The 134,751-nt window shown below is 38.5% G+C and overlaps 35 pseudogenes; 33 read left to right on the top strand and 2 right to left on the bottom strand.

The window, feature by feature from the left end:
* Window positions 1-59,363: 59,363 nt before the first annotated feature.
* LOC148267582 (5S ribosomal RNA) lies at window positions 59,364-59,482 on the top strand (annotated as a pseudogene).
* A 4,173-nt stretch (window positions 59,483-63,655) lies between these two features.
* On the top strand, window positions 63,656-63,774 carry LOC148267581 (5S ribosomal RNA; annotated as a pseudogene).
* Window positions 63,775-64,496: 722 nt separating this feature from the next.
* Window positions 64,497-64,615, top strand: LOC148267580 (5S ribosomal RNA; annotated as a pseudogene).
* Window positions 64,616-65,902: 1,287 nt separating this feature from the next.
* LOC148267579 (5S ribosomal RNA) lies at window positions 65,903-66,020 on the top strand (annotated as a pseudogene).
* Window positions 66,021-66,807: 787 nt separating this feature from the next.
* On the top strand, window positions 66,808-66,926 carry LOC148267578 (5S ribosomal RNA; annotated as a pseudogene).
* A 349-nt stretch (window positions 66,927-67,275) lies between these two features.
* Window positions 67,276-67,394, top strand: LOC148267577 (5S ribosomal RNA; annotated as a pseudogene).
* Window positions 67,395-68,606: 1,212 nt separating this feature from the next.
* LOC148267576 (5S ribosomal RNA) lies at window positions 68,607-68,725 on the top strand (annotated as a pseudogene).
* A 1,116-nt stretch (window positions 68,726-69,841) lies between these two features.
* Window positions 69,842-69,960, top strand: LOC148267575 (5S ribosomal RNA; annotated as a pseudogene).
* A 1,289-nt stretch (window positions 69,961-71,249) lies between these two features.
* LOC148267574 (5S ribosomal RNA) lies at window positions 71,250-71,368 on the top strand (annotated as a pseudogene).
* A 3,774-nt stretch (window positions 71,369-75,142) lies between these two features.
* LOC148267573 (5S ribosomal RNA) lies at window positions 75,143-75,261 on the top strand (annotated as a pseudogene).
* Window positions 75,262-76,029: 768 nt separating this feature from the next.
* On the bottom strand, window positions 76,030-76,148 carry LOC148267572 (5S ribosomal RNA; annotated as a pseudogene).
* A 1,363-nt stretch (window positions 76,149-77,511) lies between these two features.
* LOC148267571 (5S ribosomal RNA) lies at window positions 77,512-77,629 on the bottom strand (annotated as a pseudogene).
* Window positions 77,630-80,212: 2,583 nt separating this feature from the next.
* On the top strand, window positions 80,213-80,331 carry LOC148267570 (5S ribosomal RNA; annotated as a pseudogene).
* Window positions 80,332-81,611: 1,280 nt separating this feature from the next.
* Window positions 81,612-81,730, top strand: LOC148267569 (5S ribosomal RNA; annotated as a pseudogene).
* A 343-nt stretch (window positions 81,731-82,073) lies between these two features.
* On the top strand, window positions 82,074-82,191 carry LOC148267568 (5S ribosomal RNA; annotated as a pseudogene).
* An 807-nt stretch (window positions 82,192-82,998) lies between these two features.
* Window positions 82,999-83,117, top strand: LOC148267567 (5S ribosomal RNA; annotated as a pseudogene).
* A 1,067-nt stretch (window positions 83,118-84,184) lies between these two features.
* On the top strand, window positions 84,185-84,302 carry LOC148267566 (5S ribosomal RNA; annotated as a pseudogene).
* A 1,214-nt stretch (window positions 84,303-85,516) lies between these two features.
* Window positions 85,517-85,635, top strand: LOC148267565 (5S ribosomal RNA; annotated as a pseudogene).
* A 944-nt stretch (window positions 85,636-86,579) lies between these two features.
* LOC148267564 (5S ribosomal RNA) lies at window positions 86,580-86,698 on the top strand (annotated as a pseudogene).
* A 1,750-nt stretch (window positions 86,699-88,448) lies between these two features.
* Window positions 88,449-88,567, top strand: LOC148267563 (5S ribosomal RNA; annotated as a pseudogene).
* Window positions 88,568-88,873: 306 nt separating this feature from the next.
* On the top strand, window positions 88,874-88,992 carry LOC148267562 (5S ribosomal RNA; annotated as a pseudogene).
* A 1,411-nt stretch (window positions 88,993-90,403) lies between these two features.
* LOC148267561 (5S ribosomal RNA) lies at window positions 90,404-90,522 on the top strand (annotated as a pseudogene).
* Window positions 90,523-90,862: 340 nt separating this feature from the next.
* Window positions 90,863-90,981, top strand: LOC148267560 (5S ribosomal RNA; annotated as a pseudogene).
* Window positions 90,982-92,477: 1,496 nt separating this feature from the next.
* Window positions 92,478-92,596, top strand: LOC148267559 (5S ribosomal RNA; annotated as a pseudogene).
* Window positions 92,597-93,826: 1,230 nt separating this feature from the next.
* LOC148267558 (5S ribosomal RNA) lies at window positions 93,827-93,945 on the top strand (annotated as a pseudogene).
* A 1,556-nt stretch (window positions 93,946-95,501) lies between these two features.
* On the top strand, window positions 95,502-95,620 carry LOC148267557 (5S ribosomal RNA; annotated as a pseudogene).
* A 1,275-nt stretch (window positions 95,621-96,895) lies between these two features.
* On the top strand, window positions 96,896-97,014 carry LOC148267556 (5S ribosomal RNA; annotated as a pseudogene).
* A 1,744-nt stretch (window positions 97,015-98,758) lies between these two features.
* LOC148267555 (5S ribosomal RNA) lies at window positions 98,759-98,877 on the top strand (annotated as a pseudogene).
* Window positions 98,878-99,130: 253 nt separating this feature from the next.
* Window positions 99,131-99,249, top strand: LOC148267554 (5S ribosomal RNA; annotated as a pseudogene).
* A 2,162-nt stretch (window positions 99,250-101,411) lies between these two features.
* On the top strand, window positions 101,412-101,530 carry LOC148267553 (5S ribosomal RNA; annotated as a pseudogene).
* Window positions 101,531-102,812: 1,282 nt separating this feature from the next.
* On the top strand, window positions 102,813-102,931 carry LOC148267552 (5S ribosomal RNA; annotated as a pseudogene).
* Window positions 102,932-109,150: 6,219 nt separating this feature from the next.
* Window positions 109,151-109,269, top strand: LOC148267551 (5S ribosomal RNA; annotated as a pseudogene).
* Window positions 109,270-112,331: 3,062 nt separating this feature from the next.
* On the top strand, window positions 112,332-112,450 carry LOC148267550 (5S ribosomal RNA; annotated as a pseudogene).
* A 333-nt stretch (window positions 112,451-112,783) lies between these two features.
* LOC148267549 (5S ribosomal RNA) lies at window positions 112,784-112,902 on the top strand (annotated as a pseudogene).
* A 2,163-nt stretch (window positions 112,903-115,065) lies between these two features.
* Window positions 115,066-115,184, top strand: LOC148267548 (5S ribosomal RNA; annotated as a pseudogene).
* The last annotated feature ends 19,567 nt before the right edge of the window (window positions 115,185-134,751 follow it).

Genomic DNA, 134,751 nt, shown 5'->3' with positions numbered 1-134,751 from the left:
TTCGGGGCTGTTACAGTTGGTATCAGAGTCGCGTTCCTCGGACTCATCTCTTACACAATAATGCTTAGAGAAATACCTACTGATAAATTGTTACTCAACTTTTCCTTGTGAAAAACAAAAGCAGAGAAATGAGGAGAGGAAGACCCCCACTAAACCGAGCAGCCCGGGATGATTCACTTCGGAAAGATGTGGACAGAATATTTGAGATGCTGGAAAGGATCATGGCTGCCCAGCAAGGTCGAAAGGGAGTTACCCGAACCTCCCCCACTACCACAGGTTGAGCCACCGCTACAGCAAGCGGATCCCCAGCCACCTCGGCACGATCCTGCTCCACCACAGTACCACCTGGCACCGCCGCCGCAGTGTGAACCGGTGCCCCAGCCACCGTACTGCCCGGCACCGCCACAGTACAATCCAGTACCCCCACTATATCATCAGGTGCCACCATAGGGCCCCCCAGTCTACCCCCAGCTAGGCCCAGTCCCTCTTCCACGGGACCCAGCTCCTTCCTTAATCGACCCAGGCTACATAGAGAGGTATAAGAGACTGAACCCTTCCACTTTTGCAGGGGGATACTCTTTCGAAGATGCTTAGTACTAGTTGGCGGAGACTAAGAGAGCTCTCAAGACCTTGGGAGTGGTTCCCGAGCAGAGAGCTGCCCTTACTTCCTACATGCTGGTAAGGGAAGCAGGTCATTGGTGGGAGCTCAAGCAGACCACCCTACCTACACAAGCCACTTGGGAGCAGTTCTTAGCGGCCTTCCATGCAGAGTATCTCCCTGAGCATATTCGACACCTGAAGGAGATGGAGTTTGTTCAGCTGGTCCAGGGAGACATGACAGTATCGGAATATGCTAGTAAGTTTCTAGAGCTGGGCCGATACTCCCCGGAGACATTGATGGATGAGGGCAGGAAGGCCAGGAGATTCCAGTGGGGCCTCTGCCTAGAGATCAAGCAACACTTATTGGTACTGGAGCTCAAAACATACTCAGCCATTCTAGCAAGGGCACAAATCGTGGAGAGGAGTTTCAACACCCGTCCTCAGTCAGCAGGGAGTCACCGACCCTCAGCTCCACCCCGTAGGCCAGCACCTACTGCGTCGGTCCAACTAAATAAGAGGCCCAGACCAGTGATCCAGGCCCCTCCTCAGGCTCCAGGGGCAGCACGTGGAAAGATCTACCAGCACTGTGACAGGGATCACGGGGACCAACCATGCTACCGCTTCAACAGCACCTGTCGCATATGTGGTAGTGCCCAGCACTATGCGAGAGAGTGCCCGAGGAACCAGAACCAAGGAAGACCTCCTTTTCAGGGCAAGGTTTACAACTTCACCCAGCAGGATGTCCACGCCAACCCAGACGTGGTACAGGGCGTCCGAATCCCAACCACATTCTAAGGTATGAATCGTTGCCATTGGAGAAGGACTTGTCTTATAAGGAGGAGCCAATCCAAGTTCTCGAACGACAAGAAAGGAAGTTGAGGAGCAGAGTGATACCTATGGTGAAGATACAGTGGAGACATCATGCCAAGGAAGAGGCAACCTGGGAACGGGAAGACGAAATGAGACGGAATTATCCAGAATTGTTTGGAGGTAAGGTAACAAAATTTGAGGGACCAAATTTTTTTTTTTAGGGGGGAAGTGTTGTAAGGACTAGAAAGAAAAAAAAAAGAAAAAAAAAATATAATAATTAAATAAATTTCTATCAGGTAGGAAATGACGTCGTTTTAGAGAGGGGAAAAACGATGTCGTTTTGAAAGAAAAGAAAACGACGTCGTTTTGGGATGAAGGAAAACGACGTCTTTTTGGGGTAGGCTGGCAGAGTATAAAGGGAGGTCGGGAAAGGGAGAAGGGGAAAAAAAAAGAAAGGAAAAGAAAAGGAAAAAAAAAAGAGAAAAAGAGAAAAGGAGGGAAGGAGGGTAGCGGAGACGAAGAATAAGAGGAAAGTTCCAGAAGGAGAGAGAAGAGAGTCGGGGCGGAGGGGAGCGAGAAGGGAGAGGGAAGGAGGCCGTGGACGGACGACGCGATCGGCAGGAAGAAGGAAGATGGAAACGGGAGGTACGGTGAAAATTGAGCTGTTTGGTGTGGTGTGTATGTGTAGTGAGTTTTTGTTGCAGGTTGCGGCGTCGGCAATGGCGCGACGGAGTGGAGCGGTGAAGGTAGGCCGTAAGCGTGGGGTTATCCCGCTCGCTCACGGAGGTGACCGGGGGAGGAATTGAAGGTGTTGCGGTGTTGGAGGCGTGTGGGGAGCCGTGGGGAAGGATGGGGGTGGTACGGGTAAAACAGAGTGAGGAGGATGTGAGAGGACAATCTAAGGGGCGCGGGTGGGATAAAAACTCGAGAGGACAGAAGAGGTGTGTGCGTGGGTGGGGATGTGGAGGGAGCCGCTAATAGGCGGCAACGTGTTTCCCCGAAATGTACGGTGGTGAGGGCGTGTGTGTGGCGGGAGACGGTGCAAGCTGAGAGGTTAATCGCCCTAGGTAGGCAAAAGTGTATAGGAAAAGGGAGGTGGCGGGTAGGGGGCGGTAGGAGAGGGAAGGGGGCTGGAAGGTACGGCAGAGAGGACTAGGAAACAAGATTTGAGGGGGATTGGATGAGAGAAGAGGAGTAATGTGGTCAGTAGGATTTAGTAAGTTAGAGCGCTTGGGATTAGCATGGTATAAGGGGAGATGGGAGCGTGCGGTTTGGGATGAGAGATTTGGAGGCCGTTGGTGGGGGCGGTTTGAGTTGCCGATGTTGGTGGCGCGGGGAGGGGTTATGAGTTGTTTTGGGTCGGGTACGATAAATGCATATAGACATTTCTGGAAATTTTTGTCACTGCATATTGCACTTACAACTTGATTTTTATCGTATTGAGTTATGTGAACTCACTTCTCATCATTCACAGGTGGAGTAAGAACGGAATTGGGATCTGAGCGGTTGGTAACGGAGCCCCGTCGGTAGTGCCATAGGGCACAAGTTTTGTTTGTGATTTAAAGTAGTTTGAAAGGATGGTTTAGTCTGGATATTGAACATCTAGGAATGGTTGATATTGTGTTACTATGTGTTGTAGAGGTAGAGATGTATGTACAATTGATTTGGAATAATGAAGGCGGACAAGTTTCTCTTGTGCATGGTTGGAATAATATGGAATTTCGGTATTGTGTTGTATGAGTGCTTTATCGTATATCGTTAGAAAAAAAAACGGGGTGTTACATTAAGTGAGTACCCTTTAGTTTAATTTATAATAAATTACTTGAGAGGTTATGTCGGCTTTGGAAAATCAACTTTTTGCTATACTTCTTTGTTGCACTAGTCAAGAAGATTAATTTTAATTGAAGAACAACTGAATTGTGATGGGAGGATAAATGACGTACGGTTGAGCATTTTATATATATTGTGGAAAAAATAGATTTTATTATACTATAGCTTATAAAATCTTTGGACTTAAAGGAAGAATCTATGACTATTTAGAAAGTAGCTTTATTTTTTAAAATCTTGAACTTAAATGAAGAATCCATCATTATTTGAGACACGATTTTATTATATTTATGTGATACCTTACTTAATATATATAAAATAATTAAAAATATTAATTTGATTAATTCTATGGTCGCTAACTATTTTAATATTAACTTTTGAATTTAAATGCATGCGTTGAGGAACTTATTTGTAATTTATTTTTTTAAAAGTTTAAAATGACAATTCTATTCAGATAATAATAGAAGTTTATAACCACGCATAAGGTAAAAAGCCACGTTACACAAAAATATCGATTGTACTTGACAATAATGTGATTAGTTATTTTAGTGCAATATCTTTACTTTAAATCATGTATTTTATATATCAATATGTAAAGATTTGTTAGTAATTAACCTTAGAAACATGATCTAATTATTAATAAAAATTTTAAAATACACTTTAACATCCTACTCAAAGTATAGTGTAATATAAAAATATAAATCAATAACGATAATAATATAAAATATATAGAGAAGATAACCAACTTTCCATGATACTTCTTTTTCGCATCAATGAAGATGACTAACTAATTATTGAAGAACAATTACAATGTGAGAAGAGAATAAATGTGTAAGATTGATTATTTTATACTATAACTTATGAAATCTTTGAATTAAAATAAAGAATCATAAACTATTTAAACTAAATAAAGTATTATGGCTATTTAAAATGTGATTTCTTAAATAAAGAATTCATGGCTATTTGAGATGAGATTTTATTATACTTATTGGATATTTTACTTAATTTATATAAAATTCTCATTAACATTGATTTTATTAGGTTTTTGCTACCATTATAGTACAAAATGAGTCACTTCAAATAAAATTTACTATTAAATTTAATCTTTGTACGGAAGAACTTATAAGTAATTTACTTTAAAAAGTAAGAAACAATTTTATTAAGATAATGTTAAAAGTTTATCATGCCGCAATTTCTTTTGACTTATAAGCAACAAATTTAAATAGTCTTTTTAATTTGAGAATTGCTCTAACAATTTATATAGTTTTACAACATTTTGCTAATTTTTAGAAGATGCGTTTTATGGGAATTGGGAATTTTGGATGAAGATGGTGAGTGCTATTGGAACAATGAAGCTCAAAAGAAAAAGTGCATTAAGGAAAATGAGATAGATGGATATAGCTTTGAATATTTTCTACTAACTATTTTTTAATTTTCTAATTTTTTTTAGAGGACCAATTTAATGATAACGGTTAACTAAGTCTATCCTCTTCACATTTCTTTACCACACTGTATATACATATGTATGTAGAGTTATTACCTTGATAATTAATTAAAATTAGATAATTAAGTGTTAATTTCTTTAGAATATAAATAAATTTGTCGACCATACAAATATAATACCATAAATTTTTGTTAAAAAATTATATATACAAAACTTAACGGGTCACAATCACTTAATAATTTTTTATTTTAAATTAGTAATTTAAGAATAAAAAATACTTTACAAAAATTAACTAATTTTTTAAATTCAAAGCTACTAATGTTTAATATTTTTTATATACACATATGGGATATATAAAAAAGTGTATGGTAAAGTTGAATTTATTTTTTTGATTTTGTTATAACACTATTATATAAGATAACTTAATCAAAATCCTTATAAGATAACAGGATTCTTATTCGATAGAAATTTGTGATATGCAACTGGATTATTTTTTGTCTTCAAATGCGTTTGTTATTTTTTGAAAAACAATAGTTTATTAAAAAATTATATATTTTTCCTAATATTCAAAAGTTTTGGCTTCATAAAAAATGTGATATTAATTCTTTTTTTTGTTAAGTATGAGTGCTTGATTAACATACTAAATTTTTTATTTCATCCCCAAATTCTCATTATTTCTTTTGATTGATTGTGTAGTTTTTATCAATTAACATGACACATTTTTTGTTTCTTTTGAAAAATTTACTATACTTTACAATAATGTGACTAGTTATTTTAATACAATATTTTAATTTAAATCATATATTTACATATTAATATATAGAAATTTGTTAAAATTTAATATCAAAAACATGATCTAATTGTTAATAAAAATTTTGAAATACCTTTTAACATCCTATATAGTGTGATATAAAAAATATAGTCGATAATCATAACATTTTAAACTGTAGACTAAAGGTTTATATGGTCACAACATTTAGCGCGCTCCAATAACGTAATTGATCATAAATGCAAGGGTTCGTTGGCAAATTAGTTATAGTTGTCAAAAATATTCTAACAACCAATCTTTCTTTATTCTTAAACCAACAAGAAACGTTCATTAGTTGGTTCTTCGTTGCCAAGCAGTCCTAAAAAAGTACATAGGATTTAATTTGTCAACGACCTTGAGAGCTAGAAGGACCTAATTCAAGTTGTTGGATTCATTTGCGTGAACAAGTTAACTAGATTACTTACCTTCTCAGTGTGGCATTGACTGTTACTTGGTGCCGAAACTAATCAAACAATTATGGATTTTAGGGGTTCGACTAGCTGCTTGTGATTTCTCTTCTCACATGATGGAGCATGTTCAAACAAATTCAAAACAATAAATATATATAGGTGCAGCAAGTAAATAAATGTCAGCTCTAAAATAAAATTTAAATTAATTCGATTAGATCTCACACATACATTACTGGAGTTTGCTTGATCTATCAACTAGGAAAAAGAAAATAAATCAACCACTCATGGTAGGCTTTTCAACACAAATGAGTTTTTGGAGAGTGAAAGAAAGAAGAAAGATGAAAAAGAATTACAGAAGCAGCAGAAGCTACCGTGTGCAGCATCAAGAGGAAGAGAGATGATGATTCTACTTTGACATCCTTTTCCTTGATTTTTGGCTTATCTCAAGCCTTCCAGAAAATTTTTCCCTTGATTTTTGGCTCCCGATCTTGGCTTGAATAATTTACATATTTGAAAAGCATACGTTTTAATTTAAATCTACGGCTGTGCGCGACTCTTTGATTACCCAAGGCTAAGTTGTCTGGGGTAGGACCCAAGCTTTTCCCAAGGCTTGTTTTTGGGCTAATGATTCTTTTTACGAACTCTTCTTCTTTTCATGTTGTTTTTCCTTATTTTGTCCTTATATTCTATACTACAACAAAACATAAAAAATAACTTAGATTAGATAGTGTACCATCAAGTTTAAAAACTCCAAAGTGATAGTTGTCATTTTTAGACATTGTCAAATTTATTTAGTTTCACAATGTTTTTTTTTTCAATTTTTAAAAAATGAGTTTTATGAGAATCAAAATTCTAGATGAAAATGGTGAGTACTATTGGAACACCGAAGCTAAAAAAAAAGTGAATTAAGGAAAATGAGATAGATGGAAATAGCTTTAAATATTTTTCACTAACTATTTTTTAATTTCGTAATTTTTGTCTTAGGAGATCAATTTAACGGTTAACCAAGTCTACCATCTTCACATTTGTTTAGCATACTGTACATAAATAGTTTATTAAACAATTAGATATTTTTTCTAATATTCAAAAGTCTTGGCTTCATTAAATATGTGATCATTAATTCTTTTTTCTGTTAAGTTGAATGCTTGATCAACATGCTAAATTTTTTATTTTAACCCAAAATTCTCTTTGTTTCTTTTCATTGATTGCGTGGTTTTTATTAATTAATGTGATACATTTGTTTGTTCCTTTTAAAAAATTTACTATACTTTACAATAATGTGATTGGTTATTTTAATGCAATATTTTAGTTTAAATCATATATTTATATACTAATATATAAAAATTGGTTAAAATTTAACATCAAAAAAAGATTTAACTATTAATGAAAATTTTAAAATACTTTTTAACAGCCTACATAGTGTAATATAAAACTAAGTCAATAATGATAATATTTTAAAATGTAAACTAAAGGTTAATATGGTCATAATATTTAGCACATTGTGATCTTTTTAAATGATTGTATACTCATAGAAACTTTACTTTGTAATATTAACTTAACTTTTTACTGATACATTTGTAAGTTTAATTAATGTGATACATTTGTAAGTTTTTTGTACTTACCTTTAACTTATTACTGACATCGTACAAAATTTTAAAGATAATTATATATAAAGAATATATTCCACCACATAGTCTATTTGAGCTTAAAAATGAAAAATTCATCATTCTTAGACGCTTTTCTATTCAAGTAATCAATTTGTTATCTCTTCGTCTTACCTCGTAGTCAACGTTTTTTTTTTCACATTATATTGTCTCTTCATTTTCACCTCAATTTTTTCCTCACATTATGTATAAATGGATATATATATATATATATATATATATAAGATGGAATTATCAAATAATATTAAGTAGGTTGGATTGGTGGCATTGAGATGCAATTAGCAATTCAATATGTACTATTCTAAAACATTAAGTCTTGCGATAAAATAAATTTTTATCACGATACTAATGACTTTTATAACTTTTGTTACTTAGTTTACTTGTTTGAGTATCTATCATTTGTCAGATGACTTTTATAGGTAGAAGGAATACTTACAAGATCGCATATTTGTATAGAAGAAAAAAATCATTCAATTTTTCATTTGTCCCATGACTTTTATAGGCAGAAGGAATACGTACAAGATCTCTTATTTGTATAGAAGTACAAAATCAAATACTACAACTTGCTATAGAACTAAACAATATATTAAGGCTCATTAGGGAAAAATACTAGTTCCATCAGGGCGAGTTATTACCTGCACAAGGTGTAAAAAGGAACAATGTTTTTGCCTCCGCACAACTAGGGATTATAGGCTCAACCATTAAGCTTTGGCTAATGAAAGGTGGAGGTGCCCCAACTGGCCTTATGGGAGGTAAAGCTTTATCATTTTTTGGTTGTATATGTATATATTTATGTGCAAATCCACTACATATTATGGGGAGTAATGTGTATATATGTGTTATGGAGAGTAAACTATGATGGTGATTAAGAAAGGGCAAGTTGCAAAACTTGCAGAGGATGTAAAAGAGATCCAAAATGCAAAATGCACCTCATATGTCTCCTTTTGTCGCTACAAGTATCGCTTTAGGGATTGTCAATTTCGCACCTGCATTTATTAGATACAGAATGCATAGCTTTAATCACCCCTAATCATCACTCTAGTTTAATGATTACGTAGGTTAAAATTTTCATTTTTAAGACTTTATATCAACTATACATAGACTGCAGACTGCATGATCATGTTTTTTGATTAAGGACCAAAACTTGATCACCACTTCTAATTTGAATATGGATGCACATTGCCATCTTTAACCGCATAGTACATAAATCCCTTCAGTACTAGCAGCTACATTTGCAGAGGCTCTAGGAGTGGAGGTGGTGGACAACAGTCATCGTTTGTTCAGGTTCTGTGGTGGCTGTTCATTGGATGCTCTTATCAATAGTGCTTGTTGCAGTATGATGGGTGATGATTAGACTTGAAAATTTGTATTTGGAATCTGGGTTTTAGAGAAGACAAAAACAACTCTTTGGAATTAATGAGAGAAGAACTAAAAGACAATAGAGGATATATATACATGTATATATATATATATTTTTTTTCTATATAAAAAATTCTCTAACAATATATTGTTTAAGTAAAAAAATTTATATTTGTAAAGTATGTGCATATAAAGTATAGTTAAAATAAGTGTGAGGTATCCTTGAATTTATTTTTTGTTTATATAATCCTATTATTTAACAGAATTTTACTAAAATTCTTAAATAAAATAAAGAATCTAATTTAGTAAAAACTAGTGATATGTTATTAGCTTTTTTTAAAATATATGCAGATATTATTTCTTTGAAAATAATTGTTTACTAAAGAATTGGATACTTTTTCTAATACTCAAAATTTTTGGATTCTAGAAAAATAAGATCATTAAATTTTTTTAAGAGATAAAAGATAAAATAATTAAATAGATTGGTAGTATGATATCCCAAATGCTAGTAAGGCATGAGGGTGCCAGATACAGAAATGTGTACAGTGGTGTAATTTATTACAAATCTCTTACAAAGTATATGAGTTTCCAATTACATGTATAACTGAGGCTAGAAGTGGCAATAAAATATCAAAATACAAAAGGGCCACTTTGATTATTATGTAAGAGGACTCATAAGAGTACGGGACAAATCATGCACTCAAAAAGATTTATGGATTCAGGGGATCCTCAAAGACTTCAAAAGGTAGGTTAGCGATCGGTTCCTCACTATCTTCCTCATCAAGGGGGGAGGGGGTGTGGAAAGTGGTGAGTTCCATATACTCAGTAGGAAAAATAATATTTAAATAACATCATAAGATTTTAAAGGTCATTTAAAGTATCATCACCACTGACCATCAAGAGTGCTTTCAAGGTCCTTTATTAAATTATAAAAATAATTTATTTTATTAAAGAAATCATTAAACCATCATATCATAGTCATATCATATCAATCAAATATATTATTCTAAAAATAGAGAAAATTAAACAAATCGTGATATGCACTATTTTTCATGTCATTCTTCGCGAAATCGTTCCGACTTCCATCTATTGAAGGCAATACGGATTCTCGACTACCCATGTGGAATGACCAATTTATTTCATTTATAACAGCAATTTGCGGCTTGGCAAACAAACAATACATTTACAGTTTGCCACACCATGACACGATCTATGACCACGGTTGTGCCAATCACAGTGGTCCTATATGTTAACTATAGCCACAACTGTACTATGCCAACGATGACCACTATAATCATATCGCGTCACCACTCTTGTTAGAGGGTACACCGTCATCCACAGGGAGCAGTCCTCTCACATATTTTCAAACTAGATGGGGGAGAAATATAAATCCCTTAGAGATAAAAAGCCTAACAAAATACTTTATGAATTATGCATGCCAATAACAATACATATTTATCATGTCTATAAATCATTTCATGTTTAATCTTTTTTTTTTCATCATCAACAACATCATTTATCAACATTTATTTCGAGCATCAAATCATATAAATTACACGTACAATTTAATAAGTTCATATATGATCATAAAGCATGCATTATCACATAAAATTACTTCATTTAGGCATAAACTTTAACCATGCAAATCATAAATTTAAACTTCATTAATTTTAATTCTAGAAATGCTCCTTAGGATGTTTAAAAGTAAATACTAAATTCTTTACCAAAATCTCGATGTTTCCTAAACAGTTTCTTCTTCTTCTCATCTCTCTCTCTCTAAGCTCTTGGAGGATGGAAGAATGGAATGGAAGTGATGAGGAAATGGTAAATGGAAGGGTCCCTATTTATAGAAAATGGGGACCGTCAGATTTGTTCCAAGTGGCAAAATCTGGTGAGGAAAGAGAACATCAATGGGAAAGATGTGATGTAATGGCTGGCAGATGTGATCGACGGAAGGACGACGTGATACGATGATGGTGCAAAAAATAAAGGCATGCCAAAGAAGTCGGCAGCGGTTCGTCACCCAACTAGTTGCACACGATTCCCAAGGGAGGTAGTTACATGTTTTCCCAGCTAGTCGTGCGCTGCAGGCCTAGCGTGCAGCCCGCACAAGCCCGTGCACGCAGGCCTACCGTGTAGTCCTATTATTCAGAGAGTGTGCGCACAGGGCACATGGAGCTGTACTCGTCTACGCGCGATGGGACACGCGAGCAGACTATGCCTGTTTGCTCACGATGGGATGCATGCATAAACTGCACTTTGCACCCCACGCAGATGGGATGTACTCACAATGCACAAGTCCTACGCTGGTCACGCGCACGCATTCTCGAGTAGCGTGTAGAGCTCGTGCGGGCAGGATCCTTCCCACAGGCGTTCCCATGGGATTTTTCTGCATTTTTCTCTGTTTTTCTTTAATTTATTTTAAATAAAAATATAATATAATTTTTCTTACGATAAACAAAATAATAAATTTTAATAATTATTTAATTAAATAAAATATAAAATTTAAAATGCAAAATACGATATTCATCCAAAAAATTATAATTACTAAATATTAATGAATTTTAAATGGCCTGAGGGCCCGAATAAATAGGAGTTTACATTACAATTTAAGGGCAAATTTTTTGGGATGTTACGAGTAGTGAGCCACCACCAAAGAATGGTACATGGTCAAAGATCATCTCAACCTAAAAAATTAGTATATCCCATATAAATTGTGAAACAAGTAGAAGAAATTTTCTCAAAGTTGTATTGAAGTGACTATAAGTCTTAGCTATCACTATAAGCTATCTCTGTTATATAATATCTTATCACTCTTTAAAACAAAATATTTCTTTTGATGGGATGAATAATATTGAAGTAATATATCTCATTAGTAATTCAATCTAATATGCTTAAAATATGCGTATTGGATTCATTTATCATAATTCATTAAAAAATAGTAAATAGACATATATATATCAAATTTAAATCAATAGATTATCACTATTGTTAGAAGATTCATAAATAGATATTCGAGCTTGTTTCGATGCTCTTGAGGAATAGAAAAGCTTGCAATAATAATATGCAACATTAAGATTAATTTTAAGAACATTTTTCTTAGGAGTTACAGGAACCAAATTTCCAAGTTGATTGTTTTCCTAAAAAAAAAAACTTCATCAGCTCTATTTCATCCTCATCAAACTTGTGACCTGATATCTTGTTAAACTTAATCTTTTATATGGATCGGGAACAAACATACCAAGTTCATTCTTCTAGTGAAGCTTTCAGTGAGATGTGTGAAGGAAATTGAAGTCATTCAGCTACAGTAATAATTTTGAATTTATCCATATAATTAGTAATTTATTATAAAGAAACTCATTCAACAAAAACACATCTACAATGGAAAAGGGTATTGGCATGGATGGCATAGGGGAAGCCTTACGGAGTGGAAACGAGTGCAACATAGTCTTGGGACCTGTAAGATTTTGCTGCTACAGATCTTCTCCAAAGCTTCGTCCTTTAAACCTTATGACCTCAGATTGATATTGTAGAAAATATTAACATCGAGCATTTAGATTTTATATTTATCTTTGAAGATTAAGAAGAACGGAAAGAAACTTGTTTGTTTTTTCTTTCTTTGAATGAATGGAGAATAAGAGCGTATCCTTAGGTTTAATCTATAATAAATTACTTGAGAGGTTATGTTGGATTTGGGAAACTAATTTTTTGCTATACTTCTTTGTTGTACCAGTCAAGAACACTGTGATAAATAATTGAATTGTAATAGGTGGATAAATGACATACGATTGAGTATTTTATAAAGGCTGTGGAAAATTTAGATTTTATCATACTATAACTTATAAAATCTTTGAACTTAAAAAAATAATCTATGGCTATTTAGAAAGTGGTTTCATTTTTTAAAATTTTGAACTTAAATAAAGAATCCATCGTAATTTGGGATGCAATTTTATTATATTTATGTGATACCTTACTTAATATATATAACATAATTAGAAACATTAATTTGATTAATTCTATGGTCGCAAACTGTTTTGAAATTAATTTTTGAATTTAAATGCATGGGCTAAAGAACTTATTTGTCATTTATTTTTAAAAAAGTTAAAAAAGACAATTATATTGAGGTAATGATAGAAGTTTATAACCCCGCATGAGGTAAAAAGCCACGTTACGCAAAAATGTCAACTATACTTTATAATAATGTGATTAGTTATTTTAATGCAATATCTCTACTTTAAATCATGTATTTATATACCAATATATAAAGATTGATTAATAATTAATCTTAAAAACATGATCTAATTGTTAATGAAATTTTTGAAATACCCTTTAACATCCTACTGAAAGTAGAGTGTAATATAAAAATATAACTCGATAACTATAATAATATAAAATACATAGAGAAGGTAACTAACTTTCCATGATGCTTCCTCTTTGCATCAATCAAGAGGACTAACTAATTATTGAAGAATAATTACAATGTGAAAAGAGTATAATTGTATAAGACTGATTATTTTGTGCAGGCTATGAAAAATATAACTCTTATTTTGTACTATAACTTATGAAATCTTTAAACTAAAATAAAGAATCATAAACTATTTAAATTAAATAAAGAATTATGACTATTTTAAAATGTGATTTCTTAAATAAAGAATCCTTGGCTATTTTAGACGTGATTTTATTATATTTATTGGATATTTTACTTAATTTATATAAAATGCTTATGAACTTTGATTTTATTAGTTATGTTACTAATCTTGTAAGTTTAATTAATGTGATACATTTGTAGGTTTTTTGATTTCTTTTATCTTATTACTTACCTTGTACTAAATTTTAAAAGATAATTATACATAAAAAATTTATTCCACCATATGGTTTATTAGAGCTTAAAAATGAAAATTTCATACTCCTTGAAAGTTTTTCTATTCAAATAATCAATTTGTTTTATCATCCTCTTACCTCACAGTTAACATGTTTTCCTCACATTATGTTGTCTTTTTATTTTCACCTTATTTTTTAGCCTTAAAACTAATTTTTAGCATCAATTTTTTGCTAACATTATGTATGAATGATGTATATAAATATTTATATATATAAACAAGATGGAATTATCAATTAATATTAAGTAGGTTAGATTGGTGGAATAGAGCTGCAATTATCAATTCAATGTGTACTATTTCAAAATGTAAAGTCTTCTGATAAAATAAACTACTATTAAGATATTGATTACTTTTATAACATTGTAACTTACTTTGCTTGTTTGAGTATCTCTCATTTGTATAGAGGCAATAAATCCTTCAATTTTTCATTTGTCCCACGACTTTTATAGGTACAAAGAATCCGTATAAGATATCCTATTTGTATATATGCAATAAATCCTTCAATTTTTCATTTGTCCCACGACTTTTATGGGCAGAAGGAATACCTATAAGATTTCTTATTTATATAGAAGTACAAAATCAAATACTACAAGCTTGCTGTAAACCTTAACAACATATCAAGACTCATTGGTGGAAAGCGGCAGTTCCATCGGGATGAGTTAATTACTGTCACAGGGTGTAAAAAAGACCAGCAATTCTACCTCCGCACTACTAGTGATTACAAGCTCTACCATGATATTTTGGCTAATAAAAAGTGGAGGTGCCTCGATTGGCATTATGAGAGGTAAATCTTTATCATTATTTTTGTTGTATATATATACATTTATGTGCAAATTCACTACATGTTATGCAGAGTGATGTGTATATATGTGTTTCTAAAAGATAAATTGTGATGCTAATTGAGAAAGGGTAAGTCACAAAACTTGAAGAGGGTGTACAAGAGATCCAAAATACAGAATGCACCTTTTGTGTCTCCTTTGGTTACTACAAGTGTCACTTTAGGGACTGTCAGGGCCACACCTGCATTTATTATATGTAGAATACACAGCCCTAGTCTCCCATAATCATCACTTTGACTTAATGATTATGCAGACTTTATGTCAATTATACATAAACTCCAGACTGGATGATCATATTTTTTTATTAATGACCCGAGCTTGATCACCACTTTTAATTGGAATCTGATACGTGTGCCATTTTTGACCACATAGTACATAAATCCCTACAGTGCTAGCGGCACCATCTGTAGAGGCTCTGGCATGGAGGTGGTGGACGACAAGGCTTTCTAACTAGTCGTTGTTTGTTCAGGTTCTGTGGTGGCCATGCATTAGATACTCTTATCAAAAGAGTTTGTTGTTGTATGATGGTTGATGATTAGACTTGAAAATTTGTGTTTGGAATTTGGGTTTTAGAGAAGAGAAAGACAACTCTTTGGAATTAGTACAAGAACTAAAGGACAATAAAAGATATATGTATATATGTATATTCTTTTTCTATTTCAAAAATTCTCTAACAATAATGCTGCATATTGTTTAAGTACTCATATTTATATTTTTAAAATATGTACATATAAAGTATATTTAAAAGAAGTGTGAGGTATCCTTGAATTTATTTTTTGTTTATCATAATCCTATTATTTAAGAGAATTTTACCAAAATCCTTAAATGAAATAAAGAATCAGATTCAGTAAAAACTAGTGATATGTTATTAACTTTATTTTAAATATATACAGGTATTATTTCCTAAAAAATAATGGTTTATTAAAGAATTGGATGTGTTTCCTAATACGCAAAATTCTTAAGTTCTACAAAAATGAGATCATTAAATTTTTTTGAGAGATAAAAGATAAAATGATTAAATGGATTGGTAGTAAGCCACCACCAAAGAATGGTAAATGGTTAAAGATCATCTCAGACTAAAAAATTAATTTATCCTATATAAATAGTAAAAGAAGCAGAAGAAATTTTCTCAAAATTTTATTGAAGTTACTCTAAAGTCTTATCTATCACTAAAAACTATCTCTGTTGTTTAACATCTTATCACACTTCTAAAAAAATTTCTTATAATAGGACGACTAATATTGAACTAATACTTCTTATTAGTAATTCCATCTAATATGCTTAAACTAAGCTTACTGAATTTATTTATCATAGTTCATTAAAAAAATAGTAAATAAACAATTATATGTAAAATTTAAATAAACAAATGATCAGTATTGTTGGAAGGCTCATAAATAGATATTTGTGCTTGTCTAGAACCTCTCGAGGAATAGAAAAGCTTGCAATAATAATATGCAACATTATTATCAATTTTAAGAGCATTTTTCTTAGGAGTTACAAGAATAAAATTCCCAAGTTGATTGTTTTCCTCAGAAAAAATTTAACCAGCTATTTCATGCTCATTGAACTTGTAACCGATAACATGTTAAACTTAATCTTGTATGGATTAGGAACAAACATATCAAGTTCATTTTTTTTGTAAAGACCACGGAAATTCAAAAGGAAATATATAATAATTTAAGTGCGGAAGCGAAATAAAAGGTTAAGGTTTACATCTCTTACACAATAACTTAAAAGTACTAAACAAACATCACTGAATGAATCCTCTAAAAGAAACACGAAAAATGGAAACAGTGAAGACAAATATAAAGTATCTAGCATCTACTTACAATCTTCTTGCAGATCGAGCTCAGAAACCAGGTCCTCTTGATTTGAAATGGTTAAATAAAGGGTGAGCTACACTAGCTCAGTAAGGACATCACATTATATCACCGCACAGAAGTAAAGGTTGGTAAAAAATCAAAACAACCAATGGAGCATTAGATTTAAACCAATACATTTATTTAAAATAAAGTCATTTACCCTTTTACTTACCATCGGGGAATTTATGAAAACAAATTATAGAAGCAGTAATATCATACAGATCATAACTTCATGCACGACCAGCAACATAGAACATATCATAAATTCACATTTATTAACAATAAACGAAATCGTAACCGTTTCTCATTTGACCAGCCTATTAGTATCCATGGGGATTCATAGGAGTGTCCTTGCTACACGTGAACCCTTTCCCTTAATAGTCTTAATTACATAGCCGATCCCATACCCCGTCCAGTATGAGCGCCAAGACATTAAACCCCAATACCCCGTCCGGTATGTGGGTGAAGTGGGTCATCCCCATACCCCGTCCGATATGAGAGCCAAATTACCAAGTCTCCATACCCCGTCCAGTATGAGACAATATTCACGGTAGAGTTCCCTATGAACCTAGTCCGTCCACCTTCTCCCAGGATATCTAGTGAGGCTGTCATCTTATCAGTTTATTAGATCACACCCCTTTCCTGTTTTCCCTTAGTCTCCGTTACCAAATCAAATATTATCACATAAATAAATAAACATGCATCAGGTAATGCAATCATGTCTAAAATCTCAAAATCAAGCAGTGGTCAAGTAAGACAGTAACACATGCATTCAAACTTTAAAATAGATAAACCAGATACCATCATGCTTTTAGACTATAAAATAAATCAACAGAAATTAACAGGGAACAATATCAAGTTCGGGCTCCTTTAGTAATCCGTAATTAATTATGCACATCTATTTAATTTATACAATAGACCGTATTATTATTTATTCAAACTTCAAATCTATGATAGGAAATAGGGTGAGGGGTCCTTACCTGATTTGACGCCGAAAAGTTAAATAGTTTACCTCGCTTACGGGCGGTCTCTGGGTTCCCTAAATTTTTTTTCAAGTACTAAAATTCGCTTACAGTACCTACAAATGTCCCAAATAAACCAAAAATCAGTCCCAGGGCCTACTTAGCCAATTTTGAAAATCCGGCACGGCGGCCATCCGCCTCAGATTGGCTGTTTTTGGTCATTTTTGGCCAAATTCTGTTAAATTTACATCAGTTCCTGTGAGAAAATACACTTAGAGCCCTCGGTTGTTCGAAAAAATATAGAAAATAAAAACTCACCGGCGGTAGGGCTCTTCGGTGCGGCGGCTCCTCCGGCTCACGTTGTGGTTGGGTGTTTTGCTCCGGTCAACCTGTAGAGAAGGAAACGATGATCACAACGGTAGAAAAATTATGCAAAATGGGAATCGGGAAGGGCCTCATTGAAGGCGGTTTGTGAAATTTCCTGTGGCGGCATTTTCCGGCCAATTAGCCAATTCTTTCACTCCGATTTGGCCATGGGTGGGTTTAAAATTGAATTTCGTGCAAGAAAGGAAATTTTTACCTCTTTTTGCAGTCGGAAAAGGTTCCGGTGCGGCGACGGGTGGCAGCGGTCGACTCCTCTTGGCGGCTGGGCTGTCTTCTCCGGTGAGGGGTCCTGGCGGCTAGGGTTTGGGTTTGGGTGTAACGGCCCCCGAAATTTAAATGAAATGTATGTATTAAAAATCTCAAATGCGGAAGCGTAATAAAAATTTTGATTAACATCCCTTACACAATAACCAAAACGTACTCAAAACATGAAGGAATAAACTAACTAAAAGAGATAATCGAAATAAAAACTATAAATATAACTATGAAGTCTTTAGGCGTCTCCTTCGCTGTCTTCCTGCGGAACGGGCTCGGGAACAACGTCTTCCTGATATGAAATTGTTAAATAAGGGATGAGCTACACCAGCCCAGTAAAGACATCACACTATCTCACTGCCACGGAAGTAAAGGTGGGTAGAAAACAAAAATGACCAATGGAGCATAATTTATAACGAACTCGTTTACTAACATAAAAACCTTTACTGTCCACTTACCTCGGTGAGATCCATGAAAACAACATATGAAAAAAATAACCTTATAATATCATGAAATCATACACACTTTATAACATAACACATATCATACCTTTACATTTCAATCATCAGAAAACAGATTTCCTCTTTTACCAGCTTACTAGTATCTATGGGAATCCATAGGGGGTCCCCGCTACACGTGAACCATTAACATTTACAACCTGATTCCAGGGCCGTCTCTATACCCCGTCCGGTATGGGCGCCAAAACCATGAACCTCAATACCCCGTCCGGTATGAGGGTGAAACGGGCCGTCCCCATACTCCGTCCGGTATGGGCGCTAAAACACATAAGGTCTCCATACCCCGTCCGGTATGAGAGACTACGTTCCCGGTAGGGTTTCCTACGGACTCGATCGGTCCACCATCTCCCAGGATATCTAGTTAGGCTGTCCATATTTTCCACTTATCAATTCACATTACCTTTTTGCCTTTTTCCTTAAGCTCAATCATCCAATCATACACAACATGTAAACCAGTAATTGACACCAAATAAGACAATACAGTACCAGGTTCACCATAATACAAACTATAATAAAAGAAACCATAGTTCATGCATACGAGACCATAACATAATTACATCAAACATCAACTGCATTTAATACTGGAAATTAGATCAAAAAATAACAGACCAACACTGTATCAGACTCGGGCCCCATTGGCAACCTTAATCAATTATACATCTATAAAGTCACACAGTACAGTTTAATTATTTATTTAGCTTTACTACCGTGATAGGAAATAGGGTGAGGGGTCCTTACTTGTTTCGAGGTCTGAATTTGACTCTACAGTGTGCCTACAGACTGTCCCTAATTTCTCTGAATTTTTTCTGAAAAAACTGAAATGCACTACCAGTACCTGCATGTGTCCCAAAAAATTCCAAATCAGACCTAGGGCCCCTTTCGACCAATATCGAAATTCTGGCACGGCGGCTCAGCCGTGCTTCGGCGATGGCGCCGCCGTCTGTGGCGGTGATCCGCCTCGGGTTGGCCATTTTTCGGCCAACTTGCATCGATCCCTGTGATAAAACAACCCTAGGACCCTCGGTGGGCCAAAAAATCATGAAAAATCAAAACTTACCGGCGGCGGTGCTCTCAGGTGCGGTGGCTCCTCCGGTATGAGTCGCGTTTTGATTTTTGGCTCCGATCAACCTGTAGAGAAAAGAACGATGATCACAGTGGTATAAAATTTGCATCGAACAGAGGCTGGAAAGGGCCTCATCGGAGGCAAAAACAGAGGGGGGTCACGGCGGCGCCGCTGGACTTCGGTTGGTTTTTTCGGCCGTTTGGCCAGTGGTTTGACTCCAGTTTGGCCATAGGCAGACTCAGCATCGAAAAACGAGCCAGGGGGAGAAAATTTACCACGATCGGCGGTCGAAAACTTCCCCGGTGCGGCGGCGGGTGGCGGTGGCTGGCTCCTCCGGCGTCTGGTTCTTCTTCTCCGGTGAGGTACTGGCGGCTAGGGTTTTGGGGTCAGGTGTGGGTTGGGTTATTTATTCCCTTTGCCATTTAATCTCAACCGTCCATCAAGATTAAATCTGGACCGTTCGATCACGATTTAATTGGGATTAAATCTGGGCCGTCCATCGCGATTGTCCGTGCCTGATTGAATCTGGGCCATCCGTATGTGTGAATCTGGGCTGTCCGTGAGTACGTTTGATCTGGGCCGTCCGTGCGCGCGGGAACGGATCTGGGCCGTCCGATCGCGCGCACACGGATCGCCCACGTGGCCCGTCCCGTGTCAGCGTTTTCTTGCCATGCAGCGTGGCCTGGTTGGCCGGGGATGCTGACTGGGCCGCTGACGTGGCTGCTACGTGGGTGCTGACGTGGCACAACTTTTTTAAATTGCGTTTTGACCTCCGGTTTCTGATTTTCTTTTCAAAAACACCCCCATAATCCAAATTTTCACCCTTTTTTCCCAAAATCAATTTTAATTAAATCCAAATAATATTTTTACCCAATTTTATCATTATTATTTTTTTTATTTTCATTAAATTAAATTAAATTAAATTAAATCAAATTAAATTAAATAAAAATCTAAAAAATTCAAATACAAAAAAAAGAAGGAAAATAAAAATAATAAGAATAAAATTAAAATACTTGGGTGTTACATTGGGTGTGAATGGGGTTATTTATACCCATCCGCTTTTGATCTGGGCCGGCCATAGCTTTTGATTTGGACCGTCCGATCACAATTAAATAGGGAGTAAATCTGAGCCGTTCATCGCGATTCAATCTGGGTGATCCGTGCGCGATTCAATCTAGGCCGTCCGTGAGCGATTTCAATCTCGGTCGTCCGTGCGAGCAGGAACAGACCTTAGTCGTTTGATCGCGCTTACGCGGATCTTGTAACACCCCAACTCTTTCTTTTTATTTTATTTTATTTATTTTATTTTGTAATTATTATATGAATATAATGATTAATTATGTAATAATATATTGAATTTAATTTAGTTTAATTTATTTTAATAGAAATAATAATAATAATAATAAAAAGGGGTAAAAATTATTTAGGGATTTAATTGAAAATAATTTTGGAAAAAATGGGTGAAAATTTGGGTTCTCGAGTTATTTTAAAAAAAAAAAATTAAAAACCAGGGGTCAAAACATAATTTAGAAAAATTGTGCCAAGTCAGCTGTTGGATCAGCAGCCCCGGTAAATCAGGACGCGCTGCGTGGCAGACACACTGATGTGGGAGGCCACGCGAAAGGAAGCCACGTGGGCGATCCGCGTGCACGTGATCCAAAGGCTGAGATCCGTTCTCGCGCGCACAGACGGCCCAGATTGAATCGCGCACGGATGACCCAGATTAAATCGCAATGAATAGCCCAGATTCATTTCCTATTAAATCGTGATCGGAAGGTCCAAATTAAATGCGATTGATGGCTCAGATCAAAAGCAGATGGTTATAAATAATCTCATCCGTACCCAAACCCAAACCCTACCCACCAGAGCCCCTTGCCGAAAAAGACAGCCCAGCTGCCGAGGAGCAGACCGCCGCCCACTGCCGCAGTACTAGAGCAATTTTCGACCGCCAAATGAGGTAAAAATTCTACCATTTTCTCAAAATTCGATTTTAAACCCACCTATGGCCAAATCGGAGCGAAAGCACCGGCCAATTGGCCGAAAAATGTCGCCAAAGCCCAGCAAGGCCGCTGCGGGGTGTCTCAACTTTTACCTCCGATGAGGCCCTTTCTGATTCCCGTTTGACGTGATTTTTCCACCTTTATGATCACCGTTCCCTCCTCTACAGGTTGACCGGAGCAAAACACCAAACCGCGACGTGAGCCGGAGGAGCCGCCGCACCGGAAAGCCACACTACCGGTAAGTTTCTATTTTTTATGTTTTTTCGGCCCACCAAGGGCCCTAAGGGTGTTTTCTCATAAGAACTAATGCAAGTTTTGCTGAATTCGCCTAAAAACGGCCGAAAACAGCCAACCAGAGGCAGATCGCCGCTGCGAGCAGCGGCGTCGTTGCCGGAGCATGGCGGAGCTGCCGTGCCAGAATTCTGAAATTGGTTGAATAGGCCCTGGGTCTGATTTTTGGGTTATTTGGAACATGTGTAGGTATTGTAAGCGCGTTTCAGTTCCCGAGAAAAAAATTCAGGGAACCTAGGGACCGCCCGTAAGTGTAGTGAAAATCTAGAATTTGGTGTCAAATCTCGTAAGGACCCCTCACCTTATCTCCTATCATGGAATTAAAGTTTGAATAAATTGTAATACAGTATTTTTTACAATTAATAGATTTGCATAATTAATTAAGGTTGCTAATGGAGCCCGAAATCGGACATTATTCCCTGTCGATTCCTACTTGATTTATTTTACAGTTTCAAATGCATTATGGTATCTGCTTTATCTATTCTATAGTTTTAAATGTATGTATCACTGCTTACTTCACTACTATTTGATTTTGGAAATCTAAGATATGCTTGCTTGTTGGATGCACGTTACTTATTTATGTATTCATGTTTGAGTTGGTAACGAAAACTAAGGACAAATAGGAATGGGATGTGATTTGATAAATGGATAAGATGACAGCCTCACTAGATATCCTAGGAGATGGTGGACGAACCAGGTTCATAGGGAACCCTACCGTGAACGTTGTCTCATACCAGACAGGGTATGGAGACTTTATTATTTTGGCGCTCATACCGGACGGGGTATGGGGATGGCCCGCTTCACCCTCATACCGGACGGGGTATTGAGGTTTATTATTTTGGTGCTCATACCGGACGGGGTATGGAGACGGCCCTGGAATTAAGTTTGTTAAGGGAAATGGTTCACGTGTAGCGGGGACCCCTATAGATCCCAATGGATACTAGTAGGTTGATAAAAAAGGGCAATTGTTGTTTGATGATTTGAATATACAAGTATGATATGTGCTTTATTACAAATTATATATGAATTCATGATATTTATAATATTATTATTTCCATAGGTTCTTTTCATAAATCTCACTGCAGTAAGTGGACGGTAAATGGTTTGATTATTGATAAATGAATTTGTTTAAATCTACTGCTCCATTGGTCGTTTTAATTTTCTACCAACCTTTGCTTCTGTGACGGTGAATAGTGTAATGTCTTTACTGGGCTAGTGTAGCTCATTCCTTATTTAACCATTTCAGATCAGAAGGACCTGGTTTCCGAGCTCGATCCACAAGAAGACGGCGAGTAGATGCTAGATGTCTTATAGTTTTCTTTATACTTCTTTCATTTCTAGTATTTCCTTTAGAATACTTATTCTTTGATATTATTTAGTACTTTTAAGTTATTGTGTAAGGGATATTAACCTAAATGTTTTATTTCACTTCCGTACTCAGATTATTATATAAATTTTCTTTTGAATTTCCGGAGTCGTTACAGATCGCCCATGTGGCTCCCCCTTGCGTGGCCTCCCGCCTCAGTGCCTCTGCCACCTGGCGCGTCCAGGTTGGTCAGGGCTGCTGACCGCACATCTGACGTGGCGTAATTTTTCTAAATTGTATTTTAACCCTCGGTTTTTGATTTTTCTTTTAAAAATACCTTCAGAACCCAAATTTTCACCCCTTTTTCCCAAAATTATTTTTAATTTAATCCTTAACTAATTTTTCACCCTTTTTATTATTATTATTATTACTATTTCATTAAAATAAAATAAAATAAATTCAATTCAATTAATAAATAATTATATTTATAAAAAAAATAAAACAAATAAAAAATTAAATGTTGGGTGTTACACTTTTAGTCAAGCTCCTAGTGAGGTGTGTGAAGGAAATTGAAGCCATTCAGCTATAGAAAGAATTTTATATTTATCATTATAATTGGTAATTTATCATAAAGAAAGTCATCCAAGAAAAACACATCTACAATGGAAAAGGATGTTGGTATGGATGGCACAAGGGACCATAAGATTTAGCTAGTAATGTCTTTCTAGATATTCCTGAATGCCCCGGCTATTCACGGAATGTGAGAAGCAGTGCAAATTTTCTCCAAAGCTTCCTCCTTTAAACCTTATGACCTAAAATTTAGACTATATAAAATATTAATATCGAACATATAAATTTTATTTTTGTGCTTAAAGATTAAGAAGAATGGAAAGAAACTTGTTTTCTTTTTCTTCCTTCAAATGAATGGCGGTTAAATGCATACCTTTCAGCTTAATCTATAATAAATAACTTGAGAGGTTGTATAGGCTTTGGAAAACCAACTTTTCATTATACTTCTTTGTTGCACCAATCAAGAAGATTGAGTTTAATTAAAGAACAATTAAATTGTGATGGGAGGATAAATGACATACGATTGAGTATTTTATATAGGTCGTGGAAAATGTAGATTTTTTTATACTTAACTTATAAAATTTTTGAATTTAAATGAAGAGTCTATAGCTATTTGGAAAGTGGTTTCATTTTTTGAAATGTTGAACTTAAATGAAGAATTCATCGCTATTTGAGATGCAATTTTATTTTATTTATGTGATATCTTACTTAATATATATAAAATAATTAAAAATATTGATTTAGTTAATTTTATGGTCGTCAACTATATTAAAATTAATATTTAAATTTCAATTCTTGCGCTAAAGAACTTATTTGTCATTTACTTTTTTTGAAAGTTAAAGAAGGCAATTTTATTGAGATAATGATAGAAGTTTTCCACCATGCATAAGATAAAAAGCCACATAACACAAAAATGTCAACTGTACTTTACAATAATGTGATTAGTTATTTTAATGCAATACCTCTACTTTAAATCATGTATTTAACCTTAAACACTTGATATAATTGTTACCGAAAATTTTGAAATACCTTTTAACATCTTACTCAAAGTATAGTGTAATATAAAATCATAAGTCAATAACGATAATAATGTAAAATACATAGAGAAGGTAACCAACTTTTCATGATACTTCTTCTTTGTATCGATCAAGGGGATTAACTAATTATTAAAGAACAATTATAATGTGATAAGAGAATAAATGTGTAAGGTTGATTATTTTGTGCAAGTTGTGAAAAACATAAGTCTTATTTTAAACTATAACTTATGAATTTTTTGAACTCAAATAAATAATCATAAACTATTTAAAGTAAATAAAGAATTATTACTATTTAAAATATTATTTCTTAAATAAAGAATCCATGCCTCTTTAGGACTTGATATTATTATACTTATTAGATATTTTACTTAATTTATATAAAACTCCTATGAACATAGATTTTATTAGTTCTACGATTGCTATTATAGTACAAATGAGTCACTTTAAATAAAATTTACTTTTAAATTTAATCTTTGTGCGGAATAACTTATTAGCCTTTTACTTTGAAAAGTATGAAATAATTTTATTGAGATAAGATAAAAATTTATATAGTTTTACAACCTTTTTTTTCCATTTTTAGAAGTTGAGTTTTATGGGAATTCAGAATTCTAGATGAAGATGATGAGTGCTATTGGAACAATGTAGCTCAAAGAAAAAGTGAAGGAAGAAAAATGAGATAAATGGAAATAGCTTTGAATACTTTCTGCTAACTATTTTTTAATTTCGTAACTTTTATCTTTACAAGACCAATTTAATGATAACAGTTAACCTTGTCTGCCCTCTTCATATTTCTTTACCTTACTGTACATAAATATGCATGCATATTTATTATCTTATTAAAATTAGTTAATTAAGTGTTAAGTTCTTCATAATATAAATAAATTTGTCGATCATAGAAGAATGACAACATAAAGTTTTGTTAAAAAATTATAGAAACAAAACATAGAGGATCACAATCACTTAATAATTTTTTACTTCAAATTAGTGATTTAAAAATTAAAAATACGTAACAAAAATTAGCTAATTTTTTAAATTTAAAGGTACAAGTGTTTCACATTTTTATGTACACATATGGTATAAGAAAAATGTGTGGTAAAGTTGAAATTTTCTCATAATACTATTATATAAGAGAACTTCATCAAAATCCTTACAAGATATCAAGATTATGATTCAGTAAAAATTTGTGATACGCAACTGGATTGTTTTTGTCTTCAAATACATTTGTTATTTTCTAAGAAATAATAGTTTATTAAACAATCGGATATTTTTTGTAATACTCAAAAATCTTGGCTTCATAAAAATATGATCATTAATTCTTTTTTTTTATTGTTAAGTATGATGCTTGATCAACATGTTAAATTTTTTATTTCATCCCTAAATACCTTTTGTTTCATTTTATTAATTGCATTTTTTTTTTAATTAATGTGATACTTTTGTTTGTTTCTTTTGAAAAATTTAAAACATGATCTAATTGTTAATAAAAATTCTAAAATACCTTTTAACATCCCACATAGTGTAATATAAAAAATATAAGATAATAATGATAATATTTTAAATTGTAAACTAAAGATTTATATCGTCACAACATTTAGCACCTTGTGAACCTTTTAAATGATTGTATACTTGTACAGACTTTACTTTGTAATGTTAACTTATTAAGATCTATGTGATGCATTTTTAAGTTTTTTTAAGTTAGCTTTAACTTATTACTAACCTCTTACAAAATTTTAAAAGATAATTATATATAAAAAATTATTCCACCACATGGTCTATTAGAGCTTAAAAATAAAAAATTCATCCTCCTTGGAAGCTTTTCTATTCAAGTAATCAATTTGTTCTTTCTTCCTCTTAGGTCACAGTCAACTTTTTTTTCCTCATATTATATTGTCTCTTCATTTTCACCACAAATTTTAAGCTTAAAACTAATTTTTAGCATCATTCGTTTCCTAACATTATGTATAAATGGATGTATACATACATATAAAAGATGAAATTTTCAATTTATATTAAGTAACTGGGATTGGCGGCATAGAGATGCAATCAGAATTCAATGTGCACTATTCCAAAACGTTAAGTCTTATGATAAAATAAATTGTTACTAAGATACTGATTATTTTTGTAACTTTGTGACATACTTTACTTTTTTGAGTATCTGTCATTTATCACACAACTTTTATGGGTAAAAAAAATACGTATAAGATCTTGTATTTGTATAGAAGTAAAAAATATTCAAAATTTCATTTGTCCCATGACTTTTATTGGCAGAAAGAATACCTGTAAGATCTCTTATTTGTATAGAAGTATAAAATCAACTACTACAAGCTTGCTGTAAACCTAAACAATAGATCAAGGCTCATTGGTGGAAAATAGTAGCTCCATCGATGTAACTACCCCGAAAATTCAAAAAGAAATATATAATAATTTAAGTGCGGAAGAGAAATAAAAGGTTAAGCTTTACATCCCTTACACAATAACTTAAAAGTACTAAACAAACATTACGGTATGAATTCTCTGGAAGAAACACGAGAAATGAGAAAAGTAAAGGAAAATATGAAGTATCTAGCATCTACTCCAATCTTCTTACAGATCGGGCTCGGGAACCAGGTCCTCTTGACCTGAAATGGTTAAATAAAAGATGAGCTACACTAGCCCAGCAAGGACATCACACTATATCACCGGCACAGAAGTAATTGTTGGTAGAAATTAAAACAACTAATGAAGTACTAAATTTAGCAAATTCGTTTATCAATCATAAAATCATTTACCCTTCACTTACCATTGTGGAATTTATGAAACCAAACTATAGAAGCAATAATATCATACAAATCATAACTTCATGCATGATTAGCAACATAGAACATATCATAAATTCACATTCATTAACAATAAACTAAATCATAACCGTTTCTCGTTTCACCAGCCTACAGAATTCATGGGGGTCCATAGGGGTGTCCTTGCTACATCTGAACCCTTTCCTTTAACAATCTTAATTACAGAGCCTTTCCCGTACCCCGTCTAGTATGAACGTCAATACATTAAACCTCAATATCCCATTCTGTATGAGGGTGAAGTGGGCCATCCCCATACCCCGTCTGGTATGAGTTCCAAATGACCAAGTCGCCATACCCCGTCTGGTATGAGACAACGTTCACGGTAGAGTTCCTTATGAACTCGGTCCGTCTACCATCTCTCAGGATATCTAGTGAGGCTGTCTTTTAATCTGTTTATTTGATCACACTCTTTTCCAGTTTTTCCTTAGTCCCCGTTACCAAATCAAACATAATCACATAAACAAATAAACATGCATCTAGTAATGCAACCATATCTTAAATCCCAAAATCAAACAGTGGTCAAGTAAGGTAGTAATACATGCATTTAAATCATAAAATAGATAAATCAGATGCCATCATGCTTTTAAATTGTACAATAAATCAACAGAGAATATGTTCGGTTTGGGCTCCATTAGCAATCCATAATTAGTTATGCACATCTATTTAATTTGTACAAAAAATCGTATTATCATTTATTCAAACTTTAAATCTATGATAGAAAATAGGATGAGGGGCCCATACTTGATTTGATACCAAAAATCTAAATGGTTTACTGCGCCTATGGACGGTCCCTAGGTTCCCTGAATTTTTCTTCGGGAATTGAAACGTGCTTACGGTACCTAAAAAGTCCCAAATAAACCCAAAAATCAGTCCCAGGGCCTACTCGGCCAATTTAAAAAATCCAGCACGGCGGCTCTGCCGTGTTCCGGTTTCAATCTTTTGTATTTTTTCAGCCCACCGAGGCCCTTTAACGTGTGTGCTTGCAGGAATCAATGTAAAATCGACTGAATTCAGTCGATTTTACATTGATTCCTGCAAGCACACACGTTAAAGGGCCTCGGTGGACCGAAAAAAATACAAAAAATTGAAACTCACCGGCGGCGGGGCTCTCTGGTGCGGCGGCTCCTCCGGGTCACATTGTGGTTGGGTGTTTTGCTTCGGTCAACTTGTAGAGAGGAAAATAGTGATCAAAACGGTGAAAAAATTACACAAAATGGGAATTGAGAAGGGCCTCATCGGAGGCGATTTGTGAAATTTCCCGCGGCAGCACCGCCGGGCTTCGGCGGTGGTTTTCAGCCAATTGGCTGATTCTTTCACTCCAATTTTGCCATGCGTGGGTTTAAAATTAAATTTTATGCAAAATGAAAAATTTTTATTTTTTTGGCGGTTGGAAAAGGTTTCAGTGCAGTGGCGGGTGGCGACGGTCGACTCCCCAGTGGCTGGTTTGTCTTCTCGGGTGAAGGGTTTTGATGGCTAGGGTTAGGGTTTGGGTGTGGATGGGGTTATTTATACCCATCCGCTTTTCATCTGGGCCGTCCATCACTTTTGATCTGGACCGTCCGATCGCGATTAAATGGGGAGTGAATCTGTGCCGATCATCGCGATTCAATAAGGGCCGTCCGTGCGCGATTTTATATGGGTCGTCCATGCGTGCGGGAATAGACCTCAGCCATTCGATCGCACGCACGTGGATCGCCCACGTTGCTCTCCCATGTGGCTTCCCGCGTCAGTGCCTCTGCCACTTAGCGCGTTCTGATTAGTATGGGCTGCTGATCGGGTGTCTAACATGGCGCAATTTTGCTAAATTACATTTTGACCTCCCGGTTTTCGATTTTTCTTTGAAAAATACCCCAGAACAAAAATTTTCACCCCTTTTTCTTAAAATTATTTTCAATTTAATCCTTAATAAATTTTTACCCCTTTTTTATTAAATTAAAATAAAATAAAATAAATTAAATTAAATAATTAATTAATTATATTTATTAAAAAAATAAAAAATAAAAATAAAAATACAAACTAAAATTTTTATTGGGTGTTACAATCGAGATGAGTTCATTACCTGCACAAGATATAAAAAGGACCGACCCTTCCACCTCTGCAATAGTAGGGATTAAAGGCTCTACCATGATGCTTTGGCGAATAAAAGGTGGAGGTGCCTCGATTGACCTTTTGAGAGGTAAATCTTTATCATTTTTCTAGTTGTATGTGTATATATTCATGTGCAAATCCACTATATTTTATGCTAAGTAATGTGTGTATATGCGTTTATAAAGGCTAAACTGTGATACTGATGATGAAAGGGCAAGTCACAAAATTTGTAAAGGGTGTACAAGAGATCCAAGATGCATAATGCAACACTTGTGTCTGCTTTGGTTGCTACAAGTGTCGCTTTAGGGACTTTTAGTCCCACACCTGCATTAATTATATGCAGAATGCATAGCTCTAATCTCTCCTACTCATCACTATGGCTTAATGATTATGCAGATTTGAAGTTTTATCTTTCATACTTTATGTTGACTATACGTAAAATCCAGACTGCATGACCATATTTTTTATTAATAGCCTGAGCTTGATCACCACCTTCAATTGGAATCTGGATGCATGTCCCATCTTCCACCAAATAGTACACAAATGCTTATAGTGCTGGCAGCAGCATCTGTAGAGGCTCTAGGCATGGTGGTGGTGGATGACAAGGCTCTCTAACTAGTTGTCATTTGTTCAGGTTCTGTGGTGGCCATGCATTGGATGCTCTTATCAAAAGTGCTTGTTGTTGTATGATGGGTGATGATTAGACTTGAAAATTTGTGATTGGAATTTGAGTTTTGGAGAAGAGAAAGAAACCCTTTGGAATTAATGAGAGAATAACTAAAGAATAATAGAGGATATATACATATAAATATATGTGTTTGTATATGTATATTTTTTATATATCTAAAAAATTCTCTGACAATTATTTAAGTAGCCATATTTATTTTTGTAAAATATATACATATAATGTATATTTAAAACAAGCATGAGGTATCCTTAAATTTATTTTTTGATTTATTACAATCTAATTATTTAAGAAAATTTTACTAAAATCCCTAAATAAAATAAAGAATCATATTTAGTAGAAACTAGTGATATACTATTGGATTTCTTTTAAACACATGCAGATATTATTTCCTAAAAAAATAGTTTATTAAAGAATTGGACGTTTTCCTAATACTCAAAATTCTTTTGTTTTAGAAAAAAGAGATCATTAATTTTTTTTTAGAGATAATTATTTAATAGATTGGTAGTAAGCCACCACCAAAGAATGACATATGGTTAAAGATTGTCTCAGCCTAAAAAATTAGTTATCCTATATAAATGGTAAAATAAGTAGAAGAAAATTTTTTAAAGTTCTATTGAAGTGACTATAAAGTCTTAACTATTATTAAGAACTATCTCTGTATATAATATCTTATCACTCTTTAAAAAAAAATCTTTCTTTTGATGGAACAAACAATATTAAAGTAATATATCTCATTAGTAATTCAATCTAATACGTGTAAACTAAACATGTTATATTCATTTATCACAGTTTGTTAAAGAAATAGTAGACGGAATATTATGTATATAATATAAATCAACATATGATCAATATTTTTGGTAGGCTAATAAATAGATATTCGACATTGTTTCAATGCTTTCAAGGAATAGAAAAGCTTGAAAAAATAATATAAAACATTAAGATAAATTTTAAGAGTATTTTCTTAGAAGTTACAAGAACCAAATTCCCAAGTAAATTTTTTTCCCAAGAAAAAACTTCACCATCTCTATTTCATGTTCATTAAACTTGTACCTTGATATCTTGTTAAACTTTATCTTGTATGGATCTGGAACAAACATATCATGTTTGTTCTTCTAGTGAAGCTCTTAGTGAGATATGTGAAGGAAATTGAAGCCATTTAGCTATAGTAATAATTTTAATTATATCCATATAGTTAGTTATTTATCATAAAGAAAATCATCCAAGAAAAACACATCTACAATGGAAAAGGGTGTTGGTATGGATGGCACAAGGGAAGCCTCACTGAGTGGAAACAAGTGCAACATGGCCTTGGGTCCCATAAGATTTTGCTGGTATAGATCTTCTCCAAAGCTTTCTCCTTTAAACCTTATGACCTGAGATTTAGACTGCAGAAAATACTAACATCAAACATCTAGATTTTATTTTTGTGCCTGAAGATTAAGAAGAATGGAAAGAAAAATTTTTTTTTTCTTTATTCGAATGAATGGAGGTTAAGTGTGTACCCTTGAATTTAATCTATAATAAATAACTTGAGAGGTTATGCAAGCTTCGAAAAACTAATTTTTCTCTATATTTCTTTGTTGGACCAATCAAGAAGACTAACTTTAATTGCAGAACAATTTAATTGTGATGGGAGGATAAATGACATACAGTAGAGTATTTTATATAGGTCATGGAAAATTTAGATTTTATTATACTATAACTTAGAGAAACTTTGAACTTAAGTGAAGAATCTATGGCTATTTGGAATGTGGTTTTATTTTTTTAAACCTTTAACTTAAATGAAGAATCCATGGTATTTGAGATGCAATTTTATTATATTTATGTGATATCTAACTTAATATATATAAAATAATTAAAAACATTGATTTGATTAATTTTATGATCGTCAACTGTATTAAAATTAAAATTTCAATTTTAATCCATGCGTTAAAGAACTTATTCATCATTTAGTTTTTCAAAAGTTAAAAAAGCCAATTTTATTAAGATAATGATAGAAGTTTTATAACTATGAATAAGGTAAAAAGCCACATTACCCAAAAACATCAACTGTCCTTTACAATAATGTATTAGTTATTTTAATGCAATATCTCTACTTTAAATTGTGTATTTATATACTAGTATAAAAAGATTCATTAGTAATTAACCTTAGAAACATGGTTTAATTGTTATTTAAAATTTTGAGATACCCTTTAACATCCTACTCAAAGTATAGTGTAATATATCATAAGTCGATAATGGCAACAATGTAAAATGCATAGAGAAAGTAACCAACTTTTTATGATATTTCTTTGCATCAATCAAGGGGAGTAACTAATTATTTAAGAACAATTAAAATGTGAGAAGAGAATAAATGTGTAGAGTTGATTATTTTGTACAGGCTGTGAAAAACGTAAGTTTGTTTTATATTATAACTTATGAAATCTTTGAACTCAAATAAAGAATCATAAACTATTTAAAATAAATAAACAATTATGGTTATTTAAAATGTGATTTCTTATATAAACATATATATGTGTGGCGGTCTGGTGGCAGCGCGTGTGGAGGCATGCGGAATTCCAGTGGTTGTGTGCAGTTAGTCTTAGGAGGCAGATTCAGGTAGGTGAGTTGAAAAACAAAAAAGCCCTGATGGTTTACTGTTTTAGATATAGGGTTAATTAATCATATTTAATTTTAATAAATTATTTATCTGGTTTAGAATTAGGAATAAATCTAGACACGGGTGTTTGAAATTAGGGGATAAACAAGTCATTACTAGTTGATGTAGATATCACTGTAACAGGTTAATCTTGTACATCAAAGATAATTTTACAAACGAGATTTAGATAGAAATCAGATAAGTGTGTAAGCGCCTACAAATGTAGTTTAATCTTTTTAAGATTACTGTGACATTTAGTAACTGGTAATTAGGCACATGATTCTGACAAAATTTTACTACTGATTGTTGTGTTCTTATTTATGTTTACTCTTAAAATTGTTGATGAATTATTTTGCTATGTTTGGTAAATGAATTCGCATATATCTGGTTGATATGTAATTGAGAGTATATTAAGGATATGTAGAAGAGTCTAGGGTGATAAATAGTTACATTATGCATGTTATAGGTATAGAATATATTAAATAATAAAAATTAAGAAATTTATTAGTGAGTCGAAATAATAAATAAAAATTAAAAGATTTAGAAAACCCATTTAACCGGTATCACCGAGGGGTGGGTATGTGTGTAGCCTTTTGGCATGTGACTGTGGTGAACTCTACCCATGGATGTGGGTTTAGTCAGATGTGGCGAAGCGATAAGAACTATGAACTGTATACTGTATACTGCAAATTGTGAAATATGAACTGAATTGTGATATATTCATGAGTTAGAGGGGATCCGTCCTAGTCTCATTGATATTGGCAGAAATGCGTCGTGTGGTGAAACTATTTTAATAGGATATAAACCGATACGAATGAATAAGAAGTCATGTGTAACGTTTATGATACTGAAACACTAAATTAGTATCTACTAAATTGCTTACTATTTAAATTGTGATACTGAATTCTGAATTATGTTATTTATTGAACTGTTTATGCCTTGAATTATGATACTAAAATAATCAATTTTGAATGTTTATTCAATAAACTAATTTATAATGTTTGGTTAATGAATTAGGGTGTAGATACCATGTATTTTTTGTAATACCTTTACTTTAAATCACGTATTTATATACTAATATATGAAGATTGGTTAATAATTAACCTTAAAAACTTGATCCAATTATTAATGAAAATTTTAAAATACCTTTTAACATCATACTCAAAGAATAGTGTAATATAAAATCATAAGTCGATAACGATAATAATGTAAAATACATAGAGAAGGTAACCAACTTTTCAAGATACTTCTTCTTTGTATCAATCAAGGGGATTAGCTAATTATTAAAGAACAATTACAATGTGAGAAGAGAATAAATGTGTAGGGTTGATTATTTGGTACAGGTTGTGAAAAACTTAAGTCTTATTTTATACTATAACTTATGAAATCTTTGAACTCAAATTAAGAATTATAAACTCTTTAAAGTAAATAAAGAATTGTGGCAATTTAAAATATTATTTCTTAAATAAAGAATCCATGACTATTTGGGACTTGATATGATTATACTTATTAGATATTTTTCTTAATTTATATAAAATTCTTATGAACATAGATTTTATTAGTTTTATGGCTTCCATTATAGTACAAATGAGTCAATTCAAATAAAAGTTACTTTTTAATTTAATCTTTTTGGCGGAAGAACTTATTAGCCTTTTACTTTGAAAAGTAGGAAACAATTTTGTTGAGATAATATTAAAAATTTGTATAGTTTTACAACGTTTCTTTTTTCTATTTTTAGAAGATGAGTTTTATGGGAATTTAGAATTCTAGATAAAGATGGTGAGTGCTATTGGAATAATGAAACTCAAAAGGAAAAGTGAAGGAAGGAAAATGAGATAAATGGAAATAGCTTTGAATATTTTCTGCTAACTATTTTTTAATTTCGTAATTTTTATCTTTATAAGACCAATTTAATGATAATCGTTAACCATGTCTATCCTCTTCATATTTCTTTACCATACTGTACATAAATATGTATGTATAGTTATTACATTATTAAAATTAGATAATTATATGTTAAGTGCTTCAAAATATAAATAAATTTGTCGATGATAAATTTTTCTATTAAAGTAATCAATTTGTTCTGTCTTCCTGTTAGCTCACAGTCAACTTTTTTTTCCTCATACTACATTGTCTCTTCCTTTTCACCTCAATTTTTAGCCTTAAAACTAATTTTTAGCCTCATTTTTTTTCCTCACATTATGTATAAATGGATGTATACATACATATAAAAGATGGTTTTATTAATTAATATTAAGTAGGTGGGATTGGTGGCATAGAGATGCAATCAGCAATTTAATGTGCACTATTCCAAAACGTTAAATCTTGTGATAAAATAAACTGCTATTAAGATATTAATTATTTGTGTAACTTTTGACATAGTTTACTTGTTTGAGTATATGTCATTTGTCACACGATTTTTATGGATAAAATGAATACGTACAAGATCTCCTATTTATATAGAAGTAAAAAATATTAAAATTTTCATTTGTCCCACAACTTTTATGGGCAGAACGAATACTTATAAGATCTCTTATTTGTATAGAAGTACAAAATTAAATGCTACAAGCTTGTTGTAAACCTAAACAACATATCAAGGCTCATTGGTGGAAAGCAGCAGTTCCATCGGGGTGAGTTCATTACTTGCAGAAGGTATAAAAAGGACCGACTCTTCTGCCTTCGCACCACTAGGGATTACAGACTCTACCATGATGTTTTGGCTAATAAAAGGTGGAGGTGCCCCGATTGGCCTTTTGAGAGGTAAATCTTAATCGTTATTTTGGTTGTATATGTATATATCCATTTGTAAATCGACTATATTTTATATTGAGTAATGTGTATATATGTGTTTCTAAAAGATAAACTGTCATGCTGATGAAGAAAAAACAAGTCACAAAATTTGCAGAGGGTGTACAAGAGATCCAAAATGCATAATGTACCTTTTGTGTCTGCTTTGGTTGCTACAAGTATCGCTTTAGGAGTTGTCAGTTCCGCACCTGCATTAATTGTATGCAAAATGCATAGCCCTAATCTCTGCTAATCATCACTATGGCTTAATGATTTTGCAGATTGGACGTTTTATCTTTCATACTTTATGTTGACTATACGTAAATTCTAGACTGCATGATCTTATTTTTGATTAACGGCACGAGCTTGATCACCACTTTCAATTGAAATCTAGATACATGTGCCATCTTCCACCACATAGTACACAAATTCCTACAGTGCTGGCGGCAGCATCTTCAGAGGCTCTAGGCATGGTGGTGGTGGACGACAAGACTCTCTAACTAGTAGTCATTTATTCAGGTTATGTGGTGGCCATGCATTGAATGCTCTTATCAAAAGTGCTTATTATTGTTGCTGTTATATTTAAAACAGACATGAGGTATCCTTAAATTTATTTTTTGATTTATTATAATTTTATTATTTAAGAAAATTTTACTAAAATCTCTAAATGAAATAACGAATAATATTTAGTAGAAACTAGTGATATATTATTGGCTTTCTTTTCAATTTATACAGATATTATTTTCTAAAAAATAATAGTTTATTAAAGAATTGGATATTTTTCTAATACTTAAAAATTCTTGGGTTCTAGAAAAATAAGATCATTAAATTTTTTTTGAGAGATAATTTTTAAATAGATTGGTAGTGAGCCACCACCAAAGAATGGCACATGGTTAAAGATGGTCTCAACCTAAAAAATTAGTATATCTTATATAAATGGTAAAACAAGCAAAAGAAAGTTTCTCAAAGTTCTATTGAAGTGACAATAAAGTCTTAACTATCACTAAAAACTATCTCTGTATATAATATCTTATCACTCTTTTAAAAAAATATTTCTTTTTATGGGATGAATAATATTAAGGTAATATATCTCATTAGCAATTCAAACTAATACGTGTAAACTAAGTGTGTTGGATTCATTTATCATAGTTCGTTAAAAAAATAATTAACAGACAATTATGTATATAATTTAAATCAACAGGTGATCAGTATTGTTGGAAGGCTCATAAATAGATATTCAAGCTTGTTTCAATGCTCTCGAGGAATAGAAAAGCTTGCAATAACAATATACAACATTACCAAAGGGTATAAATAACCCCACCCACACCTAACCAAAGAAACCCTAGTCGCTAGTGCTCGCCGGAGAAGAAGAACCAGACACCGGAGGAGCCGACCGCCGCCATTTGCCGTCGCACTGGGGAAGTTTTCGACTGCCGATCGAGGTAAATTTTCTCCTCCCTGCTCGTTTTTCTATGCTGACTCCGCCTATGGCCAAACTGGAGCCAAACTACCGGCCAAACGGCCGAAAAACCCAGCCGAAACCCAGCAGCGCCACCGCGCCCCACCTCGATTTTTGCCTCTGATGAGGCCCTTCCCGGCCTTCGTTTGATGCAAATTTTATACCACTGTGATCACCGTTCTTTTCTCTACAGGTTGATCGGAGCCAAACATCAAAACGCGATTCACGCCGGAGGAGCCACCGCACCCGAGAGCACCGCCACCGGTAAGTTTCAGTTTTTTGTGATTTTTCGGCCCACCGAGGGCCCTAGGGTTGTTCTATCGCAGGGACCGATGCAAGCGTGGCCGAATTTGGCCAAAAAGGGCCAAAAATGGCAAACCCGTAGCGAATCACCGCCGCTTGCCCCGAAATAGGTAAGGACCCCTCACCCTATTTCCTATCACGGTATTAAAGTTCAATAAATGATAAAACGGTATTTCATGAATCAATAGATGTGTGAAATTGTTTAAGGTCGCTAATGGAGCTCGAGTCTGGTGTATTTGCCGGTCAGTTGTTGTTTGTTCTATTTTACAATTTTAAATGCAGTATGATGTCTGATGTTTTCATTTCATAGTTTTGTGTGCATATATCACTGTTTTATTGATTATGGGTTGAATGACTGAGAACCCGATGTTGTGTGTTGTCTTGTTTGGCATAAACTACTAGTTTGCATGTTTGTGTGTGATTTGATGATGGTGACTGAGGAAAAAAAAGAATAAAAGGTTACGTGAATTGATAAATGGATAATGTGGACAGCCTGACTAGATATCCTGGGAGATGGTGGACGGACCGGGTCCGTAGGGAACCCTACCCGGAACGTGGTCTCTCATACCGGACGGGGTATGGAGACCTTCTGTGTTTTGGCGCCCATACCGAACGGGGTATTGGGACGGCCTGTTTCACCCTCATACCGGACGGGGTATTGAGGTTCATGGTTTTGGTGCCCATACCGGACGGGGTATGGGGACGGCTCTGGAATCAGGTTATAAATGTTAAGGGTTTACGGGTAGCGGGACCCCTATGGATCCCCACGGATACTAGTAGGCTGGTAAATGAGGAAAATGTGTTGTTTAATGATTGAAATGCAAAGGCGTGGTAAGTATTATATTATGCAGTTCATATGATTTCATGATGATGATAATGTTATTGCTTTCATATGTTGTTTTATGGATCTCACCGAGGTAAGTGGACAGTAAAGGTTTTTATGTTAATAAACGAGTTTATTATAAATTATGCTCCATTGGTCTTTTTTGTGTTTTCTACCCACCTTTACCTCCGTGGCGGTGAGATAGTGTGATGTCTTTACTGGGCTGGTGTAGCTCATTCCTTATTTAACCATTTCAGATCAGGAAGACATTGTTCCCAAGCCCGTTTCGCAGGAAGACGGCGAAGGGGACGCCTAAAGACTCCGTAGTTATATTTATAGTTCTTATTTTGGAATATCTCTTTTAGTTAGATTGTTCTTTTATATTTTGAGCACGTTTTTGGTTTTTGTATAAGGGATGTTAATCAAAATTTTTATTACGCTTCCGCATTTGACATTTTTAATACACATATTTCATTCTAAATTTCCGGGGCCGTTACAGTTGGTATCAGAGCCATGTTCCCTGGACCCATCCCTTACACAATAGTGCTTAGAGAAATATTCACCAATAAATCGTTACTCAACCATTCCTTATGAAATGCAGGTGCAGAGAAATGAGGAGAGGAAGACCCCCACTAAACCGAGCGGCCCTGGATAATTCACTTCGGGAGGATGTAGACAAGCTATTTGAGATGATGGAAGGATTCATAGCTGCCCAGCAAAGGCGAGAGGAGAGAAGGGAGTTACCCAACCCTCCCCACTACCGCAGATTGAGCCTCCGCTACAGCAGGCTGATCCCGAGCCACCCCGGCATGAGCTTGCTCCTCCACAGTACCACTCGACACCACTACCGCAGTACAACCCGGTGCCCCAGCCACGGTACTACCCGGCACCGCCACAGCATGACCCAGTGCCCCCAGCATATCAGTAGGTGCTATCACAGGACCCCCCAGTCTATCCCCAGCCGGGTCCAGTCCCTCCTCCACGGGACTCCGCTCCTTCCTTGATCGACTCGGGCTACATAGAGAGGTACAGGAGACTGAACCCCTCCACCTTTCTAGGGGGATCCTCTTTTGAAGAGGCCCAGTACTGGCTGGCGGAGACTGAGAGAGCTTTCAGGATCTTGGGAGTAGTTCCTGAGCAGAGAGCTGCCCTTGCTTCCTTCATGCTGGTAGGGGAAGCAGGACGTTGGTGGGAGATCAAGCAGGCCACCTAGCCTACACCAGTCACTTGGGAGCAGTTCCTAGCGGCCTTCCATGCGGAGTATTTCCTTGAGCACATCTGACACCTAAAGGAAACGGAGTTTGTTCAACTAGTTCAGGGAAACATGACAGTATCTGAATATGCTAGTAAGTTCCTAGAGCTGGGCCGATACTCTCCGGAGACATTGATGGATGAGGGCCGAAAGGCCAGGAGATTCCAGTCGGGTCTCCACTCAGAGATCAAGCAACACTTGGTAGTACTGGAGCTCAAGACATATTCAGCAATCCTAGCAAAGGCACAGATCGTGGAAAGAAGCTTCAGCACCCGTCCTCAGCCAGGAGGGAGTTCCCGACCCTCACCTCCGTTCCACAGGCCAGCACCTACTGCGCCTGCCCAACCAAACAAGAGGCTCAAACCAGTTATCCAGGCCCCTCCTCAGGCTCCAGGGGCAGCACGTGGAAAAATCTATCAACACTGCGGTAGAGATCACGGGGACCGATCCTGCTACTGCCTTAATAACACTTGTCGCATTTGTGGCAGTGCCCAGCATTATGCCAGAGAATGCCCGAGGAACCAGAATCAAGGGAGGCCTCCTATCCAGGGCAGAGCTTACAACCTTACCCAGTAGGATGCCGACGCCGACCCAGATGTGGTACAGGGTATGTATACTATCTGTGACCATATTGCTCATGTTTTATTTGACACTGGTGCATCGCACTCTTTTGTTTCACATACTTTTGCTTCTAAAATTAATGTATCACCTGATAAACTTGAATCACTGTTGTTTGTGTCTACTACTGGGGGTGAAGCACTACTAGGGGAAGCTATCTATAGGGCTTATGCTGTGGAGATAGCAAATAGGAAACTGAGTGTAGACCTGATAGGGTTAGACACGGGGGATTTTGATGTAATCTTAGGAATGGATTAGCTAGCGGCATATCACGCCACCATAGATTGCTTCAACAAGAAAGTTGTATTTAATCCTCCTAACAAGGAGCCATTTACAAATTAATAAAATTATTCAGTACGTATTCCTTGATGGCAAGTTTTCTTAACTTCTAGTGCCTTAATCTTGTTGTTTTCTCTGACTAGGCAAGCCTAAGAAGGAAATTTGTATTCAAGAGATTCCTGTAGTCCGAGACTTCCCAGTTGTGTTTCCAGACGAACTACCCGGTCTGCTAGTGGACAGAGAAGTTGAGTTCACTATAGACCTACAGCCAGGTACCCAGCCCATTTCGGTTGCTCCTTACCGCATGAGCCGCATTGAGATGGAAGAGCTGAGAAAACAGATCACTGAATTGCAAGACAGTGGTTTTATTAGACACAGTGTGTCCCCTTGGGGTGCTGGAGTCACTTTTGCAAGGAAGGGAGATGGAACATTGAGACTGTGCATTGATTATAGAGGATTGAATAAGGTCACGATCAAAAACAAGTATCCCCTTCCCCGGATTGATGACCTCTTTGATCAGCTGCAGGGTGCACAAGTCTTCTCTAAAATAGACCTACGATCAGGTTACCACCAGGTGAAGATAAGAACAGAAGACATCCCCAAGATGGCCTTCTGAACTAGATACGGACACTATGAGTTCCTGGTCATGCCATTCGGGCTAACCAATGCCCCGACAATCTTTATGGATCTGATGAACAGGGTCTTCAGAGAGTTCTTGGATCAATTTGTTATCGTGTTCATCGATGATATCTTAGTCTACTCAAAAAGCAGAGAAGAACATGCTCACCATCTGGCCCAAGTTTTGCAGGTCCTTAGAAACAAGAGGTTATATACGAAGTTGAGTAAGTGTGGATTCTGGCTTGAGCAGACTGCCTTCCTAGGACACATCATGTCGAAGGAAGGGGTATAAGTGAATCCTGAAAAGGTTGAAGCGGTACTTGGTTGGGAGAAGCTGACATCAGTTAAGGAAATCCATAGCTTCCTGGGAATGACAGGTTATTACCGCAGGTTCATTGAAGGATTCTCCAGTCTAGCAGCTCCTCTAACCCGACTCACAAAGAAGAATGCCAAGTTTGAGTGGAATGAAGACTGCGAAAGAAGTTTTTCAGAATTAAAGAAGTGGCTGACCACTGCACCCGTGCTAGCCTTACCGAGTGGATCGAGAGGATATACAGTTTATAGTGATGCCTCCTATCTGGGCCTGGGTTGTGTCCTGATGCAGCATGGAAAGGTTATAGCATACGGGTCCAAACAGTTAAAGAATCATGAGAAGAACTATCCCACCCATGACTTGGAACTTGCCGCAATCATTCATGCCTTGAAAACCTGACGCCATTATTTGTACGGAGAGACCTTTCAGATCTATACCGATCACAAGAGTTTGAAACACATATTCACTTAGAAGGACCTCAACATGCGTAAGAGAAGGTGGATGGAACTCCTTAAGGACTATGATTGTGACATCTTATACCATTCGGGTAAGGGCAACGTGGTAGCAGATGCCCTCAGCAGGAAAAGTGCAGGTATCTTAGGCCATTTGATGGTTTCCGAATGCAGACCAATTGGGGCCACACAACAGGTTCGACTTCATGATCTGAAGAGAATCACATGTTTGGGCCGCCTGACAGTCCAGCCCGAGTTAATTCAGAGAATAAGGGAAGCCCAGATAGTTGACCCCACCCTGGTAGCCCGTAAAAAGGATGCAAAACAGGGAGGGAGCTCAGAATTCTGAATATCTGCCGATGGACTACTTCGTTTCCAAGACAGGGTGTGTGTCCCAGATGACAGTGAGTTAAAAAGGGACATCATGACGGAGTCCCATAGCTCGAAGTTTGCCATGCATCCAGGAAGCACCAAAATGTACCAAAGCATGCGACCCCGATTTTGGTGGCATGGGATGAAGAGAGACATAGCCGACTTTGTATCTAAATGTTTGGTATGTCAGCAGGTCAAGGCAGAGCATCAGCGCCCAAGTGGGTTACTTCAGCCTTTACCGATCCCGGAGTGGAAGTGGGAACATATCACCATGGACTTCGTATCGGGGCTACCCAAGGCACGTTCAGGACACGATGCCATATGGGTAATCGTTGACTGACTTACCAAGACTTCCCACTTCCTAGCCATCAAGATGACCGATTCATTGGACAAGTTGGCAAGGATGTGTATCCGGGAGATAGTCATATTGCATGGGGTTCCAGTGACAGTAGTGTCTGACAGGGATCCCAGGTTCACTTCTCAGTTTTGGAGTAGCTTCCAGCAAGCTATGGGAACAAAGCTATCTCTTAGTACTGCTTTCCATCCCCAGACTGATGGACAATCAGAGAGGACAATTCGTACGCTTGAGGATATGCTCCGAGCTTGTGTCCTTGACTCCGGGGGCCATTGGGACGACCATCTGCCCCTGATAGAGTTTGCCTACAACAACAGCTACCAAGCAAGCATCGACATGGCTCCATATGAGGCGTTATATGGGCACCCGTGCAGATCACCGATTTGCTGGGAGGAAGTGGGCGATAGAAGATTTTTCGGCCTGGAGTTGGTAGAGGAGACCACGTCCAAGATAGTTAAAATCAAGAAGAACATTCAGACAGCTCAGAGTAGGCATAAGAGTTATGCAGATACCCGGAGGAGAGACCTAGCGTTTGAGAAAGGCGACCGGGTGTTTCTTAAGGTCACTCCTTTCAAGGGAATTAGTAGGTTCGGCAGGAGGGAAAAATTAAACCCCCGGTATATTGGACCCTTTAAAATCTTAGATAGGATTGGTACTGCTGCCTACAGACTAGCACTGCCTCCAGAGCTCTCCAGAGTCCACAACGTGTTCCACGTATCCATGCTACGTAAGTACAACCCGGACCCTTCTCATGTCTTGGCTCATGAACCGCTTCCACTCAAAGAAGACTTGTCTTATGAAGAAGTACTAGTCGGTATCACGGACCGAAAGAGTAGAATACTCCGCAACCGGGAAATACCATTTGTAAAGGTCGTGTGGCAGAACCACACGCCCAGGGAGGCTACTTGGGAGCTGGAATCAGAATTTAGAGCCCAGTATCCCCATTTGTTCGACCAAGAGTAAGAGGCAAATTTGGGGGACCAAATTTCTTTTAGGGGGGGAGAGTTGTAACACCCCAAGTGTATTATTATTATTATTTTTTTCAATTTATTTTATTTTGTAATTATTGGAATTTTATTTGATTTTTTATTTAATTTAGTTTAATTTGATTTAATTTAATGAAAATAAAAATAATAATAATGATAAAATTGGGTAAAAATATTATTTGGATTTAATTGAAATTGATTTTGGGAAAAAGGGGTGAAAATTTGGATTCTGGGGGTATTTTTGAAAAGAAAATCGAAAACTGGGGGTCAAAACACAATTTAGAAAAGTTGTGCCACGTCAGCAGCCAGGTCAGCAGCCCCAGCCAACCAGGATGCGCCGCGTGGCAAGGAAAAGATGACCAGGGGATGGGCCACGTGGGCGATCCGCGTGCACGCGATCGGACGACCCAGATCCGTTCCCACGCGCACGGACGGCCCAGATCAAACGTGCGCATGGACGGCCCAGATTCACGCGTACAGACGACCCAGATTCAATCAGGCACGGACGGCCCATATTGCATCGTGATGGACGGTCCAGATTTAATTGTAATTAAATCGCGATCGAACGGTCCAGATTTAATCTTGATGGACGGTTGAGATTAAAAGGCAAAGGGTATAAATAACCCCACCCACACCTAACCAAAGAAACCCTAGCCGCTAGTGCTCGCCGGAGAAGAAGAACCAGTCGCCGGATGAGCCGGCCGCCGCCACCTGCCGCCGTACCGGGGAAGTTTTCGACCGCCGATCGAGGTAAATTTTCTCCTCCCTACTCGTTTTTCGATGCTTAATCCGCCTATGGCCAAACTGGAGCCAAACCACTGGCCAAACGGCCGAAAAACGCAGCCGAAACCCAGTGGCACCGCCGCGCCCCACCTCAATTTTTACTCTGATGAGGAACTTCCCGGCCTCCGTTTGATGCAAATTTTATACCACTGTGATCACCGTTCTTTTCTCTACAGGTTGATCGAAGCCAAACATCAAAATACAATTCATGCTGGAGGAGCTGCCGCACTCGAGAGCACCGCCGCCGGTAAGTTTCAGTTTTTTGTGATTTTTCAGCCCACCGAGGGCCCTAGGGTTGTTCTATCGCAGGGACCGATGCAAGCGTGGCCGAATTTGGCCGAAAACGGCCAAAAACGGCAAACCCAAAGCGAATCGCTGTCGCTTGCGGCGGCGCCGTCACCGAAGCACGGCGGAGCCGCCGTGCCGGAATTGTTATATTGGCCGAAAGGGGCCCTAGGTCTAATTTGGGATTTTTTTGGGACACGTGCAGGTACCAGTAGTGCGTTTCAGTTTCCCGGAAAAAATTCAGGAAAAATTAGGGACCGCCTGTAGGCGCACTGTAGAGTCGAATTCAAACCCCAAAACAGGTAAGGACCCCTCACCCTATTTCCTATCATGGTATTAAAGTTCAATAAATGATAAAACGGTATTTCATGAATCAATAGATGTGTGAAATTATTTAAGGTCGCTAATGGAGCCCGAGTCTGGTGTATTTGTCGGTCAATTGTTGTTTGTTCTATTTTACAGTTTTAAATGCAGTATGATGTCTGATGTTTTCATTTCATAGTTTCGTGTGCATATATCACTGTTTTATTGATTATGGGTTGAATGACTGAGAACCCGATGTTGTGTGTTGTCTTGTTTGGCATAAACTACTAGTTTGCATGTTTGTGTGTGATTTGATGATGGTGACTGAGGAAAAAAAGGAATAAAAGGTTACATGAATTGATAAATGGATAATGTGGACAGTCTGACTAGATATCCTAGGAGATGGTGGACGGATCGGGTCCGTAGGGAACCCTACCGGGAACGTGGTCTCTCATACCGGACGGGGTATGGAGACCTTCTGTGTTTTGGCGCCCATACCGAACGGGGTATTGGGACGGCCTGTTTCACCCTCATACCGGACGGGGTATTGAGGTTCATGGTTTTGGTGCCCATACCGGACGGGGTATGGGGACGGCTCTGGAATCAGGTTATAAATGTTAAGGGTTCATGGGTAGCGGGACCCCTATGGATCCCCACGGATACTAGTAGGCTGGTAAATGAGGAAAATGTGTTGTTTAATGATTGAAATGCAAAGGCGTAGTAAGTATTATGTTATGTAGTTCATATGATTCCATCAGGGCGAGTTATTACCTGTACAAGGTGTAAAAAGGAACAATGTTTTTGCCTCCGCACAACTAGGGATTATAGGCTCAATCATTAAGCTTTGGCTAATGAAAGGTGGAGGTGCCCCGACTGGCCTTATGGGAGGTAAAGCTTTATCATTTTTTGGTTGTATATGTATATATTTATTTGCAAATCCACTACATATTATAGGGAGTAATGTGTATATATGTGTTATGGAGAGTAAACTATGATGGTGATTAAGAAAGGGCAAGTCGCAAAACTTGCAGAGGATTTAAAAGAGATCCAAAATGCAAAATGCACCTCATGTGTCTCCTTTTGTCGCCACAAGTATCGCTTTAGGGATTGTCAGTTTTGCACCTGTATTTATTATATACAGAATGCATAGCCTTAATCACCCCTAATCATCAATCTAGTTTAATGATTACGTAGGTTATAATTTTTATTTTAAAGACTTTATATCAACTATACATAGACTACAGACTGCATGATCATGTTTTTTGATTAAGGATCAGAACTTGATCACCACTTTTAATTTGAATATAGATGCACATTGCCATCTTTAACCGCATAGTACATAAATCCCTTCAGTACTAGCGGCAACATTTGCAGAGGCTCTAGGAGTGGAGGTGGTGGATGACAGTCATCGTTTGTTCAGGTTCTGTGGTGGCCATTCATTGGATGCTCTTATCAATAGTGTTTGTTTCAGTATGATGGGTGATGATTAGAGTTGAAAATTTGTATTTGGAATCTGGGTTTTAGAGAAGAGAAAGACAACTCTTTAGAATTAATGAGAGAAGAACTAAAAGACAATAGAGGATATATATATGTATATATGTATTTTTTTTCTATATAAAAAATTCTCTAACAATATATTGTTTAAGTAAAAAAATTTACATTTGTAAAATATGTGCATATAAAGTATAGTTAAAATAAGTGTGAGGTATCCTTGAATTTATTTTTTGTTTATCATAATCCTATTATTTAAGAGAATTTTACTAATATCCTTAAATAAAATAGAGAATCTAATTTGGTAAAAACTAGTGATATGTTATTAGTTTTTCTTAAAATATATGCAGATATTGTTTCTTTGAAAATAATTGTTTACTAAAGAATTGGATACTTTTTCTAATGCTCAAAATTCTTGGGTTCTAGAAAAATAAGATCATTAAATTTTTTTAAGAGATTAAAGATAAAACGATTAAATAGATTGGTAGTATGATATCCTAAATGCTAGTAAGACATAAGGGTGCCAGATACATAAATGTATACAATGAAGCAATTTATTACAAATCTCTTATAAAATATATGAGTTCTCAATTACATATATAACTGAGGATAGAAGTGGCAATAAAATATAAAATATCAAAATACAAAAGGGCCACTTTGATGATTATGTAAGAGGACTCATAAGAGTACGGGACAAATCATGCACTAAAAAAGATTTATGGATTCATGGGATCCTCAAAGACTTCAAAAGGTAGGTTAGCGATCGGTTCCTCACTATCTTCCTCATCAAGGGGGGAGGGGGTGTGGAAAGGGGTGAGTTCCATATACTAAGTAAGAAAAATAATATTTAAATAACATCATAAGATTTCAAAGGTAATTTAAAATATCATCACCACTTACCATCAAGAGTGCTATCAAGGTCCTTTATTAAATTATAAAAATAATTTATTTTATTAAAGAAATCATTAAACCATCATATCATAGTCATATCATATCAATCAAATATATCATTCTAAAAATAGAGAAAATTAAACAAATTGTGATATACACTATTTTTCATGTCATTCTTCACGAAATCGTTCCGACTTCCATCTATTGAAGGCAATACGGATTCTCGACTACCCATGTGGAATGACCAATTTATTTAATTTATAACAGCAATTTGCGGCTTGCCAAACCAACAATACATTTATAGTTTGCCACACCATGACACGATCTATGACCACGGTTGTGCCAATCACAGTGGTCCTACATGTTAACTATAGCCACAACTGTACTTTGCCAACGATGACCACTATAATCATATCGCGTCACCACTCTTGTCAGAGTGTACACCGTCATCCACAGGGAGCAGTCCTCTCACATATTTTCAAACTAGATGGGGGAGAAATATAAATCCCTTAGAGATAAAAAGCCTAACAAAATACTTTATGAATTATTCATGCCAATAACAATACATATTTATCATGTCTATAAATCATTTCATGCTTAATCTTTTTTTTTTCATCGTCAACAACATCATTTATCAACATTTATTTCGATAATCAAATCATATAAATTACACGTACAATTTAATAAGTTCATATATGATCATAAAGCATGCATTATCACGTAAAATTACTTCATTTAGGAATAAACTTTAACCGTGCAAATCATAAATTTAAACTTCATTAATTTTTATTCTAGAAATGCTCCTTAGGATTTTAAAAGTAAATACTAAATTCTTTACCAAAACCTCGATGTTTCCTACACAGTTTCTTCTTCTTCTCATCTCTCTCTCTCTAAGCTCTTGGAGGATGGAAGAATGGAATGGAAGTGATGAGGAAATGGTAAACGGAAGGGTCCCTATTTATAGAAAATGGGGACCGTCAGATTTGTTCCAAGTGGCAAAATCTGGTGAGGAAAGAGAACGTCAATGGGAAAGATGTGATGTAACGGCTGACAGATGTGATCGACGGAAGGACGACGTGATACGACGATGGTGCAAAAAATAAAGGCATGCCAAAGAAGCCGGCAGCGGTTCGTCGCCCAATTAGTGCTGCACGATTCCCAAGGGAGGTAGTTGTAAGTTATCCCAACCAGCCATGCGCTGCAGGCCTAACATACAACCTGCGCAAGCCCGTGCATGCAGGCCTACCATGTAGTCCTATCATTCGGAGAGTGTGCGCATAGGGCACACGGAGTTGTACTCGTCTACGCACGATGGGACACGCAAGCAGACTATGCATGTTTGCTCGTGATGGGATGCGTGCATAAACTGCACTTTGCACCCCACGCAGATGGGATGTACTCACAATACGCAAGTCCTGCGCTGGTCGCGCGCACGCATTCTTGAGTAGCGTATAGAGCTCGTGCGGGCAGGATCCTTCCCGCAGGCGTTCCCATGGGATTTTTCTGCATTTTTCTCTATTTTTCCTTAAATTTATTTTAAATAAAAATATAATATAATTTTTCTTACGATAAAACAAAATAATAAATTTTAACAATTATTTATTTAAATAAAATATAAAATTTAAAATGCAAAATACGATATTCATCCAAAAAATTATAATTACTAAATATTAATGAATTTTAAATGGCCTGAGGTCCCGAATAAATAGGAGTTTACATTACAATTTAAGCGCTATGTGTTTGGGATGTTACGAGTAGTGAGCCACCACCAAAGAATGGTACATGGTCAAAGATCATCTCAACCTAAAAAATTAGTATATCCCATATAAATTGTGAAACAAGCAGAAGAAATTTTCTCAAAGTTGTATTGAAGTGACTATAAGTCTTAGCTATCACTATAAACTATCTATGTTATATAACATCTTATCACTCTTTAAAACAAAATATTTCTTTTGATGGGATGAATAATATTGAAGTAATATATCTCATTAGTAATTCAATCTAATATGCTTAAAATATGCGTACTGGATCCATTTATCATAATTCATTAAAAAATAGTAAATAGACATATATATATATCAAATTTAAATAAATAGATTATCACTATTGTTGGAAGACTCATAAATAGATATTCGAGCTTGTTTCGATGCTCTTGAGGAATAGAAAAGCTTGCAATAATAATATGCAACATTAAGATTAATTTTAAGAACATTTTTCTTAGGAGTTACAGGAACAAAATTTCCAAGTTGATTGTTTTCCTAAAAAAAAAATTCACCAGCTCTATTTCATCCTCATCAAACTTGTGACCTAATATCTTGTTAAACTTAATCTTATATGGATCGGGAACAAACATACCAAGTTCATTCTTCTAGTGAAGCTTTTAGTGAGATGTGTGAAGGAAATTGAAGTCATTCAGCTACAGTAATAATTTTAAATTTATCCATATAATTAGTAATTTATTATAAAGAAACTCATTCAACAAAAATACATCTACAATGGAAAAGGGTGTTGGCATGGATGGCATAGGGGAAGCCTTACGGAGTGGAAACGAGTGCAACATAGTCTTGGGACCTGTAAGATTTTGCTGCTACAGATCTTCTCCAAAGCTTCGTCCTTTAAACCTTATGACCTCATATTTATATTGTAGAAAATATTAACATCGAGCATTTAGATTTTATATTTATCTTTGAAGATTAAGAAGAACGGAAAGAAACTTGTTTGTTTTTTCTTTCTTTGAATGAATGGAGAATAAGAGCGTATCCTTAGGTTTAATCTATAATAAATTACTTGAGAGGTTATGTTGGATTTGGGAAACTAATTTTTTGCTATACTTCTTTGTTGTACCAGTCAAGAACACTGTGATAAATAATTGAATTGTAATAGGTGGATAAATGACATACGATTGAGTATTTTATAAAGGCTGTGGAAAATTTAGATTTTATCATACTATAACTTATAAAATCTTTGAACTTAAAAAAATAATCTATGGCTATTTAGAAAGTGGTTTCATTTTTTAAAATCTTGAACTTAAATAAAGAATCCATCGTAATTTGGGATGCAATTTTATTATATTTATGTGATACCTTACTTAATATATATAACATAATTAGAAACATTAATTTGATTAATTCTATGGTCGCAAACTGTTTTGAAATTAATTTTTGAATTTAAATGCATGGGCTAAAGAACTTATTTGTCATTTATTTTTAAAAAAGTTAAAAAAGACAATTATATTGAGGTAATGATAGAAGTTTATAACCCCGCATGAGGTAAAAAGCCACGTTACGCAAAAATGTCAACTATACTTTATAATAATGTGATTAGTTATTTTAATGCAATATCTCTACTTTAAATCATGTATTTATATACCAATATATAAAGATTGATTAATAATTAACCTTAGAAACATGATCTAATTGTTAATGAAAATTTTGAAATACGCTTTAACATCCTACTGAAAGTAGAGTGTAATATAAAAATATAAGTCGATAACTATAATAATATAAAATACATAGAGAAGGTAACTAACTTTCCATGATGCTTCCTCTTTACATCAATCAAGAGGACTAACTAATTATTGAAGAATAATTACAATGTGAAAAGAGTATAATTGTATAAGACTGATTATTTTGTGCAGGCTATGAAAAATATAACTCTTATTTTGTACTATAACTTATGAAATCTTTAAACTAAAATAAAGAATCATAAACTATTTAAATTAAATAAAGAATTATGACTATTTTAAAATGTGATTTCTTAAATAAAGAATCATTGGCTATTTTAGACGTGATTTTATTATATTTATTGGATATTTTACTTAATTTATATAAAATTTTATGAACTTTGATTTTATTAGTTATGTTACTGATCTTGTAGGTTTAATTAATGTGATACATTTGTAGGTTTTTTTATTTCCTTTATCTTATTACTTACCTTGTACCAAATTTTAAAAGATAATTATACATAAAAAATTTATTCCACCATATGGTTTATTAGAGTTTAAAAATGAAAATTTCATCCTCCTTGAAAGTTTTTCTATTCAAATAATCAATTTGTTTTCTCATCCTCTTACCTCACAGTTAACAATTTTTCCTCACATTATGTTGTCTCTTTATTTTCACCTTATTTTTTAGCCTTAAAACTAATTTTATAACATCAATTTTTTCCTAACATTATGTATTAATGATGTATATAAATATTTATATATATAAAAAAGATGGAATTATCAATTAATATTAATTAGGTGGGATTGGTGGAATAGAGCTGCAATTATCAATTCAATGTGTACTATTTCAAAATATTAAGTCTTGTGATAAAATAAACTACTATTATGATATTGATTACTTTTATACCATTGTAACTTACTTTGCTTGTTTGAGTATCTCTCATTTGTATAGAGGCAATAAATCCTTCAATTTTTCATTTGTCCCACGACTTTTATAGGTACAAGGAATCCGTATAAGATATCCTATTTGTATATAAGCAATAAATCCTTCAATTTTTCATTTGTCCCACGACTTTTATGGGCAGAAGAAGTACCTATAAGATTTCCTATTTATATAGAAGTACAAAATCAAATACTACAAGCTTGCTGTAAACCTTAACAACATATCAAGACTCATTGGTGGAAAGTGGCAGTTCCATCGGGATGAGTTAATTACTTTCATAGGGTGTAAAAAAGACCAGCAATTCTACCTCCGCACTACTAGTGATTACAGGCTCTACCATGATATTTTGGCTAATAAAAAGTGGAGGTGCCCCGATTGGCATTATGAGAGGTAAATCTTTATCATTATTTTGGTTGTATATATATACATTTATGTGCAAATTCACTACATGTTATGCAGAGTGATGTGTATATATGTGTTTCTAAAAGATAAATTGTGATGCTAATTGAGAAAGGGTAAGTCACAAAACTTGAAGAGGGTGTACAAGAGATCCAAAATACAGAATGTACCTTTTGTGTCTCCTTTGGTTACTACAAGTGTCGATTTAGGGACTGTCAGGGCCACACCTACATTTATTATATGTAGAATACACAGCCCTAGTCTCCCATAATCATCACTTTGGCTTAATGATTATGCAGACTTTATGTCAATTATACATAAACAGACTGGATGATCATATTTTTTTATTAATGGCCCAAGCTTGATCACCACTTTTAATTGGAATCTAGATGCACATGCCATTTTTGACCACATAGTACATAAATCCCTACAGTGTTAGCGGCACCATCTGTAGAGGCTCTAGCATGGAGGTGGTGGACAACAAGGCTTTCTAACTAGTCGTTGTTTGTTCAGGTTCTGTGGTGGCCATGCATTAGATACTCTTATCAAAAGAGCTTGTTGTTGTATGATGGGTGATGATTAGACTTGAAAATTTTTGTTTGGAATTTGAGTTTTAGAGAAGAGAAAAACAACTCTTTGGAATTAATAAGAGAAGAACTAAAGGACAATAAAAGATATATGTATATATGTATATTCTTTTTCTATTTCAAAAATTCTCTAACAATAATGCTGCATATTGTTTAAGTACTCATATTTATATTTTTAAAATATGTACATATAAAGTATATTTAAAAGAAGTGTGAGGTATCCTTGAATTTATTTTTTGTTTATCACAATCCTATTATTTAAGAGAATTTTACCAAAATCCTTAAATGAAATAAAGAATCTGATTTAGTAAAAACTAGTGATATGTTATTAACTTTATTTTAAATATATACATATATTATTTTCTAAAAAATAATGGTTTATTAAAGAATTGGATGTTTTTCCTAATACGCAAAATTCTTAAGTTCCACAAAAATGAGATCATTAAATTTTTTTGAGAGATAAAAGATAAAATGATTAAATGGATTGGTAGTAAGCCACCACCAAAGAATGGTAAATGGTTAAAGATCGTCTCAGACTAAAAAAATTATTTATCCTATATAAATAGTAAAATAAGCAGAAGAAATTTTCTCAAAATTTTATTGAAGTTACTCTAAAGTCTTATCTATCACTAAAAACTATCTCTGTTGTATAACATCTTATCACTCTTTTAAAAAAAAATTCTTCTAATAGGATGACTAATATTGAACTAATACTTCTTATTAGTAATTCAATCTAATATGCTTAAACTAAGCTTATTGAATTTATTTATCATAGTTCATTAAAAAAATATTAAATAATTAATTATATGTAAAATTTAAATAAACAGATGATCAGTATTGTTGGAAGGCTCATAAATAGATATTTGTGCTTGTCTAGAACCTCTCGAGGAATAGAAAAGCTTGCAATAATAATATGCAACATTATTATCAATTTTAAGAGCATTTTTCTTAGGAGTTACAAGAATAAAATTTCCAAGTTGATTGTTTTTCTCAGAAAAAATTTCACCAGCTATATTTCATGCTCATTGAACTTGTAACCGATAACATGTTAAACTTAATCTTGTATGGATTAGGAACAAACATATCAAGTTCGTTCTTTTTGTAAAGACCCCAAAAATTCAAAAGGAAATATATAATAATTTAAGTGCGAAAGTGAAATAAAAGGTTAAGGTTTACATCCCTTACACAATAACTTAAAAGTACTAAACAAACATCACGGAATGAATCCTCTAAAAGAAACACGAGAAATGGGAAAAGTAAAGAAAAATATAAAGTATCTAGCATCTACTCACAATCTTCTTGCAGATCAGGCTCGGGAACCAGGTCCTATTGATCTGAAATGGTTAAATAAAGGGTGAGCTACACTAGCCCAGTAAGGACATCACATTATATCACCAGCACAAAAGTAAAGGTTGGTAGAAATTCAAAACAACCAATGGAACATTAGATTTAAATCAATACATTTATTTGAAATAAAGTCATTTACCCTTTTACTTACCATTGGAGAATTTATGAAAATAAATTATAGAAGCAATAATATTATACAGATCATAACTTCATGCATGACCAGCAACATAGAACATATCATAAATTCACATTTATTAACAATAAACGAAATCGTAACCGTTTCTCATTTCACCAGCCTATTAGTATCTATGGGGATTCATAGGAGTGTCCTTGCTACACGTGAACCCTTTCCCTTAATAGTCTTAATTACATAGCCGATCCCATACCTCGTCCAGTATGAGCACCAAGACATTAAACCCCAATACCCCGTCCGGTATGAGGGTGAAGTGGGTCATCCCCATACCCTGTCCGGTATGAGTGCCAAATTACCAAGTCTCCATACCCCGTCCGATATGAGACAACGTTTACGGTAGAGTTCTCTATGAACCCAGTCCGTCCACCATCTCCCAGGATATCTAGTGAGGCTGTCATCTTATTAGTTTATTAGATCACACCCCTTTCTTGTTTTCCTTAATCTCCGTTACCAAATCAAATATTATCACATAAAGAAATAAACATGCATCAGGTAATGCAATCATGTCTCAAATCTCAAAATCAAGCAGTGGTCAAGTAAGACAGTAACACATGCATTCAAACTTTAAAATAGATAAACCAGATACCATCATGCTTTTAGACTATAAAATAAATCAACAAAAATTAACAGGGAACAATATCCAGTTCGGGCTCCTTTAGCAATCCGTAATTAATTATGCACATCTATTTAATTTATACAAAAGACCGTATTATTATTTATTCAAACTTCAAATCTATGATAGGAAATAGGGTGAGGGGTCCTTACCTGATTTGACGCTGAAACGTTAAATGGTTTACCTCACTTACAGGCGGTCCCTGGGTTCCCTGAATATTTTTCGGGAACTAAAATGCGCTTACAGTACCTACAAATGTCCCAAATAAACCAAAAATCACTCCTAGGTCCTACTTAGCCAATTTCAAAAATCCAGCACGGCGGCCGTCCGCCTCGTATTGACTGTTTTTGGTCATTTTTGGCCAAATTCAGTCAAATTTACATCAGTTCCTATGAGAACATACACTTAGGGCCCTCGGTTGGCCAAAAAAATATAGAAAACAAAAACTCACCGGCAGTAGGGCTCTCCGGTGCAGCGGCTCCTCCGGCTCACGTTGTGGTTAGGTGTTTTGCTCCAGTCAACTTGTAGAGAAGGAAACGATGATCACAACGGTAGAAAAATTATGCAAAATTGGAATCGGGAAGGGCCTCATTGAAGGCGGTTTGTGAAATTTCCTGTGGCGGCATTTTTTGGCCAATTAGCCAATTCTTTCACTCCGATTTGGCCATGGGTGGGTTTAAAATTGAATTTCGTGCTAGAGAGGAAATTTTTACCTCTTTTTGCTGTCAGAAAAGGTTCCAGTGCGGCGGTGGGTGGCAGCGGTCAGCCCCTTGGCGGCTGGGCTGTCTTCTCCGGTGAGGGGACCTGGCAGCTAGGGTTTGTGTTTGGGTGCGGATGGAGTTATTTATACCCATCCACTTTTGATCTGGGCCATCCATCGCTTTTGATTTGGACCGTCTGATCGAGATTAAATAGGGAGTTAATCTAAGCCGTTCATCGCGATTCAATATGGGTCGTCCGTGTGCGATTCAATCTAGGCCGTCCATGCGTGATTTCAATCTCGGTCGTCCGTGCACGCAGGAACAGACTTCAGCCGTTCGATTGCGCGCACGCGGATTGTGTAACACCCCAACCCTTTCTTTTTATCTTATATTATTTTTTTATTTTGTAATTATTATATGAATATAATGATTAATTATGTAATAACGTATTGAATTTAATTTAGTTTAATTTATTTTAATGGAAATAATAATAATAATAATAATAAAAAGGGGTAAAAATTATTTAGGGATTTAATTAAAAATAATTTTGGAAAAAAGGGGTGAAAATTTGAGTTCTGGGGATATTTTTTTAAAAAAATTAAAAACCGGGGGTCAAAACACAATTTAAAAAAATTGTGCCACGTCAGCTGTCCGATCAGCAGCCCCGGCCAACCAGGATGCGCCGCGTGACAGAGACGCTGACGTGGGAGGCCACGTGGGCGATCCATGTGCACGTGATCGAGCAGCTGAGATCCGTTCCCGCACGCACGGACGGCCCAGATTGAATCGCGCATGGACGGCCCAGATTGAATCGCGATGAACAGCCCATATTCATTTACTATTAAATTGCAATCGGACAGTCCAGATTAAATGCGATTGACGGCTCAGATCAAAAGCAGATGGTTATAAATAACCTCATCCGCACCCAAATCCAAACCCTAGCCGCTAGAGCCCCTCGTCGGAGAAGATAGCCGAGCCACCGAGGAGCCGACTGCCGCCCACCGCCGCCGCACTGGAGCAATTTTTGACCGCTAAACGAGGTAAAAATTCTACTATTTACTTAGAATTCAATTTTAAACCCACCTATGGCCAAATCGGAGCGAAAGCACCGGCCAATTGGCTTAAAAACGCCGCCAGAGCCCAGCGGCGCAACCGCAAGGTGTCTCGATTTTTACCTCCGATGAGGCCCTTTTCGATTCTAGTTCGATGTGAGTTTTCCACCTTTGTGATCACCATTCCCTCCTCTACAGGTTGACCGGAGCAAAACACCAAACTACGACGTGAGGCAGAGGAGCCGCCGCACTGGAAAGCCCCACCGCCGGTAAGTTTCAATTTTTTATATTTTTTCAGCCCACCAAGGGCCCTAAGGGTGTTTTCTCACAGGAACCGATGCAAATTTGGTTGAATTTGCCTAAAAATGGCCGAAAACAACCAACCCGAGGCAGATCGCCGCTACGAGCAGCGGTGCCGTCGCCTGAGCACGGTGCAGCTGCCATGCTAGAATTCTGAAATTGGTCAAATAGGCCCTGGGTCTGATTTTTGGGTTATTTGGGACATGTGTAGGTACCGTAAGCGCGTTTCAATTCCCGAAAAAAAAATTCAAGGAACCTAGTGACCGCCCGTAGGCGCAGTGAAAATCTAGAGTTCGGTGTCAAATCTGGTAAGGACCCCTCACCCTATCTCCTATCATGGAATTAAAGTTCGAATAAATAGTAATACTATATTTTGTACAATTAATAGATATGCATAATTAATTAAGGTTGCTAATGGAGCCCGAAATCAGACATTATTCCCTGTCGATTTCTGCTTGATTTATTTTACAGTTTCAAATGCATTATGGTATCTGGTTTATCTATTCTATGGTTTAAATGCATGTATCACTGCTTACTTAACTACTGTTTGATTTTGAAAATCTAAGATATGCTTGCTTGTTGGATGCACGTTACTTGTTTATGTATTCATGTTTGAGTTGGTAACGGAAACTAAGGATAAATAGGAATGGGATGTGATTTGATAAATGGATAAGATGACAGCCTCACTAGATATCTTGGGAGATGGTGGACGGACCGGGTTCATAGGGAACCCTAGCGTGAACGTTGTCTCATACCGGACGGGGTATGGAGACTTTATTGTTCTGGCACTCATACCAGACGGGGTATGGGGATGGCCCGCTTCACCCTCATACTGGACGGGGTGTTGAGGTTTGTTGTTTTGGTGCTCATACCGGACGGGGTATGGGGACGGCCCTGGAATTAAGTTTGTTAAGGAGAATGGTTCACGTGTAGCGGGAACCCCTATGGATCCCAATTGATACTAGTAGGCTGATAAAAAAGGGCAATTTTTGTTTGATGATTTGAATATACAAGTATGATATGTGCTATGTTACAGATTATATATGAATTCATGATACTTATAATATTATTGTGTCTATAGGTTGTTTTCATAAATCTCACGGCGGTAAGTGGACGGTAAATGGTTTGATTATTGATAAATGAATTTGTTTAAATCTACTGCTCCATTGGTTGTTTTAATTTTCTACCAACCTTTACTTTTGTGATGGTGAATAGTATAATGTCCTTACTGGACTAGTGTAGCTCATTCCTTATTTAACCATTTCAGATCAGGAGGACCTGGTTCCTGAGCCCGATCCATAAGAAGACGGTGAGTAGATGCTAGATGTCTTATAGTTTTCTTTATACTTCTTTCATTTCTAGTATTTCCTTTAGAGAACTTATTCTTTGATATTATTTAGTACTTTTAAGTTATTGTGTAAGGGATATTAACTTAAATGTTTTATTTCGCTTCCGTACTCAGATTATTATATATATTTCCTTTTGAATTTCTGGAGCCGTTACAGATCGCCCACGTGGCTCCCCCCTGCGTGGCCTCCCACCTAAGTGCCTCTGCCACCTAGCGCGTCAAGGTTGGTCGGGGCTGCTGACCGCACATCTGACATGACACAATTTTTTTAAATTATATTTTAACCCTTGGTTTCTGATTTTTCTTTTAAAAATACCCCCAGAATCCAAATTTTCACCCCTTTTTTGCAAAATTATTTTTAATTTAATCCTTAACTAATTTTCCACCCTTTTTTTTATTATTATTATTATTATTTCATTAAATTAAATTAAAATAAAATAAAATAAATTCAATTCAATTAATAAATAATTATATTTATAAATAAAATAAAACAAATAAAAATTTAAATTTTGGGTGTTATACTTTTAGTCAAGCTCCTAGTGAGGTGTGTGAAGGAAATTGAAGCCATTCAGCTATAGAAAGAATTTTATATTTATTATTATAATTGGAAGTTCCCGTGTTGCACCTGTCTTTTTGCAGACGGGGCATTAAAAGTTACGCACGATCGGAGCCACGGTCTGCTAGTTCATTCGCATGCATGAGTCGCGAAACTAGGATATTTTGTTTAATATTTTTCATGCATTCATTTTTAGTCCACCACGTGATAAGAGTGTCATTACGAGGCTCTTAAAGAGTAGAACAACAAAAATAGATTTGCGGCGAGTGGTCTGTTCATTTGGGCATGATTCGTGGCGTAGGGGTATTTCGCTTGATATTCGAACTAGAAGCAGAAGTGTGGTGTGCACACACAGCGAAACAAATGATGGGATGGGGGTGGGATCATACCAGCACTAATGCACCGTATCCCATCAGAACTCCGCAGTTAAGTTTGCTTGGGCGAAAGTAGTACTTGGACGGATGACCTCTTGGAAAGTCCTCGTGTTGCATCCGTCTTTTTTACAAATGGGGCATTAAACATTATGTACGACTGGAGCCATGGTCTGCCCGTTCATTCACGAGCGTGAGCTATGGCAACGTGGCATTTCATTTAATATTTTTCGTGCATTCATTTATAGTCAATCACAAGATAAAAGTATCATTACGAGTATCTTAAATAGTAGAACAACTAAAACATAGATGCAGTAATCGGTCCGTTTATCTTGCCGTGAGTCGAGGCGGCGGGGCATTTCACTTAACATTAGAACTAGAAGTAAAGTTATGGTGTGCACGCACAGCGAAATAAATGATGGGAGGGGGGAGGGAAGGAGAAGGGTATATGTATTTGTAGCGTGGAATGGGACTGGTGGGATCATACCAGTTCTAATGCACCGTATCCCATCATAACTCTGCACTTAAGCGTGTTTGGGTGAGAGTAGTACTAGGATGAGGGACCTCCTAGGAAGTCCTCATGTTGCACCCATCTTTTTGTGGACGGTGCGTTAAACGTTACATGCGACTGGAGTCACAGACTACCAGTTCATTTGCCTGAGTGAGTCGCGGTGCCAGGGCATTTTGCTTAATATTTTTCATGCATTCATTTATTGTCCACCATGTGATAAGAGTGTCATTACGAGCATCTTAGATAGTAGAACAATAAAAAATGAGGTACGACGGGCAGTCCTTTAATCTGGGCATGAGTCGAGGCACCGAAGCATTTCACTTGATATTATAACTAAAAATAGATATGCAATGTGCGCGCACCGCGAAAAAAATGATGGGAGAGGGGAGGGAAGGAGAAGGGGTATATGTATTTGCAGCGTAGAATTGAAGGGATGCGATAATACCAACACTAATCCACTGGATCCCATCAGAACTCTGCTATTAAGCATGTTTGGGCAAGAGTAGTACTAGGATGGGTGACCTCATCGCAAGTCCTCGTGTTGCACCCATCTTTTTGCGGATGGAGTATTAAACGTTATACGCGATTAGAGCCACGGTTCACCGGTTCATTCATAAATATGAGTTGTAGCACCGAAGCATTTTGCTTTATCTTTTTTATGCATTTATTTATAGTCCACCGAGTGATAAGAGTGTCATTAAGAGCATCTTACATAGTAGAAAAATGAAAACATAGGTGTGATAGGCGGTCCATTCATTTGGTCGTGAGTTGAGCACCCAAGCATTTCGCTTGATATTATAACAAGCAGAGGTGCGGTGTGTGTGCACAACGAAACAAATGATGGGAGGAGAGAGGAAAGGAGAAGGGGTATATGTAAATACAGTGCAGAGTGGGACAAGTTCGATTATACCAGCACTAATGCACTGGATCCTATCAGAACTATGCAGTTAAGCATTCTTGGGCAAAAGTAGTACTAGGACGGGTGACCTCCTCAGAAGTCCTCGTGTTGCACCCTTCTTTTATGGATGGGGCATTAAATGTTACGCACCACTGGAGCCACGGTCCGTCGGTTCATTCACAAACGTGACTTGCAGCACCGGGCCATTTTATTTAGTATTTTTTGTGAATTTATTTATAGCCCACCACGTGACAAGAGTGTCATTACGAATATCTTACATAGTAGAAAAAGAAAAATAGAGGTGCGGCAGGCAAACATTCATCTAGGCGTGAGTTGAGGTATCGGGACATTTTGTTTGATATTAGAACTAGAAGGAGAGGTGCGATGTGCGCGCACAACAAAACAAATGATGGGAGGGGGAGGAAAGGAAAAGGGGTATATGTATTTGTAGTACAGAATAGGACAAGTGCGATCATACCTGCACAAATGCACCGTATCCCATCACAACTCCACAGTTAAGTGTACTTTAACGAGAATAGCACTAGGTTGGGTGACCTCTTAGGAAGTCCTCGTGTTGCACCGTTCATTTTACAGGCGGGGTGTTAAATGTTACATGGGACTGGAGCCACGGTCTGCCTGTTCATTCGCTAACGTGAGTCGTGGCATTGGAGAATTTTGCTTAATATATTTTGTGCATTAATTTAAAGCCAACCACATGATAAGAGTGTCATTATGAGTATCTTATATAGTAGAACAACGAAAACAAAGGTGCAACGAGTGGTCTGTTCATTTGGGCATGAGTCGAGACACTGGGGCATTTCACTTAATATCAGAGGTGTGGTGTGCGAACACAACGGAACAAATGATGGGAGGGTGAAGGGAAGGACAAGGGCTATATGTATTTGCAACGCAAAATTAGATGGGTGTGATCACACCAGCACTAATGCACCGGATCCCACCAGAACTCTGTTGTTATACGTACTTGTGCGAGAGTAGTACTAGGATGGGTAACGTCCTAGGAAGTCTTCATGTTCCACCTGTCTTTTTGCGTACGGGGCATTAAATGTTACACGCAGTCGAGACACAGTCTACCGGTTCAGTCGTCGGCATGAGTCACAGCGTAAGGAAATTTTTCTTAATATTTTTTGTGCATTCATTTATAGTCCATCACAAGATAAAAGTGTCATTACGATTATCTTACATAGTAGAATAGTGAAAATAGAGGTGCGGTAGGTGGTCCGTTCATCTGGGTGTGAGTTGAGATGCTGGGGCATTTCACTCTATATTAGAACTAGAAGTAAAGGTGCAGTGTACGCGCACAGCGAAATAAATGATGGGAGAGGGCAGGGAAGGAGAAGCGCATAATGGAAGAGGTGCGATCATACTAGCACAAACACACTAGATTCCATAAGAACTCTGCAGTTATGCGTGCTTGAGCGAGAGTAATACTAGGATGAGTGACCTCTTAGGAAGTTCTCATGTTGCACCCATCTTTTTGCAGAAGGGATGTTAAACGTTATGTTCGACCAGATCCACGGTCCGCCAATTCATTCTCTGGTGTGAGTCGCTGCGCCAGAGAATTTTGCTTAATATTTTTTGTGCATTCATTTATAATCCATAATGTGATGAGAGTGTCATTATGAGTATCTTACATAGTAGAACAACAAAAACAGAGGTGCGGCAAGTGGTTCGTTCATTTGAGCCTAAGTTAAGACGCTGGGACATTTCGCTTGATATTAAAACTAAAAGAAAAAGTATGGTGTGTGCACACAGTGAAACAAATGACTGGAGGGGGAGGGAAGGAGAAGGAGTATATGCATTTGCAGTGCGAAATAGGACGTGTACGATCATATCAGCACTAATGCGTCGGATCCCACCAGAACTCCGCAGCTAAGCGTGCTTGGGGGAGAGTATTATTAGGATTGATTACCTCTTGGGTAGTCCTCCTATTGCACCCGTCTTTTTATGGATGGAGTGTTAAACGTTACGTGCGACCGGAGACACGGTCTATTGGTTCAACTATCTTAGTACTACTCTCATCCAAGGACACTTAACTACAAAGTTCTTATGGGATTCGGTGCATTAATGCTGGTCTGATCGCACCCGTCAAACTCCACGTTACAAATACATCTGCCCCTTCTCCTTCCCTCTTCGCTCCAATCATTTGTATCACTGTACACTCACACCTCACCTTTGCTTCAACTTTTAATATCAAGCAAAATGCCCCAGCGCCTCGACTCACGCCCATATGAACGAATCGCCTACCGTACCTCTATTTTTGTTGTTATACTCTCTAAGATACTCGTAATGACACTTTTATCACACAGTGGACTATAATTAAATGCACAAAAAATATTAAGCAAACTACCTCGGGCCCGTGACTCACATTTGTAAATGAACTGACAGACCGTCGCTCCGATCCCGCGTAATGTTTAACGCCCTGTCTGCAAACAGAAGGGTGCAACACGAGGACTTCTGAGGAGATCACCCATCCTAGTACTACTCTTGCACAAGAACGCTTAACTACGGAGTTCTAATGGGATCTAATAAATTAGTCCTGGTATGATCCCACCAGTTCTATTTTACGCTGCAAATACATATACCCTTCTGCTTCCATCCCCCATCTCGTCATTTGTTTTGTTGTGCTCGCACACCGCACCTCTACTTCTAATTCTAATAAAGTGAAATGGAACGGGTGCCATCATACCAGCACTAATGCACCAGATCCTATCAGAACTCTACAGTTAATCATGCTTGGGAAAGAGTAGTACTAGGATGGGTGATCCTGGGAATTTCTAATGGTATACTCGTCATTTTGTTGATGTGGCATTAAATGTTACATGCAACCAGAGACATAGTGGCCCGGTTCATTCGCAAACATGAGTCACAATGCAATAATACAAACAATAATGCACCGGATCCCATCAGAACTCCGCAGTAAAGCATGTTTGGGTGAGAGTAGTACTAGGATGGGTGACCTCCTGGGAAGTTCTCATGTTGCATCGATCTTTTTGTGGACGCGACGTTAAACATTACGCGTGACGAAAGCCACAGTCCATCGGTGTGAGTCGTGGCGTCGGGGCATTTTGCTTAATATTTTTTGTGAATTCATTTATAGTCCACCACGTGATAAAAGTGTCATTATGAGCATCTTACATAGTAGAAAAATAAAAACAAAGGTGTGGTGGGTAGTCCGTTCATGGTAAGACAAATGATGGGAGGGGGGAGGGAAGGAAAAGGGGAACATGTATTTACAATGGGTAATAGAAAGGGTGCGATTATACTAGTACTAATGCACCGGAACCCATTAGAATTCTACAGTGAAGCGTGCTTAGTTGAGAGTAGTATTAGGATGTGTGACCTCTTTAGAAGTACTCGTGTTGCACTTGTTTTTTTGCACACGAGGCATTAAACGTTACACGTGACCGGAACTACGGTCTAGAACCACGGAACCATAGTCCCAAGACACTTTGCTTAAGATTCTTTGTGCATTCATTTAAAATCCACAACGTGATAAAAGTGTCATTATGAGCATCTTAAATAGTAGAACTACAAAAAAATGTGGTGCGGTGGGCGGTCTGTTATTCTGGCTGTGAGTCAAGCCACTGGGGTATTTTGCCTGATATTAAAATTAGAAGCAAAGATGAGGTGTGGGTGCACAGTGAAACAAATGAAGAGATGGGGGAGTAAAGAAGAAGGGTATATCTATTTAAAGTGCCAAATGGAATGGGTGTGATCATACCAGCACTAATTCATCGGATCCCATCAGAACTCCGTAGTTAAGTGTGCTCGGACAATAGTAGTACTAGGATGGGTGACCTCCTGAAAAGTCCTCGTATCGCACCCGTCTTTTTGTGGACAGGGCATTAAACATTACGTGTGACCAGAGACAAGGTCCACCAGTTCATTCGCTGATGTGAGTCCTAGCATCGGGGCATTTTGCTTAATCTTTTTTATGAATTCATTTATAGTGACCACTTGATAAGAGTGTCATTACGAACATCTTACATAATAGAAAAATGAAAAACGAGGTGCTGCGGGAGGTCTATTCATCTGGGCATGAGTCAAGATGCCATGGCATTTTGCATGATATTAGAATTAGAAGCAAAGGTGCACTGTGCGCACACAGCGAAACAAATGACAGGAGGGGGGAGGGAAGCAGAAGGGATATATGTATTTGCAGCACAAAATAGAACTGCTATGATTATTCCAGCATTAATTTACTGGATCTCATCAGAACTCCGTAGTTAAGCGTGTTTGGGCGAGAGTAGTGCTAGGATGGGTGACCTCCTAGGAAGTCCTCGTGTTGCACCCTTCTGTTTCCAGACGGGGCGTTAAACATTACACATGACCAGAGCGACGGTCTGTCGGTTCATTTGCAAACGTGAGTCACAGTGCGGGGATATTTTGCTTAATATTTTTCGTGCATTCAATTATAGTCCACCATGTGATAAGAGTGTCATTACGAGTATCTTAGATAGTAGAACAATGAAAATAGAGGTGTGGCGGGCGATCTGTTTATATGGGCGTGAGTCGAGGAGCTGGGGCATTTCGCTTGATATTAGAAATAAAAGTAGAGGTGCTATGTGCGCGCACAGCGAAACAAATGACGGGAGCAGGGAGGGAATGAGAAGGGGTATATGCATTTGTAGTGTGAAATGAGATGGGTGCGATCATACTAGCATTAATGAAACGGATCTTATCAGAACTCTATAGCTAAGCGTGCTTGGATAAGATTAGTACTAAGATGGGTGTCCTCCTAGGATGTTCTCGTGTTGCACCAGTCTTTTTGTGGACGAGGAGTTAAACGTTACGCGTAACTAGAGACACAGTCTACCGGTTAATTCACCAACGTGAGTAGCAGCGTCGGGGCATTTATTTCAATATTTTTCGTGCATTCATTTATAGTCCACCACGTGATAAGAGTGTCATTACAACTATCTTACATAGTAGAACAACGAAAAAAGAGATGCGACGGGTGGTCCGTTCAACTAGGCATGAGTCGAGGTGCCGGGACATTTTGCTTGATATTAGAACTAGAAGCAGAGGTGCGGTGTGCATGCACAACAAAACAAATGATTGGAGGGGGAAGGGAAGGAGAAGGGATAGATGTATTTGCAGCGCAGAATGGTATGGGTGCGATCATACCAGCACTAATCATCGTATCCCATCAGAACTCTACAGTTAAGTGTGCTTGGGCGAGAGTAGTACTAGGATGGGTATCCTCCTGAGAAGACCTCATGTTGCACCTATCTTTTTGAACAAAGGGCCTTAAACATTATGCACGACCAAAGCAACGTTTCATCGATTCATTTGCAAGCGTGACTCGCGGCACAAGGTTGCTTAATATTTTTTGTGCTTTCATTTATAGTCCACCACGTGATAAGAGTATTATTACGTGCGTTTTACATAGTAAAACAACGAAAATAGAGGAGTGGTGGGAAGTTCGTTCATTTTCGTGAGTCGAGGTGCCGGGTCATTTCACTTGATATTAGAACTGGAAGCAGAGCTGAGGTGTGCATGCACAGTGAAACAAATGATGGGAAGGGGGAGGGAATGAGAAGGGGCACATGCATTTGTAGTTCAGAATGGGACAGGTGCGATCGTAACAGCACTATTGCACCGGATCCCATCAAAACTCGCAACTAAGCGTGCTTGGGCGAGAGTAGTACTAAGATAGGTGACCTCTTGGGAAGTCCTCGTGTTGCACTTGTCTTTTCACGGATGGGAAAGCCACGGTCCGCCAGTTCATTTGCCAGCGTGAGTTGCAGCTCCGGGGCATTTGGCTTAATTTTTTGTGTATTCGTTTATAGTCCACCACATGAAAAGAGTGTTATTACGAGCATTTTAAATATTAGAACAATGAAAATAGAGGTGCGGCGGGCAATCCATTATGATGAGCATGAGTCGAGGCACTGGGGCATTTTGGTTGATATTAGAATTAAAAACAGAGGTGCGATCTACGCGCACATCGAAATAAATGATGGGAGAGGGGAGGAAAAGAGAAGGGGTATATGTATCTGCAGCGTGGAATGGGATGGGTGCGATCGTACCCGCATTAATGCGCCGGATCCCATAAGAACTCTGTAGTTAAGTGTGCTTGGGCGAGAGTAGTACTAAGATGGGTGATATCCTGAGAAGTCCTTGTATTGCACCCATCTTTTTGCGGATGGGGCTTTAAACATTATACGCAATTGGAGCCACGGTTCGTCGATTCATTTGTTAGCGTGAGTCGAGGCGCTGGGGTATTTTACTTAATATTTTTCATGAATTTATTTATAGTCCTCTACATGATAAGAGTTTCATTACGAATATCTCACATAATATAATAATGAAAAATGAGGTATGATAGGCAGTCTGTTTATCTGGGCGTGAGTCCACGCACCGGAGTATTTTGTTTGATATTAGAACTAGAAGTAGATGTGTGGTGTGAGCTCATAATGAAACCAATGATGGGGGGGGGAGGGAAGGAGAAAGGGCACATGCATTTGAAGAGCAGAGTGGGATAGGTTCGATCATACCAATACTAATGCACTGGATCCCATCAGAACTCCGTAGTTAAATGTGCTTGGGCGAGAGTAGTACTAGGATGGGTGACCTCCCAGGAAGTCCTCGTGTTGAACCCGCCTTTTTGCAGATGGGGTGCCAAGTGCTACGCGCGGCCGTACCAACTGTCCATTGGTTCATTCGTAAACATGAGTCGCAGCGTGAAAGTATTTTGCTTAATATTTTTTGTGCATTCATTTATAATTCACCACATGATCAGAGTGTCATTACAAGCATCTTACATAGTAGAAAAATAAAAAATGAGGGGCGCCGAGCAGTCCATTCATCTGGGCATAAGTCGAGGCACCGTGGCATTTCGCTTGATATTAGAACTAGAAGCAGCGGGGCGGTGTTCGCACACATCAAAGCAAATGACTGGAGGGGGGAGGGAAGGAGTAGGGGTACATGCATTTGAGTGCAAAATTTAAAAGGAGCGATCATACCAGCACTAATGCACAAGCTCCCATCAGAACTTCCCAGTTAAGCGTGGTTGGGCGAGAGTAGTAATATGATGGGTGACCTCCTAGAAAATTATTGTGTTGCAACCATCTTTTTGGGGAAGGGGTGTTAAACATTACAAGCTACTGGAGCCACGGTCTGTCGTTTCATTCATCGTGATAAGAGTGTTCTTACTAGCATCTTAACTAGTAAAACAACAAAAATAGATGTACAGTGGGCTATCTGTTCATCTAGGCGTGAGTCTAGGTATTTCGCTTGATATTAGAACTAGAAGTAGAGGTGAGTTGTGCGTGCACAAAGAAGCAAATAATGGGAGAGGGGAGGGAAGGAGAAGGAGCACATGTATTAGCAACGCGTAATGGAAGGGGTGCGATTATATCAGCACAAATGCACGGAAACCCATATGAATTTCATAGTTCAGCGTGCTTGGTTGAGAATAGTACTAAAATGGGTGACCTCTTTGGAAGTCCTCGTGTTGTACCTATTTTTTTGCACACGAGACATTAAACGTTACGCGCAATCAGAACCAAGGTCTGCTGGTTCATTAGCAAACATGAGTCGCGGCACCAAGGCAATTGCTTAATATTTTGTGTGCATTCATTTATAGTCCACCACATGATAAGAGTGTCATTACGAGCATCTTACATAGTAGAACAACAAAAATTGAGGTGCGACGGGCAGTCCGTTCATCTGGGCATGAGTCGAGCCGTCAGGGCTTTTCATATGATATTAGAATTAAAAGCAGAGGTGCAGTGTGTACGCACAGTGAAATAAATGACAGGAAGAGGAAGGGAAGGAGAAGGGGTATATGTATTTGAAGCACAAAGTGGAATGGGTGTGATAATACAAGCATTAATTCATCGGATCCCATTAGAACTCCGTAGTTAAGCGTGCTTGGGTGAGAGTAGTACTAGGATAGGTGACCTACTAGGAAGTCCTCGTGTTGCACCTTTCTTTTTGAAGAGGAGGCGTTAAACGTTATGCAAGACTAGAACAATGGTCAGCCGGTTCATTCGCAAAAGTGAGTCACGATGCTGGGACATTTTGTTTAATATTTTTTATGCATTCAATTATAGCCCACCACGTGACAAGAGTGTCATTACGTGTATCTTACATAGTAAAACAATGAAAATAGATGTGCGGTGGGCAATCCGTTCATATGGGCGTTAGTCAAGGTGCCGGGACATTTAACTTAATATTAGAACTAGAAGCAGATGTGAGGTGTGCTCGTACAGTGATACAAATGATGGGAAGGGGGAGGGAAGGAGAAGTGGCACATGCATTTGCAGTGTAAAATGGGACAGGTGTAATTAAACAACCACTACTACACCAAATCCCATGTGAACTCTGCAGTTAAGTGTGCTTGGGTGAGAGTAGTAGTAAGATGGTTGACCTCCTGGGAAGTCCTCGCGTTGCACCCGTCTTTTTACTGACGGGGCGTTAAACGTTACGCGCGACTGAAGACACAGTCCACCGATTCTTTCGCCAGTAAGAGTCGTCGCGTAGGGGCATTTTATTTAATATTTTTTGTGCATTCATTTATAGTTCACCTCGTGATAAGAGTGTCATTACGAGTATATGCCTTTGTAGCACAAAATGAGATGGGTGCGATCATACCAGTACTAATGCACCGGATTCCATCATAACTCGCAGCTAAACGTGCTTGGGCGAGAGTAGTACTATGGGTGACCTCCTAGGAAGTCATTGTGCTACATCTGTCTTGTTGTGGATGGGGCATTAAACGTTACATGCGATCGGAGCTACGATCCCCCGGTTCATTCGCTGGTATGAGTCATGGTGTTGGGGCATTTTTCTTCATATCTTTTATGCATTCATTTATAGTTCACCACATGGTAAAAGTGCCATTATGAGCATCTTAAATAGTAGAAAAATGAAAACAAAGGTGCAACAGGAAGTCCGCTCATCTGGGCGTGAATCGAGGCACTAGGGCATTTCGCTTGATATTAGAACTAAAAGCAGAGGTGAGGTGTACATGCACAACGAAGCAAATGATAGGACGAGGGAGGGAAGCAGAAGGTGCACATGCATTCGCAGCACAAAATGATATGGGTGCGATCATACCAGAACTAATACAACGGATCCCATCAGAACTCCGCAATTATACGTGTTTGGGCAAGAGTAGTACTAGGATGGGCGACCTCCTGGGAAGTCCTCATGTTGCACTTGTCATTTTGCGGACGGGGCATTAAATGTTATGTGCGACCGGAGACATGATACGCTGGTTCATTCGCCAGCGTGAAGTCGCGGTGCCAGGGCATTATGCTTAATATTTTTCATGCAATCATTTATAGTCCATCGTGTGATTAGAGTGTTATTATGACTATCTTAAATAGTAAAACAATGAAAACAGAGGTACGGCAAGCGGTCCGTTCATCTGGGGGTTAATCGAGGCGCTGAGACATTTTTTTTGACATTAGAACTAGAAGTAGATGTGTGGTGTGCGCCCACAGCAAAAAAAATGATGGGAGTGGGGAGGAAAAGAGAAGGGGTATATTTATATGCAGCACGGAATGAGACGGGGGCCGTCATAATAGCACTAATGCACTGTATCTCATCATAACTTTGCAGTTAAACATGCTTGGGCGAGAGTAGTACTAAGATGGGTGACCTCCTAGGAAGTTTTCATGTTACACCCATTTTTTTTTGCGAACGGGGTATTAAACGTTTAGTGCGACCGGAGACACAATCTGCAGTTCATTCGCCAGTGTGAGTAGCGGCGTCGGAGCATTTATCTTAATATTTTTTGTGCATTCATTTATAGTCCACCATGTAATAAGAGTGTTATTACGACCATCTTACATAATAGAACAATGAAAATAGAGGTGCAACGGGTAGTCCGTTCATCTGGGTGCTAGTCGAGGCGTTGGGGCATTTCACTTTATATTACAACTAGAAGCAAAGGTGAGGTGTGCACGCACAGTGAAACAAATGATGGGAGAAGGGAGGGAAGGAGAAGGAGCACATGCATTTGCAGCGCGAAATGGGACGGATGCGATCATACCAGCACTAATGCACCGGATCCCACCAGAACTCCGTCGTGTAGCGTGCTTGGGGGAGAGTAGTACTATGATGGGTGACTCCTAGGAAGTCCTCGTGTTATATCCGTCTTTTTCTGGACAAGATGTTAAACATTATATGCGACCAGAGACATGGTCTGCCGGTTCATTCACCGATATGAGTCGCGGCGCCAGGATATTTTGCTTAATATTTTTCGAGCATTCATTTATACTCCATCACTAGATAAGAGTGTCATTACAAGTATCTTACATAATAGAACAATGAAAACTGAGGTACGGCGGGCAGTCCATTAATTTGGGCATGAGTTGAGGCACGGGGGCAATTCGCTTGATATTAAAACTAGAAGTAAAGGTGAGGTGTGCGCACATAGTGAAACAAATGATTGGAAGGGGTAGGGAAGGAGAAATGGCACATGCATTTGCAACGCAAAGTGAGACGGGTTCGATCGTACCAGTACTAATGCTTCGGATCCCATCAGAACTCCACAGTTAAACGTGCTTGGACAAGAGTAGTACTAAGATGGGTGACCTCCCAGGAAGTCCTTGTGTTGTACCCATCTTTTTGCAGACGAAGAACGTTATGTGCGACCATAGCCACGGTCTAGCAGTTCATTTGCAAACGTGAGTCACGGCACCAGGGAATTTTGCTTAATATTTTTCGTGCATTCATTTATAGTCCACCACGTGATAAGAATGTCATTACAAGTATCTTACATAGTATAACAACGAAAAACAAGGTACAGGGGGCAGTCCATTCATCTTGGCGTGAGTTGAGACGCTGTGACATTTTACTTGATATTAAAACTAGAAGCAGAGGTACAGTTTGTGGGCACATCAAAACAAATGATGGAAGGGGGGAGGAGAGTAGGGGTACATGCATTTGAGCTCAAAATTGGAAGGGTGCGATCATACCAAAAGTAATGCATTGTATCCCATAAAAACTCCCCAGTTAAACGTGGTTGGGCAAACGTAATACTAAGATGGGTGACCTCCTAGGAAATCCTCATGTTGCACCCATCGTTTTAAGGAGAGGCGTTAAATGTTACGCACGACCGGAGCCACGGTCCGCTATTTCATTCATCATGATAAAAGTGTCCTTACTAGCATATTAAATAATAGAACAAAAAAAACAAATGTACAGCGAACTGTTCATTCATCTGGGCGTGAATCGAGGTGCCGTGACATTTCGCTTGATATTAGAACTAGAAGCAGATGTGCGGTGCGCGCGCACATCAAAATAAATGATGGGAGGGGGGAGGGAAGGAGTAGTGGTACATGTATTTGAGTGCAAAATTTGAAGGGTGCAATCATACCAAATGTAATGCATCAGATCCCATCATAACTCCCCAGTTAAGCGTGCTTGGGCGAGAGTAATACTAAGATGGGTGATCTCTTGAGAAATTCTCGTATTGCACCCATCTTTTTGGGGACGGGGCGTTAAACGTTACCCCCGACTAGAGCCATAGTCTACCAGCGTGAATAAAGGCACCGGGGTATTTTACTTAATATTTTATGTTCATTCTTATATAGTCTACCACATGATAAGAGTATAATTACGATTATTTTACATAGTAAAACAATGAAAAATGAGGTTTGATGGGTGGTCCGTTGATCTGGGTGTGAGTCGAGTCGTCGGGGCATTTCACTTGATATTAGAACAAGAAACAGAGGTGTGGTTTTTACGCAAAGTGAAACAAATGATGGGTGGGGGGAGTAACAGAAGAGGGGTATATTTATTTACAGCATAGAATGGAACAGGTGCAATCATACCAACACTAATGCACTGGATCCCATCAGAACCCCACAGTTAAGTGTGCTTAGGCAAGAGTAGTACTACACGGGTGTGACCTCCTACAAAGTACTCATTTTCCACCTGTCTTCTTGCGAACGGGGCATTAAATGTTATGCGTGACTGGAGCCACAGTCCACCGGTGTGAGTCGCAGTGCTTGAGTATTTTGCTTAATATTTTTCGTGTATTCATTTATAGTCCACCACATGATAAGATTTTCATAACGAGTATCTTACATAGTAGAACAATGGAAACAGAGGTGCAGCAGGAAGTCCGTTCATCTTGGCGTGAGTCGAGGCACCGGGGTATTTCCCTCTATATTAGAACTAAAAGCAGAGGTGCGATGTGCGCACATAGCGAAACAAATGATGGTAGGGGTGAGGGAAGGAGAAGGAGTATATGTATTTGCAGTGCGAAATGGAACATGTGCGATCATACTAGCACCAATTCACTGGATCCCATCAGAACTCTGCAATTAGGCGTGCTTTGGCAAGAGTACTACTAGGATGGGTGACCTCCTGGGGAATTTCGCATGAGTTGAGACACCGGGGCATTTTGCATGATATTAGAACTAGAAGAAGAGGTGAGGTATGCGTGCACAACGAAATAAATGATGGGAAGGGGGAGGGAAGGGGAAGGGGCACATGCATTTGTAGCACGGAATCGGTCAGGTGCGATTGGACCAGCACTAATGCACCTAACCCTATAAGAACTCTGCAGTTAAATGTCCTTGGATGAGAGTAGTACTAAGATGGTTGACCTCTTAAGAAGTCCTCGTGTTGCATCTATTTTTTTATACACGAGGAATTAAACATTACGTGCGACTAGAACCACAAACCGCAAGTTTATTCGCAAATGTGAGTTGTGACGACAAGGCATTTTGTGTAATATTTTTCATACATTTATTTATCGTCCATCACGTGATAAGAGTGTCATTACGAGCAACTTACATAGTAGAAAAATAAAAAAACGAGGTGCGGCGGATGGCCCATTCATCTTTGCGTGAGTGGAGCCGCCGGGGTATTTTATTTGATATTATAACTAGAAGCAGAGGTGCGGTGTGCGCGCATAGCGAAATAAATGACGGGAGGGGAGAGGGAGAAGGGGTATATGTATTTGCATCGCAAAATAGAACGGGTGAGATCATACCAGCACTAATTCATCGGATCCCATCAAAACTCCCAAGTGAAGCGTGTTTGACCGAGAGTAGTACAAGGATGGGTGACCTCCTGGAAAGTCCTCATGTTACATCCTTCTTTTTGTAGATGGGGCGTTAAATGTTATGCGTGACCGGAGCGATGGGTCGCCGGTTCATTCTTAAACATGAGTCACAATACTGGGGCATTTTACTTAATATTTTTCTTACATTTAATTATAGTCCATCACGTGATAAGAGTGTTATTATGAGTATCTTACATAGTAGAACAATAAAAACAAAGGTGCAGCGGTCCATCCATTCACATGGGCATGAATTGAGGTGCCAAGGCATTTCGCTTGATATTATGACTAGAAGCAGAGGTGAGGTGTGCGCGCACAGCGAAACAAATGACGGTAGGGGTAGGGAAGGAGAAGGGTATATGTATTTACAGTGCAAACTAGAACAGGTGCGATCATACAAGCACTAATTTACCAGATCCTATTAGAACTTCGTAGTTAAGCGTGTTTGGGTAAGAGTAGTACTAGGATGGTGGACCTCATGGGAAGTCCTCGTGTTGCACCATTTGTTTTACAGATAGGGCGTTAAAAATTACCCGGGACCGAAGCGACGATCTGCTAGTTCATTCGCAAATGTGAGTAACGGCGCTGGGGCATTTTACTTAATATTGTTTGTGCATTCAATTATAGCCCACCATTGTGATAAGAGTTTCATTTCGAGTATCTTACATAGTAGAACAATAAAAACAAAGGTGCGGTGGGCGATCCGTTCATATAAGCATGAGTCGAGGTACCGGTGCATTTCGCTTGATAGTAGAACTAGAAGTAGAGGTGAGGTGTGCACGCACATCGAAGAAATTGATGGGAGGGGGGAAGGGAAGGAGAAGGGGCAGATGCATTTGTAGTGCGAAATGGGATGGGTGTGATCAGACAAGCACTAATGCACCGAATCTCATAAGAACTCTGCAGTTAAGTGTCCTTAGGTGAGAGTAGTACTAAGATGGTTGACCTCCTGGGAAGTCCTCGTGTTGCACCTATTTTTTTGCACACAAGGCATTAAATCTTACGCGCGACTGGAACTACACTCCGTAGGTTCATTCCTAAATGTGAGTCACGGCACCGGGATATTTCGCTTAAAATTTTTCGAGCATTCAATTATAGCCCACAATGCGATAAGAGTGTCATTACGAGTATCTTATATAGTAAAAAAATAAAAAACGAGGTGCGACAAACGGTCCATTCATCTTGGCATGAGTTGAGCCACCAGGATATTTCGTTTGATATTAGAATTAGAAGCAGAGGTGCAATGTGCGCGCACAGCGAAACAAATGACGGGAGGAGGGAAGAAATGAGAAGGGTATATGTATTTGTAGAATGAAATGGAATAAGTGTGATCATACTAGCACTAATTCACCGGATCCCATCAAAATTCTGTAGTTAAGCGTGCTTAGGCGAGAATAGTACTAGGATGGGTTACCTCCTAGGAAGTCGTCGTGTTGTACCCTTTTTTTTTACATACAACGTTAAACATTGCACAGGACCGGAGCGATGGTCCTCCGGTTCATTCGCAAACATGAGTAACAGTGCCGGGACATTTTACTTAATATTTTTCATTCATTCAATTATAACCCACCACGTGGTAAGAGTACCATTACGAGTATATTACATAGTAGAATAATGAAAACAGAGGTGCGACGGGCGATCTCATTCATATGGTCGTGAGTCGAGGCACCGGGACGTTGGACGTTATGCGTGACCGGAGCCACGGCCCACTGGTTCATTCGCAAATGTGAGTCACGGCGTTGGGGCATTTTGCTTAATATTTTTCATGCATTCAATTATAGCCCACCACGTGATAAAAGTGTCATTACGAGCATCTTACATAGTATAACAACGAAAACGGTCCGCCTAGAATATATGTAAGATACTCGTAATAACACTCTTATATATAATTTTTCTCCTTCTTTCCCTCCTCCCATCATTTGTTTCGCTGTGCGCGCACACCTCACCTCTGCTTCTAGTTCTAATATCAAGTGAAATGCCCCGGTGCCTCGACTCATGCCCATATGAACGGATCGCCTGCCACACCTCTGTTTTTATTGTTCTACTATGTAAGATGCTTGTAATAACAATCTTATCCTGTGATGGGCTTTAATTGAATGCATAAAAAATATTAAGCAAAATGCCCCGGTGCCATGACTCATGTTTGCGAATGAACTGGCGGACCGTTGCTCCAGTCCTGCGTAACGTTTAATGCCCCGTCTGCAAAAAGAATGGTGCAATAGAAGGACTTCCCAAGAGGTCACCCATCCTAGTACTACTCTTGCCCAAAAATGCTTAACTACGAAGTTCTGATGGGATCCGGTAAATTAGTACTGGTATGATCGCACTCATTCCATTTCATGCTGCAAATAGATATACCCCTTTTCTTTCCCTCCCCCCTCCCGTCATATTACAATGTATGTAAGATCATACATGCACTTGGAGTGCGGTTTAGCTGCGGAGTTCTGATGGAATCCAGTGCATTAGCGCTGGTATGATTGCACTCGTTCCATTCTGTGCTGCAAATATATGCGCCCCTTCTCCTTCCCTCCCCCCTGCCATCATTTGTTTCCCTCTACTTCTAGTTCTAATATCAAGCAAAATTTCTCGGCAGATGTCTAAATAAATGAACCACCTGTCGTACATTTGTTTTTGTTGTTTTATTAATTAAGATGCTCATAATGATACTCTTATCATGTGGTGGACTACAAACGAATGCACTAAAATATTAAGCAAAATGCCCCGGTGCCGTGACTCACGTTTGCGAATGAACTGGTGGACCGTTGCTCCGGTCCCGCGTAACATTTAATTCCCCGTCTGTAAAAAGAAGGGTGCAACACAAGAACTTCCCAAGAGGTCACTGATCTAGTACTACTCTCGCCCAAAAATGCTTAAGTGTGAAGTTCTGATGGGATCCGTTTAATTAGTGCTGGTATGATCGCACTCATTCCATTTCACACTGCAAATATATAAACCTTTTTTTTCCCTCCCCTTTCCCGTCATATTACAATGTATGTAAGATCATACATGCACTTGTAGCGCGGTTTAGCTGCGGAATTTTGATGGGATCCAGTGCATCGGTGCTGGTATGATCGCACCCGTTCCATTCTGTGCTGCAAATACATGCGCCCCTTCTCCTTCCCTCCCCCCTGCCATCATTTATTTCACTATGCGCGCACACCGCACATCTGCTTCTAGTTCTAATATCAAGCAAAATTTCTCTGCAGATGCCCAGATAAACGGATCACCTGTCGTACCTCAGTTTTTGTTGTTCTACTGATTAAGATGCTCATAATGACACTCTTATCATGTGGTGGACTATAAATGAATGCACTAAAAATATTAAGGTGCATTAGTACTGGTATAATCGCACCCCTTCCATTACCCATTGCAAATACATGTGCCCCTTCTCCTTCTCTCCCCCCTCCCATCATTTGTTTCACCGTGCACGCACACTTCACCTCTTCTTCTAGTTTTAATATCAAGCGAAATGCCCCAGCGCCAAGACTCACGCCCAGATGAATGGACCACCCACCACAACTTTATTTTTATTTTTCTGCTATGTAAGATGCTTGTAATGACACTTTTATCACATGGTGGACTATAAATGAATTCACAAAAAATATTAAGCAAAATACCCCAGCGCCGCAACTCACACCGATGGACTGCGGCTTTGGTCACGTGTAATGTTTAACGTTGCGTCCGCAAAAAGACTTGTGAAACATGAGGACCTCCCAGGAGGTCACCCATCCTAGTACTACTCTCGCCCAAACACACTTACTGCGGAGTTCTGATGGGATCCGGTGCGTTAGTGTTTGTATGATCGCATCATGACTCGTGTTTGCGAATGAACTGGCAGACTGTGTCTCCAGTCGCGCTTAACATTTAATGCCCCATCCATAAAATGACGAGTACAACATGAGGAATTCCCAAGATCACCCATCCTGGTACTACTCTCGCCCAAGCATGATTAACTGTAGAGTTCTTATAGGATCTGGTGCATTAGTGCTGGTATGATGGCACCGGTTCTATTTCACTTGATATTAGAATTATAAGTAGAGGTGCAGTGTGCGCGCACAAGAAAATAAATGACGGGATAGGGGAGGGAAGCAGAAGGGGTATATGTATTTGCAGCGTGAAATAAAACTGGTGGGATCATACCAACACTAATTTACTAGATCCCATCAGAACTCCATAGTTAAGCGTGCTTGGGCGAGAGTAGTACTAGGATGCGGCGTTAGACGTTATGCACGACTAGAGCCACAATCTGCCAGCGTGAGTAATGGTGCCGGGGCATTTTACCTAATATTTTTCGTGCATTCATTTATATTCCACCACGTGATAAGAGTGTAATTACGACTATTTTACATAGTAGAACAATGAAAAATGAGGTTCGGCGGTTGGTCCGTTCATTTGGGCAAGAGTCAAGTCTCCGGGGCATTTCGCTTGATATTAGAATAAGAAGTAGGAGTGCGCTTTTTGCACACAGCAAAATAAATAACGGGAACGGGAAAGAAAAGAGAAGGGGAATATGTATTTGTAGTGCAGAATCGAACAAGTTCGATCATACCAACACTAATGCATCGGATCCCTTCAAAACCCCACCATTAGGCGTGTTTGGGCGAAAGTAATACTAGCATGGGTGTGACCTCCCTAAAAGTCCTCGTTTTGCAACCGTCTTTTTGTGAATAGGGGGTTAAACGTTACATGCGATTGGAGCCACAGACCATCGACGTGAGTTGCAGCGCTGGGGTATTTTTCTTAATATTTTTTGTGCATTTATTTATTTTTCACCACGTGATAAGAGTGTCATTACAAGTATCTTACATAGTAGAAAAATGAAAACATAGGTATGGTAGGCGGTTCATTCATCTGGGGGTGAATCGAGGAGCTAGAGTATTTCACTCTATATTAAAATTAGAAGCAGAGGTGCAGTGTGCACGCACAGCAAAATAGATGACAAGAGTGGGTAAGGAAGGAGAAGAGGTATATGTATTTGATGCATCAAATGGAACGGGTCCATCATACCTGCATTAATGCACCAGATCCTATCAGAACTTCGTAGTTAATCGTGTTTGGCCGAGAGTAGTACTAGGATGGGTGACCTCCTTCGAAGTCCTCGTGATGCACCCATCTTTTGGCGGATGGGGCGTTGAACGTTACTCATGACTGGAGCTACGCTCTGTCGGTTCATTCGACGGCATGAGTCGTGTCGCTGAGGCATTTTATTTTTTCTTTTTCATGCAATCATTGATAGTCTACCACGTGATAAGAATGTCATTATGAGCATCTTACATAGTAGAACAACAAAAAAAGAGGTGCGACAGGCACTCCATTCTTTTGGGCATGAGTTGAGGTGCTGGGGCATTTTGTTTGATATTAGAACTAAAAGTAGAGGTGGGGTGTGCATACACATCAAAACAAATGATGGAAGGGGGGAAGAAGGAGTAAGGGTACATGCATTTGAGCACAGAATGGGATGGGTGTGATCATAGCAGCACTGCTGCACTGGATCCCATCAGAACTCAAAGCTAAGCGTGCTTGGGTAAGAGTAGTACTAAGATAGGTGACCTCCTATGAGGTCTTCGTGTTGCACGAGTCTTTTTGTGGGCAGGGGGTTAAACGTTACGCGAGACTAGAGCTGTGGTCCGCCAGATCATTAGCCGACGTGAGTCACGACGCAGGGACATTTTGCTTAATATTTTTCGTGTATTCATTTATAGTCTACCACATAATAAGAGTGTCATTACAATTATCTTAATTAGTAGAACAACAAAAACAGAGGTACAGCAGGCAGTCCGTTCATCTAGGCTTCAGTCGAGGTGACAGGGCATTTCACTTGATATTAAAACTAGAAAAAGAAGTAAGGTGTCTACAGACAGCGAAATAAATGATAGGAGGGGGGAGGGAAGGAGAACAGGTCTATGCATTAACAGCAAAAAATGGGATGGGTGCGATCATACCAGCACTAATGCACTGGATCCCATCAGAACTTGCAGCTAAGCGTGCTTGGGTGAGAGTGGTACTATCGGTGACCTCCTGGGAAATCTTTGTGTTGCATCCATCTTGTTGTGGATAGGGCGTTAAACGTTACACACAATCAGAGCCATGGTCCACCGGTTCATTCGCTGGCGTGAGTCATGGTGCTAGGGCATTTTGCTTAATATTTTTCGTGCATTCATTTATAATCCATCACATGATAAAAGTGACATCACGAGAATCTTAAATAGTAGAAAAATAAAAACAAAGGTGCGGAGGGTGGTCTGTTCATCTGGGCGTGAGTCGAGGCGCTAAGGCATTTTGTTTGATATTAGAACTAGAAGTAAAGGTGAGGTGGGTGTGCACAATGAAACAAATGATAGGACGAGGGAGGGAAGCAAAAGGGGCACATGCATTAGCAGTGCAGAATGATACGGGTGCGATAATACCAAAACTAATGTACCAGATCCCATCAGAACTCCATAGTTATCCGTGCTTGGGCGAGAGTAGTACTAGGATGGGTGACCTCATGGGAAGTCCTCGTGTTGCACCTGTCTTTTTGTGGATGGGGTGTTAAATGTTACGCGCGACCAGAGATATAATCTGTCGATTCATTCACAGACGTGAGTCGCGTCACCAAGACATTTTGCTTTTTATTTTTCTTGCATTCATTTATAATCCACCATGTGATAAGAGCGACATTACGAGTATCTTACTTAGTAGAATAATGAAAAAATAGGTGCGGTAGGCGCTCCGTTCTTCTAGGTATGAGTTAAGGCGTCGGGGCATTTTTCTTGATATTTAAACGAGAAGTAGAGGTCCCGTGTGCATGCACATCAAAACAAATGATGGGAGGGGGGAGGGAAGGAGTAGGGGTACATGCATTTGAGCATGAAATGGGACGGGTGTGATAATACCAGCACTATTGCACTGGATCCCATTAGAACTTGAAGTTAAACGTGCTTGGGCGAGAGTAGTACTAAGATGGGTGACCTCCTGGGAGGTCCTTGTGTAACACAAGTCTCTTTGCGGACAAGGGGTTAAACATTATGCGAGACTTGAGACATGGTCCGCCGGATCATTCGTCGATATGTGTCACGGCACCGGGGCATTTTACTTAATATTTTTTGTGCATTCATTTATAGTTCACCACATGATAAAAGTGTCATTACGAGTATCTTAATTAGTAGAACAACGAATACAGAGGTGCGGGGGGCGGTCCATTCATCTTGGCTATAGTCGAGGTACCGGGGCATTTCACTTAATATTAGAACTAAAAGCGGAGGTGAAGTGCATGCGCACAGCGAAACAAATGATGAGAGGGGGGAGGGAAGGAGAATGGGTATATGTATTTACAGCGCGAAATGGGACGGGTGCGATCATACCAACACTAATGCACCGAATCCTATCATAACTCACAGTTAAGCGTGCTTGGGTGAGAGTAGTACTATGAGTGACCTCGTGGGAAGTCCTTGTGTTGCATTCGTCTTGTTGTGGACAGGGCATTAAACATTACACGCGATTGGAGCCACGATCCGTCGGTTCATTCGCTGGCATGAGTCGTAGTGGTGGGGAATTTTGCTTAATATTTTTCATGCATTCATTTTTTATCAACCACATGATAAAAGTTCTATTACGAGCATCTTAAATAGCAGAAAAACAAAAATAAAGGTGCGGCGAGTGGTTTGTTCATCTGGGCATGAGTTGAGGCGCCATAGCATTTCGGTTGATATTAGAACTAAAAGTAGAGGTGAGGTGCATGCGCACAGTGAAACAAATGATAGGACGGGGAGGGAAGCAGAAGGGGCACATGCATTCCAGCGTGGAATGATACGAGTGCGATCATAGCAGAACTAATGCACCGGATCCAATCAGAACTACGCAGTTAGGCGTGCTTGGGTGAGAGTAGTACTAGGGTGGGTGACCTCCTGGGAAATCTTCGTGTTGCACCTGTCTTTTTATTGATGGGGCATTAAACGTTAGATGCGATCGGAGACATGATACGCTAGTTCATTCGTGGGCGTGAGTCGTGACATCGGGGCATTTTGCTTACTATTTTTCATGCTAGTCTATCAAGTGATTATAGTGTTATTACAAGTATCCTTAATATTAGAACAATGAAAAAAGAGATATGTCGGGTGGTCCTCTCATCTGGGCATTAGTCGAGGCGCTGAGGCTTTTACCTTGATATTAGAACTAGAATCAGAGGTGAGATTTGTGCGCCCACAGCGAAACAAATGACGAGAAGGGGGAGGGAAAGAGAAAGGGTATATGTATATGCTTCACGGAATTAGACAGGTGCCATCATATCAGCATTAATGCACCAGATCCCATAAGAACTCTGTAGTTAAACATGCTTGGGGAGAGTAGTACTAAGATGGGTGACCTCCTAGGAAGTTCTCATGTTACACCCGTCTTTTTACGGATGGGGCGTTAAACATTACGCGCGATCAAAGACACGGTCTGCTCGTTCATTCACCTGCATGAGTAGCGGCGTCGGGCCATTTATCTTAATATTTTTCTTGCATTCATTTATAGTCCACCACGTGATAAGAGTGTCATTACGACCATCTTACATAATAAAATAACAAAAATAGAGGTGCGACGGGTGGTCCGTTCATTTGGGCGTAAGTCGAGGCGTCGGGACATTTTGCTTTATTTTAGAAATAGAAGCAGAGGTGAGGTGTGTGCGCACAGTGAAACAAATGATGGGAGAAGGGTGAGAAGGAGAAAGAGCACATGCATTTATAGCACGAAATGGGATGGATGCGATCATACCAGCACTAATGTACCAGATCCCACCAGAAGTCCGTTGTGTAGCGTGCTTGAGCGAGAGTAGTACTATGATAGGTGACCTCCTGGGAAGTCCTCGTGTTGTACCCATCTTTTTTTCGATAAGATGTTAAACATTATTCGCGACTGGAGACACAATCCGCTGGTTCATTCGCTAACATGAGTCGCAGCGCCGGGATATTTTGCTTAATATTTTTCATGCATTCATTTGTACTCCATCAGTAGATAAGAGTGTCATTAAGAGTATCTTACAAAATAGAACAATGAAAACTGAGGTACGGTGGGCAGTCCGTTAATTTGGGCGTGAGTTGAGGTGTTGGGGCAATTCGTTTGATATTAGAACTAGAAGCATAGGTGAAGTTTGCTCACACAGTGAAATAAATGATGGGAGGGGGAGGGAAGGAGAAAGGGCACATGCATGAAGTTACGGGTTCGATCGTACCAGCACTAATGCTCCGGATCCCATCAGAACTCCGTAGTTAAACGTGCTTGGATGAGAGTAGTACTAGGATGGGTGACCTCCCAGAAAGTCCTCGTGTTACATCTATCTTTATGCAGACGGGGCGTTAAACGTTATGCGCGACAATAGCCACGGTCCACCGGTTCATTTGCAAACATGAGTCGCAGCGCCAGGGCATTTTACTTAATATTTTTTATGGATTCATTTATAGTCTACAATGTGATAAGAGTGTCATTACAAGCATCTTACATAGTATAGCATGGAAAAACAAGGTGCGGAGGGCGGTCCATTCATCTGGGCGTGAGTTGAGGCGCCGTGACATTTTTCTTGATATTAAAACTAGAAGTAGAGGAATGGTTTGTGTGCATATCAAAACAAATGATGGGAGGAGGGAGGAGAGTAGGGGTACATGCATTTGAGCGCAAAATTAGAAGGGTGAGATCATACCAAAAGTAATGCACTGTATCCCATCAAAACTCCCCAGTTAAACATGGTTGGGCGAGAGTAATACTAAGACGGGTGACCTCCTAGGAAATCCTCATGTTGCACCCATCTTTTTAGGGATGGGGCGTAAAATGTTATGCCTGACTAGAGCCACGGTCTGCTGTTTCATTTGCCGTGATAAAAGTGTCCTTACTAGTATCTTAAATAGTAGAAAAAAATAGATGTACAGTGAGCTGTCTGTTCATCTGAGCGTGAGCCGAGGCACCGTGACATTTCTCTTGATATTAGAATCAAAAGCAGAGGTGTGGTGCGTGCGCACATAGATGGGTGACCTCATGGGAAGTCCTTGTGTTGCATCCTTCTTTTTATAAACGGGGCATTAAATGTTACACGGGACGGGACAAACAATCTGGTGGTTCATTCAAAAATTTGAGTCATGGCACCGAGACATTTTGCTTAAAATTTTTTTTTCGCATTCAATTAGAGTCCATCACGTGATAAGATTGTCATTGTGAGTATCTTAAATTGTAGAACAACGAAAAATGTGGTGTGGTGGGCGATCCATTAATATGGGCATGAGTCGAGGTGCCGAGGCATTTTGTTGGATATTAGAACCAGAAGCGGAGGTGAGGTATGCGCATAGCGAAACAAATGACGGGAGGGGAGAGGGAAGGAGAAGGGGTATATGTATTTATGGCGAAAACAAAAAATGGTGCGATCATACCAGCACTAGTTCACTGGATCCCATTAGAACTCAAAAATTAAGCGTGCTTGGGCGAGAGTAGTAATAGGATGGGTGACTTCTGGGAAGTCCTCGTGTTGCACCCTTCTTTTTGTAGACGGGTCGTTAAACATTACGCAGGACCGGAGCGACGGTCCACCGGTTCATTTGCAAACGTGAGTTATGGCACCGGGGCATTTTGCTTAAAATATTTGTGTATTCAATTAAAATACATCACATGATAAGAGTGTTATTACGATTATCTTACATAATAGAACAATGAAAACAAAGATGCAGCGGACGATCCGTTCATATGGGCATGAGTCGAGGCACCGGCGCATTTTGCTTGATATTAGAACTAGAAGCAAACATGCGGTGTGCGCGCACAGCAAAACAAATGATTAGAGGGGGGAGGGAAGGAGAAGGGATATCTATATTTAAAGCACAAATTAGAATAGGTTTAATCATACTAGCACTATTTCACTGGATCCCATCAAAACTCTACAGTTAAGCATGCTTCGGCGGGAGTAGTAGTAGGATGCGTGACCTCTTGGGAAGTTCTCGTGTTGCACATTTCTTTTTACAGACAGGGTGTTAAATGTTACGCGGGACCAGAGCGATAGTTTGTCGATTCATTTACAAATGTGAGTCACGGCGCCGGGCATTTTGCTTAATACTATTCGTGCATTCAATTATGGCCCACCACGTGATAAGAGTATTATTACGAGAATCTTACATAGTAGAACGATGAAAACATAGGTGCGGCAGGCAATCCGTACATCTGGGCGTGAGTCAAGGCACCGAGACATTTTGCTTGATATTAAAACTAGAAACAGAGGTGAGGTGTGCGTGTACAGTGAGACAAATGATCGGAGGGGGGAGGGAAGCTGAAGTGGCACATGCACTTGTAGCGGGGCATGGGATGGGCGCGATTAGTCTACCACTAAAGCACTGAATCCTCGTGTTGCACCCATCTTTTTTTGGATGGAGCATTAAACATTACGCACGATTGGAGATGTGGTCCACCAATTCATTTGCCAGCGTGAGTCTTGGAGCCATGGAATTTTGCTTAATATCTTTTGTGCATTCATTTATATTCAACCACGTGATAAGAGTGTCATTACGAGCAGCTTACATAGTAGTATAGTAAAAAAGGAGGTGCAACGGACGGCCCATTCATCTAGGCATGAATCGAGCCGTTGGCATTTCGCTTGATATTAGAATTAGAAACAGAGATGCGGGGTGTGCGCATAGCGAAAAAAATGACAGGAGAGGGGAGGGAAAGAGAAGGGGTATATCTATTTGCAGCGCGAAATATAAAGAGTGTGATCATACCAGTACTAATTCACCAGATCCCGTCAGAACTCCGCAGTCAAGCATTTTTGGGCAAGAGTAGTACTAGGATGGGTGACCTCCTGGGAAGTCCTTGTATTGCACCCTTTTTTTTACAGACAGGGCGTTAAACGTTATGCGGAACAGGAGCGACGATCCGTCAGTTCATTCGCAAACGTGAGTCATGATGCTGGGGCATTTTGCTTAATACTTTTCGTGCATTCTATTAAAACCCATCATGTGATAAGAGTGTTATTACGAGTATCTTACATAATGGAACAACAAAAATAGAGGTGCGGCGGGCGATCCGTTCATATGGGCATGAGTTGAGCCGCCAGGGCATTTCGCTTGATATTAGAACTAAAAGTAGAGGTAAGGTGTGCGTGCATAGCGAAATAAATGATGGGAGAGGGGAGAGAAGGAGAAGGGGCACATGCACTTGTAGCGCAAAATGGGACGGGTGCGATAATACCAACACTAATGCACTGAATCCCATAAGAACTCTGCAATTAAGTGTCCTTGGGTAAGAATAGTACTAAGATGGTTGACCTCTTAGAAAGTCCTCGTATTGCACCTATTTTTGTGCACACGAGGAAATAAATATTACGCACTGAATCCCATAAGAACTCTGCAATTAAGTGTCCTTGGGTAAGAGTAGTACTAAGATGGTTGACCTCTTAGAAAGTCCTCGTATTGCACCTATTTTTGTGCACATGAGGAAATAAATATTACGCACGACCAGAACCACGGTCTGTCGGTTCATTCACAAACGTGAATAGGGACGTCAGGGCATTTTGCTTAATATTTTTTCGTGCATTCATTTATAGTCCACCATGTGATAAGAGTGTCATTACAAGCATCTTACATAGTAGAACAACAAAAAATGAGGTACGGTGGGCGGTCCGTTCATCTAGCGTGAGTCGAGCCACCTGGGCATTTCGCTTGATATTAGAATTAGAAGCAGAGGTGCGGAGTGCGCGCATAACGAAAAAAATGACGGGAGGGGGGAAGGAAGGAGAAGGGGTATATCTATTTGTAGCGCAAAATGAAACGGGTGCGATCATACCAGCACTAATTCACCAGATCCCATCAGAACTCTGCAATTAAGTATTTTTGGGCGAGAGTAGTACTAGGATGGATGACTTCTTGGGAAGTCCTCGTGTTGCACCCATTTTTTGCAGACGGGGCATTAAACGTTAATTGGGACCGGAATGACAGAACGCAGTTCATTTGCAAACGTGAGTCACGGCACCGGGGCATTTTGCTTAATATTTTTCGTGCATTTAATTAAACCCCATCACGTGATGAAAGTCTTATTACTAGTATCTTACATAGTATAACAACAAAAACAGAGGTGCAACGGGCAATCCGTTAATATGGGCATGATTCGAGGCACCAGAGCATTTCGCTTGATATTAGAACTAGAAGCAAAGGTGAGGTGTGTGCGCACAGTGAAACAAATGACGAGAGGGGGAGGGAAGGAGAAGGGGTATATGTATTTACAGCACGAACTGGAATGGGTGCGATCATGCCAGCACTAATTCATCGGGTCCCATCAGAACTCCACAATTAAGCATTTTTAGGCAAGAGTAGTACTAGGATGGGTGACTCTTGAGAAGTCTTCATGTTGCACCCTTCTTTTTTAAACGGGGTGATAAACATTTCGCGAGACCGAAGCGACGGTCCGCTAGTTCATTCACAAACGTGAGTCATGACGCAGGGGCATTTTGTTTAATATTTTTTGTGCATTCAATTAAAGGCCATCAAGTAATAAGAGTGTCATTACGAGCATCTTACATAGTAGAATAACAAAAAATGAGTTGCATCGAGCGATCAGTTCATCTGGGCGCGAGTTGAGCCGCCGGGGCCTTTTGCTTGATATTAGAATTAGAAGTAGAGATGTGGGGTGCGCGCCCAGTGAAAAAATGACAGGAGGGGGGCGCGAAGGAGAAGGGGTATATGTATTTATGGTGCGAACTGGAACTGGTACGATCATACAATCACTAATTGACCAGATCCCATCAGAACTCCACAGTTAAGTGTACTTCGATGAGAGCTGTACTAGGATGGTTGACTTATTGGGAAGTCGTCGTGTTGCACCCTTCTTTTTGCAGACGAAATATTAACATTATGCGGGACCGAAGCGACGGTTTATCAGTTCATTCGCAAACATGAGTCACGACGCCGGGGCATTTTGCTTAAAAGTTTTTATATATTTAATTAAAGTCCATCACGTGATAAGAGTGTTATTACGAGTATCTTACATAGTAGAACAATGAAAACAGAGGTGCGGCGGACGATCCTTTCCTATGGGCATGAGTTAAGGCGTCGTCACATTTTGCTTGATATTAGAATTAGAAGCAGTGCTGTGGGGTGCGCACATAGCAAAAAAAATGACGGAAGGGGGGAGGGAAAGAGAAGGGGTATATGTATTTGCATTGCGAAATGGAACAGGTGCGAACATACTAGCATGAATTCACCGGATCCCATCAGAACTCAGCAGTTAAGCATTTTTGGGCAAGAGTAATACTAAGATTGTTGACCTCTTGGTAAGTCCTCGTGTTGCATCTGTCTTTTCGCACACGAGGCAATAAACATTACGTGCGACCGGAATCATGGTTCGCCAGTTCATTCACAAATGCGAGTCACGACGTTAAGCCATTTTGCTTAATATTTTTCGTACATTCATTTATAGTCCACCACATTATAATAGTCTCATTACGAGCATCTTACATAGTAGAACAACTAAAAATGAGGTGCGGCAGGCAGTCCATTCATCTGGGTGTGAGTCTTGCCACCATGGTATTTCACTTGATATTAGAATTAAAAGAAGAGGTGTGGGGCGCGTGCACAACAAAAAAAATGATGGTAAGGGGGAGGGAAGGAGAAGGGGTATATGTATTTGTAGTGCGAAATAGAGCAGGTGTGATCATACCAGCACTAATTCACCAGATCCCATCAGAACTCTGCAGTTGAGCATTTTTGAGCGAGAGTAGTACTAAGATGGGTGACTTCCTAGGAAGTTCTCGTGTTGTATCCTTCTTTCTACAGACGAGCAGTTAAACATTGTGCTCAGTGTCGGGGCATTTTGCTTAATATTTTTCGTGCATTCAAATAAAATCCATCACATGATAAGAGTATTATTACAAATATCTTACATAGTAGAACAACGAAAAAAGAGGTGCGGCGTGCAATCCATTCATATGGGCATGAGTTGTGGCACTGGGGCATTTCTCTTGATATTAGAACTAGAACCAGAGGTGAGGTGTGCGCGCACAGCAAAACAAATGACGGGAAGGGGCAGGGAAGGAGAATGAGTATATATATTTACAGTGCGAACTGGAACGGGTGCGATCATACTAGCACTAAATCACCGGATTCCATCAGAACTCCACAGTTAAGTGTGTTTGGGCGAGAGTAGTACTATGATGGGTGACCTCCTAAGAAGTCATTTTGTTGCACTCTTCTTTTTGCAGACGGGGTGTTAAAAGTTACGTGGGACCGGTAAAACGATCCACCAGTTTATTCGCAAACGTGAGTCACAATGCCGGGGCATTTTGCTTAATATTTTTTACGCATTCAATTAAACCCAATCACGTGATAAAAGTGTTATTAAGAGTATCTTAGGGCATTCCGTTCCTATGGGCATGAGTCAAGACGTCGGCATTTTTCTTGATATTAGAACTAGAAGCAGAGGTGAGGTGCACGCACAACGAAATAAATGACGAGAGGGGTGAGTGAAGGAGAAGGGGTATATGCATTTGCGGCGCAAACCAGAATGGGTGCGATCATACCAACACTAGTTCACCAGATCCCATCATAACTCTGCAGTTAAGCGAGCTTGGGCGAGAGTAATACTAAGATGGGTGAGCACCTAAGAAGTCTGCCAGTATTAGTAGCGACATTGAAATATTTTACTTAATATTTTATGTGCATTTATTTATAGTCCACCATGTGATAGGAGTCTCATTATGAGAGTTTTGCATTGTAGAACAACGAAAGAATAGGCGCAGGAGGCCTCCATTCTTTTGGACGTGAATTGAAGCGACAATGCATTTCGCTCTATATTAGAACTAGAAGAAGAGGTGCAGTATGCCCGCACAACAAAATAAATGATGGGAGGGGGGTGGGAAGGAGAAGGGCTCTATGTATTTGCAACGGGGAATGGGACAGTTGTGATCATACAAATACTAATGTACAGGATCCCATCAGAACTCTGTAGTCAACAATGCTTGCGCGAGATTAGTTTTAGGATGGGTGACCTACTTGAAAGTCCTCGTGTTGCACCCATCTTTTTGTAGACTGGTTGTTAAACATTAAGCGCCGATTGGAGCAACAATCTGTCGATGTGAATCGCGGGGCCTGAAAATTTTGCTAAATATTTTTCGTGCATTCATTTATAGTCCACCACGTGATAAGAGTGTCATTACGAGTATCTTACATAATAAAACAACAACAAAAAAGGTGCGGGGGGCAATATGTTCATCTAGGCGTGAGTCCAGGCACCAGGGTATTTCGCTTTATATTAGAACTATAAAGAGAGGTGTGGTGTGTGCACACAACGAAATAAATGACGGGAGGGGGGAGGGAAGGAGAAGGGATATATGTACTTACAACGCGGAATGGAAGGGGTGCGATCATACCTGCACTAATGCACAGGATCCCATCAAATTCCATAGTTAAGCGTGCTTGGGGGGAAGTAGTACTAGTTAAGCGGCGGGCAATCCGTTCATATGGGCATGAGTCGACGTGCCAGAGCATTTCGCTTGATATTAGAACTTCAAGCAGAGGTGAGGTGTGCGTGCAAAGAGAAAAAAATGACAGGAAGGGGGAGGGAAGGAGAAGGGGTATTTGTATTTACGGTGTGAACTGGAACGGGTGCGAGCATACTAGTACTAATTCACTGAATCCCATCAGAACTCTATAGTTTAGTGTGCTTGGACAAGAGTAGTACTAGGATGGGTGACCTCCTGGAAAGTTCTCGTGTTGCACTCTTTTTTTTTTTGCAGACGGGGAGTTAAACATTACGTGGGACTAGAGCGACGGTCCGCCAGTTCATTCGCAAACGTGAGTCACGGTGTCGAGACATTTTTTCTTAATATTTTTCATGCATTCAATTAAAACCCATCACGTGATGAGAGTGTCATTGTGAGCATCTTAAATAGTAGAACAATAAAAAATGAGGTGCGGTGGGCGATCCGTTCATATGGGCATGAGTCGAGGCACCGAGATATTAAAACTAGAAGTAGAGGTAAGGTGCGCGCATAGCAAAACAAATGAGGGGATGGGGGAGGGAAGGAGAAAGGGCATATGTATTTGCGGTGCAAAAAAGAAAGGGTGCGATCATACCAGCACTAGTTCACCGGATCCCATCAGAACTCCATAGTTATGTGTGCTTGGGCGAGAGTAGTACTAAGATGGGTGACATCCTAAAAAGTCCTCGTGTTGTACCCTTATTTTTGTAGACAGGGCGTTAAACATTACGCGGGACCGTAGCGACTGTCCGCTGCTTTATTCGTAAACATGAGTCACGGTCACAGGGCATTTTGTTTAATACTTTTTGTGCATTCAATTAAAGTCCAACATAGGACGAGAGTGTCATTGCGAGCATCTTACATAGTAGAACAATGAAAAGTGAGGTACGACGGGCATTCCGTTCATATGGGCCTGAGTTGAGGCGTCAGGACATTTCGCTTGATATTAGAACTAGAAGCAGAAGTGAGGTGCGCGCACAGTGAAACAAATGACTGGAGGGGAGGGGGAAGGAGAAGGACCATATGTATTTGCGGCACAAATAAGAAAAGGTGAGATCATGCAAGTACTAGTTCACCAGATCCTATCAGAACTCTACAGCTAAGCATTCTTAGGCGAGAGTAGCACTAGGATGGGTAACCTCCTGGAAAGTCCTCGTGTTGCACCCTTCTTTTTACAAACGGGGCGTTAAATGTTACGCGAAATCGGAGCGACAGGACATTTTGCTTAATATTTTTCGCGCATTCAATCAAAGCTCATCACGCGATAAGAGTGTCATTGCGAGTATCTTACATAGTAAAACAACAAAAAACGAGGTACGGCGGGCATTTCGCTTGATATTAGAACTAGAAGCAGAGGTGAGGTACGCGCACAGCGAAATAAATGACAGGAGAGGTGAGGGAAGGAGAAGGGGTATATCTATTTATGGCGTGAATTGAAATAGGTGAGATCATACCAGAACTAATTCATCGGATCCCATTAGAACTCCGTAGTTAAGCATGCTTCGGCGGGAGTAGTACTAGGATGGGTGACTTTCGGGGAAGTCCTCGTGTTACATCCTTCATTTCACAGACGGGGCGTTAAACATTACGCAGGACCGGAGCGACAGTCCACCGGTTCATTCACAAATGTGAGTCACGATGCTGGGGCATTTTTGTTAATATTATTCGTGCATTTAATTATAGCCCACCACGTGATAAGAGTGTTATTACGAGCAGGCGAAGGGGCACATGCATTTGTAGCAGGGAATGGAACGGGTACAATTAGTCCAACACTAATGCACTGAATCCCATAAGAATTCTATAGTTAAGTGGATTTGGAATCCCACTGAATCCTCATGTTGCGCTCATTTTTTTTGGTTAAAGCATTAACCATTACTCACGACTAGAGATGAAGTCCACTGGTTCATTTGCCAGCGTGAGTCTCGGTACCATGGCATTTTGCTTAATATTTTTCGTGCATTCATTTATAGTCCACCACGTGATAAGAGTGTCATTATGAGCAGATTACATAGTAGAATAATAAAAAAGGAGTTGCAGCGGACGGTCCGTTCATCTAGGCATGAGTCGAGCCGCTGGGGTATTTTGCTTGATATTAGAAATTAAAGCAGAGGTGCGAGGTGTGCGAACAACAAAAAAAATGACGGGAGTGGGGAGGGAAAGAAAAGGTGTATAGATATTTGCAGTGTGAAATGGAATGAGTGTGATCATACCAGCATTAATTCACCGGATCCCATCAGAACTTCACAGTTAAGCATTTTTGGGCGAGAGTAGTACTAGGATGGGTGACCTCTTGGGAAGTCCTTGTGTTGCACCCTTCTTTTTGCAGATGGGGCATTAAATGTTACGCGTGACCAGAGTAACAGTCTGCCAGTTCATTCGCAAACATGAGTCACGGTGCCGGCGTATTTTGCTTAATATTTTTTGTGCATTTAATTAATGCCCATCACGGGATAAGAATGCTATAACGAGTATCTTATATAGTAGAACAACGAAAATAGAGGTGCGACAAGCGATCCATTCATATGGGCATGAGTTGAGGCGCTGGGGTATTTCGCTTGATATTAGATCTATAAGCAGAGGGGAGGAAAGGAGAAGAGGCACATGCACTTGTAGCGCGGAATGGGACAGGTGCGATAATACTAGCACTAATGCATCGAATCCCATAAGAACTTTGCAATTAAGTATCCTTGGGTGAGAGTAGTACTAAGATGGTTAACCTTTTGGAAAGTCCTCGTGTTGCACCTATTTTTATGCACACGAGGAAATAAACGTTACAGGCGACCAGAACCACAGTCCGTCAGTTCATTTGCAAAAATGAGTCATTGCGACACAATATTTTGCTTAATATTTTTTGTGCATTCATTTATATTCCACCACGTGATAAGAGCGTCATTACGAGCATCTTACTTAGTAGAACAACAAAAAATGAGGTGCAATAGGCGATTCGTTCATCTGGGCGTGAGTTGAGCCGTCAGAGCATTTTTCTTGATATTAGAATTTATGCGCACAACGAGAAAAATGACAGGAGGGGGGAGGGAAGAAGAAGGGGTATATCTATTTGCAGCGTGAAATTGAACGGGTGGTGCGATCATACCAGCACTAATTCGCCAGATTGCATAAGAACTCTGCAGTTAAGTATTTTTGGGTGAGAGTAGTACTAGGATATGTGACCTCCTAGGAAGTCCTCATGTTGCACCCTTTTTTTTGCAGACGGGGCATTAAAGGTTACGCGGGGCTAGACCGATGGCCATCGGTTCATTCACAAATGTAAGTCATGGCGCAGGACATTTTGCTTAATATTTTTTGTGCATTCAATTAAAGCCCATGACATGATAAGAGTGTTATTACAAGTATCTTAAATAGTAGAACAATGAAAACAGAGGTGCTGCAGGCGATCCGTTCATATGGGCATAAATTGATGCGCCGAGACATTTTGCTTAATATTAGAACTAGAAGCAGAGGTGAGGTGTGCGCGCACAGCGAAACAAATGACAGGTGGGGAAATGAAGGAGAAGGGGTAATGTATTTGCGACGCAAACTTGAATGGGTGTGATCATACTAACACTAATTCACCGGATCCCATCAGAACTCTGCAATTAAGCATTTTTGGGTGAGAGTAGTACTAGGATGGGTGACCTCTTAGGAAGTTATCGTGTTACACCCTTCTTTTTACAGACAGGCCATTAAACGTTCCATGGGACCGAAGCGACGGTCTGCCGGTTCATTCGCAAACGTGAGTCACAGCGCCTAGGCATTTTGCTTAATATTTTTTGTGCATTCAATTTAAGCCCATCACGTGATAAGAATGCTATTGCGAATATCTTACATAATAGAACAATGAAAACAGAGGTGAGGTTTGCGCGTACAACAAAATAAATGACAGGAGGGGGGAGGGAAGGAGAACGGGCATATGCATTTGTAGCGGAAAATAGGACGAGTACGATCAAACGAGCACTAATGCACAGAATCTGATAAGAACTCTGTAGTTAAGTGTCCTTTGGTGAGAGTATTACTAAGATGGTTGGCCTCTTTGAAAGTCCTCGTGTTGCACTTATTTTTTTTCACACGAGGCAATAAACATTACGCGCGACCAGAACCACGGTCCGTCGGTTCATTCGCAAATGTGAGTCGCGGCGTCAAGGAATTTTGCTTAATATTTTTCGTGTATTCATCTATAGTCCACCCATTATAAGATTCTCATTACGAGCATCTTACATAGTAGAACAATGAAAAATGAGGTGCGGCAGGCGGTCTGTTCATCATGGTGTGAGTCGAGCCACTGTGGCATTTTGCATGATATTAGAGTTAGAAGTAGAGGTGTCATCAGAACTCTGCAATTAAGCGTTTTTAGGCGAGAGTAGTACTAGGATGGGTGACTTCCTGGGAAGTCCTCGTGTTGTACCCTTCTTTTTACAGATGGGAAGTTAAACGTTGTACGGGACCGGAGAAACGGTCTGCCGGTTCATTCACAAATGTGAATCACACCGCCGGGGCATTTTACTTAATATTTTTGTGCATTCAATTAAAGTCCATCACGCAATAAAAGTGTTATTACGAGTATCTTATATAGTAGAACAACTAAAAATGGGGTGCGGCAGGTGATTCGTTCATATGGGCAAGTGTCAAGGCGCTGGGGCATTTCTCTTGATATTAGAACTAGAAGCAGAGATGAGGTGTGCATGTACAGTGAAACAAATGACGGGAGGGAGAGGGAAGGAGAAGGGGCACATGCATTTGTAGCTCGGAATTGGACGTGTGCGATCAGACCAGCACTAATGCATTTAATCCCATACGAACTCTGCAGTTAAGTGTCCTTTGGTGATAGTGGTACAAAGATGGTTGACCTCTTGGAAAATCCTCATGTTATACCTATTTTCTTGCACACGAGGCAATAAACATTATGCGCGACCAGAACCACAGTCTGTCGGTTCATTCGTAAATGTGAGTCACGACGCTGGGGCATTTTGCTTAATATTTTTTGTGCATTCAATCAAAGTCCATAACGTGATAAGAGTATCATTACAAGTATCATACATAGTAGAATAACGAAAAATGAAGTGCGACGGATGATCCGTTCATATAGGCATGAGTCGAGGCACCATGGCATTTCGCTTGATATTAGAACTAGAAACAGAGGTGAGGTGCGCGCACAATAAAATAAATGGTGGGAGGGGAGAGGGAAGGAGAAGGGGCATATGTATTTGTGGTGCAAATTGGAATGGGTGCGATCATATCAACACTAGTTCACCAGATCCCATCAGAAAGCTGCAGTTAAGTGTGTTTGGGCGAGAGTAGTACTAAGATGGGTGACCTATCAGGAAGTACTCGTGTTGCACCCTTCTTTTTACAGACCGGGCATTAAATGTTATGCCAGACCGGAGTGATGGTTTGCCGGTTCATTTGCAAACGTAAGTCACGACGTCAGGGCATTTTGCTTAAAATTTTTAATGTATTCAATTAAAACCCATTATATGATAAGAGTGTTATTACGAGTATCTTACATAATAGAATAACAAAATAGAGGTGCGACAGACGATCAGTTTATATGGGCATGAGTCGAGGTGTCGGCACATTTCGCTTGATATTAGAACTAGAAGCAAATGTGCAGTGTGCACGCACAGCGAAACAAATGATGGGAGGGGGGAGGGAAGGAGAAGGGATATATATTTTTAAAGTGCGAATTAGAATATGTTTGATCATACCAGCACTAAATCACTGGATCCCATCAAAACTCCGCAGTTAAGCATTCTTGGGCGGGAGTAGTACTAGGATGTCTTGGGAAGTTCTTGTGTTATACCCTTCTTTTCGCAGACAGGACGTTAAATGTTACGCAGGAATGGAGCGACAGTCTGTCGGTTCGTTCGTAAACGTAAGTCACGGTACTGGGGCATTTTGCTTAATATTATTGGTGCATTCAATTATAGCCCACCAAGTGATAAGAGTGTTATTATGAGTATCTTATATAGTAGAACAACAAAAACAGAGTTGTGGCGGGCGATCCGTTCATCTGCGCGTGAGTCGAGGCGCTGGGGCATTTCGCTTGATATTAAAACTAGAAGCAGAGGTGAGGTGCGCGCACAGAGAATAAAATGACGGGAGGGGAGAGTGAAGGAGAAGGGGTATATGTATTTGCGGCGCAAACCAGAACGGGTGCTAAAATACCAGCATTAGTTCACCATATCCCATTAGAACTTCGCAGTTAAGCGTGCTTGGGCGAGTGTAGTACTAGGATGGGTGACCTCCTAGAAAGTCTTTGTGTTGCACCCGTCTTTTTACAAATGGTGCATTGAATGTTACGCGGGACCGAAGCGACGGTCAGCCGGTTAATTCGCAAACGTGAGACACGATATAGAGGCATTTTACTTAACATTTTTTGCACATTCAACTAAAGCCCATCACGTGATGAGAGTGTCATTGCGAGCATCTTACATAGTAGAACAACAAAAAATAAGGTATGGCGAGTGATCCGTTCATATGGGCATGAGTCAGGCGCCAGGGAATTTTGCTTGATATTAGAACTAGAAGCAGAGGTAAGGTGCGTGCACAACGAAACAAATGATGGGAGGGGAGAGGAAAGGAGAATGCACATATGTATTTGTGGCACAAATAAGAAAAGGTGTGATCATACCAGCACTAGCTCACTGGATCCCATCATAACTTCGCAGTTATGTGTGCTTGGGCGAGAGTTGTACTAGGATGGGTGACCTCCTGGGAAGTCCTCGTGTTGCATCCTTCTTTTTGCTAATGGGGCATTAAATGTTACACAGGACCGGAGCAACGGTCTGCCGGTTCATTCACAAACTTGAGTCACGGGGACGAGGTATTTTTTTTAATTTTTTCGCGCATTCAATTAAAGCCCTTCATGTGATGAGAGTGTCATTGCAAGCATCTTATCGAGTAAAACAACAAAAAATAAGGTGCGGCAGGCATTACGTTTATATGGGCATGAGTCGAGGCACCGGGGCATTTTGCTTGATATTAGAACTAGAAGTAGAGGTGAGGTGTGCGCATAGCAAAACAAATGAGGGGAGGGGAGAAGGAATGATAAGGGGTATATGTGTTTGCGGTGCAAACCAGATGGGTATGATCATACCAGTACTAGTTCACTAGATCCCATCAGAACTCCGCAGTTAAGCGTGCTTAGGCGAGAGTAGAACTAGGATAGGTGTTTCCTAGGAAGTCCTCATGTTGCACCCTTCTTTTTGTAGACGGGGTGTTAAACGTTATGCGAGATCAGAGTGACGGTCTGCCGGTTCATTTGCAAATGTGAGTCACGGCGCCAGGGCATTTTGCTTAATATTTTTCATGCATTCATCTAAAGCTAATCACGTGATGACAGTGTCATTGCGAGCAGATGAAATAGTGGAACAACAAAAAAAGAGGTGCGACTGGCAATCTGTTCATATTGGCATGAGTTGAGGCGCCGGGGTATTTCACTTGATTTTAGAACTAGAAGCATAGGTGAGGTCCGTGCACAGAGAAACAAATGACTGGAGGGGAGAGTGAAGGAGAAGGGGTATATGTATTGGTGGCACAAACTAGAATGGGTGCGATCATCCAGCACTAGTTCATCGGATCCCATCAGAACTACGCAGTTAAGCGTGCATGAGTGAGAGTAGTACTAAATGGGTGACCTCCTGGGAACTCCTCGTGTTGCAATCTTTTTTTTGCAGACAAGGCATTAAATGTTACGCGGGACAGGAGTGACGGTCCGCCAGTTCATCCTAAAATATGAGTCACGGCGCCGAGGCATTTTGTTTAATATTTTTTGTGCATTCAATTAAAGTCTATTACGTGATAAGAGTGTCATTTCGAGCATCTTAAATAGTAGAACAACGAAAAATAAGGTGCGGCAGGCGATCCGTTCATATGGGCATGAGTCGAGGCGCCTGGGCATTTCGCTTAATATTAGAACTAGAAGCAGAGGTGAGGTTCTCGCACAGTGAAATAAATGACGGGAAGGGAGAGGGAAGGAGAATGGGTATATATATCTGCGGTGCAAACTAGAACGTGTTCGATCATACCAGCACTAGTTCAACAGTTCCCATGAGAACTCCGCAGTTAAGCGTGCTTGGGTGATAATAGTACTAGGATGGTTGACCTCTTGAAAAGTCCTCGTGTTACACCCTTCTTTTTGCAGACGGGGCGTTAAACATCACGTGGGACTGGATTGATGGTCCACCAGTTCATTCACAAACGTGAGTCACAGCACCAAGCATTTTGCTTAATATTTTTTGCGCATTCAATTAAATCCCATCACGTGATAAAAGTGTCATTAAGAGTATCTTACATAGTAGAACAACGAAAAATGAGATGCGGCAGGCGATCCATTCATATGGGCATGAGTTGAGGCGCGGGGCATTTCACTTGATATTAGAACTAGAAGTAGAGGTGAGGTGTGCGCGCAATGCGAAACAAATGATGGGAGGTGGTAGGGAAGGAGAAGGGGTATATGTCTTTGCGGCACAAACTAGAATGGGAGCGATCATACCACCATTAGTTCACCAGATCCCATCAGAACTCCGTAGTTAAGTGTACTTGGGTGGGAGTAGTACTAGAATGGTTGACCTCTTAGGAAGTCCTCGTGTTGCACCCTTCTTTTTGTAGACGAGACGTTGAACGTTATGCAAGACCCGAGCGATAGTTCGCCAGTTCATTCGCAAATGTGAGTCACGTTCCCAGGCATTTTGCTTAATATTTTTTACACATTCAATTAAAGCCTATCACGTGATAAGAGTGTTATTATATTAGAATTAAAAGCAGAGGTGAGGTGCACGTAAAATGAAAAAAATGACGAGAGGGGAGAGGGAAGGAGAAGGGGTATATGTAATTGTAGCAAAACTTAGAATGGGTGCGATCATACCAGCAATAATTCACTTGATTCCATCAAAACTCTGCAGTTATGCTTGCTTGGGTGAGAGTAGTACTAGGATGGGTGTTCTCCTTGGAAATTCTCATGTTGCACCCATCTTTTTGTAGACGGGGTGTTAGACGTTACACATAAACGAAGCGTCGGTCTGCCAGTTCATTCACAAATGCGAATCACGGCACCGGGGCATTTTGCTTAATATTTTTTCAGCATTCAATTAAAGCCCATCACGTGATAAGAGTGTCATTGCGAGAATCTTAAATAGTAGTACAACAAAAAACAAGGTGTTGTGGGCAATCCGTTCATATGGGCATGAGTCGAGGTGCCGGGGCATTTTGTTCGATGTTAGAACTAGAAGCAGACGTGAGGTGCGCGCACAGCGAAACAAATGATGGGAGGGGAGATGGAAGGAGAAGGGGCATAAATATTTGCGGAGCAAATAAGAATGTGTGCGATCATACCAGCAATAATTCACTGTATCCCATTAGAACTCTGTAGTTATGAATGCTTCGGCGAGAGTAGTACTATGATGGGTCACCTCCTGGGAAGTTCTCATGTTGCACCCTTCTTTTTGCTAACATGGCATTAAATGTTACATGGGACCAGAGCAACGGTCCGCCGGTTCATTCACAAACATGAGTCACGATGCTGGGGCATTTTGCTTAATATTTTTTGCACATTCAATTAAGCCCACCACGTAATAAGAGTGTCATTGCAAGCATCTTAAATAGTATAATAATGAAAAATGAGGCACGGTAGGGGATACGTTCTTATGGGCATGAGTCTAAGCACTGGGGCATTTCGCTTGTTAGTAGAACTAGAAGCAGAGGTGAGGTGCGCGCACATCGAAACAAATGACTGGAGGGGAGAGTGAAGGAGAAGGGATATATGTATTTGCGGCTCAAACTTGAACGGGTGCGATCATTCCAGCACTAGTTCATTGGATCCAAGCATAACTCCGCAGTTAAGTGTGCTTGGGTGAGAGTAGTACTAGGATGGGTGATCTCTTGGAAGTTCTCTCATTGCACCCTTCTTTTTGTAGACAAAGTATCAAAAGTTATGCAGGACCAGAGCGACAGTCCGCTGTTTCATTCGCAAACGTGAGTCACGGCACCGGGGCAGTCTGCTTAATATTTTTCCAGCATTCAATTAAAGCCCATCACGTTATAAGAGTGTCATTATGACCATCTTAAATAGTAGTACAATGAAAAATGAGGTGTGGCGGGCAATCCGTTCATATGGGCATGAGTCGAGGCACCAGGGTATTTCACTCGATGTAATGGGAGGGGAGAGGGAAGGAGAAGGGGCATAAGTATTTGCGGAGAAAATAAGAATGTGTACGATTATACTAGCAATAAGTCACTGGATCCCATCAGAACTCTGCAGTTATGAGTGCTTTTGGGGGAGAGTAGTACTAGGATGGGTGACCTCCTAGGAAGTCCTCGTGTTGAACCCTTCTTTTTTCTAACGGGGCGTTAAACGTTACACGGGACCGGAGTAACGGTCCGCTGGTTCATTCGCAAACGTGAGTCACGGTGCTGGAAAATTTTGCTTAATATTTTTCGCGCATTCAATTAAAGCCCACTACCATTGCGAGCATCTTAAATAGTTGAATAGTGAAAAACGAGGCACGGCGGGGCGATCCATTCTTATGGGCAAGAGTCAAAACGCTGGGAAATTTTGCTTGATATTAGAACTAGAAACAGAGGTGAGGGGCGCGCGCATCAAAATAAATGACCGAAGGGGAGAGTGAAGGAGGAGGGATATATATATTTGCGGCACAAACTTGAATGGGTGTGATCATACCAGCACTAGTTCATCGAATCCCATCAGAACTCCATAGTTAAGCATGCTTGGGCAAGAGTAGGACTAGGATGGGTGACCTCCTGATAAGTCATCATGTTGCACCCTTATTTTTGCATACGGGATGTTAAATGTTACGCAAGACCAGAGCGACGGTTTACCGGTTCATTCACAAACGTGAGTCATGACGCCATGTTATTTTTCTTAATACTTTTCGTACATTCAATTAAAGCCCATCACTTGATAAGAGTGTTATTCCAAGTATCTTACGTAGTAGAAAAACAAAAAATGAGGTGCGACGGGCGATTCGTTGATATGGGGTTGAGTCGAGGCATCGGGGCATTTTGTTTGATATTAGAACTAGAAGCAGAGGTGAGGTGTGCACGCACAGTGAAACAAATGATGGGAGGGGGGAGGGAAGGAGAAGGGGTATATGTATTTGTGGTGCAACCTCGAGTGGGTGCGATCATACTAGCACTAATTCACCAGATCCCATCAGAAATCCGTAGTTAAGCGTGCTTGGGCGAGAGTAGTATTAGGATGGGTGGCCTATTGGGAAATTTTCGTGCGGCACCCTTCTTTTTGTAGATGGGGCGTTAAACGTTACATGAGACTAGAGCGACAGTCCACCGTTCATTTGTAAACGTGAGTCATGGCGTCGGAGCATTTTGCTTAATGTTTTTCGTCCATTCAATTAAAGCCCATCACGTGATAAGAATGTCATTATGAGTATCTTACATTGTATAACAATAAAAATAGAGATGCGGCGGGCGATCTGTTTATATGGGCATGAGTCGAGTTACCGGAGCATTTCCCTTGATATTAGAACTAGAAGCAGAGATGAGGTGTTCGCATAGAGTGAAACAAATGACAGGAGGGGAGGGAAGGAGTAGGGGCACATGCATTTGTAGCTAGAATGGGACGAGTGCGATCAGACCAGCACTAAAGCATCGAATCCCATAAGAACTCTGCAGTTAAGTGTCCTTTGGTGAGTGTAGTACTAAGATGGTTGACCTTTAAGAAAGTTCTCGTGTTGTACCTATTTCTTTGTACATGAGGCAATAAATTTTACGTGTAACAATAATTGCAGTCTGTCGGTTCATTCGTAAAAGTGAGTCGTAGCGTCCGGTCATTCTGCTTAATATTTTTTGTGCATTCATTTATAATCCACCACATTATAAGAGTCTCATTACGAGCATCTTACATCGTAGAAAAATGAAAAATGAGATGTGGCAAGTGGTCATTTCATCTTGGCGTGAGTCACACTGCCCGGTAATTTTACTTGATATTAGAATTAGAAGCAGAGGTACGAGGTGCGCGCACAAAAAAAAAATGACGAGAGGGGAGAGGGAAGGAGAAGAGGTATATGTATTTGCTGCACAAAATAGAACGGGTGTGATCATACCAGCACTAATTCACCGGATCCCATCAAAACTCTGTAGTTAAGCATTTTTGGGCGAGAGTAGTAGTAGGGTGGTGAACCCTAGGGAAATCCTCATATTGCACCTTTTTTCTTGCAGACAGGGCATTAAACATTATGTGAGACCGGAGCGATGGTCTACCAGTTCATTCTCAAATGTGAGTCACGGCGTCGAGGCATTTTGTTTAATATTGTTCGTGCATTCAATTAAAGCCTGTCACGTGATAAGAGTGTTATTACGAGTATCTTACATAGTAGATCAACGAAAACAGAGATGCAGTGGGCAATCCGTTCATATGGGCATGAGTCGAGGCAGAGGGGCATTTTGCTTGATATTAGAATTAGAAGCAGAGGTGAGGTGTGCGCGCACAGCGAAACAAATAATGGGAGGGGGCAGGGAAGGAAAAGGGGTATATGTATTTACAGTGCGAACTGGAACGGGTGCGATCATACCAGCACTAATTCACCGGATCCAATCAGAACTTCGCAGTTAAGCATGCTTTGGCGAGAGTAGTACAAGAATGGCTAACCTCCTGAGAAGTCCTCGTGTTGCACCCTTCTTTTTGTATACGGGGTGTTTAATATTGCGCGGGACCGGAGCGACAGTCTGCTAGTTCATTCACAAACGTATGTCACGGCATCGAAAAATTTTGCTTAATATTTTTTGTGCATTTAATTAAAGCCCATCACGTGATAAGAGTGTTATTAGGGATATCTTACATAATAGATCAACAAAAACATAGGTACGACAGGCGATCCATTCATATAGGCATGAGTCGAGGCGCTGGAGAATTTCACTTGATATTAAAACCAGAAGCAGAGGTGAGGTTTGCTCGTATAGCAAAATAAATGATGGGAGGGGGAAGGGAAGGAGAAGGGGCACATGCATTTGTAGTGTCGAATGGTACGAGTGCGATCAGATACGCACTAATGCACCGAATCCAATAAAGAACTCTGCAATTAAGTGTCCTTTGTGAGAGTAGTTCTAAGATGGTTGACCTCTTGGAAAGTCCTCGTGTTGCACCTGTTTCTTTGCACACGAGGCAATAAACATTATGCACGATAGGAACCACGGTTGTCGGTTCATTCGAAACGTGAGTCACGGGGTCAGCGCATTTTGCTTAATATTTTTTATGCATTCATTTATAATCCACCACGTTATAAGAGTCTCATTACGAGAATCTTACATAGTAGAACAATGAAAAATGAGGTGCTGTAGACGATCATTTCATATGGGCATGAGTTGAGCTGCCGGGGCATTTCGCTTGATATTAGAATAAGAAGCAGAGGTGCAGGGTGTGCGCACAGGAAAAAAAATGACAGGAGGGGGGATGGAAAGAGAAGGGGTATATGTATTTACAGCGCGAAATAGAACGGGTGCGATCATTCTAGGACTAATTCACCGGATCCCATCAGAACTCTACAGTTAAGCATTTTTGGGCGAGAGTAATAATAGGATAGGTGACCTCTTGGGAAGTTCTCGTGTTACACCCTTCTTTTTAAAGATGAGCCATTAAACATTACACGGGACCGGAGCGACAGTCTGCCGGTTCATTCACAAACGTGAGTCACAGCACAGGGGCATTTTGCTTAATATTTTTTGTGCATTCAATTAAAGCCCATCACGTGATAAGAGTACTATTACGAGTATCTTACATAGTAGAACAACGAAAACAGAGGTGCGGCAGGCTATCCGTTTATATGGGCATGAGTCGAGGCGCCGGAGCATTTCACTTGATATTAGAACTAGAAGCAGAGGTGAGGTGTGCACGCACAGCGAAAAAAATGGCGGGAGGGGGGAGGGAAGGAGAAGGGGTATATGTATTCGCGGTGCGAACTAGAATAGTTTCGATCATACCAGCAATAATTCACCGAATCTCATCAGAACTCCGTAGTTAAGTGTGCTTGAACGAGAGTAGTACTAGGATGGGTGACCTCCTAGGAAGTCCTTGTGTTGCACCCTTATTTTTGCAGACGGCGCGTTAAACGTTACACAGGACCAGAGTGACGGTCCACCGGTTCATTTGTAAACGTTAGTCACGACACCGAGACATTTTGTTTAATATTTTTTATGCATTTAATTAAAGCCCATCACGTGATAAGAGTGTTATTATGAGTAGCAGTGAAGCGTATTTGGGCAAGAGTAGTACTAAGATGGGTGACCTCCTAAGATATCCTTGTGTTGCACCCTTCTTTTTTTAGACGAGGCGTTAAACATTTTTTAGGACTGGAGTGACGGTCCGTTGGTTCATTCCCAAACGTGAGTCATGGCAACGGGGCATTTTGCTTAATATTTGTCTTGCATTCATTTAAATCCCATCATGTGATAAAAGTGTCCTTGCGAACATCTTACATAGTAGAATAACGAAAAATGAGGTACGACGCAATCCGTTCATATGGGCATGAGTCGAGGCACCGGTGCATTCCGCTTGATATTAGAATTAGATGCAGAGGTAAGGTCCGCGCACAGCAAAACAAATGATGGGAGGGGAGAGGGAAGGAGAAGAGGTATATGTATTTGCGATGCAAACTAGAACGGGTGCGGTCATACTAGCACTAGCTCACTAGATCCCATCAGAACTCCGCAGTTAAGCATGCTCGAGAGAGAGTAGCACTAGGATTTGTGACCTGTTGGGAAGTCCTTGTATTGTACCATTCTTTTTGCAGACGGGGCCTTAAACACTATGCGGGATTTGAGCGACGGTCCGCCAGTTCATTCGTAAATGTGAGTCAAGGCACCAGAGCATTTTGCTTAATATTTTTTATGAATTTAATTAAAAGCCCATCACGTGATAAGACTGTCATTAGGAACATCTTAAATAGTAGAATAATGAAAAACGAGGAGCGAGGGACAATCCGTTCATATGGGCATAAGCTGAGGCACCGGGGCATTTCGCTTGAAATTAGAACTAGAAGCAGAGGTAAGGTGTGCGCACAGCGAAACAAATGACGGAAGGGGGGAAGGAAGAAGAAGGACTATATGTATTTGTAGCGTAAACCTGAACGTGTGCGATCACACAAGCACTGGTTCTTCGTATCCCATCAAAACTCCACAGTTAAGCGTGCTTGTGCGAGAGTAGTACTAAGATGGTTGACCTCTTGGGAAGTTCTTGTGTTGCACCCTTCTTTTTTCAGACGGGGTGTTAAACATTATGCGAGACTGGAGCGACCATCTGCTAGTTCATTGGCAAATGTGAGTCATGGCACCGGAGCATTTTGCTTAATATTTTTTTGCGCATTCAATTAAAGCCCATCACATGATAAGAGTGTCATTGCGAACATTTTACATAGTAGAACGACAAAAACAGAGATGCGGCGGGCGGTCTGTTGATTTGGGCGTGAGTCGATGCGCTGGGTCATTTCACTTGATATTAGAACTAGAAGCAGAGGTGAGGTACACGCACAGGGAAACAAATGATGGGAGGGGGAGGAGAAAAGAAGGGGTATCTGTCTTTGTGTTGCAAGCTAGAACGTGTGTGATCACACCAGTACTAGTTCTTTGGATCCCATCACGTGATAAGAGTGTCATTGCGAGCATCTTACATAGTAGAACAACGAAAAATGAGATGCGGCGGTCGATTTTTTCATATAAGCATGAGTCGAGGCGTGGGGCATTTCGCTTGATATTAGAACTAGAAGAAGAGGTGAGGGGCGCGCACAGCGAAACAAATGATGGGAGGGTGGAGGGAAGGAGAAGGGGTATATTTATATGAAATGCGAAATGGGACAGGTGCGATCATACAAGCACTAATGCACCAGATCCCATTTGAACTCAGCAGCTAAGTGAGAGTAATTCTCAGATGGGTGATCTTCTGGGAAGTCCTCCTGTTGTACACATCTTTTTGTTGACGGAGCATTAAACGTTACACACGATCGGAGCCACGGTCCGTCAGTCCATTCACAAACATGAGTCGCGGCATCGGAGCATTTTGTTTTATCTTTCGTGTATACATTTATAGTCCACCACATGATAAGAGTGTCATTATGAACATCTTACATAGTAGAAAAACAAAAAAAGAGGTGTGGCAGGTAAGTGTGCTTGGGAAATAGTAGTATTAAGATGGGTAACCTCCTGGGAAGTCTTCGTGTTTCACCCATATTTTTGCAGACGGGTAGTTAAACGTTACGCGTGACCGGAGCCACGGTCTGCTAGTTCAGTCACCGGCTTATGTCGCAGTGTTGGGGCATTTTGCTTAATATTTTTTATGCATTCATTTATAATCCACCACGTGATAAGAGTGTCATTACGAGCATCTTAAATAGTATAACAATAAAAACTGATGTACGGTGGGTGGTCCGTTCCTCTAGGCGTGAATCGAGGCATCGGGGCATTTCACTTGATATTAGAACTAGAAGCAGAGGTTAGGTGTGTACGCACAGCAAAACAAATGACAAGAGGGGGGAAGGAAGGAGAACGGGCATATGCATTTGCAGCGCGGAATGGGATGGTTGCAATCATACCAGCACTAATGATCGGATCCCATTAGAAGTTTGCAATTAAGCATTCTTGGAGGAGAGTAGTACTAGGATGGATGACCTTTTGAAAAGTACTCATGCTGCACCCCTCTTTTTGCAGATGGGGAGTTAAACATTACGCGCGACCGGAGCCACGGTTCGGTAGTTTGATGGCCGGTGTGAGTCGTGGCACTGCGGCAATTTGCTTAGTTTCTTTCTTGCATTGATTTATAGTCTACCACGTGATAAGAGTGTCATTACGAGCATTTCAATTAATAGAACAACAAAAATAAAGGTGCGGCGCGCGGTCCATTCATCTTGGTGTGAGTCGAGGCACCCGGGTAACTCGCTTGATATTAAAATTAGAAGCAGAGGTGAGGTGTGTGTGCACAGTGAAATAAATGGTGGGAGGGGGGAAGAAAGGAGAACGGGTGTATGAATTTGCAACGCAGAATGGGACGGGTGCGATTATACCAGCATCACTGCATGAGATCCCATTAGAACTTTGCAGTTAAGCCTGCTTGGGTGAGAGTAGTACTAAGATGAGTTACCCCCTGGGAACTCTTCTTGTTGCAACTGTCTTTTTGCGGATGGGGCATTAAACATTACGCACAACCAGAGCCTTGATCCGCTGGTTCCTTTGCCGGTGTCAATCGCAGCATCGGGGCATTTTACTTAATATTTTTTATACATTCATTTATAATCCACCACGTGATAAGAGTGTCATTACGAGCATCTTAAATAGTAAAATAACAGAAAAAAATGTACGGTGGGTGATCTCTTTATCTGGGCGTGAGTCGAGACGCCGGGGTATTTCACTTGATATTAGAACTAGAAGCAGAGGTAAGGTTGTGCGCACATGGAAACAAAAGATGGGGGGGGAGGGAAGGAGAAGGGACACATGCATTTGCAGCACATAATGGTACGGGTGCGATCATACCAGCACTAATACACCAGATCCAATTAGAACTCCACAGTTAAACATGTTTGGGCGAGACTAGTACTAGGATGGGTGATCTTCTAAAAAGTACTCGTGTTGTATCTATCTTTTTACGAATGGGGAGTTAAACATTACGCACGACTGGAGCCACGGTCTGTCGGTTCATTAGCTAGCGTGAGTCGTGTCGCCTGAGCATTTTGCTTAATATTTTTCACGCATTCATTTATAGTCCACCACGTGATAAGATTGTTATCATGAGCATCTTAATTAGTAGAACAACGAAAAAAGAGGTTCGGTGGGTAGTCTGTTCATCGGGGTATGAGGTGAGGCACCGAGACATTTCGTTTGATATTAGAACTAGAAGTAGAGGTGAGGTGTGCGCGCAAAGTGAAGCAAATGATGGGAGGGAAAAGGGAAAGAGAAGAGGTATATATATTTACAGCGTGAGATGGTATGTTTGCGATCATACAAGCACTAATGCACCGGATCTAATTAGAACTCCTTAGTTAAGTGTTCTTGAGCGAGAGTAGTATTAGGATGGGTGACCTCTTATAAAGTCCTTATGTTGTACCTTTCTTTTTGGGGATGGGGTGTTGAACATTACGCACGACCGAAGCGACAGTTTTCCAGTGAGTGTCGCGACGACGGGGCATTGTCCTTAATATTTTTTGTGCATTCATTTATAGTACACGACGTGATAAAAAGTATCATTATGAGCATCTTACATAATAGAACAACAAAAATAGAGGTGCAGCGGGCAGTCTGTTCATCACACTTTAAGTCGAGGTACTGGAGCAGTTCGCTTAATATTAGAATTAGAAGATGAGGTGCGTTGTGCGCGTACAGTGAAATAAATGACAGGTGGGGGAAAGGAAGGGGAAGAAGTATATATATTGGCAGTATGGAATGGAAGGGTTACGATCATACCAGCACTAATGCACAAAATCCCATTAGAACTCTGGAATGAAGTGTGCTTGGGCGAGAGAAGTACTAGGATGGGTGACCTCTTGGGAAGTCCTCATGTTGCACACGTCTTTTTGCGGATGGGGTAATAAACATTATGCACACAAAAAAACACAGTCCGCCGGTTCATGCGCCGGCATGAGTCACGTCGAAAAGGAATTTTGCTTAATATTTTTTATGCATTGATTTATAATCCATCATGAGATAAAAGTGTCATTACGAGCATCTTGCATTATAGAATAATGAAAACAAAGTTGCGGCGTGTGGTCCATTCATCTGGGCGTGAGTTGAGGCACCGAGGCATTTCCCTCTATATTAGAATTAGGAATAGAGGTACGGTGTGTTCGCACAGCGAAATTAATGAGCGGAGGGGAGATGGATGGAGAAGCAGTATATGTATTTGCAGCGCAGAACAGGACGAGTGCGATCATACCAGCACTAACGCACCAGATCCCATCAGAACTCCACAGTTATGCGTGCTTGAGTGAGAGTAGTACTAAGATGGGTGGCCTCTTGGGAAGTCTTCATGTTGAACCCATCTTTTTGCAGACGGGGTGTTAAACGTTACACGATGTTGGGTCATTTTGCTTTATTTTTTTGTGCATTCATTTATAGTCTGCACATTGATAAGAGTGTCATTAGGAACATCTTACACAGTAGAATAATGAAAAGATTTGGGGCGAGCAGTCCGTTCATCTGGGGTGAGTCGAGGCACTGAAGCATTTTATTTGATATTAGAACTAGAAGCAAAGGTGCGGTTTGCACGCACAATGAAATAAATGATAGAAGGGGGAGGGAAAGAGAAGGGGTGTATGTATTTGCAGTGCGGAATGGAACAGGTGTGATCATACCAACACTAATGCATCGGATCCCATCAAAACTCTGCAGTTAAGTGTGCTTGGATGAGATCAGTATTAGGATTGTGACCTCTTGAGAAGTCCTCGTGTTGCACCCGTCTTTTTGCAGACAGGGCATTAAAAATTACGTGCGACCGAAGCTACGAGGATATTTTGCTTAATATTTTTTGTGCATTCATTTATAGTCCACCCGTGATAAGAGTGTCATTAAGAGTATCTTAAATAGTAGAACAACCAAAAAGGAGGTGCAGCGGGCGGTCCATTCATCTGGGTGTGAATTAAGGCACCAGAGCATTTTGTTTGATATTAGAACTAGAAGTAGAAGTGCGGTGTGCGCACACAACGAAACAAATGAGGGGATGGGGTGGGAAAGAAAAGGGATATATGTATTTGCAGCAAGGAATGAGACAGGTGGGATCATATCAGCACTAATGCACCGTATCCCATCATAACTCTGCAGTTAAGCATGTTTGGGCGAGAGTTATACTAGGATGAGTGACCTCCTGAGAAGTCCTCATGTTGCACCCGTCCTTTTGCGGGCGGAGTGTTAAATGTTAAGCGTGACACAGTTCGCCAGTTCATTTGCTGGTGTGAGTTATGGCACCGAGGTATTTTTCTAAATATTTTTCATGCATACATTTATAATCCACAACATGATAAGAGTGTCATTACAAGTATCTTACATACTAGAACAACAAAAAATGAGGCGCGGCTAGCTGTTCTTTAATTTTGTCATGAGTCGAGGTGCTTGGGCATTTCGCTTGATATTAGAACTAGAAACAGAGGTGCAGTGTGTGCGCATAATGAAAAAGAAGATGAAAGTGGGGAAAGAAAGACTAGGGGTATATGTATTTGCAGCGCGGAATGGAAGGGGTGCGATCATGTCAGCATTAATGCACCAAATCCCATCGAACTCTGCAGTTAAGCGTGCTTGAGCGAGAGTAGCACTAGAATATGTGACCTTCTAGGAAGTCCTCGTGTTGCACCTATCTATTTACGGACAAGACATTAAACGTTATGCGTGACCAGAGCCATGTTCCACTAACTCATTCGCAAACTTGAGTCGTGACATCGGAGCATTTTGCTTTATCTTTTTTTGTGCATTCATTTACAGTCCACTAGGTGATAAGAGTGTCATTACGAGAATCTTACATAGTAGAACAACAAAAACAGAGGTGCAGCGGATGGTCTGTTCATCTGTGTGTGAGTTGAAGTGCCCGGGCATTTCGCTTGATATTAGAACTACAAATACAGGTGCGGTGCACACGCACAACGAAACAAATTATGGAAGGGACGAGGGAAGGATAATGGTTATTTGTATATGCAATGTGAAATTTGACGGGTGTGATCATACTAAAACTAATGCACCGGATCCCATCAAAACTCTACAGTCAAGCATGCTTGGGAGAGAGTAATACTAGGATGGGTGACCTCTTGGGAAGTTATCGTCTTGCACCTGTCTTTTTTCAGATTAGGCGTTAAACATTACGCGTAACTGGAGTCATGGTCCGCCAGTTCATTCGTAAACGTGAGTCGCGATGCCAGGGCATTTTGCTTTATCTTTTTCTTACATTCATTTATAGTCTATCACGTGATAAGAGTGTCATTTCGAGCATCTTACATAGTAGAATAATAAAAAAGAGGTTCAGCGGGTGGTACGTTAATCTGCGTATGAGTCAAGACGTCGAGGCATTTTCCTTGATGTTAGAACTAGAAGCAGAGGGGCAGTATGCGCACACAGCGAAACAAATTATGGGAGGGACGAGGGAAGGATAAGGGTTATATGTATATGCAACGCGGAATTGGATGGGTGTGATCATACCAGCACTAATGCATCTAATCCCATTAGAACTCCGCAGTTAAGCATACCTTGGGCGAGAAAAATACTAGGATGGGTGACCTACTGGGAAGTTCTCGTGTTGGACCTGTCTTTTTGTGGAGGGGGCGTTAAACATTACGCATGACCGAAGCCACGGTCCACCGGTTCATTCTTAAACGTGAGTCGCGGTGTAGGGGCAATTTGCTTTATCTTTTTTTTGCATTCATTTATAGTCTACCACGTAATATGAGCATCATTATGGGCATCTTACATAGTAGAACAACAAAAACAGAGGTCTGACGGGCGGTTAGATAATCTAGGCGTCAGTCGAGGCACCAGGGCATTTTCTTTGATTTTAGAACTAGAAGAAGAGGTGCGGTGTGTGCGCACAACGAAACAAATAACGGGAGGGGGGGGGAAGGAAAAGGGATATATGTATGCAGTGGGGAATAGGACAGGTGTGATCATACCAGTACTAATACATCGGATCCCATAAGAACTCTACAGTTAAGCATGCTTGGCGAGAGTAGTACAAGGATGGGTGACCTTTTGGGAAATCCTCATGTTGCCCCCGTCTTTTTGTGGATGGGACATTAAACGTTACACGCGACTGGAGCAATGATTCGCTGGTTCATTCGCAAACGTGAGTCGTGATGCAGGTGCATTTTGCTTTATCTTTTTCGTGCATTCATTTATAGTCCACCACGTGATAAGAGTATCATTACGAGCATCTTACATAGTAGAGCGATAAAAATTCAGGTGCGGTGGGCAGTCCGTTCATCTGGGCATGAGTTGAGGCGTTAGGGCATTTCGCTTGATATTAGAACTAGAAACAAAGGTGTGGTGTGCGCGCGCAACGAAACAAATGATGGGAAGGGGGAGGGAAGGAGAAGGGATATATGTAAAAGTAGCATGAAATTGGACGGGTGCGATCATACCAGCACTAATGCACAGGATCCCATCATAACTCTGCTATTAAGCATGCTTGGCCGAGAGTAGTACTAGGATGGGTGACCTCTTGGGAAGTCCTCGTGTTGCACCCATCGTTTTTGGAGGGGGTGTTAAACATTACACGTGACCGGAGCCACGGTTAGTCGGTTCATTCGCCAGCGTGAGTTGCGATACTGGAGTATTTTGCTAAATATTTTTTCGTGCATTAATTTATAGTCCACCACGTGATAAGAGTGTAATTATGAGCATCTTAATTAGTAGAACAACAAAATAGAGGTGATGCAGGGGGCCTGTTCATCTGGGTGTGAGTCGAGGTGCTGGGGCATTTCACTTGATATTAGAACTAGAAGTAGAGGTGAGGTGTGTGCACATAGTGAAATAAATGATGGAGAAGGGGTATATGTATTTACAGCATAGAACGGGATGGGTGCGATCATACCAGCATTAATGGACCGAATCGCATCAGAACTCTGCAGTTAAACATGCTTGGGCGAGAGTAATACTAGGATGAGTGACCTCTTGGGAAGTCCTCGTGTTGCACCTTTCTTTTTACGGATGGGGCGTCAAATGTTACGCACGACTGGAGCCACAATCCGCCAGCATGAGTCGCGTTGCCAGGGTATTTTGCTTAATATTTTTTGTGCATTCATTTATAGTACACCACGTGATAAGAGTGTCATTTCGAGAATCTTACATAGTAGAAAAATGAAAATAAAGGTGCAGCTGGCGGTCCATTCATTTGGGCATGAATCGAGGCGTTGAGACATTTCACTTGATATTTGAACTAGAAGGAGAAGTGCGGTGTACGCACACAAGAAAACAAATAACGAGGGTAGGGAGGGAAGGAGAAGGGGTATATGTATTTGCAGCGGACAATGGAAGGGTTACGATCATACTAGTAATAATGCACCAGATTGAACTCCATAGTTAAGCGTGCTTGGGCAAGAATAGTACTAGGATGGGTGACCTCCTGGGGAGTCCCATGTTGAACTCATTTTTTTGCGTGCGGAGCGTTAAACCTTACGCGCAACTGGAGACGTAGTCTACTAGTTTATTCGCTAGTGTGAGTCACGACACAGGAAAATTTTGCTTAATATTTTTTTGCATTCATTTATAGTCTATCACGAGATAAGAGTGTTATTACAAGTATCATACATAGTAGAACAACGAAAATAGAGGTGTGGTGGGTGGTTCATTTATCTGAGCGTGAGTCGAGTTGGCAGGGCATTTCATTTGATATTAAAACTAGAAGCAGTGGTGCGATGTGCGCGCACAGCGAAACAAATGATGGGAGGGGGGAGGGAAGGAGAACAGGTATATTTATTTGTAGCCAAAAAAAGACAGGTAAGATCATACTAGTACAACACACCGGATCCAATCAGAACTTCATAGTTAAGTGTGCTTGGGTGAAAGTAGTACTAGCATTGGTGATCTCCTGGGAAGTCCTGGTGTTGCACCAATCTTTTTACGGATGGGGCAATAAACATTACACGCGACCAGAATCACAGTCCACCGACGTGAGTCGCGGCACCGAGGCATTTTCATTAATATTTTTTGTAAGTTCATTTATAATTCAGCACATGATAAGAGTGTCATTAAAAGCATCTTATATTGTAGAACAACAAAAAATGAGGTGCAACGGGTGGTCCGTTCATCTGTACGTGAGTCGAGGCACTGGACATTTCGCTTGATATTAGAACTAGAAGTAGAGGTGCGGTGTGCACACACCATGAAACAAATGACGAGAGAGGGGAGGAAAGGAGAAGGGGTATATGTATTTGCAGTGCAGATTAGGAGAGGTGCGATCATACTAGCACTGATGCAATGGATCCCATCAAAACCCCGCAGTTAAACATGCTTGGGCGAGAGTAGTTCTAGGATTGGCGACCTCTTAGGAAGTCCTCGTGTTGCACCCTTCTTTTTGCGGACGAGGCATCAAATATTACGCGCGACTTGAGCCACAGACCGCCTGCGTGAGTCGCGTTACCAGGGTATTTTGCTTAATATTTTTCGTGCATTCATTTATAGTACACCACGTGATAAGAGTGTCATTACAAGCATCTTACATAGTAAAATAATGAAAACAGAGGTACCGACCCGTTCATCTGGGCATGAGTCAAGGTGTTGTGACATTTTTCTTGATATTTAAACTAGAAGGAGAGATGTAGTGTGCGTGCATAGTGAAACAAATGACGAGAGGGAAATGGAAGGAGAAGGGGTATATGTATTTGCAGCATAGAATGGAAGGGTTACGATCATACTAACACTAATGCACCAGATCGAACTTCATAGTTAAGCGTGTTTAGATGAGAATAGTATTAGGATGGGTGACCTCTTGGGAAGTCCTCGTTTTGCACCCTATTTTTACAGACGAGGTGTTAAACGTTACGTGCGACCAAAGACACAGTCTGCCTGTTCATTCGCCGACGTGAGTCGTGGCACAGGAGAATTTTGCTTAATATTTTTCATACATTTATTTATAGTCTATCACGAGATAAGAGTATCATTACGAGTATCTTACATTGTAGAACAATGAAAACAAAGGCACAGCAGGCGATTCATTTATCTGGGTGTGAGTTGAGGCACCGGGCATTTCACTTGATATTAAAACTAGAAGTAGAGGTGCAATGTGTGCGCACAGCGAAACAAATGATGGGAGGGGGGAGGGAAGGAGAACAGGTATATGTATTTATGGCACACAAAAAATAGGTACGATCATACCAGCACTAAGGCACCGAATCCCATAAGAACTCCGCAGTTAAGTGTGCTTGGGCAAAAGTAGTACTAGCATGGGTGATCTCCTGGGAAGTCCTTGTGTTACACTAGTCTTTTTACGGACGGGGCAATAAATGTTACGCACGACCGGAGTCACAGTACATCGGCGTGAGTTGTGACACCGGGACATTTTGATTAATATTTTTCATAAATTCATTTATAATCAATCACATGATAAGAGTGTCATTATGAGTATCTTACATAGTAGAATAACGAAAAATGAGGTGCAGCGGGCGGTCCGTTCATCTGGATGTGAGTCGAGGCACTGGGGCATTTTGCTTGATATTAGAACTAGAAGTAGAGGTGTGGTGTGCATACACAGCGAAACAAATGACGGGAGGGGTGAGGAAAGGAGAAGGGGTATATGTATTTGCAGGGCAAATTTTGAGAGGTGCGATCATACCAGCATTAATGCACTTGATTCCATCAGAACCCTGCAGTTAAGCGTGCTTGGGCGAGAGTAGTAGTAGGATGAGTTACCTTGTGGGAAGTTCTTTTGTTTCACCCGTCTTTTTACAGGTGTGGTGTTAAACATTACGAGCAACTAGAGACACGGTCCACCAGTTCATTCGCCCGTGTGAGTCGCGGCACAGGGGTATTTTGCTTAATATATTTTGTGCATTGGTTTATAATCCGTCACGAGATAAGAGTGTCATTATGAGTATCTTACATAGAAGAACAACGAATTAATATACTCGTAAGATGCTCGTAATGACACTCTTATCACGTGGTGGAATATAAATGAATGCACGAAAAATATTAAGCAAAATACTCCAGTGCCGCAACTCAGCAGGCGAATAAACTTGCAGACCGTGGCTCCAATCTCGCATAATATTTAATGCCCCATCCGCAAAAAGTCGGGTGCAACATGAGGACTTCTAAGTAGGTCACCCATCTAAGTACTACTCTCACCCAAGCATGCTTAACTATAGAGTTCTGATTAGATCTTGTGCATTAGTGTTGGTATGATCGTAACCTTCCCACTTCGCACTCAAATGCATGTACCCCTAATCATTCTATAGCCCCCCATCATTTGTTTTGTTGTGCACGCACATCGCACCTTAGTTTCTCGTTCTTATATTAAGCGAATTGCTCCAGCGCCCCAACTCACGCCTAGATGAACGGATCGCTCGCCGCACCTTTTTTTTTGTGTTTTTACTATGTAAGATGCTAGTAATGACACTCTTATCACGTGGTGGACTATAAATGTACACATAAAAGAGATAAAGCAAAATGCTCCGACACCACGACTCACGCGTTTCTCTGGTCGCGCGTAATGTTTAACGCCCCGTCTATAAAAAGACAAGTACAAAACGAGGACTTCCTAGGAGGTCACCTATCTTAATGCTACTCTAGCCCAAGCACGCTTAACTGTAGAGTTCTGATGAGACCTGATGCATTAGTCCTGGTATAATCACACCCGTTCCACTCTACGCTGCAAATGCATCTGTTCCTTCTCCTTCCCTCCCCCTTCCTATCATTTGTTTCATTGTGCGCGCACACCTCACCTCTTCATCTAGTTCTAATATCAAGTAAAATGCCCCACTGCCTCGACTCACGTCCAAATGAACGGATCACCTGCGCGCAAATCTATTTTCATTGTTATACTGTGTAAAATACTCATAATGACACTCTTTTCACGTGGTTGGCTATAAATGAATGCATGAAAAATATTAAGCAAAATATCACAGTGCTGCGACTCACGCCGACGGACTGCGACTCTGGTCAGCATAATGTTTAACGCCTCATCTGCAAAAAGACGTGTACAACTCAAGGACTTCTGAAAAGGTCACCCATCCTAATACTACTCTCGTCCAAGAAAGCTTAATTGCAGAGTTCTGATGGGATCCAGGGCATTAGTGCTGGTATGATCGCACTCGTCTCATTTTGCGTTGTAAATAAATATACTCCTTCTCCTTCCCTTCTCCCTCTCGTCATTTGTTTCACTATGCGTGCACAGTGCACCTCTGCTTCTATTTCTAATACCAAGCGAAATTCCCAGTGCCTCGACTCATGCCCAAATGAACAGACCACCCGCCGTACTTCTGTTTTCATTATTCTACTATGTAAGATACTTGTGATAACACTCTTATCACGTAGTGGACTGTAAATGATTGCACAAAAACTATTAAGCAAAATGCCATGGTATGGGACTCACGTTTGCGAATGAATCGGCGAACTGTGGCTACAGTCGCACGTAATGTTTAATACCCCGTTTATAAAAAGACGGGTGCTACATGAGTACTTTCAAGGAGGTCACCCATTCTAGTACTACACTAGCCAAAGCATGCTTAACTGCGAAGTTCTGATTGGATATGGTACATTAGTGCTGGTATGATTGCACTCGTCCCATTCTGCAGTGCAAATGCATGTGCCCCTTCTCTTTCCCTCCCCCCTCCAATCATTTGTTTCTCTGTGCATGCACACCTCACCTCTGCTTCTAATTCTAATATCAAGCAAAATGATCTGGCACCTCGACTCACACTCAGATGAACGAACCACCTACCGTACCTTTACTTTTCTTATTTTACTAATCAAAAAGCTCGTAATGAAACTCTTATCACGTGGTGGAATATAGATGAATGCACGAAAGCAAAATGCCCTAGCGCTGCGACTCACGCCGGCAGACCATGGCTACGGTCGTGCGTAACCTTTAACACCCTTTCCAAAAAAAGATGGGTGCAACACGAGGACTTTCTAGGAGGTCACTCATCCTAGTACTACTCTCGCCTAAGCACACTTGATTGCGAAGTTCTGATGGGATTTAGTGAATTAGTGCTGGTATGATCGAACCCTCTTAATTCGCGCTGCAAATACATATTCCCCTTCTCCTTCCCTCCCCCTTTCAACATTTGTTTTGCCATGTGTCCACACCATACCTCTGCTTCTAGTTCTAATATCAAGTGAAATGCCCAGTGCCTCGACTCATGCCCAAATGAATGGACCACCCGCCTTGACTCATGCTAAAAATATAAAAAATCAAACAAATCATGATATGCACTGTTTTTTGTGTCATTTTTCACGAAGTCGTTCCAACTTCGATCTACTGAAGGTAATACAGTTTCCTGACTAACCATGTGGAATGACTAATTCATTTCATTTTTAACAACAATTTGCTGTTTGCCAAACTAATAACACATTTACAGCTTGCCACACCAAGACACAATCTATGACCACGGTTGTGCCCATCATAGTGGTGCTACATGTTAACTATAGCCACACTTTGCCAATAGTGATCACTGCAATCATATTGTGTCACCATTATCGTTAGGGGGTATGCCATCATCCACAGGGATCGATCCTCTCACGTCTTTTCAAACCAAATGGGAGAGAAATAGAAACTTCTCAGAGATAAAAAGCCTAACAAAACACTTTATGAATTATGCATGCCAATACCAATGCATATTTCTCATGTCTATACATCATTTCATGCTTAATCTTTTTTTTTTCATCATCAATACCATCATTTATCAACATTTATTTCGAGCATCAAATCATATAAATTACACATACAATTTAATAAGTTCATATATGATTATAAAGCATGCATTATCACATAAAATTACTTTGTTTAGGCATAAAATTTAACCATGCAAATCATAAATTTAAACTTAATTAATTTTTATTCTAGAAATGCTCCTTAGGATTTTTAAAAGTAAATACTAAATTCTTTATCAAAATCTCGATGTTTCCTACACCTTTTCTTCTTATTCTCATCTCCCTCTCTTTCTAAGCTCTTGGAGGATAGAATAATGGAATGGAAGTGATGAGAAAATGGTAAACAGAAGGGTCCCTATTTATAAAAAAAAGGGACTGTCGAATCTGTGCCAAGTGGCAAAATATGGTGAGGAGAGAGAAAGTTAATGGGAAAGATGTGATGTGACGACTGATGGATGGACAACGTGCTACGACAACAGTGCAAAAAACATAGGCACACCACCCAACCGATGGTGGTATGCCACCCAAGTGACAGTGGCACATCGCCCAACCTGTAGCACACATCGCCCAAGGGGGTAGCTCGCATTGCCCGAGGTAGTCGCATGCTACACTAGTCAACCGTACGCTGCAAACCTAGCCTACAGCGTGCGCCGGCCTAGCTTGCTGCGTGCTGGCCTAGTCTACTACGAGTAGGCCTACAGTGGGCAGGTCTATCACGCACGCAATCCTACTGCATAGGCTTATTGTGTGAACAAAGCGCGCACAGGGTGTACGGAGCTGCGCCTATCTGTGCGCGATGGGATGCGCGAGCAGACTGTACTTTTCTGCACATGATGGGATGTATTCACAAACCACGCCTTGCACCCTGCACAGACGAGACGTGCTCACAGTGCGCATGTCCTATGTTGGTCGCGCGTGCGCACACGATCTAGTGGCGTGCGGAGCCCGTGCGGGCCAGATCCTTCCTGCGGGATGTTTCAAGCTTTTTCTCTATTTTTCTTGAAATTTATTTTAAATAATAATATAATATAATTTTTCTTACGATAAAACAAAATAATAAATTTTAATAATTATTTAATTAAATGAAATACAAAATTTAAAATACAAAATACGATATTCATCTAAAAAATTATAATTAATAAATATTAAGGAGTTTTAAATGGCCTGAGGGTGCCAATAAATAAGTTTCACATTACAATTTAAGTGCGAAAGGTTTTGTGGTGTTACGAGTAGTAAGCCACCAACAAAGAATAGTACATGGTCAAAGATCATCTCAGCCTAAAAAATTAGTATATCCTATATAAATGGTAAAATAAGCAAAAGAAATTTTCTCAAAGTTCTATTGAGAGTCTTAGCTATCACTACAAACTATCACTATTATATAACATCTTATCACTCTTTAAAATAAAATATTTCTTTTGGTGGGATAACTAATATTGAAACAATATATCTCATTAGTAATTCAATCTAATATGCTTAAACTACACGTATTAGATTCATTTATCGTAGTTCATTAACAAAAATAGTAAATAGATATATATATGTCAAATTTAAATCAATAGATTATCAGTATTGTTGGAAGACTCATAACAGATATTCGAGCTTGTCTCAATGCTCTCGAGGAATAGAAAAGCTTGCAATAATAATATGCAACATTATAATCAATTTTAAGAGAATTTTTCTTAGCACCTATAGGAACCAAATTTCCAAGTTGATTGTTTTCCTTAAAAAAAATTTCACCAGCTCTATTTCATCCTCATCAAACTTGTAACCTAATATCTTGTTACTTAGTCTTATATGGATTAGGAACAAACACATGAAGTTCTTTCTTCTAATGAAGCTCCTAGTGAGATGTATGAAGGAAATTGAAGCCATTCAGCTGCAGTAATAATTTTAAGTTTATCCATATAATTAGTAATTTATTATAAAGAAAATCATTTAAGAAAAGTATATCTACAATGGAAAAGGGTGTTGGTGTGGATGGCTCAAGGGAAGCCTTACGGAGTGGAACGAGTGCACCATGGTCTTGGGACCCGTAAGATTTTGCTGGTACAGATCTTCTCCAAAGCTTCATCCTTTAAACCTTGTGCCCTGAGATTTAGACTGTAGAAAATATTAACATCGAACATTTAAATTTTATATTTGTTTCTAAAGATTAAGAAAGGAAAGAAACTTGTTTGTTTGTTCTTTCTTCGAATGAATGGAGATTAAGTGCATAACCTTATGTTTAATCTATAATAAATTACTTGAGAGGTTATGTTGGATTTGAAAAACTAACTTTTTGCTATACTTCTTTGTTACAGCAGTTAAGAAGACTAAGTTTAATTGAAGAACAATTAAATTGTGATGGGAGGATAAATGACATACGATTGAATATTTTATATATACTATGGAAAATGTAGATTTTATCATAATATAACTTATAAAATCTTTAAACTTAAAGAAAGAATCTATGGCTATTTAGAAAGTGGTTTCATTTTTTGAAATCTTGAACTTAAATGAAGAATCCATAGCAATTTGAGACGTGATTTTATTATATTTATGTGATACCTTACTTAATATATATAAAATAATTAGAAACATTAATTTGATTAATTTTATGGTTGTCAACTATTTTGAAATTAAATTTTTAATTTAAATGCATGCGTTAAAGAACTTATTCGTCATTTATTTTTTTTAAAGTTAAAAAAGACAATTCTATTGAGATAATTATAGAAGTTTATAACCACCCATAAGGTAAAAAGCCACATTTCACAAAAATGTCAATTGTACTTTATAATAATGTGATTAGTTATTTTAATGCAATATCTCTACTTTAAATCATGTATTTATTTACCAATATATAAAGATTGGTTAGTAATTAACCTTAGAAACATGATCTAATTGTTAATGAAAACTTTGAAATATCCTTCAACATCCTACTCAAAGTATAGTGCAATATAAAAACATAAGTCGATACGATTATAATATAAAATATATAGAGAAGGTAACTAACTTTCCATCACATCAATAAAGAGGACTAACTAATTATTGAAGAAAAATTACAATGTAAAAAGAGAATAATTATATAGGATTGATTATTTTGTGCAGGCTATGAAAAATATAACTCTTATTTTATACTATAATTTATGAAATCTTTGAACTGGAATAAAAAATAATAAACTATTTAAATTAAATAAAGAATTATGACTATTTTAAAATATGATTTCTTAAATTAAGAATCCTTAGCTATTTGAGATGTGATTTTATTATACTTAATTGATATTTTACTTAATTTATATAAAATGTTTATGAACTTTGATTTTATTAGTTTTATTATATTTATTACTGATCTTGTAAGTTTAATTAATGTGATACATCTGTAGATTTTTTGAGATTGCTTTAACTTATTACTTACCTTGTACCAAATGTTAAAAGATAATTATACATAAAAAAATTATTCCATCATATAGTCTATTAAAGCTTAAAATGAAAATTTCATCCTCCTTGAAAGTTTTTCTATTCAAATAATCAATTTGTTTTCTCTTCCTCTTAGCTCACAGTTAACATTTTTTTCCTAACATTATGCTGTCTCTTCATTTTCACCTTATTTTTTAGCTTTAAATCTATTTTTTAGGATCAATTTTTTCCTAAAATTATGTATAAATGATGTATATAAATATTTATATATATAAAAAAAGATTGAATTATCTATTAATATTAAGTAGGTGGGATTGGTGGCATAGAGCTGCAATTATCAATTCAATGTGTACTATTCCAAAATGTTAAGTCTTGTGATAAAAAAAACTACTGTTAAGATACTGATTACGTTTATAACATTGTCACTTACTTTGCTTGTTTAAGTATCTCTTATTTGTTGACTTTTATAGGTACAAGAAATTCGTATAAGATATCCTATTTTTATAAAAGCAATAAATCATTCAAGTTTGTATTTGTCCCATGACTTTTATGGGTAGAAGGAGTACTTAAAAGATCTCCTATTTGTATAGAAGTACAAAATCAAATACTACAAGCTTGCTGTAAACCTTAACAATAGATCAAGGCTCATCGGTGGAAAGCAACAGTTCCATCGGGACGAGTTCATTACATGCACAAGGTGTAAAAAAGACCGGTGATTTTGCCTCGACGCTACTAGTGATTACAGGCTCTACCATGATATTTTGGCTAATAAAAGATGGAGGTGCCTTAATTGGTATTATTAGAGGTAAATCTCTATCATTATTTTTGTTGCATATGTATATATTTATGTGCAAATTCACTACATGTTAAACAAAGTAATGTGTATATATGTGTTTCTAAAAGATAAACTGTGATGCTGATTGAGAAAGCGTAAATAACAAAACTGGCAGATGGTGTACAATAGATCCAAGCTACAAAATGCACCTTTTGTGTCTCCTTTGGTTACTACAAGTGTTGCTATAGGGACTGTTAGTGCCACACTTGCATTTATTATATATAGAATACACAGCCTTAGTCTCCCATAATCATCACTTTGTCTTAATGATTATGCATATTAGAAGTTAGATCTTTTAGACTTTATGTCAATTATACGTAAACTCCAAACAACATGATCATGTTTTTTGATTAACAACCCGAGTTTGATCACCACTTTTAATTGGAATCTGGATGCACGTGCCATCTTCAATCACATAGTACATAAATCCCTACAGTGCTAGCGACATCATCTGTAGAGGCTCTTGTGTGGAGGTGGTGGATGACAAGGCTCTCTAACTAGTTGTCATTTGTTCAAGTTCTGTGGTGGCCATGAATTAGGTGCTCTTACCAGAAGTGCTTGTTGCTGTATGATGGGTGATGATTAGACTTGAAAATTTGTGTTTGGAATTTAGGTTTAAGATAAGAGAAAGACAAATCTTTAGAATTAATGAGAGAAGAACTAAAGGACAATAAATGATATGTATATTCTTTTTCTATTTCAAAAATTCTTTAACAATAATGCTGCATATTGTTTAAGTACACATATTTATATTTATAAATATGTACATATAAAGTATATTTAAAAGAAGTGTAAGGTATCCTTGAATTTATTTTTTGTTTATCACAATCCTGTTATTTAAGAGAATTTTACTAAAATCCTTAAATGAAATAAAGAATCTGATTTAGTAAAAACTAGTGATACACTATTAGCTTTCTTTTAAATATATGTAGATATTATTTCCTAAAAAATAATAGTTTATTAAAGAATTGGATATTTTTCGTAATACACATAATTCTTAAGTTCTACAAAAATGAGATCATTACATTTTTTTGAGAGAAAAAAGATAAAATGATTATATAGATGGTAGTAAGTCGCCACCAAAGAACGGTATATGGTTAAAGATCATCTCAGCCTAAAAAATTAGTGTATCCTATATAAATGGTAAAATAAGTAGAACAAAGTTTCTCAAAATTCTATTGAAGTGACTCTAAAGTCTTATCTATCACTAAAAACTATCTTTATTGTATAACATCTTATCACTCTTAAAAAAAAAAAAAATCTTTTGATAAGATGACTAATATTGAACTAATACATCTTCTTAGTAATCCAATCTAATATGCTTAAACTAAGCTTATTGAATTTATTTATCAAAGTTCATTAAAAAATAGTAAATAAACAGATGATCCGTATTGTTGGAGGCTCATAAATAGATATTCGAGCTCGTCTAGAACCCCTCGAGGAATTGAAAAGCTTGCAATAATAATATGCAACATTATGATCAATTTTAAGAGCATTTTTCTTAGGAGTTACAAGAACCAAATTTCCAAGTTGATTGTTTTCCTCATAAAAAACTTCACCAGCTATATTTCATGCTCATCAAACTTGTAACCTGATATCTTGTTAAACTTAATCTTGTATAAATCAAGAACAAACATATCAAGTTCGTTCTTTTAGTGAAGCTCCTAGTGAGGTGTGTGAAGAAAATTGAAGCCATTCAGTTGCAGTAAGAATTCTAAATTTATCAATATAATTAGTAATTTATCATAAAAAATCATCCAAGAAAAACACATCTACAATAGAAAAGGATGTTGGTATGGATGGCACAAGGGAAGCCTTACGAAGTGGAAACGAGTACAACATGGTCTTGGAACCTGTAAGATTTTGCTGGTACAGATCTTCTCCAAAGCTTCGTCCTTTAAACCTTATGACCTGATATTTAAACTGTAGAAAATATTAACATGAAACATTTAGATTTTATATTTGTGTCTGAAGATTAAGAAGAATGGAGAAAAAAAAAAATTTTCTTTCTTTAAATGAATTGAGGTTAAATGCATATCTTTGAGCTTAATCTATAATAATTAACTAGAGAGATTATGTAGGCTTTGGAAAACAGAGTTTTCACTATACTTCTTTGTGGCATCAATAAAAAAGACTGAGTTTAATTAAAGAATAATTGAATTTTGATGGGAGAATAAATGACATATGGTTGAGTATTTAATATAGGCCATAGAAAATGTAGATTTTATTATACTATAACTTATAAAATATTTCAACTTAAATAAAGAATCTATGGCTATTTGAAAAATGGTTTCATTTTTTGAAGTCTTGAACTTAAATGAAAAATCCATCTCTATTTTCATGCGATTTTATTATATTTATATGATATCTTACTTAATATAAATAAAATAATTAAAAACATTGATTTAATTAATTCAATGCTCGCCAACTGTATTAAAAGTAACGTTTGAATTTTAATCCATGCACTAAAGAACTTATTCATCACTTATTTTTTTAGAAGTTAAAACAAGCAATCCTATTGACATAATGATAGAAGTTTATCATCACATATAAGGTAAAAGTCATGTTACACAAAAATGTTGACTGTATTTTATAATAATGTGATTAATAATTTTAATGTAATATCTCTATTTTAAATTATATATTTATATACTAATATATAAAGATTGGTTAGTAATTAACCTTAGAAACATGATCTAATTGTTAATAAAAATTTTGAAATATCCCTTAACATCATTTTGAAAGTATAGTGTAATATAAAAACATAAGTCGATATCGATAACAATATAAAATACATAGAGAAGGTAACCAACTTTTCACAATACTTCTTCTTTGCATTAATTAAGAGAACTAATTAATTATTAAAGAACAATTATAATGTGAGAAGGGAATGAATATGCAAGGTTGATTATTTTGTGTAGGCTATGAAAAACATAACTCTTATTTTATACTATAATTATGAAATCTTTGAACTCAAATATAAAATCATAAACTATTTAAAGTAAATAAAGAATTATGGCTATTTAAAATGTGATTTCTTAAATGAAGATCCATGAATATTTGGGACGTTTTTTTATTATACTTATTAGATATTTTATTTAATTTATATAAAATGCTTAGGAATATTGATTTTATTAGTTCTCTGGCTACTATTATAGTACAAAATGAATCACTCCAAAAAAATTTACTTTTGATTTTAATCTTTGTGTAGAAGAACTTATTAGCTATTTACTTTAAAAAGTAAGAAATAATTTTCTTGAGATATGTTAAAAGTTTATCATGCTGCAAATATATATTTGAATTAGAAGCAACAAAAACTCAACCTTCTGTTCTTTTTAATCTAAAAATTCCTCTAATAATTTATATAGTTTTACAACATTTTTTTTTCAATTATTAGAAGATGAGTTTTGTGGGAATTGAGAATTTTTTATGAAGATGATGAGTGCTATTTGAAAAATGAAACTCAAAAGGAAAAGTAAACGAAGAAAAATGAGATAGATGGAATAACTTTGAATATTTTCTGCTAACTATTTTGTAATTTCGTAATTTTTGTCTTTAGGAGAGCAATTTAATGATAACAGTTAACCAAGTCTACCCTCTTCACATTTTTTTACCATACAGTACATACTTGTATATGTTGAGTTATTGCCTTGATAATTGATTAAAATTAGATAATTAAGTGTTAAGTGCTTCATATTATAAATAATTTTGTGGACCATAAAAGTATGACACCATAAATTTTTGTTAAAAAATTATAGAAACAAAACTTAGAGGATCACAATCATTTAATAATTTTTTATTTCAAATTAGTGATTTAAGAAGAAAAAATGCGTAATAAGAATTAGCTAATTTTTTTAAATTCAAAGCTACAAATATTTCACATTTTTTAGATACACATATGGTGTACATAAAATAAGTGTGTTGTAAAGTGGAATTTTTTTATTTTTTTTTATTTTGTCATAATATTATTGTATACGAGAATTTCATCAAAATCTTTACAAGATATCAAGATTCTGATTTGGTAGAAAGTTTTGATATGAAGCTAGATTTTTTTTGTCTTCAAATGCATTTGTTATTTTCTGAGAAGCAATAATTTATTAAACAAATTTTCCTAGTATTCAAAAGTCTTGGATTAATGAAAAATGTAATCATTAATTTTTTTTTTCTTAAGTATGATTACTTGATCAACAAGTTAAATTTTTTATTTCATTCCTAAATTTTCATTGTTTCTTTTCATTAATTGCATGGTTTTTATTAATTAATGTGATACATTTATTTGTTTTTTTATAAAAATTATTATATTTTACAATAATATGATTAGTTATTTTAGTGCAAGATTTTAGTTTAAATCATATATTTATATACCAAAATATAAAAATTCGATTAAAATTTAACATAAGAAATATGACCTGATTGTTAGTGAAGGTTCTAAACTACCTTATAACATTCTTCATAATGTAATATAAAAAATGTAAATCGATAATAATAACATTTTAAATTGTAAACTAAAAGTTTATATTATCACAATATTTAGCACCTTATGAGTTTTTTAAATGATTGTATACTCCTACAAACTTTACTTTGTAATGTTAACTTAACTCATTATTGATCTTGTAAGTTTAATTAATGTGATACATTTGTAAGTTTTTTGAGTTATCTTTAACTTATTACTGATCTAGTACGAAATTTTAAAAGATGATTATATATAAAAAAATTATTCCACCACATTGTCTATTAGAGCTTAAAAATAAAAAATTCATCATTGTTGGAAGTTTTTCTATTCAAGTAGTCAATGTGTTCTCTCTTTCTCTTGGCTCACAGTTAACTTTTTTTTTCCTCACATTATGTTGACTCTTCATTTTCACCTCAACTTTTAGCCTTAAACCTAATTATTAACCTCAATTTTTTCTTCATATTATGTATAAATGGATACATATAAATATAAATATCTAAAAAATGGAATTATAAATTAATATTAAGTTGGTGAATTAGTGGCAGAGAGATGTATTTTGTAATTTAATGTGTATTATTCCAAAACGTCAAGTCTTGTGATAAAATAAACTGTTATTAAGATACTGATAAATTTTATAACTTTATAACTTAATTTACTTATTTAAGTATCTATCATTTGTCAGATGACTTTTATAGGTATAAGGAATATCTACAAGATCTCCTATTTATATAGAACTAAAAAATAATTCAATTTTTCATTTGTCCCATGACTTTTATGGTCATAAAGAATACCTTCAAGATCTCCTATTTCTATAGAAATACAAAATCAATTACTACAACTTACTATAGACCTAAACAACATATCAAGGCTCATTGGCAAAGCAGTAGTTCGATTGGGGCGAGTTCATTACCTGCATAAGATGTAAAAAGGACCAACGCTTCTGCTTTCGCAAAATAAGGGATTACAGGCTCTACCAGGATACTTTGGCTAATAAGAGGTGGAGGTGCCCTGACTAGCCTTATAAGAGGTAAACCTTTATCATTATTTTTATTGTATATATATATATTTATGTGCAAATCCACTACATGTTATGCTGAATAATGTATATATATGTGTGTGTTTTTAAAAGATAAACTTTGATCTTAATAAAAAAAAGGTAAGTCTTAAAATTTGTAGAGGGTGTATAAGAGCTTCAAAATGCAGAATACACCTCTTGTGTCTGCTTTGGTTGCTATAAGTGTCCCTTTATGGACTATCACTGTCGCACCTACATTTATTGTATACAGAATGCACAACTCTAATCTCCCCTAATCATCACTATGGCTTAATGATTATGTAGATTAGAAGTTTAATCTTTCAAACTTTATGTCGATTGTACATAAAATCTAGACAACTTGATCATGTTTTTGATTAGTGGCCTGAGCTCGATCACCACTTTCGATAGCAATCTGGATGCACGTGCCATCTTCGACTGTATAGTACACAAATTCCTATAGTACTTATGGTAGCATCTGTAGAGGCTCTGGACGTAGAGGTCATTAGAGATAAGGCTCTCTAACTAGTCGTCATTTGTACAGGTTCTGTGGTGGCCATGCATTGGATGCTCTTATCAAAAGTGCTTGTTGATGTATGATGGATAATGATTAGACTTGAAAATGTGTTTGAAATTGAGGTTTTAGAGAAGAGGAAAAAAACTTTTTAGAATTAATGAGAGGAGAACTAAAGAACAATAGAAGATGTATACATATATATATATATATTTGTATATTCTTTTTCTATCTCAAAAATTCTCTAAAAATAATGTTATATATTGTTTAAGTAGGCATATTAATATTTGTAAAATTTTTACGTATAAAGTATATCTAAAACAAGCATGAGGTATCCTTGTATTTATTTTTTGATTTATCATAATCCTATTATTTAAGAAAATTTTACTAAAATCCCTAAATGAAATAAGGAATTTGATTTTGTAGAAATTAGTGATATACTATTCACTTTCTTTTAGATATATGCATATACTATTTCCTGAAAAATAATAATTTTTTAAAGAATTGGATGTTTTTCCTAACACTCAAATTCTTGGTTCCTAGAAAAGTAAGATCATTAATTGTTTTTTAGAGACAAAAGATAAAATTATTAATTAGATTGGTAGTAAGCCACCACCAAAAAGTGGCACATGGTTAAAGATCGTCTCAGCCTAAAAAATTAGTATCTCCAATATAAATGGTAAAACAAGCAAAAATAATTTCTCAAACTTCTATTGAAGTTTCTATAAAGTCTTAACTATCACTAAAAACTATCTCCGTTATATATCATCTTATAACTCTTTTTTTTTTAAATCTTTCTTATGATGGAATGAATAATATTGAAGTAACATATGTCATTAGTAATTCAATTTAATACGTTAAAAAAATAGGAAATGAACAATTAGATATAAAATTTAAATCAACAGATGATTAGTATTGTTGGAAGGCTTGAAAAAAGATATTTGAGCTTGTTTCAACGCTCTTGAGGAAAAGAAAAGCTTGCAATAATAATAGGCAACATTACAATAAATTTAAGAGCATTTTTTCTTAAAAGTTACAAGAACCAAACTCTCAATTTGATTCTTTTTCTCAGAAAAAACTTCACCAGCTCTATTTCATGCTCATCAAACTTGTACCTTGATATCTTGTTAAACTTAATCTTATATAGATCAAGAACAAACATATCAAGTTTGTTCTTTTGGTGAAACTCCCAGTGAGATATGTGAAGGAAATTGAAGCCATTAAGATGTAGTAATAATTTTAATTTTATCCATATAATTAGTATCATAAAGATAACCATCCAAGAAAATGCATCTTCAATAAAATTAATGGAAAAGGATTTTGGTATAGATTGCACAAGTGAAGCCTTACCGAGTGGGAATGAGTGCAATATGGTCTTTGGTCCCCTAAGATTTTACTGGTACAGATCTTCTCCAAATATTAACATTGAACATCTAGATTTTATATTTGTACCTGAAGGTTAAGAAGAATGGAAAAAAAGTTATTTTTTTTCCTTTCTTCGAATGAGTGGAGGTCAAGTACATATGTAACACCCCAACCCTCTCTTTTTATTTTATTTTTATTTTTGTAATTATTATATGAATATAATTATTAATTATGTAGTAATATATTGAATTTAATTTAGTTTAATTTATTTTTATAGAAATAATAATAATAATAATAATAATAATAAGGGGTAGAAATTATTTAGGGATTTAATTGAAAACAATTTTGGAAAAAATATGTGAAAATTTGGGTTCTGGGGGTATTTTTGAAAGAAAAATTGAAAATCGGGGGTCAAAACGTAATTTAGAAAAAGTACGCTACGTCAGCTGCCCGATCAGCAGCTCCGGCCAACCAGGACGTGCCACGTGGCAGAGACGCTAACGTGGGAGGCCACATGGAAGGGAGCCACGTGGGCGATCTGCGTGTGCGCGATCGAACGGCTGAGATCTATTCCCGCGCGCACGGACGGCCCAGATTGAATCGTGATAAACGGCCCGGATTCATTCCTATTTAATCGCGATTGGACGGTCTAGATTAAATGTGATGGACGGTTCAGATCAAAAGCGGATGGTTATAAATAATCTCATTCGCACCCAAACCCTAACCCTAGCCGCCAGAGCCCCTCACCAGAGAAGACAACCCAGTCGCCGGGAAGCCGACTACCCCACCCGCCGCCGTACCGAAGCAATTTTCAGCCACCAAACGAGGTAAAAATTCTACCCCTTACTCAGAATTCGATTTTAAACCCACTTATAGCCAAATCAGAGCGAAAGCACTGGCCAATTGGCCGAAAAACGCTGTCGAAGCGCAGCGACGCCGCCGTGGGGTATCTCAATTTTTGCCTCCGATGAGGCCCTTTTTGATTCCTGTTCGATGTGATTTTTCCACCTTTGTGATCACCATTTCCTCCTCGACAGGTTGACCGAAGCAAAACACCTAACTGCGACGTGAGTAGGAGGAGCCGCCACACCGGAGAGCCCCACCGACAGTAAGTTTCAGTTTTCTGTGTTTTTTTTGCCCACCAAGGGTCCTAAGGGTGTTTTCTCACAGGAACCGATGCAAGTTTGGCTGAATTCAGCCGAAAATAGCCAACTCGATGCGGATCGCCGCCGCGAGCTGGAGCACGGCAGAGCCGCCGTGTCAGAATTCCAAAATTGGTCGAGTAGGCCCTAGGTCTAATTTTTCAGTTATTTGGGACATGTGTAGGTACCGTAAGTGCGTTTCAGTTCCTGGAAAAAAAATTCAGGGAAGCCAAGGACCGCCCGTAGGTGTAGTGAAAATCTAGTTTTCGGCATCATATCAGGTAAGGACCACCCCTCACCCTATCTCTTATCATGGAATTAAAGTTTAAATAAATGGTAATATTGTATTTTGTACAATTAATAGATATGAATAACTAATTAAGGTTGCTAATAGAGCCCGAAATCGGACATTATTCCCTGTCAATTCCTGCTTGATTTATTTTACAGTTTAAATGCATTATGGTATCTGGTTTATCTATTCTATAGATTTAAATGCATGAATCACTGCTTACTTCACTACTGTTTAATTTTGGGAATCTAAGATATGCTTGCTTTTTTGGATGCACGTTATTTGTTTATGTATTTATGTTTGAGTTGGTAACGGAGACTAAGGAAAAATAGGAAAGGGGTGTAATTTGATAAATGGATAAGATGACAGTCTCACTAGATAACCTAGGAGATGGTGGACGGACCGGGTTCATAGGGAACCTAACCGTGAACGTTGTCTCATACCAGACGGGGTATGGAGACTTTATGGTTTTGGCGCTCACACCAAACGGGGTATGGGACGGCCCGCTTCACCCTCATACCAGACGGGGTATTGAGGTTAATTGTTTTGGCGCTCATACCGGATGGGGTATGGGAACGGCCTTAGAATTGAGTTTGCTAAGGGGAATGGTTCACGTGTAGTGGGGACCCCTATGGGTCCCCATGGATACTAGTAGGCTGATAAAAATGGGCAATTGTTGTTTGATGATTTGAATATAAAAGTATGATATGTGCTATGTTACAGATTATATATGAATTCATAATATTTATAATGTTATTTTTTCATAGGTTGTTTTTATAAATCTCACTGCGGTAAGTGGATGGTAAATGATTTGATTATTGATAAATGAATTTGTTTAAATCTACTGCTCCATTGGTTGTTTTCGGTTTTCTACCAACCTTTACTTTTGTGACGGTGATTAGTGTGATGTCCTTACTGGGCTAGTGTAACTCATTCCTTATTTAACCATTTCAGATTAGGAGGACCTGGTTCCCGAGCCCAATCCACAAGAAGACAGCAAGTAGATGCTAGATACCTTATAGTTTCCTTTATTTTTCTTAATTCTCGTATTTTTTTTAGAAAACTTATTTCGTGATATTATTTAGTACTTTTAAGTTATTATGTAAGGGATATTAACCTTTATCTTTTATTTTGCTTCTGCACTAAGTTCATTATATGTATTTCTTTTTGAATTTCTGGGACCGTTACAACATACCCTTGAGTTTAATCTATAATAAATAACTTGAGAGGTTATGTAGGCTTTGGAAAACAAACGTTTCACTGTACTTCTTTGTTGCACTAGTAGAGAAGAGTAAGTTTAATTAAAGAAGAATTGAATTGTGATGGAAGGATAAATGAGATATGGTTGTGTATTTTATATAGGCCATAGAAAATGTAGATTTTATAATAATATAATTTATAAAATCTTTGAACTTAAATGAAGAATCTATGTCTATTTGGAAAGTGATTTCATTTTTTGAAATCTTTAACTAAATGAAGAATCCATCTCTATTTGATATGCAATTTTATTATATTTATGTGATATCTAACTAAATATATATAAAATAATTAAAAACATTGATTTGATTAATTCTACGGTTGCCAACTATATTAAAATTAACTTTTGAATTTTAATCCATGTATTAAAGAACTTATTTGTCATTTATTTTTTTTAAAAGTAAAAAAAAGGCAATTTTATTGAGATAGTGACTGAAGTTTATAACCACAGATAAGGTAAAAAGTCATGTTATAAAAAAAATATCGATTGTACTTTACAAAAATGTGATTAGTTATTTTAATGCAATATCTCTACTTTAAATCATATATTTAGATATGATTATATAAAGACTGGTTAATAATTAACCTTAAAAACATGATCTAATTATTAATAAAAATTTTGAGATACCCTTTAACATCTTACTCAAAGTATAGTGTAATATAAAATCATAAGTCAAAAACAATAATAATGTAAAATACATAGAGAAGGTAACCAACTTTTCACAATACTTCTTGTAACAGACCAAAATGACGTTGTTTTGGGGAAACCCCAAAACGGGACCATTTTGGGTAAAGAAAGAAAGGGAAAAAAAGCCCACAGGCGTGTTTACCTCTAGTCAGGAAAGATGAAGAGGCGAGACGCGCATGCCTCTGCCACTGGCCAAAAAGGATGAAGAGGAGACCTCCACGCCGAGGAAGAGGGGTCGTGCGAGACTCCTTTTGCTCATCCCTATAAAACACGAAGAGAAGGAAGGAGATTAGTGTAGGAACAGAGAGAAAAAAAAAGGGAGAGGGAGAGAGAGAGGAAGGTATGAAGGGAGGGGCTGCAGTTACCACCAATTGATATCCAAGAGAGGAGAAGAATAAGAAGGAAAAGGAGGATGAGAACCTGGTGCTGCGCGTAATAATGCACAGGAGAAAAAGACAATTCTAGGACAGCCTAATGCATGTTTTGCTGTTCTGCGGCTCCCTCCAGTGCGATTCCACCAGATTTGTGTCGAATCTATGGGCACGAAGCACTCTGCAGTGAATTTCAGCCAATCCGCGATGGTGAATGGTGGTGATCGGTATCAGTGTATGGTAGTCTTGAGGCGATGCATGGGGAGGCATGCAGAATTCTGATGGTTGCATGCAGTGAGTCCTAGGAGGCCGATTCGGGTAGGTGAGTTCAAAAAAAATACTCATTGGTTTACCATTTTAGATTTAGGGTTAATTAATCATACTTAATTTTAATAAATTATTTATCCAGTTTAGAATTAGGAATAAGTCTAGACACGAATTTTTAAAATTAGGGAATAACAAGTCATTACTAACCCGATATGGATATCACTGTAACAGGTTGATCTTGTACATCAAAGATAATTTTACGAACGAGATTTAGATAGAAATTAGGTAAGAGCGTAAGCGCTTACAAATATAATTTAATATTTCTAAGATATTAAAACTGTGACGTTTAATAATTTGTAATTAGTACAGTTCATAGTTTGCAGTACATAGTATACAGTTCATAGTTCTTATCACTTCGCCACATCTAGCTAAAGTCGTATCTACAAGTAGGGTTCACCACAGTCACGTGTCGAAAGGCTACACACACACCCACCCCTCAGTGATATCGATTAAATGGGTTTTCCAAATCTTTTAATATCTATTTATTTATTTCAACTCACTAATAAA

The sequence above is a fragment of the Carica papaya genome, chromosome 3 (genome assembly GCF_054855325.1).
Source record: "Carica papaya isolate Zhongbai chromosome 3, ASM5485532v1, whole genome shotgun sequence".
Taxonomy (NCBI): domain Eukaryota; kingdom Viridiplantae; phylum Streptophyta; class Magnoliopsida; order Brassicales; family Caricaceae; genus Carica; species Carica papaya.
The sequence above is the reverse complement of the archived record's forward strand: the minus strand, read 5'-3'. Positions and strand labels throughout refer to the sequence as shown.